The 144,179-nt window shown below is 37.0% G+C and overlaps 4 protein-coding genes and 1 non-coding gene across 9 annotated transcripts; 2 read left to right on the top strand and 3 right to left on the bottom strand.

The window, feature by feature from the left end:
* Positions 1–20,435: 20,435 nt before the first annotated feature.
* Positions 20,436–20,542, bottom strand: LOC121266659. Its single transcript, XR_005940880.1, has one exon. It is a non-coding gene; the product is annotated as a small nucleolar RNA R71 (small nucleolar RNA).
* A 26,613-nt stretch (positions 20,543–47,155) lies between these two features.
* Positions 47,156–60,438, top strand: LOC121266544 (probable inactive leucine-rich repeat receptor-like protein kinase At3g03770). 3 transcript variants are annotated; one of them, XM_041170404.1, is made up of 8 exons: positions 47,156–48,685; positions 49,526–49,659; positions 51,209–51,449; positions 51,859–52,061; positions 52,166–52,218; positions 52,674–52,785; positions 59,758–60,042; positions 60,188–60,438. In XM_041170404.1, the coding sequence occupies exons 1-8, from the start codon at positions 47,344–47,346 to the stop codon at positions 60,251–60,253; spliced, it is 2,436 nt and encodes an 811-aa protein (XP_041026338.1). In that variant the 5' UTR covers positions 47,156–47,343; the 3' UTR covers positions 60,254–60,438. The 3 variants fall into 3 exon arrangements, with proteins under 3 accessions (XP_041026338.1, XP_041026341.1, XP_041026339.1); XM_041170407.1 differs by lacking the exons at positions 59,758–60,042; positions 60,188–60,438 and adding an exon at positions 58,290–59,688; XM_041170405.1 differs by lacking the exons at positions 59,758–60,042; positions 60,188–60,438 and adding an exon at positions 53,776–55,535.
* Positions 60,439–62,831: 2,393 nt separating this feature from the next.
* On the bottom strand, positions 62,832–68,483 carry LOC121266172 (50S ribosomal protein L25). The gene is made up of 3 exons (XM_041169922.1): positions 67,929–68,483; positions 66,696–66,825; positions 62,832–63,350 (listed from the first exon to the last, which is right to left on the bottom strand). The coding sequence occupies exons 1-3, from the start codon at positions 68,361–68,363 to the stop codon at positions 63,130–63,132; spliced, it is 786 nt and encodes a 261-aa protein (XP_041025856.1). The 5' UTR covers positions 68,364–68,483; the 3' UTR covers positions 62,832–63,129.
* Positions 68,484–86,096: 17,613 nt separating this feature from the next.
* Positions 86,097–95,201, bottom strand: LOC121265310. 2 transcript variants are annotated; one of them, XM_041168887.1, is made up of 10 exons: positions 94,958–95,201; positions 94,028–94,250; positions 93,724–93,878; positions 93,477–93,622; positions 91,097–91,159; positions 90,917–91,009; positions 90,313–90,474; positions 89,833–89,924; positions 87,941–88,101; positions 86,097–86,899 (listed from the first exon to the last, which is right to left on the bottom strand). In XM_041168887.1, exons 1-10 carry the CDS (start codon positions 95,046–95,048, stop codon positions 86,598–86,600), a joined length of 1,488 nt encoding a protein of 495 aa, XP_041024821.1. In that variant the 5' UTR covers positions 95,049–95,201; the 3' UTR covers positions 86,097–86,597. The 2 variants fall into 2 exon arrangements, with proteins under 2 accessions (XP_041024821.1, XP_041024822.1); XM_041168888.1 differs by having other exon boundaries at positions 87,941–88,077.
* Positions 95,202–110,898: 15,697 nt separating this feature from the next.
* LOC121265284 (probable zinc metalloprotease EGY1, chloroplastic) lies at positions 110,899–121,693 on the top strand. Of its 2 annotated transcripts, none has more exons than XM_041168850.1 (10): positions 110,899–111,510; positions 112,456–112,920; positions 113,081–113,221; positions 115,240–115,341; positions 118,054–118,265; positions 118,497–118,547; positions 118,939–119,008; positions 120,686–120,754; positions 120,863–120,920; positions 121,041–121,091. In XM_041168850.1, exons 1-9 carry the CDS (start codon positions 111,160–111,162, stop codon positions 120,893–120,895), a joined length of 1,494 nt encoding a protein of 497 aa, XP_041024784.1. In that variant the 5' UTR covers positions 110,899–111,159; the 3' UTR covers positions 120,896–120,920; positions 121,041–121,091. The 2 variants fall into 2 exon arrangements, with proteins under 2 accessions (XP_041024784.1, XP_041024783.1); XM_041168849.1 differs by lacking the exon at positions 120,863–120,920 and adding an exon at positions 121,412–121,693 and having other exon boundaries at positions 110,900–111,510.
* The last annotated feature ends 22,486 nt before the right edge of the window (positions 121,694–144,179 follow it).

Below are 144,179 nucleotides of genomic sequence, written 5' to 3'. Positions count from 1 at the left end.
ACTATCTTTTCACCCATCATAAGCATGACTACTAGTAGTCTTGTCACTTCATGACATTTCCCAATCATGCTTCCGCTGCGCACTCTTATACTTGTTCTGTTACTTCACGCATACTCCTAGCCATAAGTCAATTACGGTGACACCTGACACCTCAGACTATAGGCCACATCACAGCTACTTTGGGACACAATTCCACAGTTCCCGACACTACTCATCACGTCCCACGCCCATCAATCACACAACCATCATTTTTTCTGCGACATGCCACACGAAGTGTCGCTACCTTGTGGAGTACACTCCACGTATACTCCATTTTCACACACTACGCCACATCACCATTATGGCATACTCGCCATATGGTGCATCACTCTACCACAAGGAGTACACTCCACGTGTACTCCATTCACACATGTTACGCCACATCACTATTATGGCATACCCGTCATATGGTGCATCATTCCACCACATGGAGTACACTCTACGTGTACTCCCTTCACACACACTACGCCATATCACCACTATGGCATACCCGCCATATGGTGCATCACTCCACCACATGGAGTACACTCTACATGTACTCCTTTCACACACGTTACGCCGCATTACCACTATGGCATACTCGCCATATGGTGCATCATTCCACCACATGGAGTACACTTCACATGAACACCTTCACACACGTTACGCCACATCACCACTATGACATACCCGCCATATGGTGCATCACTCCATCATATGGGGTACACTCCACGTGTACTCCCTTCACACACCCACGCCACACAGAGTACACTTCACGTGTACTCTTCCAATTCCACAATACTCCAGGAGGGTATATTTTACATATACTCTCCTTATCCCACACTACGCCACACACAGAGTACACTCAGAGTGTACTGTTCCCATTCCACATGCGACGTTACAAATACAGCACATACTCCACGATCACACTACACCGCACAGTCCACAACACTGCACATCACAATTCCCAGCTACGCTCCACACTTCACTACACAGAATGCCCAACACTTCACTACACAACACATCACAATACATCACAATACATCGAACTCTACAATACTAACAGCACAGTCCACAACCAAATCAACTAATCACCATCTAAAATAAATAACGAAGGATAGAGGGTTATACCATCGACGGGATAACTTGTGCGTTGCTCGTTGATCGTCATGGTCGATGATGCCAGAAGTGTTGTAGTGGCGACTAACCCATGTACGGTGGCTGTTTGGGTATTTGGATAGCTAAGTGTGGTCTTGGAAGGGCTCGTGGTGGCCTTGTGATGGTGGCACGGAGCGTAACACGGTGGATCTAACCGTGTACAGTGGCGATCAGCCACGCGCAGTGGCTACCCACCACATAAAGTGGTGGTTTGGACCTAGGGTTCGACTAATGGAGGTTTCTGGTGGAGTCGTGGAGGCTCGGTGGTGGTGGCACGACGATTCACGGTGGTGGAGGTGAAACTGGCCGTGTGTGAGGGGAAGAGATGCCGTCAGAGAGTGAGGGAGAGTGTGCATGCATGGGTTGCAGATCGGGGCCATGGGTGGTCAGGATATGTTGGTGGTGGCTAGAGGAGGCTCATGACGGTGGCTGGACACCATTGGTGGTGGCGCACGGCGGTGGAAAGGGGAGAACCCGTGCGTGAAGGAAGGAGAGAGCCCGTGCGGTGGAGGGAGGCTATGGGCCTCGAGTCACGTAGAGGAGGAAGGGGGAGGGATGGGAAAGTGCATGGAGGCACTTGGTGGCCGTGCACGGCGGCGCAAAGAGGGGAAATGGGTTAAAAACCCATTTCGGCTACTTACCATTACAAGAGAGGGAGGGCTGCACGGTGGAGGCCGAGCTTGCTGGAGGGTGATGGTCGGTGGGAGGAGGAGCTACCGTGGAGGTGGTGGCGTCAGAGGACGGCGCACAGCGGCGCAACAACGTGAAGCCCATTCGGGCTGTGCACTGCCGAGAGAGAGCGTGAAGGAGAAGGGCCGGCATGGGAGAACTCACCGGAGGGAGAAGGTGCCGTCGGCAGCGGAGGTGAGGCTCGCTGGCGCACGACGGCGCCGGGTTGGGCAGTGGAGGAATTCGGGCATGGGGGTGTCGTGCAGTGCAATCCGCGAGGGAGAGGGAGGAGAGAGAGAGAGGGCTGGGGAAAAGTGAGGGAGAAGGAAGAGGGGTCTGGGTATTTAACCTAGTCCCTTCGTCTTGGGATCTTTAAAACGATCTAACGGTGGGTGTTTAAAATACTGATTTGAAAATGCGTAAACATTAACTTAATTAAAAACACTTAGACGAATTAAGATAGAATATTATTTAAACTAACTTTAGTTTATAAAATAATATCCCTTCATCATTAATAAATGATGAAGTCTTATTTAATATATTTAAAAGGATAAAACCATTTAATTAATTAAAACTTTCAACATAATTTAAATCCCATAATATTTAAATAACTGAAATCATTTTAATAATAATATTAAAATGATTTCCGACAATTATAATATTTTTGGAGCTCTTCAAGAATATTATAATTGTCGTATTTAAAATCAAGCTTAATTCAATAACATTGAAAATACTTCATATAAATATTTCCAGTACATTTAAAACATTGGGCGTGCCTTAGAAGTCACATAATATCTTTAGGAACATGCCATCGAGTTCGGCAGGCATAACGAGGCTCGCAGTCGTAGAGAAGGGGCGGACAGTTACATAATTTTTGTCCTCGAAACTTGCTTACGTCAGAGAGAAGGAACGTATGTCAGAGAGAAGAAGCGTACGTAAGAAGGAAGGAGCGGGGTATTACATATAGATTTATAAACCAAGATTAAATCAAATGTAACCCTTTGAAAAACTATTCACCACTATTAAAATATGTAAATTATGATCATTATTGAAAAAATTCAACGACGACAATATACTTAGGAAGCGATATTACAGCAAAGAATTAAATCAATATAGAAAAATAATTGATCCAAACATAATCAAAGAGCCAATCCATTCAATATAAAAAGCATGACTGAATCTATAAACATAATAAATTCTATGATTATTCGGAGAAGAAAACATCAACAATGGATTGAGAATGATAAAAAAAGAGTTTTAATAATTGAAAATAAAATATATAAATTAAAAATACTGTCTAATGTGTAAGTTCATCCCTAACCCTTTTTGAGAATTTAGTTACCCATAAATATAATGGACAACAAAAATCTCAAGAGAAAAATAAAGCAAACAACGGCCATAAAAATTAATTTCGTTTCCCCCTTTTCAGAACTGAGCCGTCTCCCCTTTCTTCACCCCCAGTTTCGTGCTAATGAAATACTTATATAGGGTAGGAAAGAAACCCTAATGTCTTTTATATTCCCGCATACAAAATTATCTAAATTTTAGAACTTAACTTGGCAGCCACGTACGTGCCTTAGGAGTTCGAATTTGGAAATCCTTATTAAAAACAACTTTGTAGCCCTTTAATATAGCCTTCCAACACATCAAGAATTGCATCAATCCAATATTTGAACGGAAATTTATGATAAAAATACTAAAGTATGTACAGGCTGTGTCTTCTAGCGAATTTCAGACTGACTTTTTCTCTTGATCCAAATTACTCTCAAACCCCATCATTATCCTTATTTGAAAATTCCTACACTCATTGAAAATTCTTAGGTTGTTCCAATGTTTTACCCACTTGAAAGTCCTTTGAATTTGACTGGGTTTTGACTTGCTCTTTTATAGACTCTGAAATTAAATATAAAAATCTGCTTAGGAGTATTCCAAAGTAAATAGAAACTCAATTCAAGAATACACATTAATTCCTATTATGTCTATTCACATTTAAGCATTTTAGTCAAATAATAGGGTATTTATTGTACATTTTTGTACACTCATCAAGCCTCTTTATGTCTTTCTTCTTTTCGTTCCAATAGAAGTTTCTCTTAGCCCTTTGATATGTCTTTAAATAGCTAGAGTGGCCCCCAAATGGGTGATCATGAATAAAATGCATCACCTTACTCTTAAATGAAGAGTCAGGCACAATCACAATCACAATTTTACCCTTCTTCAATATTAACCCTTGCTATACTTGATACCCCTTGGTAATGATCTGTTATCCTGCAACTTCTCAAGGATTTCCTTCATTTCAGTAGATTTCTCATGACTCTCTTTTAGTCTACCCATTCAGGATTAGGGAAAGAGATCATAACTAGGGAACCTTCAACCAACTCCTCTTCCTCCCTTTTTCTCGACAAAGCATTAGCAACTAGATTTTCCTTGCCGTTCCTGTCAGTTATTACAAAATTATATCCTAGTAATTTACTCACCCACTTCTGTTGGGCCATTATTCCAACCCTTTGTTCCAGGAGAAATTTCAAAGCTTGTTGGTCTGTCTTCACCATAAAAGACTGCCCTAAAAGATAAGGCCTCCATTTCCTCACAGTTGTTACCAAGGCCATAAGTTCTTTCTCATAAGTAGAGAGAAGAAGAGCCTTCCCCTTAAGTGCCTTGCTCATATAAGCAAGGGGTTGTCCCGACTGCATCAATACTGCTCCCATTCCCCTTCGATTGTAAATGGTCTAGAAAAATCTGGTAACCTAAGGCCTAGAGGCCATGTAACTGCTAATTTCAGCTCAATAAAAGCCCTCATTGCTTCCTCATTCCAAACAAATGAATTTTTCTTAAGCAAATCTGTGAGTGGGGCAGCAATGGTCCCATAATTTTTTATGAACTTAGATAATATCTCGTCAACCCCAAAAAACCTCTTAGGAATTTCACTGGTGTTGGCCAATCAAGCATTGTAGCCACTTTGTTGGTGTCTACCATTACCCCATCTGCATTTATTACATGCCCCAAATAATCAATCTCGGACACTCAAAACTTACTTTTTGACAACTTCACATATTGCTAATTTTTCTGTAAAACTTTCAGCACCTTCTCCAAATGCTCTACGTTCTCTGCCAAGCCTTTATTGTATACTAGTATGTCATTAAAAAATATCAGCACAAATTTCCTCAAATATGGTCAAAACACATGGTTCATTAGCCATTGAAAGGTTGAAGGAGTGTTAGTCAACCCAAAGGGCATCACCAAGAACTCATAGTGTCCTTCGTGAGTCCTAAAGGCTATTTTGGCCACATCCTTCGGAACTACTCTTATTTGGTGGTATCCGGACCCTAGGTCTAGTTTTGAGAAAACCACCGACCCATAAAGTTCATCTAATAACTCATCAATAACCAGAATAGGGAATTTGTCTTCATCCTCTCTTGGTTTAATGCCCTAAAATCCACACACATATGCCAACTTCCAACCACTTTACGGACTAACAATACGGGTGAAAAAAAAGGTTGGTGCTAGGTCTCACTACCCCCGTTTCTACAACTCAGTTACAATTTTTTTGATTTTCACCTTTTGGTAGTGGGGGTAACGATATGGCCTAGCATTTACATGCTGAGTACCTTCCTTGAGTGTAATCTTATGGTCTTGTACCCGTGCAGGAGATAACCCTTTTGAAACTTCAAAGACCCCTTTAAACTTAGATAGGATTTTTTGCACATCCCCTTCCCACTCAATCTGTTCCTCCCCTTTCTTCCCAACCAGAATTTGCAAAAATAGTGCCTTTCTCCTATTGACAGAAGTAATCATAGACTTATTACTTCCCTCAATCGTGAGTTACCTTAAACTCAATCACACCAATTCTACCCTCTTTCCCCCGTACACAAATTTCTTGGTAAGTTGGGAAAAATTCCAAATATTGACCCCAATGTTTCTGGTCATTTAATACCCAAACCCACATCACACCCCCCAAGGGGTAATATATAGAAGGAAGGGTCAAATTGAGTTACCTTGTATCTTCATTTTGACTGTGTTGCAGTAACCCATACTTATGATAATTTGGCCATTTGCAACTTTAACTGCAATTTTCTGAAACTCATCAATCAACAATCTATTGTTCTTGGCAATGGAAGAGTCTAAAAAATTGTGCATGCTTACCGAGGCGACAAAAATCACCACCTGCTCATTCCCCACCTTGCCAACTAATCTCATAGTTCTAGAGTTGGCTGTACATGTAATTGCATTAAGCGAAATCTCAGGTTCCACTAGGGTTGATACTTGCATGGTGCGGGGCTTGGGGTACCTGTCCCTGTACCCCGCCCCGGTGCAGAGGGGCGGGGGAAAAAACCCCATCCTCCCTGCCCCTTACCTAGGCCAACACATTGGGTCTAAAAAAAATTTTTTTGGTCCGAAAATATTTTTTTAGACCCAAATTATAGTATAATTTAAATTATAAATTAAAATTTATAAATATAAAAAGAACTTAAACTCATTAGAGTTAAATTTTGGATTGTCTTGGCCTCCTAGGCCAACCTTTACATATGAGGTCAATGCAATACAATAGTCATCCTTAAGCAATGACCCACATGTTACTGAAGACCTTCTTGTTGCTGTCTACCATGAGTACCCTCCACCATTGAGGACCATCGGCTCTAAGATACTAGTTGTAAAGAAACTTTCTATGAAAGATTGTAAGAAAGTGCAGGATATTACTGATTGATCAGCCACACGCTCAAGAATTTGATCAATAAATGGAAGAGGAAAATGGTTTTTCCGGGTGATAACATTCAATTTTCTGTAATCAATGTGCATCCGCCACCCAGTCACAAGTTTTGTAGGGACTAACTCTCTTAGGTCATTCTTCACCACAGTAACACTTGACTTTTTAGGAACAATATGTGTAGGACTTACTCATTTACTATCAGCAATAGAATATATGATTCCTGCATCTAATAGTTTCAACACTTCATTCTTCACCACTTCTTTCATAGTGGGATTAAGCCTACTTTGGGGGTATTTACGAGGGTTCCTTCCTCCAAATTAATTTTATGAGAATAGACCAAGAGACTAGCACCTTTTATATCAGTAATGCTCCAACCTAAGATTGACTTATGCTCACTTAGGGTCTGAATTTATTTCTCACCTTGAGACTCAGACAATTCATATGAGATAATAATAGGAAAAATATCACCTGGACCAAGGAAAATATGCTTTAAACCCTTAGCCAGAGGCTTTAATTCAACTTTGGGTGCTTCCACACTTGAAGGAATTTGCTTTTCACTTCTCTCAGGCAACTCCTCAAACTTCGGTTGCAATGCCAGAGTGCCATAATCTTGAGTTCTATAAAAAATAGCACAAATATCAACTACATCAGATGGATCACTGATAGAATCAAACTCAGAATTAACAAGAAAATACTCAAGGTGATCAAAATCATGAGCTGTAGAAACTCTCATATCCATGAGTGAGTCAATCATGTATGTCTGATGGCTCTCGTCATCATCTTCAGGCTATTTTGCAATATAGAAGATATTCACCTCGAGAGTCATGTTTCTAAAAGACAGGTTCATGAGCCCATTCCTGCAATTAATAAGACCATTAGCAGTGGCAAGGAAAAGCCTACCTAAAATCAAAAGAATTTTAGAAGTATTATCAACAACAGAGCTAGTGTCAAGGATTAAGAAATCAACAGGATAATAAAATTTGTCAATTTGAATTAGAACATCCAATACCACACCTTGGGGTACTTTGACTGAACAGTCAACCAATTGCAGTACCACAGTGGTTGGTTTGATTTCTCCCAACCCCAACTGCAAATAAATAGAATATGGCATTAGATTCACGCTAGCTCCTAAATCTAGCAAAGTTTGTCCAAACTCATGATTTCCAATGCTGCAAGCAATGGTTGAACAACTAGAATCCTTGTACTTGGGAGGAATATGCTGCTCAATTAGAGCACTAATTTGCTTTTTCAAGAACGTTGTCTTTTTCACATGGTATTTTCTCTTAACTGTACACAAATCCTTGAGAACTTTTGCATAAGTAGGAACTTGTTTAATCACATGCAGAAGAGGCAGATTGATTTTTATCTGCCTTAAATTCTCTAGGATTTCATTGTTAGGATTCAGAGTTCGCTTGCTTGATTTTAAAACTTGAGAGAATGGTACCTTAACAGGACTCTTTATCACCTCAGGTTCTTTGGGCAGCTTAGCATCACTACTATCTTGATCCGTTTCCACATCCTCTAATTTGTTTGTTGTTGGGATGTGTAATGACTTTCCATTTCCACTTCATGTCACAATGGCATTCACATCCTTTAGATTCTCTTGTGCCATGTGTTGACCATGGGGTGCGGATTGAGCTTGAGAAGGGAACTTACCTCGCTCATTCACACTCAAGAAGCTCATCAATTTGGGCACTTGGCTATTTATCTCCTAATTTTCTTCAACAACCTGCGTAATCAAAGATTTAAACTTTTGGTTAGTCTTACCCTGTGTTTCAATAAATGCATGCAAAGTGTCTTCTAAAGGACTCCTAGAAGATGAAGGTGCATGATATGGTGCAGGATATGATCTAGGGGTTGTGCAAGCTGCTGGTTTTCAGATTTTCAGCTAAAATTGGGGTGATTACGCGATCCCAGATTATAGGTATCAGAGAAAGGTGCAAAATGCTTCTTGTACATATCTAAGACATTACATTGTTTCTTATACATTCCTCTCATTTTAGCAGATGTGGGGCACTCTTGAGTTAGGTGATCTACTCCACCACACACAAAACACAGTCCAAAAGAATCAACACTAGTAGCCATGTGTATTTGGATTTAAATCTTTAGTTTTTAATACCTCTAACTCCCTAGTAAACATCTCTACCTTAGCTTTTAGGTTATCCTCATCTCCAAGATGGTAAATTCCACCACCATTTAGATTTCCAGCAGGCCGTGACCTATTTGTACTCTCAGTAACACTAGGTCTGGTCCAAGTGTGAGCTTTTTCAGCAAGCTCATTGAAATATTCTATAGCCTCATCTAGGTTTTTCTGCAAAAATTCACCACACATCATCTCTATAAATTGACGTTCTCTAGGTGTAAGATCCTCATAGAAATAACTAACTAAGCGTCAATTCTCATACCCATGGTGAGGACACATACTCAACAATTCCTTAAATCTTTCCTAAGACTGATCCAAAGTCTTACTGTCCTTTTGTGCAAACGTGAAGATTTACTTTTTTAAAGCACTGGTCTTATGTTGGGGAAATTATTTATTAAAAAAGACTTGAGTCATCTCATTCCATGACCCAATAGATCATGGTCTCAGCGAGTATAACCAACTCTTAGTTCTATCCTTCAAAGAGAAAGGAAAGAACTTAAGTCTCACAATGTAATCAATTGCATTTTGACTATAAAAAGTCGTAACTACTTCCTCAAATTCCCTAATGCACACATATGGATTTTCATTTTCCAAGCCATGAAAAGTAGGGAGTAACTGTATCATCCCTATTTTAAAATCCAGTTTGCGAGTATTAGTTGGAAATATGATGCATGATGGTGTGGTTGTGCGTGTAGGGTAGAGTTAATCTTGAAAATTTATAATGGATTGATCTTCATGTTTATTCATTTCTTCGGGACTAGATGGATTGTCAAATAAAGGATTTAAAAAATTTGATTATGACTCTCGCACAGGCCTACAAGTAAATCTACTCAAGGCGTCCCTATATCTGTGCATACAAGATAAAAAAGAACGCAACACTAAAAAAAACTACAAAAATAAAATGAAAATAAAATAAAGATGCAGCAAGCGAAAAAAGGGAATGAAGTTACTGCCTTTAAAAATTGCTGAAAAGAAAAACTATCTAGCAATTTTTCTACCGACTCCCCGGCAACAACCCCAAAATTTGATTGCGCTCAAAGTAGTACGCAGTGTTATAGTATAGTTTAGGGTGTCGATCGACAGGGACTTGGAAGAAACACAACAACACGCAAGTTTAAAAGAAAATATCAATTTATAATATGACAAGAATTTGAAAATTCTACCTAAAGCTTGTAATTAAAATGAGATTAAGGCACGGATGAAAAGGCAAGTAAAATTTTGGGCTTCTATCAACCGGATCCAATACTCTGACTTTTTCAATCCAAACGATATACACAATTAAGAATTATAATACCAAATTCCTAATTAGAAGATATGACATTATATTTATCTACTTTCTCAAATTTAATTCTAGAATCTATTCTCTCTTTTCAAACCACGGTTTTCATATATAAAAATGACTATGTTACAAACAATAATGGAGCAAAAGATTACATCAATGGCATGAAAAGCATGTTTAAGTCACAATCATACATTTATAATCTTATAGCTCAATAAAATCAAACCATAGCAAGATTTAATATAATTGTCTCAAACTTATAATATCCAAAACAAATAGAGAATTGAATCCTAGAATCTTAAATAATAAAATTTAATCTATGAATTGAAATAAAGTCAGTATTTTCACTAATCAATTTCTGCCCTAGGCTTTACTCACGATTTAGTTCTCCATGGAAGAACTACAAATAAATAAAAATAGTATTTTTCTCCTCTATTCAGAATTGAGCCGTCTCCCTTTTAAAAAAACTTTCCAATTTTCGTGCTAATGATATGCTTATATAGGGTAGGAAAGAAGCCCTAATATCTTCATGATTCTTGCATAAAAAATTGTCTAAATTTTAGGACTCATCTTGGCAGCCACGTACGTATTTTAGGAGTTTGAATTTAGAAATCCCTATTAGAGACAAATTTGTAGCCATTTAAGATAGCCTTTCAATGCATCACGATATGTAAGTGGAAAGTTACGATTAAAATAATAAAGTATCTCCAGGCTGTCTCCTAGCACGTTTTGGACTCTGACTTTTTCTCTTGATCCAAATTATTCTCAAATCCCATCATTATCCTTATTTGAAGAGTCCTACACTCATTGAAAGTTCATAGGTTGTTACAACATCTTGCTCACTTGAAAGTCTTTTGAATTTGACTGGTTTTGACTTGCTCTTTTATAGATCCTAAAATTAAACATAAAAATATGCTATGGAGTATCCCAAAGTAAATAGAAACTCAATTTAATAATACATATTAATTCCAATAATTTCTATTCATATTTTATCATTTTAGTCCAATAATAGGGTATTTAGAGTGCACTTTTGTACACTCATCACTATTCGCTCCGCGAAAAGTGAAAATAAACTTCGCACTGTAAAATCCTAAGTATACACACTAACCTGACTGTGCAATTCGTTTATCTAAATTTAACCCCAAACTGTCTCGAAATAAATAAAATGCATTTTCGAACAAGAGTTTCGTCTGAAAACTGAAAATGAGATTATTATGCCATAAAATCTTAAATATTCCTCTAAGTCTAATGGCATAGACCATATCACATTTTAACACTTCTAACTATCTCAAATAAATAAAATTATGCTTCTGGCACCATAGTGACCGATTATGCCGATAGACTATAACCTAAGCAATTAGTCAAATCGTGAAAACTTACGGAGTTTTCATGAGGTTCCTAAAGTCTACAGAGATTCTACCATTGAATTTCTAGTGAGATGTTATAACTCTTATGATTATAGACCTTTTGAACTTATGTTTTAATCAAGAACGTCTATCACTTTAATATTTATATATTATGTTTCAAAGTTTTTGGGATATATCTCATTTGGTGCATAATATTGCTCAAGAAAAAAAATTATCTGTTGGGAATATTGCTTATTACTAGATGCATGCTAGGTGCATTATATTTTATTTGTTATGAATGGAGCAGGTAATCTTTTGTTACATATCTCGACGCTTCAAAATTTGGGAGCGTCACACATATGATCATAGAACACATCACTATCATAAGCATGATGAGCAATACCATGAGGTGGAGAAATGACATGGTCAACTAAAAATATTCAAACCACAACTCTCAAGTGGTGTTTTAGGATCATTTTTCTCTATGCGCATTCTCTTGTGTAGTAACTTTTCTAAACATGTGAATACCAAAAGACTCTGATTATATATATAAAATATCTTTGCACAACCATGAAATTAGCGATGCATCTCAAATCTCACTTAGGGTCAAAACAATATAAACCTTAGATTCTAGTCAGCAAGTCCAACTGTGACTTTTAAAAATATACAAGGTGACCAAAAATATCATTCAACAAACTTAATTTGTGACTTTTGGGTTTCTATACGAATCTCTTGTACTCAACAACAACATGTAAGATACCAACCTTTCTTTTTCATTAAGGGTATGCCCCAAGGTCAATCACAATAACCTAGTTATTAACTTTAGTGGTTTTTCTAAATTGGATCACAAATTCACTTTATCAAATAAGCCATATTTACCTCTTAACAAAATCTCAACCTCTAACTCTCATGAGCAAATCATAATGGAAACACCAAATAGTGTAGGCAAAACTAGATTCTTTGGTATTTGCCATCTCATTAATTGTCTATGGGTTTCGAACAAAAGCTCCTATAAACTATTTTTCTTATACACAATCTCACAAGACATGAAATATGAGATACTTTTCACAAACCAATGTCCACTACCTCGTACTATGGGAAACCATTCATTAGGTGACAATTAATAATCTAAGGCAAACAGATTAGCATTAACTCTCTTGAAAAAATATTTTTCTAATGTGATACCCTATATGATATAGATAAGAGTAGGTGGTGTATGGGATCCCACATTGTTTGGGAATGAGAAGTTCTTACTCTTTATAAGGTTCCAATGAGCCTCCAATTATTTCATTGACTACTCCTTTTGGAGTATAGGCTATGTGGTTTAGGCCTTCCATTGGGTCGTTACAAATGGTATCAGAGCCTATCTTAACCAGAAATGTGGGACTTGAGCCATGCCACCTACAATGGACAGGCTCGATGAGGAAGTCGAGAATTTAAGAGGGGTAGATTGTGATACCCCATATGATATGGATAAGAGTAGGTGGTGTATGAGATCCCACGTTGCTTGGGAAGGAGAAGTTCTTACTCTTTATAAGGTTCCAATGAGGGTCCAATTGTATCATTGACTAGTCCTTTTGGAGTATAGGTTATGTGGTTTGGGCTTTCTATTGGGACGTTACATCTAAGACTGTCAGCAGTGTTCAAAGAACCCATTTAATTCAATAGTTAATAATAACTACTAGGTACATTGGGTATCTTTGAATAGATGGATCGTTTAGGCTGAATGTAAATAGTACCAATAGTATTCATTTGCATTTTGTACTAAAACAGTACAAGCAACATTTGTAAATAATACCATCTAATTCTCCTTCTAAAATCAACTATTTGACTATTTCAATAAAATTTTCGATAAATGTGCGATCATTGATTATCTAAAGGCAATTCAATCAGTGTCAAGAGATGGATATATACCTCTATCAACTTTACTTTTCTTTTATCAATCAGATCAACAACCTCATATTGGATCATATAAATGAAGTGAATCTAAGATTCTATGTTATGATTCGTACTATGTGAATTCAGTGAATACTAAAATATAGCTACCATACTATTTATGAGGATAAACCTTCTCGTAATTTTTGAGAGTCACTATCACTAATGGAATACCATCACTAGTTGGTGAATTACTCCCACCATTTTCAGCAATTGTTTTTAAAATTTTGAAAATATTAAGGTTAAGGTATTTTGGGATACAACATCATTTTCAAATATTAACTGTTAATAAAATCCACAATACCCCCCCCCCCCCCGGGCCCGCGGCAGCTGAAAATATGAGTAATTTTCTTGACTCAACCAAAAAATTCAAACTTAAATCCTCCATATTTTTAATAGAATTTGGGTTTAGATAAAATAATCATTCAGCCTTTCTTAATGGTGAATGAACTTAATCTAAGGATAACAAGTAAGAATTAAGGCCAAAACCCCATATTACATCAACACAAGTGTGATATAACAATTGCTTTATGCCATAATTAACTTATAACTTCATTCTCAGCAAGTCATAAAATCGCGAGATAATTCTTCTCATCATATAATTCATAAAATTGTGAATCAAAAAAAGTTTTATTTGAAAAATATATTTTCCTTCTAGTTAAAAAAAAAAATGAATCGTATTTATGTGATGAAATAATATTTTTATTATTTCATGTTCTTAGTGTGCATGTATAGGAGCTTAACACAAAAATACTCAAATTTCCTTTTCTCATTGACTCTACTAAACTAAGGAGAGAGTTTTCAATAGTGAGAAACTCTTCAATTTCTCAAAGTTCACACCCATCATCCTATGCATTCATGGCACATTATAGTATATCATTTCTCCACCCAAGAAATAATATCACCGAGTCAATAAGTGTCCATCCAACTTTTAAACTTCTAAGAATTCTTACTTTGCAGTCTACGACGTTTTAGCAGCTAACTAGTGATATTCCTATTTCTCGCTTACTCAATATTTTTCGTATTCTCCTATTCACTATAGGAGAGAAAAGGAAAATTTATGAGAAATTATCTTAGCCTAAAGCCTATCTTGCATCAGTGCAACCATGAATATGGTTTTTAAGCTTAATTAAGTTTACCATGCAAATCTCCAAAATGCTCGGTATTACATTACTCTCAAGGGGTATTCCTAAATTCATATATCTACAAAAATCTATTTGTTCTCACTAGAGAGAAAGAAACATGAGCAAGATTACGAGTGCTAATACCATAAAGAAGTGCACTGATAAAACCTTTAAAATAAATGTGCCAATCAAGAATGTCATCAATACTCTTGCACATTCAGATTTTAATGTCCTTACTAGTTAGATATACTAGCAAGTTTTAGAGAGTATGCGCTTATCTATGAGTTAATCTAAGTTGCTACAAGATTATAATGCTCAACCTCAAATATAGGAACAATTAATCTTTATGTTACAAAAATAACACGCAACTTCTGTAATTACCCACAAAATTCTCAAAAGCAAAATAGTGGTTTAACTCTATCTGATAGTTGATCCCTTCAATTTTTATGAGAAATTGTAGTGCATGTGTCCCACGCGCATTCCAATTTTACTCTAGACTTTTCTGAGGTTTCTACAATAATGATGGTCTAAGACTATCTAACGCTCATAATAATCTTCTTTCGTTTTCAACTATTTCTCATGAGGAGATTAATGAGACAATTAAGTCACATATACAATCGCTAGGCTTTGTTTTCAATTATCTAAAAGTTACTAACCTATGCACATTTAATTGCACACACATCTAAGAAATTTTTTGCGTCAACCTAAGTCAGAAACAAAATATTAATGCACATTGCAAGATTGAAAATTCGCTAAACTTCTTAATCATTTCTTGCGCCACAATATCTAATTATTAATTTCTACCTTAATTTTTGCATAAATTTATATCGTATAGGAGATTAATTCGAAATCAATCTCAACTATATTTCCACTAGGAGAAAAGTAGTCTACTAAGTACTGAGCTAGTCACATGCAAGAACAATTCCTTCCTAGATTGAAGAAATCCATTTGGGCTAATTATAATCATGGACACTACAAGCTCAAGCTACTTAATTATATATTTTATCACATTCAAAAAATTTGAAGACTAATTCCTAAAATTAGCCTAGCAAATTCTAATGATAAAATAAGCTCACACAATTACATGTAATCACAATACATTGACAAAAACTATCACATTTCATCCAAATGATTATTATTCACCAAAAATAATAATCTAAGCAATATAACATAAAATAAAATGCCTAACAAATGTGACAAAATGATCTCATAATATCATGACATGCATGTATTTAGTAACCATAAATATCACATGCAATAAATAATTTCAAATAATATTCATGTGCCTCAATGACATGCTGAATTAATAAATAAAATAAAAAACAAACTAACAATAAGCTCTAGTCCAATTATTGAGTTTATTGTCCTTGTATGTGAGTTCAAAACACCATCCACTTTTGCCTCTAATGATCCAAAAGAAAGCGAACTTGGATCAGTTGGATGGGCTATTATGTTAGGGACCTTGGTCTTGGACCTAAACATTAAGTCCTTCAACTCACCTTGGTGGAGATGATGACCGAGTGATCTTACCAACTTGCTTGGCCTTCAACAAATAGTAGGTGTTTGAGAGATGGAATGATGAAGATGGTGATGGAATTAGGTAGGCTAAATGTTTAGGGCTTGCAATTCAATGTAGACAGCTAGGGTTTGTTCCTTGAGTGTGGCGCCAAGTTGATGGGCTAGGGTTTCGGGTATGAGGCAACTAGGGTTGCCGAAATTGATGAGTGGAGATGTTTTAGGAAAGATTCCAGGTGGTAGGAATCTTGGGGGATTAGGTTGGGCTAGTATGGAAAGTCAATATCTAACTTGAGTAATTTAAGGGATGAGAGATTTAAAGAATTGAAGAGGATAATCAATTCCTTAAATTAAGGGATTTGAATTGGAGGAGGTCAAGACTCCTAGAAGGAAAGAGTTTCCTTATGGAGACTTAAGGGTTTCGGCCATGGCAAATTGGAATGGAAGAAGGGCAATTAGGGAAGTGCCGAATATGGAAAGTGAGGATTAGGGCTAGGGTTTTATGGAAGTGGTGGCCAGGTATTTTAAGGTAAGTGGACTAGGGCAAAAACTCTAGTGGGTGACACTTGAGTGTTTAGATGGGTCAAATGAGGCAATGTGATGGTTACGACAAAGAACAATGGATGAACACAATGTATTCTCAAGAACAACTCAAGAACAATTCAAGATCAATGCACATAAAATAATAAGATCAATGGAGAGAAAATGGAAGACAAGAGAATGAATGAATAATACTCATAATATTGATAAACTAAATCACACTTATTCACGAATTGCAAAGTGTGATTCTCTCCTTAGGGATTCATGAATTGCACCCCAAAGAGCCCAAGTGCTAAGCACTGAAATAGTTGATCTCAAGAACAAAGCCATCCAAAAGGAATTTATCCAAAGATGTCAAAGCAAATACTAAGGGTCCTATTTATAAGTAATACAAATTAGAAACCCCCAATAGGTCTCTTGGAAATAAATAAATAAAACTAAAATAAATAAAAGCAATAACATGGTGGCATGGACCAAGCTGGCCATGGCATGCATGGGCCCATGATGGGCTAGAATGGTGCCTGGTGGTCTTTGGGCTGGTCCATGGCTAGGTGGCATGACATGGCTTTCTGATGGGCATGGCATGGTGCCATGCAAGGGCCTGCTGGTGTGGATAGACTGGTGCCATACAAAGCCTACTAGTGGTGAACCATGTGTGCGTGCTGGATGGCCCAAGCTGGTGGCTTGGGTGTTGGGTCTACATCGCCCAGGCTGGTGTCGTGGGCGTTGAAGTTGCAAGGCATGGGCTGGAGCCATGCACTGGATGGCATGCCTAGTGGGCAAGCCACTGGCTTAGCCTACAAAGGGCGCGCGGTATAGTGCTGTGCGCCTGGGCATGCGCATGCCAGGCCGCGCGCTAGGCTGTGCACAGCCACTAACCTCACTGGCCTACATGTTGGGCGCCCCGTGAGTGTCAATGCATGGGCCAAGGCATGCATGCATGCTTGGCGCTCCGTGTGTGTCACGGCACGGGTGAAGGCATGCGTGTAGGTTGGCCATGGTGCTGTCCTTGCCTCCCAAGGGTAGTGTCGAGGCTTGTCCTGAGGCCACTTTTTTAGGGGTTTCAACATTCCCCCTCCCTTCAAGCACATCCTTGCCGTCAAGGATGAATTGTGGAAATCTCTCCCTTATGTCATCATAATCTTCTCATGTGGCCTCATCTCTTGTTACCCCTCCCCATTTGATTAGAACCTGCCACACTTTTCTTCTTTTTCTTTCCCTTGGTACCACTCTATAATCAAGGACTTCTCTTGGCTGTAGAAGCATTCAGCATTCTTCATCAAATTTTGATAATTCCTCCACAATGATCTTTGGATTACCAACCCTTTTCTTCAATATTGTCACATGAAAAACCGGATGTAGTTTGGAGGTTGGAGGAAGTTCCAACCTATAAGCTACCTCATCCAATTTTCCCAACACCTTAAAAGGCCCATAATACCTCTTAGAGAGCTTCAAGCTAAGCTTCTTCCTTAAGGTTGTTTGCGCATAAGGTTGAAGCTTCAAATAGACATAATCTCCCTCCTCAAAGTTCTCAACACGTCTTCCTTGATCATAGTACTTCTTCATTCTTTCTTGAGCTCTCTTTTCATTGTTGTCAAGATCTCATCTCTTGTAAGCAATTCATTCTCAACCTCATCATTTCTAGCCGTGCCTTTCTCATAGTTCACCAAAATGGGTGGTGATCTTCCATAAATAACTTCAAATGGATTTTTTTGTAAGGAAGCATGAAAAGAGGTGTTGTACCAATACTCGACCCATGTCAAGAAGTCTCCCCATCTCTTTTGCTCATGGCAAAAACATCTCAAATATTGTTCAAGGGTTCTATTCACAACTTTCGTTTGCCCATCAGTTTGAGAATGATAGGATGAGCTAGCCTTCAACTTGCTTCCTTGTAATTCAAATAATTCATTCTAAAAAGTACTCATAAACACTCTATCAAGGTCGGAAACTGATGAGTATACGAAAGTGCATTCTAAATATCCTATTATTAGACTAAAATGCTAAAATGTGAATAGAAATAATAGGAATTAATGTGTTTTCTTGAATTGAGTTTCTATTTACTTTGGAATACTTCTGAGCAGTTTTTTATATTTAATTTCAGAGTCTATAAAAGAGCAAGTCCAAAACCGGTCAAATTTAAAGAACTTTCAAGTGGGCAAGACTTTGGAAAAACTTAAGAACTTTCAACGAGTGTAGGACTCTTCAAATAAGGATAATGATGGAGTTTGAGAGTAATTTGGATCAAGAGAAAAAGTCAGTCTGAAATTCCCTAGAAGACAGCCTGTATATACTTTAATATTTTGATCATAACTTTTCGTAAAGAGATCGTATTGATGCAATTCTTGATGCGTTGGAAACCTATCTTCAAGGGCTAAAAAGTTGTCTCTAATAAGAATTTTCAAATTTAAACTTCTGAAGCATGTACGTGGCTACCAAGATGAGTCCTAAAATTTAGGCGATTTTATATACGGGAATATGAAAGACATTAGGGTTTCTTTCCTACCCTATACAAGTATTTCATTAGCACGAAATTGAGGGTGGAATAAAGAAGAGACGTCTCAGTTTTGAAGAGGGGGAGACGAAATTAATTTTCATGGCCGTCCTTTATTTTATTTTTCTCTTGAGATTTTTGTTGTCTATTATATTTATGGGTAACTAAATTCTCAAGTAGGGCTAGGGATGAACTTGCACATTAGATAGTATTTTTAATTTATTTTTGATTTATGTATTTGATTTTGAATTACTAAAACTCTTTTGTTTTATCATTCTCAATTCATTGTTGATGTTTTATTCTCTAAATAATCATAGAATTTATTCTGTTTATGGATTCAGTCATGCTTTTTCTATTGAATGGATTAGCTCTTTGATTATGTTTAGATAAATTATTTATCTATATTGATTTAATTCTTTGCTGCAATACCACTTCCTGAGTATATTGTCGTCGTTGGATTTTCTTAATAGTGATAATAATTTACGTATTTTAAAAGTGGTGAGTAATTTTTCAAATGGTTACATTTGGTTTAATCTTGGTTTATAAAGCTATACCTTCCGATTGAGAATTTTGAGAATTACGTTTTCAATTAAGTTATTCAATGAATTAAGAATAATTAAAATATCAGAATTGTGCAAGGGATTTCCGACGCTTTACTGTGTGTCAAACTTGAGTACTTTTTCCGTTAGTCACTTTGCTTCACTTTAATTTGCATTTAAAATTAATCTTTTTTCTCTATTATTCATTTAATATCTTTCTTTAGTTTCTTTGTTCCTTCTATAATTCTTTTAATTTGTCTCTCTGTGGAATCGACACCCAAAGCTATATTACAACTACTGCATTACTCTTTGACAGTAATCAAATTTTGGTGCCGTTGCTGGGGAGACGGTAGAAGAATTGCTAGATAGGTTTTTATTTCAAAAGTTTATAAAGGCGGTAACTTCGTTCCCTCTTTTAGCTTGCTACATTATTATTTTTCTTTCTTTTCATAGTATTTTTAGTTTTTAGTATTTTGTTACCTTACATGCACAGATATAGAGACACATTGGGTAGATTTGCTTGTAGGCCTGTGAAAGAGTCAAAATCAAGCTTTTTAAATCATTTATTTGACAATCCATCTAGTCCCGAATAAATGAGTGAACATGAAGATCAACCCATTAGAATTCTTCATGATTACCTCCACCCTTCACGCACAACCACACCATCATGCATCATGTTTCTAGCTAATACTCGCCAACTAAATTTTAAAATAGGGATGGTACAGTTACTCCCTACCTTTTATGGCTTGGAAAATAAAAATCCATATGTGCATATTAGGGAGTTTGAGGAAATAGTTGTGACTTTTCATAGTCAAAATGCAACTGATGACGTTGTTAGAGTTAAGTTCTTTCCTTTCTCTTTGAAGGATAGAGCTAAGAGTTGGCTATACTCATTGAGATCCCGATCTATTAGGTCATAAAGTAAGATGACTCAGGTCTTCTTTAATAAATAATTTCCCCAACAAAAGACCAACGCATTAAAAAGGCAAATCTCCACTTTGCACAAAAGGACAGTGAGACTTTGTATCAGTCTTGGGAGAGATTTAAGGAGTTGTTGAGTATGTGTCCTCACCATGGGTGTGAGAATTGACACTTAGTGAGCTATTTTTATGAGTGACTTACACCTAGAGAGCGCCAATTTGTGGAGATGATGTATAATGGTGAGTTCTTACAGAAAGATCCTGATGAGACCATAGAATACCTCAATGAGCTTGCTGAAAATGTTCACACTTGGACTAGACCTAGTGCTACTGAGAGCACAAATAGGTCACGACCTACAGGAAACTCAAATGGTGGTAGAATTTACCATCTTAGGGAAGATGATAGCCTAAAGGCTAAGGTTGAGATGCTCACTAGGGAACTAGATGTGTTAAAGACAAAGGACTTAAAGCCAACACACGTGGCTAATCATGCAGAGTTTTTTAAACCATATTTTGTGTGTGGCGAGGTAGATCACCTTACCCAAGAGTGTCTCACACTTGCTGAGATGAGAGGGATGTATGAGGAATAATGTAATGTCTTAGGTATGTACAAGAAGCTTTTTACACCTTACTCTGATACCTATAATTCGGGGTGGCGCAATCACCCCAATTTTAGCTGGAAGTTTGAAAACCAGCAGTCTGCACAACCCCCTAGATCATATCCTGCACCATATCATGCACCTTCATCTTCTAGGAGTCCTTTAGAAGACACTTTGCATGCTTTTATTGAGGCATAGAGTAAAACCAATCAAAAGTTTGAATATTTGATTATACAGGTTATTGAAGAAAATAAGGAGATAAAAACCATGTATCTAAGTTGATGAGCTCTTTGAGTGTGAATGAGCATGGCAAGTTCCCTTCTCAAACTCAATTTACACCTCAAGTCGACATATGGCTCAAGGCAATTTGAAATAGGTCAATGCCATTATGACACGAAGTGGTAAGTTCTTACACATCCCAACAACTGATAAGCCAGATGATGTTGAAGAGGAACAAAGCAATAATAGTGCTGAGTTGCCCAAGGAAGCTAAGGTAATCAAGAGCCCAATTAAGGTACCATTTCCTCAAACTTTAAAATTTGGTATGCAAACTTTGAATTCTAGCAATGAAATCTTAGAGAATCTTAGGCAGGTAAAAATCAATCTTCCCATTTTGCATGTTATTAAACAAGTTCCTACTTATGCAACAGTTCTCAAAGATTTGTGTACAGTTAAGAGGGAGCATCGTGTTAAGAAGACAACATTCCTGATAGAGCAAGTTAGTGCTCTAATTGAGCAGCGAATTCCTCCTACGTATAAGGATTCTGGTTGTCCAACCATTGCATGTAATATTGGGAATCATAAGTTTGGGCAAGTGTTGTTAGATTTAAGAGCTAGTGTAAATTTGATGCCTTATTCCATTTATTAGCAGCTTGGTTTGGGTGAAATTAAGCCTAGTTCTATTGTGTTTCAATTGGCTGACCGTTCAGTTAAGAAACCAAGAGGGATAGTTGAGGATATTTTGATCCAAATTGACAAATTTTACTACTCTGTTGATTTTTTAGTTTTGGATACTCAATCGATTGTTGAGTTTGACTCTAAGATTCTTCTTATATTAGGTAGACATTTCTTTACTACTGCTAATGCACTTATAAACTGCATGAATTGGCTGATGAAACTATCTTTTGGAAACATGACCATAGAGGTCAACATATTCCACATCAGTAGGCAGCCCATGGAGGATGATGAGTGCCAATAAACATACATGATTGACGCAATCATAGACAAGGGAGTTCACGCAACTCATAATTCTGATCCCCTTGAATATTTCCATGTTAATTCTGAGTTTGATACTATTAGTGATTCATCTAATGTTGTTGATATTTGTGCTATTTTTTATGAAACTCAGGATTATGGAACACAGGCTTGGCAATCGAAATTTGAGGAATTGCCTAAGAAAAGTGAAAAACAAATTCCTTCAAGTGTGGAAAGTTCCAAATTGGAATTGAAACCACCGCCCTCAGGTTTAAAGCATGCATTTCTCGGCCTAAGTGACACTTCTCTTGTTAGTATTTTTTTGAAATTGAATGCAGGTAAGTTTAAGAAATTTCAGTTGAGCGAGTTAGAGGAGTTGAAAAATGATGCTTTTGAGAACTCTACAATCTATAAGGCTAAAATGAAAGCATTTCATGATAAGAATATTATTAGGAAGACGTTTAAGCCTAATGATCGAGTGTTTTTATATGATTCTAGACTCCATAAGCACCCAGGAAAACTTAGGTTTAGGTGGACCGACCCTTTTGTAGTGAAAAATATTTTTACGAATGGGGCAGTAGAAATAAAAGATCCTAAGGATGGTCGGATCTTTAAAGTAAATGGTCAACAACTTAAAGTATTAATTGATAGGCAAGTTTTGGAAGTGGAAGACATTTCACTTGTGGATCCGGTCTATCAACCTTGACCACACCACGCATGTATGTTTTTCTTTATTTGTTTTGTTTATTTTGCTTTATTTTTGTTTTCTCTTATTTTCTTTCTTTTCCTTTTTGTTTGCTGTTGTTTTTGTTGTTTTTGTTTGCAGGTTAGTTTCATTTTGTCGTTTCAGGTGACTATCTTTGATGCTTAGTGAGCTACCCACGTCACTCATCAGGTGAATTCTACCATTTTTAGTTACTCCCCATTCAAATTTGATTTTTAAACATTGAGGACAATGTTTCATTTAAGTTGGGGGGTGGTGGTGCAAATTCAGTATTTAAAATGCTTGTTGGAACTCTGTGGCATATTTTCATGTGTCAATTTTTTTAAAAATTTGCATCACACATGCATTTTTTTCACATGTGTACTCATTCTCATTCATAGTCATCTTCGTAAATTCACCAAACCTACCATAATCATTTTTTGTTGAAGCATTCACAGAACCCCTAATGCACTCATCCAAGTTTTGTAGTAGGATTGTGGTTTGACACATGTAGCTAGAGAACTCTTTTGCTTAAGTATTCATGTGAGTTTTGGAGAGGATTGAGAGTCTACAAATGCAGTAAATTGTGATAAGCCTTCATTGATATGTTGAATTGGACATTTTTTTTTGAAAATATCATTACAAGGTTTGTGGTAAGATGGTAGATATACTTGGGATATGACGAAGGTCAACTTATGATCAACGTTTAAACCCTTCAAGCTAACCTTTTTCATCATAGATCCCTAGTAGCCAACTTTGAGCCAAAAAACACATGTAGCTTTTTTCTTTTCATATGCCCACATTATCCATACTTTTTCACATTGAATTATAACCTGTATATTGATTTTCCATACCCTTGTTACTTCCAAGTGTGTACTAGATGTGGAATTCTTCTTTTTTGCAAGGAATTAAAAAAAAAAAAGAGACAAAAGGGAAGAACATGAGTTACAAGGTGTTTAAGTGAGTGAGTTTCAAAGGCAAAAATACCAAAACTGGGTGGAAAAAGTAAAATACCAGGGTGACATAATTGTTCACAAAATTATATAAAAAAAAAAAGAACAAAAAGAAAAAAGAATAGAAAAAGAAGCATTATTTGATGATTTGAAAAGTTGGAGAGTATATCAAGTGAGAAGTGTGGTCTATTGATATATTTAATAAGATTCCCTTTGTATGTACTTGAAAATTTTTGAATCATTTTCATTACTTTTTTTTCATATAGCCCTGAACCTAAGCCATGTTACAACCTTTTGTGTTGACTGTTCTGATTCTAAGTAAGCTTTTGGAAAGAGTAGTAAAAGTCTCATTTTTTAGTGTTCCTATCATAAGATCAATGTTTGCTTGTTGCTTGTACATAATTGCCCAATTCCCCATGAGAGTGTATGCACACCCATTGTCAACTCCATAGAGAGAATCCTCACACGAAACACTTTTATACAGGTGAGTTATGGAGTTGAACCTTTCGCTTGAGATGTTCTTGATATTGCATGTGTCAGGACTTCTGGTTAGATGGATATAGTTTGGAACACACACACACTCTGTGGATTGCTATAGGTGGATTTCTTGTCATAGGGTTATTGAATTCTTAAAATTGTTTTGATATGTGAATCTGGAAAGTGTGACTTGGTGGCCTTTGTATGTGATTTTCTTTAGTCTTTTTCGTTGTTTTGGCATAAAAATTGCCAAGGACTAGTAATAAAGTTGTGGGGGTGTGATGAGTGTATGAAAGTGCACTCTAAATATCCTATTATTGGACTAAAATGCTAAAATGTGAATAAAAATAATAGAAATTAATGTGTATTCTTGAATTGAGTTTCTATTTACTTTGGAATACCCCTGAATAGATTTTTATATTTAATTTCAGAGTCTATAAAAGAGCAAGTCCAAACCCAATCAAATTCAAATGACTGGGCAAGACGTTGAAACAACCTAAAAACTTTCAACGAGTGTAGAACTCTTCAAATAAGGATAATGATAGAGTTTGAGAGTAATTCGGATCAAGAGAAAAAGTCAGTCCGAAATTCGCTAGAAGACAACCTGTAAATACTTTAGTATTTTGATCATAACTTTCCGCTCAGATATTGGATTGATACAATTCTTAATGCGTTGGAAAGCTATCTTAAAGCGCTAAAAGGTTGTCTCTGATAAATATTTCCAAATTCAAACTTCTGAACCTTGTACGTTGTTGCCAAGATGAGTTCTAAAATTTAGGCGATTTTGTATGCGGGAATATGAAGGACATTAAGGTTTCTTTCCTACCCTATATAAGTATTTCATTAGCGTGAAATTGGGGGTGGAATAAAGGGGAGACGGCTCAGTTCTGAAGAGGGGAGACAAAATTAATTTCCATGGCCGTTGTTTGCTTTATTTTTCTCTTGAGATTTTTGTTGTCCATTATATTTATGAGTAACTAAATTCTCAAGTAGGGTTAGGGATGAACTTGCACATTAGATGATATTTTTAATTTATTTTTGATTTATGTATTTGATTTTCAATTACTAAACTTCTTTTATTTTATCATTCTCAATTTATTGTTGATGTTTTCTTTTCCAAATAATTATAGAATTTATTCTGTTTATAGATTCAGTCATACTTTTTCTATTGAATGGATTAGCTTTTTGATTATGTTTGGATCAATTATTTATCTATATTGATTTAATTTTTTGCTGCAATATCGCTTCCTGAGTATATTGTCGTCGTTGGATTTTCTTAATAGTAGTAATAATTTACGTATTTTAAAAGTTGTGAGTGATTTTTCAAATAGTTACATTTGGTTTAATCTTGATTTATAAAGCTATACCTTCCGATTGAAAATTTTGAGAATTGCGTTCCCAATTAAGTTATTCAATGAATTAAGAATAATTAAAATACTAGACTTGTGCAAGGGATTCCCGACGTTTTACTGTTTGTCAAACTTGAGTACTTCTTTCATTAGTTACTTTGCTTCACTTTAATTTGCATTTAAAATTAATATTTTTTCTCCATTAACCATTTAATATCTTTTTTTAGTTTCTTTGTTGCTTTTATGATTCTTTTAATTTGTCTCTCTGTGGAATCAACACCCCAAAGCTGTACTACAACTACTGCATTATTCTTTGGGCGTAATAAAATAATATACTTTTTGGAAAACCATGAAGTTTTACAACATTATCAACAAAGGTCTTGGCCACACTCTTGGCCGTGTATGGGTGTCTTAGGAGAATGAAGTGAACATACTTACTTAGACGATCCACCACCACCAAGATAACCTCATATCCTCCACTAATTGATAAGCCCTCCACAAAATCCATAGACAAGTCTTCCCAAATCAAGTTTGGAATAGGTAAAGGTTGCAAGAGCCCGGATGAAGGTCTTGTATCATACTTGACCTTTTGGCATGTATCACACTCGGCAACCAAGGTCTTCATGACCTTCTTGATTCCTTCCCAATAGAAGAAATGCTTAACCCTTATGTAGGTCCTTAGCCAACCCGAATGGCCACCTTCCTTGCTATTGTGAAAATGGTCAGGGATCTCCTTCCTCAAATTAGGTACATTCGACACATACACATAATCCTTGTAGTAAATCAAACCATCTTTCACCTTGAAACCAACAACACCATCACCTTCGGCCTTTAGAAGTTCCACTATCTCAATGGCTCTAGCATCAATCTTTGTAACTTCACGGATTTTGTCCCAAACCCTCCATTCGGTCCCACTCAAGGCCAACATTGAAAATTCATCTTCCTCATCCACTAACCACAAAATTGAACTTCCCTCTTTTCTACTCCAAGCATCCGCCATTTTGTTCTCCTTGCCCGGTTAGTAGGTGATGTCATATTCAAATCCAAGCAAGTTTACTAAGAACTTTTCTTGCTCGGGTGTCACTATTTTTTGTTGAAGCAAGTGCCTCAATGCTTGTTGATCCATGACAATGGTAAACTTTCTTCCCAACAAATAAGGTCTCCACACCTTCACGGCATGCACAACCACTAGCATCTCCCTAGCATAGGTACTCCAAGCCTTTTTCATTGGCCCAAGTGTTTTAGAAATAAAGGCTATTGGTCTCTTTTCTTGGACCAAAACAACCCCTATCCCCTCACCACTAGCATCGGTGTATACCTCAAAAAGTTTCTCAAAGTTTGGCAAAGCAAGCATGGGAGTGGTAGTCACAGCCCTCTTCAATTCATCAAATGTTTCTCTTGCTTCTTGGGTCCATGCAAAATTGTCCTTCTTCAACAAGGATGTAAGTGGCTTAGCAATAAGCCCATAATTCTTCACAAACCGCCTATAGTAGCCGGTCAACCCCAAGAAGCCCCTCAATGCCGAAATGTCACTAGGTAATGGCCAATCAACCATGGCTTCAATCTTTCTTTGATCCACTTTCACTCCCTCTCCCGTGATGAAGTGACCAAGGTATTCAAATTCCTTCTCCATAAAGGCACATTTGGATGCCTTAATGAAGCAGTGGTGCTCTTCCAAAATCTTCATCACAATTCTCAAGTGGCTCTTGTGTTCTTCAATCGTCTTGAAGTAAACCAAGATATCATCAAGAAATACCAACACAAACTGTAACACCCGAGATCAGCACCAAGCTGCTTTCTAAAAATTTCTGGATTTATGCATATGGAAAGCTAGTTGATTTGTCGAATATTTTTATGGGCCGATAAATATTTTTCAAGAGACAAGATGGAATATTGTAGAGTTTTGGTTTAAGGCCCAAAATTTAGAAAAGAGTCATTTCATTTATTTATTTATTTATTTTATTTACTACCATACTTGGACCCAAATGTTTTTGAAATGGACCAGAAGCCCAAGCCCGTGGGAACTTAGGATTCCACTCCATGCACACGCACGTCTCCCTCACTTCTCTAGGGTTTGTGTTTTTTTTTTTTTTGTTGGCTTATATTTAACCCTTCGAGCAAGAAGAAAACTGAATAAGAGTGTTGCTGTCTCCTTCCCCATCTCTCTCGTGCGCTGAAGCCGCCACCCTCCCCAACCTCCATGCTGCCGCTTAGCACTCCCCAAGCCCTCGCATCACAGTCCTCCGTCCCCCACCGTGCACTTATGCAGTGCACCACCCACGGCCAGCAGAGGAAGAGCATCACCACGGGTAGCACCACGTGAGATGCCGAGTCCACGGATCGCACGGCAAGAGACTCACCCACGCATGACCAAAAACCAGTCTGCACTTTCACGGTTTTACTCAACCATCACACGGGAGCTGCAGCTTCCCGAAGGTTAGGCCGCTGCATGCTCCTCCACAACGCTACCATAAGCCACCACCATGACCCAGACGTGAACCCACTAGTGTAGCCACCATTAGCCATCCCACAAAAACCTATGTTCCTCACTCCCGAAACAGAGGATGTGTTCCTCCTACCTTGAGCCACTGCGACAACTACCCACCGAGAGCTCCTTCATGTTGCGGCCCCAGAAACCGCCGGCGAAGATTTCCATCACCCCAGGTCCGCCTCACGCCACCTCTGTCGCACGGTAATCTCCCTGTCTGTTTTCTCTCTTATGCTCGGCTTGCTCATCCCGTAATCTCTCTCTCCCCCTCTCTCTCCCTTACGGTTGATTCTTTCTCTCTCTCTCGCTCATCTCTTTCTCCCTCTCTCAGTGTTCTGCCGTCGTGTCTCCGCCACCTTCCACTGGCCTGCCCCGCTGCGATCTCCTTCAGTCACAGTGAACCTCCATATCGCGTATGTAGCCTCTGTTTTCCTTCAAATAATTCTGGTTTACGTAAGTATATTACATGGTTCTAAGTTATATTTTACACTAATATTATTAATTATTTTTTTTACCATTTGAACTGCAAGTTATGCTAAGGTGTTTTAAAAATTTTATTATGTGTTAATAAACTCTTATTTAATTATGATTACAGAAAATTATTTTAACATGTTATTAAGTAAAGATTTATTTTAAAAGTAAACAATATTGGTGTAATGTTATTTTTTACATTTTAGATATGATTTAGTCTATTAGAAAATAGTTATGTATTATTTTAAGATATTTTGAGATAAGTATATTATCTCGTATTAAACTTTATAAGTTGTTTTCAATAATAAATAGGTCAGACTTATAAATGTTTATGTCAAATTTATTAAATCAACATCGATGATTTTAGAAAGTGATGATTTGTAATTTTAGGTTTTGAGGAAATAAATAGGTTATTTTAGAAGTTTAGGATTAAATATCGAAATACATGATTAATTGGAAATTTATGAGAATTACATGATTATTTTATAGGTGACGCTTAATTATTGTTTAACATTTTTTAGGAAAATTCTGAAAAAGCTAAGAAGCTTAGGTAAGCAAGGTTCCTATGCGAAACTTTGCATTAAAATAAAATGAGCTAAGGTTGATTTTTTGGAAAATATACATATTTGGTTATGAAAATAAATTTGAACTGCCTCAGTTATTTATTCTGCATTACTCATGAGATTCTGTTTAAGAAGAAAGTATTTTTTGTCATGACTGGTGTAGACATGAGCTTATTTTTTACATTCTGTTTCTGAATTTGAAAAAGAGAGCGAATATGAAATTTTGTGCATAAATTATGTTTTGTGATATGATTTTGTTCTGTTCTGAAGATTTTCTATACTCTGATATGATCTGATGTGATTTCTGAAAACCTCTGACATAACATTCTATTTCTGTTTCTGTTCCATTCTGACCTCACCACGGGTGTAAAACTGTGGCATCTGTTCAGGTTGGTACCAACTTTTCTGTTTCTGGTGCACCCACTTTGGAAACAAAGTGGTTTTTTGCGTGGTCTTTTCTACGTGCACACTCAGGGCTCCGAGAATGAATAAGGGGAAGATTCACATTCTGTTTCCGCTCGGTTTGTTACTAGGGTTTGCACAACCCTACCACGGGGGTTAAACATGGTATTTGTTCTGTTATGATAAGATAAGATGTGATGTTCAGTTTATGCTATGCCAAAGGGATTTTGATTATGAATATTTTCGAACTTTCGCTCTGATATTTTTGATAACATGCTCTGACGCTGCATTTTGAAAACAATATTCTGATTCTGCATTCTGAAAGAAAATAGTTTGTTCTGCATTCTGAACTCTGTAAATGCTCATGTTTACACACTAGTATATGTCCTCTACTTACTGAGTTGTTGATAACTCACCCCTTATCTCCATATTTTTTTCAGATAATTTTGATGGTTTAGTTGGAGAACAAGAGTAGGAAGTTTTAGCAAGGTGTGATGATCGTAGTGGAATAAGTGTCTGAGGGTGCAAATGCTTATTTGAGAGTCGTAGTTAGTGAACTGATTTATTTTTCAGGCATTTTGATTTGATGAGTTAAGGATAATTTCAAGTTTTTGAAGGATTTCTAATTTATGTTATTGAGAATATCTTTATTGCCCCATGGAGGAACTTAGATATTTGGATTGATTAAATGGATTAATATTTTATGAGATTTTCTGGATTTTATAAATGTGTTATTTAAGTTGATTTTAGGTATTAAGAGCTAACTCTCCGGACCTCCTGGAACGGGACGTTACAACTTCCTCAAAAGTGGCTTGAAAATTGTGTTCATAGCGGCTTGGAAAGTGGATGAAGCATTACACAATCCAAATGGCATAACAAGATACTCAAAGTGCCCAGAATGTGTTCTAAAAGTCGTCTTGTGTATGTCTTCACTCTTCATTCTTATTTGATGGTAGCCCGCCCTCAAGTCCAACTTGGAAAAAATTCTTGCACCATGGAGTTCATCAAGTATCTCATCCGCAGTTGGGATAGGGAATCTATCATTCACCTTGGCTTCATTTAAAGCTCTATAATCGGTACAAAACCTCCATATCCCATCTTTCTTCCTTGCTAGTAGCACGGGAGAAGAAAATGGACTAGTACTTGGCCTTATCAAGTCATTCTTCAACATGTCATCCACTTGCCTCTCTATCTTCCCTTTTTGAAAATGGGCTTAACAATAAGGTGGAACATTCACCGGCTTCTTTTCATCAACAAGCACAATTCGGTGATCAAAGAGCCTAGAGGGTGGCAAAGTGGAAGGCACCTTTAGAACTCTTCGATGGTCTTCCAAAACTTCTCTTACCTCTATGGGCAACCCCTCTAAGTCATCTTTGTTTCCTTTTTTTTTCACTCTTTTCCATATTACACAAGTAATCTTTGAAGTCGCCACCATAATGGCAAAACAATAGGCTTCTCCTTTGCACAACTTTTCAACCATGATGGCCTCACAAGCTTTTACTTCTTTTGACGTCAAGGCCTTCCAAACTCTTTTCTTTGAGTCAAGTTTAAACTCCATAGTCATGTTGTGGTAATCATGAATAACTCTCCCAAGGCCCTTAAGCCAAGCATTGCCTATCACCATATCAAGACCCACTAATGCCAACACATGAAGGTCGGCCACAATCCTCACACCTTGCACATTCATCTTCACTTCTTTAACAAGTGCTTCACATCTAAGCTTGTTCCCATTGGCTACCTTCACTTCAAATGGTTCAATGGTACATGGCTTCAATCCAATCTTGGTCACAATATTGGCATTGATAAAATTGTGTGTGGATCCACTTATCCACCAAAAGAGTCACCTCAAATTTTTCCACCCATGCCATCACTCTCATGGATGTGGGTCTTGGTACACCCAAAATGACATTCAAGGATAATTCGGCCTCCTCTTGTTCAGACTCTTCACTAGATGACTCCACATGGCCATCTTCTTCTTCTTCAATTGTTTCATCATCAAACAACACATATGCTTGACCGGCCCTACGCTTGTGCTCTTTTCTCCATTTGTCACCACATTTGAAGCAAAGCCCCTTCTTGATCCTCTCTTGGACCTCTTCTCTAGATAACTTATTCACTTCATATGGCTTAGGTTTTGATGCACTCCCTTCTACCTCCTTACCTTTCCAAGGAACTTTGGTTTGCAAAGGCTTTGAGAATTTGCTCTCCATGTCCTTGGAATGACGCTTCTCAATGTGAGTGCTCTCCTCCAATATCTTGGCCATCCTCATAACTTCTTGTAATCTTTTGAGTTGCATCAACTTTATCTCGTTGGCAAGCCAATGTTTCAACCCATCCACAAAGGCAATTAGTGCCTCTTCAAACCAACCCCTCACCAAGGTTTGGAGTTGCCGAAATTCATCAATAAAGTGGTGCACCTTTCCCTCCTGTTTCAACTTGGTCAATTGCCCATGGTGGTTAACAATTAGTGAAGGCCCAAATTGCATCAAAAATTCTTTTTCAAAGGCCGTCCACCCAAAGCGTTTCCTTTCCTTATCATATTGATCACGAAGCCAACGCCACCACTTACTTGTTCTTCCTTCAAGGTGAAAACATGCCGTAGAAACTCTCTCTACTCTTGGAACTTGATAAACACGAAAGTAATGGTCCACCTTGTCCAACCACTCATATGGATCCCCCCCATTGAACTTAGGGAAATCCACCTTTGGCCTCCTTGGTCCCCGGTCATGTGCCCAGTTTCCAACTCTATTATCATAGTGGTCTTCATCATACCTTCGGTTTCTATGGCCTCTTTCTCTTTCGGGATTATAGTGTCTTCTATGGGCATGGTTCTCATAACCATTCGGTCCTCCATGGCCAGAGTCATACTCGGCCTCATGATAATCTTCATATCTTGGGACTTCAAACCTCACATCTTGAGGCTCTCTCAAAACACTAGGGCTTCTTGAATTATGGACATCTTCTCGGATCCACCTCTCCACGGCTACTTGATCATTCTCAATTCGCCCACCTCTTCTATAATCGGTTCTTGGTTGCTCATGAATGGATCCCGTGACACTTGTCTCGACTCCATCTACAAATGCCTCTTGCCTTTGATCATACGAATTTGGTGGTACTCCTTGACCATTGTTCTCGACCATTCTCCTCTCAAGCCTCTCAAGACTTGCATTGTTGTCACGTCTCATGGCGTCCATCGTCCTTCTATTCTCCTCAGTCTCTCAGGTGGTAGCATTTAAAGCCATCCTTAGTTTGGCTAGTGTAGAGTTAACCTCACTAAGGATGTTGGTTAGTCTCATGGCATTCTCTTCCACGGCCTCAATGTGTTCTCGGTTGGAACCGCCTTGATCCATGGCCTCATGCACTTCACGGTTCATGGCTCTTCAACTTGCAACTGCTTGCAACTGAGTCTTGTAAACTGAGCTTGCAACTGAGTCTTGCACACGGCTTGGACAAAAACTAAGTTGGTGGAGCTTGATCACGACTCAAAGACCCAACCTTGAGTCCCCCCCCCCCCCCCTTCAAGGATGATCAACCCTTCTTGCACAAGGTCCAACCTCGGATCCCCCACCTTCAAGGGTGGTCGATCCCTTCAAGAAGACTACTCTGTCCTCTACCTCTACCCCCAAACTTCATATTTCACAATCAACAATTAAAATCAATGGGATCCAACGAGGGACTCCCCTAACCAGTTCACAAAGTTTGAGTTAACGCGTCGTTTACCTAGTGGAGAAGTGAGAACTTCTTAAAACACCAAGCAAGATTAGCACTTCTCAATGAAAGCACAAATTAAAGTTAGGGACCCCAGTCTTGTCCCTAAACATTAATTCCTCGAACTCACCTTGGTGGAGATGATGATCGAGTGATCTTGCCAACTTGCTTAGCCTTCAACAAATGGTAGGTATTTGAGTAATGGAATGATGGAGGTGGTGGTGGAATTGGGTAGGCTAAGTGTTTAGGGCTTGCAATTCAATGTGGACGGCTAGGGTTTGTTCCTTGAGTGTGGTGCCAAGTTAATGGGCTAGGGTTGATGAGTGGCAGTGAGGCTAGGGTTTCGGGTATGAGGCAACTAGGGTTGCCAAAAATGATGAGTTGAGATGTTTTAGGAAAGATTCCTAAGTGGTAAGAATCTTAGGGGATTCGGTTGGACTAGTATGGAAAGTCAATGTCTGACTTGAGTAATTTAAGGGATGAGAGATTTAAGGAATTGAAGAGAATTATCAATTCCTTAAATTAAGGGATTTGAATTGGAGGAGGTCAAGACTCCTAGAAGGAAATAGTTTCCTTATGAAGACTTGAGGGTTTCAGCCATGGCAAATTGGGATGGAAGAAGGGCAATTAGGGAAGTGCCAAATATGGAAAGTGAGGATTAGGGTTGGGGTTTTATGGAAGTGGCGGCAAGGTGTTTTAAGATAAGTGGACTAGGGCAAACACTTTAGTGAGTGACACTTGAGTGTTTAGATGGATCAAATGAGGCAATGCGATGGTTACGACGAAGAACAATGGATGAACACAATGTATTCTCAAGAACAACTCAAGAACAATTCAAGATAAATGCATATAAAATAATAAGATCAATGGAGAGAAAATGGAAGACAAGAGAGTGAATGAATAATACTTACAAGATTTATAAACCGAATCACACTTATTCGTGAATTGTAAAGTGTGATTCTCTCCTTAGGGATTCACAAATTGCATCCCAAAGAGTCCAAGTGTTAAGCACCGAAATAGTTGATCTCAAGAACAAAGCCGTCCAAAAGGAATTTATCCAAAGATGTCAAAGCAAAGACTAAGGGTTCTATTTATAAGTAATACAAATTGGAAACTCCCAATAGGTCCTTTGGAAATAAATAAATAAAAATAAAATAAATAAAAACAATAACATAATGGCATGGACCAAGCTAGCCGTGGCATGCATAGGCCCCATGATGGGCTAGAATGGTGCATGGTGGTTTTCGGGCTGGTCCATGGTTAGGTGGCATGACATGGCTTGCTGATGGGCATGGCATGGTGCCATGCAAGAGCCTGCTGAATTGCATGACCTGGTGCCATGCAAGGCCTGCTGGTGGTGAGCTGTGTGTGAGTACTGCATGGCCCAGGCTGGTGGCCTGGGCGTTGAAACTGCAAGGCATGGGCTGGAGCCATGCTCTGGATGGCATGCCACTGACCTAGCCTGCAAGGCACGGGCTGGAGTCGTGCGCTGGATGGCATGCCTGAGAAGGCATGCCACTGACCTCGCTGGCGTGCGGCATGGGGCGCATGTAGGGGCTTGCGCAGGGGCACGCACGTGCAAGGGCTTGCACGTGGGTGCGTGCAGGGGTGCGCATAGTGCCGTGCGATGCAGGGCTGTGTGCCTAGGCATGAGCATGGGCGTGCGCATGCCAGGCCGTGCGCTGGGCTGTACGCGGCCACTAACCTCACTGGCCTGCATGTTGGGCGCCCCGTGCGTGTCAACGCGCAGGCCAAGGCATGCATGCATGCATGCTGGGCGTGTAGGTTGGCCATGGTGCTGTCTTTGCCTCCCAAAGGCAGTGTGGAGGCTTGTCCTGAGGCCACTTTTCTAGGGGTTTCAACATATTCTCCCAACTCACTAGGCCGCAAGCCATAGGCTCAAGCATGCACACAAGAAATCTAGGCCTATTCGGGATCATGGGCCACAAAACAACTGTCAACCATAAAGCCCTCAAGCTACCCCTACATGCCTAACAACCACGCAGTCTCTAATTGCCTACTAGGCCAATGGCTTAGTTACTAAAAAAACTACAGTTTTTTTTTTTTTTATATATAAACTGAGAATGAAAATTTTTTTTTTTTTTATAAACTGAGAATGAATTTTTTTTTTTTTTTTTTATAAACTGAGAATGAAATGGGCTGGTTCAAAACATAAAAGGAAAAAAAATAGTTGGCCCAAACTCATTTGTCAGCCCAAGAACCGAAATTGTCACAAAAATAAATTCATTGTTCATCTTCCCCACCTGTTCAGCAACTGTGCATGTATCAGGAGAAAGAAAAACTTAAAATAGCAGTTATAGCCGCCACCTATTACAGTGTGGCTGGAAATAATGGCGACGCTGCATCTCCTAGCCACTGCACCGTAGCAACGCATCACCATGTAGCATAACATGATGTGGTGCTATTCGTCCATTGTTTGTGGACTGCACCCAATTGGTGCCCTCAAAGTCTACATGGACTGCCGCACCACCGTTTCGCGCGGCTCTACGCGTAGCAGAGCTTTCCGCACAACCTCATACGCAACTCTTCTCATAGCAGAGTTTGCCATATTGGCCAGGTGCGCAACGACGGCCGCACCGCATTAATTTGCTTGCACTTCTAGGTGAGTGATGTCAAGGGCAGCGAGGCTTTATGTGCGCTGCCATCAGCCATGCGGTGCACCACCTACAACACAAACGTAGCGCTCTGCATGTGGCTCAGTAGAGCTTGCGGCACCACCATGGTAAGACCAGAGCAATGCCCACATATTCCACAGTTTAAATGTTGGGACTAGAGAGACCTATATTAGTGAGAGATTTTGTACTAATCAAAGCCAAAATGTTCTTAATAGGACTAGGTCGTCTTTTTTTTTTGTTTTTTTTTTTTTTTTCAAAACAACTCCTATTTGGAAACAAGGATCTTCTAAATTTTCATATTTTTTAGTTTTTCTATTGGATTTGCTTGTAAGCTTGCATCAATTATTACTGGTAGAGGATGCTACTCAACTATACTAATCCTGAAATCACTCAATATGACCAAGTCACAAGCTTGATTGAAAATGGGATAACTTACGATGTCACTCAATCAAGAATAGTGTTAGCTACTTAACTCTATTTAATCGTGGATATTTTAGATAGTAAAATATTTTCAGGTATTCTGTAATTACTTCACCAATATTTATTATTATATTTTACCTACTTTTCACTACTCTGAAGTAATATCAGAGGAGAAAGAGATGCTAATTATTCAATCTAAAAATCTCTTCAATTTTCGTTCATTTCATTGACCTTTTATAGAAGCGATCACATTAATTTGTCTAATTAAAGTCTACAATAAATGAAAACAACTTCCACCGGCCTAATAAATATTGTAGACAATTTTCAACACCCTAATTAACTCTGTAATTTAGATAATTAAGGTTTAACAAGTTTCTAAGATTTAAATAATACAAAAACAAGTTCCTAACAAGTTTCTCAGATTGTTCATCTTTTGCCACATCATCTTAATCACCACATTAGCTCATATGCTCTTGCATTAGGTTGAACCATTAAACTCATCAGCATAAAGAAATTGGAATCCAGTGGTAATTAAGCCTTTAGTGAATGCAATATCAACAACCTGATCAATAATTGTCCAAGATATGTTTGATCTGAATGTCTTTTCCAACGCTCTCTCTAATGAAATTGTAGTCCACTTAGGTTGTCACACCAGATGGCTGGAGCCGTTGAGAGTGGAATACATAAGCATTTAATAATGGGCAAGTGCAACCAATAAGGTTCTACTATGACAAAGACCAACGACCTATATTTGACAAAGACCAACGACCTATATTCAACTTCAGTACTACTGGTGCTCCTCGAGACAGCGGGTTATTTCTTGGCACTCCAAGAGTCTAAAGAAGAGCCACGATAGCCAGCAAAACCAGTAGTATTGAATTGTCTGTTGTGAAATTATCACTTGTCTTACAAGTTTAAACTGATAGAAAGAGATAGATTTTTATTTATTATTTGTATTATATTCTTAACACTCTCTTTCACGTGTGAGCCAATATCTTCCTTAATGAATAGGCTTAACACATGAAATATTTAATCAAATAGGTAGAGTGTAGAGTTAGGATTCAAACTCAATATTTCTACTCTGATGCTATGTGAAATTACTACTTATTCTAAAAATTTAAGCTGATGAAAAGAGATAGATTTTTATTTATTATTTTTATTATATTCTTAATATCTGTCATCGAAAAATCCAACCCAATGAGTCACATAAGAAAGACATGTAAATTGAGTGATCCTGATCTAGTTTATATGGATCAGGCCATGATCAGTGATTGTGCCCTTTAAGTTAAGGTACCTTGGAAGGAACTCTCTTGGTTAACCCAGTTTGTGGTGATGGGAGAGTTCTGGTCTGCTTGTCTGTATTCAATAACATTTTCTTTTTCATCTGTTTTTTGGGGCGACATTTGTGTTTGAGGCCATCAGATATTTTACATCTAACAAAACATATATTTAGGTATAAAGTCGCATTCACTTCCAATATTATATATTAGAAGAATTTATCCCTCACTTTGTTCCATTGACGTTATAGCTGATGTCACGTAATTTATTAAAAAAATAAAAAATACAAACATAAAAGGTAGAAAGAATTTAAAGTTTCAGATTTTATTTATTTTTATTTTTTTAATAAATCACGTAACACCACATTTTGATATTACAAATGGGACAAAATGAGTTGTATAATTTAGACGACATAATAACAATTCTCTTTTTTCTTTGTCTTGTATCTAGGGGTTTGTTTGAAAATACAACTGTTTTCAGGTATTTTAAGATATTTCTTTTTTAAACATTACTCAAATACAAAATATTTTTTAATTTTAAATTTTTAACTTTCTAATCATTACCTGATTATTACAATTTTTTCAAACTTTTAAACAAAAGATAAAAGCTTTATACAACTTTTCCAAACAAACACAATATTAAAAAATTATATCCAAATAATATTTCAATTTTATAATATTTTTATTCAATTTTTTTCTCTTATTTCTCAAAACTCAATAAAAATATCTTAACTCAAATAATTTTACTAATATTTATAAATTACTTTATTACATTTACATTTTAAAATATTTAATATCCAACGTCATGGGCTGTGAGCAGGGCACTAAAGTGTGAAGCGTAGATGATGAGGTTTTAGTCATAAAGTGGGTTCAAGATCCGTTATCTATGCACAAGTGATAAAAGCAGAGACATTATTTGACGAGATTGATATGAAATGGTGTAAAACATTACTGTTCAACGCATTGTTCACACAGTGAGTCCAACAATAACATTCTTATATCGTATCAAACAAGTAAAAAAATATTACATACAGTTGTAGAGTGTGTAAATATTATTTTGAAATAGAGTAGAATCTACTATTAAAAAATTAAATTTTTTTATATAAATCTCATATTTATTTATTTTTTTCAAAATGATTACACAGCGCTTACACACTCACGACAGTAACAATTATTTCTAAAAAAAACAGTAAATTCTAGACAAAAGAGTGACAGTGAAGATTTAATTTATAAGAATATGAAACAGTGGCATGCAGGTCTCTTTAATAAAAGAGGTTTGTAATGAAACGAATTAAAGCTTAAAGCATTTCGTGTGGAATAGCTTTAGTTCATCTAATGGACAAAGAGATCAATTATATATTGTGGGTTGGCACTTCATGTGAGGTGTTTTTGGTGAGAAGAACCAATCGTCTTGACAAGGAAATTAGAAATAACCAGAAGAAGACCAATGTTTCGGGAGCTGCCAAAATGTTTTATGCATGGAATTAAAAAGAAAAATCAGTGCAAGAAATGAATAATCTCTTTTGTTTAAAGTCTCATTTTTTTCTGCAAATGAGATGAGATGGAATGAACTGAGATTAAAATTAAAAGTTGAATAAAATATTATTAAAATATATTTTTAATATTATTTTTATTTTAAAATTTAAAAAATTTAAATTATTTATTTTATTTTATGTAAAAATTTAAAATAATTAAATAAAATGAGAAAAATTGTAAAAACAAATATCATCAATTATAACTTCGTGACAAGGTTACGTCAATGATTTCTAAATAAAATATTATAAATAAAGTTCAATTATTTATCGGTAAAGCCCATTATATATATTTTTTTTTTCTCTCCCTCTCTCTATCAAAGCATATTCGAAGGTTAAATGATTAATCACTTCACTTGTGTCCACATCCAAATTATATTGCGCAAGGCCTAATAATAACCACTTATATCATAATACATAATCCAATTAACTTAAAAAATAGTTTTATTTTAGAATAAACAAGACAATAAAATTTCTTTATTATAATTCTTGCATAATATTTTACAAATGAAAATGACTTGCGCACATATTTATAATCTCTAACCATATTTGGGGTAGTTAATTTATATTTAAAAAATACTCGCAAACGAGCATAAAATATATAATAAGTTTTGATTAGTAAGAAATTTGATTTTTAATTTTTTTTTATAAATTAAATTTAATTGTCTGGAACAATGTATAATATATACTATCTTGCAAATAGAATCTTAAAAGAAAAATAATAATGCTAGATACTGGTAAGGGTGGGCTTCGACTTCAATGGAGTCGGAGTGTCCACCTCCGACCTCTGACTCTGAATCTGACTCCGATCGAAGTGTGCTTGGGCTAAGGCCTAATTCTGAATTCTCTGGGTGCACTTCCAAACCCAAAGCGCAATTCCGAATCCTTGTGCCACTTCTAAAGGCCCAAGGCCCATTATGATATTTGGATTTCTGAAATAATGTAAAAAAAATATCTACACACTCTAGTGAGTTTCCAAAAAATGCTATAAAAATCAACAAGAAAACTTAAATATAATAATTAAATTACATATATACATTACGAAACTAAAGAGAAGTAAATGCATAATGACAAACACAATATAAATAAAAAATGCAAAGCAGCCCCCCCCAAACACCCAGCATAATCACAACCAAACATTAACTAAACAACCAAAGTCCTCAATCAATTTATATTGTACAATGTAATAATGTATCATAATAAAACAAAAACTGCAAGTTAGTAATTATAATTTGACAATAATTTTCAATCTTTCATGATTCATCACTAATAGCCATTCAGCCTCCAAGAGTTCAATCTCATTCAGTCATTCAGTCTAAAAACCACCATTGTTGTGGTCATGGAGTGGAGAAAAGCAAGTGATTTTGCACTGCAGTAAACCATAAGAATGTTATCTATTCAAATGTAAAGCAGGGTTATAAGTAAACCACAGTCAATGGTGATTTTAGTACCAAGTCCGCTTGGCATCTGGTGAGACAACATGGAAAAAATGGTTGTGGAAAAATTGGATTCCAAAGAAGATGTCTTTCTTTGTTTGGCGGGCTAAGAAGAAGGTTATACTGGTGGATGGCCTCATTCAGCAGTTATGCATACCGATTGTTTCTAAGTGTGAGTGCTGTGAACAGTCACAATTGGAGACACTGAATCACATTTTATGTGGTGGAGTAGGAGCTCAAAAAATATGGCAATATTTTGCGACTACATGTCGAATGAGAGTTCCACAGATTCGAAACTGGGAGGGTATGATGAGCTTTTGGTGGCAGCGAGCTTCCATGTCTACGCAAGTTGGCTGGCTTCGGGGGGCTCTCCTTATTGCTATTTCCTGGGGTTTATGGAGAGCTCGATGTGAGGCTAGAATGGAAGATATAAATTTTAATTCGGATGCTATTATTCGATCTATTAAAATTTTAATTAGTGAAATGTCAAGCAAGATAAAAAATTTCCAGTGCCAAGGCTCCCTTGATCGGGTGATTTTGGAAGATTTAGGCTGTCCAATTATTCCGATTGTTACAAGGAAAGTTAAATTAATTGCATGGCGAACACCGAAGAGAGGACGAGTTAAGTTGAATGTTGATGGAGGTTCTTGCGGGAATTCGGGTATTTCAAGTGGGGGAGGTATTATTCGAAATTCTCAAGGTGGAGTAGTGGCGGGTTTTGCTCATTCTTATGGTTATGCTACTAATACCATTGCGGAGTGTAGAGCTCTCCTTGATGGGCTTCGTTTGTGCAGGTAACTAGGGTTGAGAGATGTTTTGGTAGAGTCAGACTCAATGGTCATAGTTGGGTGGTTGGCTTTGGGAGTGTGTAAGTATAGGTGTCTTTAGGATTTTTGGGAGGAAATTACAACTAGTTCAATGTTCGATTGCGACACATCTTTAGATAAACAAACATGGCAATGGACTTTCTGGTTAAACAAGGGACGCGAGGGGTCAATTCAGATTTTGGTGATGGTACCTTCATGCATGGCCCTATTCGGGGTATTATTCGTATAGATAACCTTGGTATTCCTTTTCTTAGATGTTGATTTTGATTTTGGTTATGAGGGATTGTTTGTTGGGATGTTGGAGCTTTTTATTCTTAAGGTTTAACATCTCAGGGTCCTTGTTCTTTAGGTATTCCTCCACCATAAGTGAAGGTTTTTTAATAAAAGTGGGAAGGGATCACTATTGGACATGTAACCTTGGCCTTTTAAAAAAAAAAAAAAAAAAGTAGTAGAATTCATTTCTACCAATAAAGGGGTTCTTCATCCCACGGTCGTCTCAATCATCCGCAATTATGTTAGGATTCACAATGATGTCTACAAAATCATAAAAATTAGATGTTAAATATTAAAATATTAAAAATATTTAAATAATCATTTAAAAGCATATAAAGTTACCCTTGTTCAAGCCTATAGCTCTTGGCATCAACGGTATCTAGTCCAATGGGCGTTTCACTTAGCCAGTTCTATGTGCAAATGAGGGCCTCCACGGTTGATGGTGCCCATGAACTTCAATAAGCATCTCTTCGATGCTAAACGCTGACTCAGAGGCAACCGTAGTGACAAGAATGCCTAACACATCTCGGGTTATTTAGGAAATGACTGAACACTTGGTGGAATTAACCTTCCACCAAGTTAATAAATGAAATGCATCACTAGGTGCATCGACATCTTTCATAAAATATAGTTTAACCTCAAACTTACACTGCATAATATTTCTCGATGCACGGTTTTGATGATACCGCCTCAACAAAACAGATGAACTCTGTGCATGTGTGTCATCTAAGGAAGATGTCGAGCTAGTTGGGTGTGAGGAGCTACCACCTGCGGTAGAAGACTGACCACTATTGTTGTAGTGGTTATATAAGTCATCAATATCACTTTTCAGTTGTCTAATAAAATCTCCAGCCTTTTCTTCCCCGAGGACGTCCCTAATCCAAAATTCTATAATGATCAACTTATATTAGGGGTCAATGATCGTAGACACAAATAGTAATCTATTTATATTCTCAATAGTCCCCCAATATTTATCATATTTGGATTTCATTCTTGTAGCCATAACAAATAACAATCTCACATTGTCAGCACAACTCTATTGAAGTGGTCATGAAGCCTTGAGAGCCAATCGAAGTACAAGTTTGCAGTCGTATATTTAGATCCAAATATTCGTAGAGTTATGGCATAAAACAATGCTAAAAATTGAACATAATACTTTGCATTGGCCTAATCAACTGTGTTAGGCGCACCGAGCTCCATTTTCCCCTTACTGACTCCAATAAAGCATACCTCAGGGCCCCCATCTTTGACCTTCATCCACTCAAACACTTTTTGGTACTCCTGCGCCACATCCAACGTCATATATGTAGAGTTCTATTGAGTCAAAACGTCCAAACACAACATATTAAAATATCCAATCTCAAGCTGTTCGGTTATTGCCTTAAACTTGCCAACCCTTTTGGGGGAAGCCCTCACATATCTCACAAGGTTGCGGATTTTGATAACGGAATCATCAACCTCTTTTAACTCCTTAGCAACTTTGAGATTGATGATATGAGCACAACATTGAATATGGATAAACTTGTGCTCACGAATGATATCATCTTTTAACATAGTATTACGTCTGAACCAATCAATTGCAGTGTCATTGGCATTGACACTGTCAATTGTAATACAGAACACTTTTCTAATTCCCCAATCCTTTATACAATCATCCATCTCCGCTCCAATGGATGAACCCTTATGATCAAAAATTTGTTTGAAGCTAATAATCTGCTTCTGCAACATCCATTCATTGTCAATAAAGTGTGCTGTGATACACATGTAACTGGCATTCTATATGGACGTCCATATATCATTTGTAAATGACACTCTCTGTCCAGTGGTAAGAAACATTTCCTTCATCTCCGCCTTCTCCTTCGCATGCCTCTTCAAACAATCTCTCATCACCGTATACCATGATGGCATGGAAAATTGTGGCTCAAAAGTGTGGACAAATTTACGGAAACCTTTTTTGTCAACTTGGCAAAAGGCATCTCATCACAAATTATCATCTCTGCAAATAATTCCCTCAACATATTCTCTCTGTATTGAAGAATTGACAGTTTCTTAATCTACATATCATCAGTGGTCGTAGAAGTTTTGTAACTGAGTTTGGTTTGATCAATGACCACCAATCTCTTGTGTATCTTATACCGTTGGGAATCATTAAAATGTACTATTAATACAAATGTGCCTTTTTTCTTCGAATGACATCCACAAAGTTGCCCACAGTGGTGGCATCTCGCCTACAGGTTCACACGATTACCAGGAATTTTGGTGAAATGTTCCCATGTCCACGACCTTTTTTTAGTAGGCCATGGTGGTCAATCATCATTTTCAATATGCATATCCTCCTCATTAAACATATCATCATTTTCTACATTTATTGGGACTCAACTACTTGCATAGAAAGTAGTTGTTTTAGATGTGGGTCGAGGGGTGGGAGTACTTGTCGATGTAACAACTATGACATCCCCTTGTCGACGATCATCCACACTAGGTGTAGCATCCATATCTATCTCAATTGTACTGAAAAAATAAATTATATGCAAACAAATTAGGAAAAAAATTTACAGCATGTTATGTATAATAGGTATATGATGCACTGCATGTAGTTGATTTTATAATAAAAAAAGAAGAAGATAATTAATGAATGAAAAGTATAACAGTATAATCTTATTTATTTATCATTTAATTAACATAAATTTTGAACTTATCTCCTTCACTCAAATACTAATCTTATAACAGTATAAAAGAATTAAAACTGATGAAAATGTCAAGAGATTCATCAATGGGGCAGATAGAATTGCAAAAGGTGGTTGTGGTTTGTGGACCCCAAATTGGTGTTCCTCTAATATTCTCATGGTATTTATTTAAATAAAAAAAGCTCACTACTTGACTGTATTAATTAATTAGCATGATGTTAATATGTTTTCTCAAGCTTTTGTATGTTTTTCTGGTAACTTTAATTTGAGGCAAAATTGAAAAATGAATAGATTAAGTTATACTGTATATCACGGTCTATTTAAATTTTTATGCGAACTCGAGGGTTTCATGTTCTTGCTTAAACTTGAAGACTTCGTGGATGGAAAAAAAATAGGCATATTAAATAAATCCTAAATATATCATAGCCCATATAAATATTTCTAATAGTATTTGTTAATGTAAAAATAAGTGTATTGGCATATTCTTGTGAAAATCTTTGTTAAATTGTGTTGTAACAAGTATTGAATTGTGTTAAAGTGAAAATGAATCGAAATGAGCTCAACATGGCTTTAGCAGAACTCGTACATGGAGTTCACTTGACAGACGCTTGACATAGCGCTCGAGCAGAATTCATACAAAGAGTTTACTTGATAGGTGCTCAACGTGGAGCTTAAGCGGAAGTTAGACAGAGAGTTCGCTCAACCCTCACTTGACATGAAGCTCGAGCGGTAATGTAGACAGAAAGTTCACTCAATACTCGCTCGAACGACTTCTGAAGTATATCGGCGCTCGACACATAGCTCAAGTGAATGTTCAGAATTGTTAGGGTTTGAGCAAAGTTTTTCTCAGTGACATTTCCAGAAACACCTTTCGTTCACTGTCTTATTTATGCTTCTGTGAGCAAAATTTGATTAAAACCATTTCGTCAATACACATATTTCTACACACTCCAAAATCAAGAACAATAACAGTATCTATGTTTGTTGAATATTCCATGTTAACAAAATCTCTAAAATTGAAAACTCTAAAATTCAAAAATCATAAAAAATAAACATCAATTGTAAATCAAATGAGGAGCAGAGGAGGTGGTAATATACTAATTGATGTTGACAGGAGGTATTCTACGGTGGCCCTGGGTTCATGACGACGGCAAATGGCACGACGTGAAGAAAATGACGGGATAAATAGAGAGAACAAAGAGAGAACAGTCGCGGAAGAGTGCGGGGAAGAAAAAAATCACGTGTGAAGAAAAAAAATCGTTTAGTTAGGTTTTTAAAAGAATTTTAGATGTAAAACGATGTCATTTTATATTTGATTTTTTTTAAAAAAAAGGTGGAGTTTGGAGGCGCTCGAGCCTCCGAATTCTGACTCCAATTCTAATTCCGATTCCAAATTCTGAATATTCCAATTTAAAAATAGAAATCGAACGGAGTCGGAGTTAGCAGACTATTTGCATAGCCATAGATACTGGAGTGTAATCCAGGCATATTCTAAGATTACAAACCTCATTTTTCGAGAAAATTGATATTTTGATTTCTATCTATTTTTTTTTAGTTTTATTATTGTAATTCTAGAGAGGTGACAAAAAGAAAAAGGTTATAAATTATTAAAGAGGACCTGCAGTTGGCACCTGGCACTTGGCAGTATTAGGAAAGAGAAAGTGAAAGTGGAGAGGGAGCCGCCAAAAGCAACAGCAATACAGCATGCAATTAGCATGGGGGCCACAACATCACAAATCGACAGCGCTAGAGAAAGCGAGGGGTTACAGTTTGTGCCAAACCCACCTTTAACCTCTTTGACGTTTCTTTTCTTTGTAATAATTAAATGTACTACAACGTTAGATCCCATCAACTCAATATGCTAGGCTCCCCAACACTCGAAAATTAAAGGGGTTCTATTCTCCTCTAGAATCTTTTGCTTTTGCTTTTGCTTTGCTTCTCCAACTATGGTTTCCATTTATGAGCTCTGAAAAGTATGCCAAAACAGTTGCCAAATAAAGTAGAAGTATTGCATTTTCATTGTTGAGCTAAATGTAGTGTCGGTTTATGACTAAGCTCGTTTTGTGTGGAGGATTTTGTGCAAGACTTGGCTCTTGCAGTTTCTTCGAACCGGTCACCAAATTGTATTTGCTTGTCCAAACGCGAAATTTCTCCTGGGAAAGAGCATCTCATGTGTCGACGTAAGACGTTTATAGGTCTCTCCTTTACAGGTTTGTGTATGTGTGGTTGAGAACCTTCCTGTCACCATGTTATCTTTGTGTGTGGGTTCTGTTCAATTGGGTCGTCTGAAAAACTTGCAGGGACTTCCATGTGATATGAGGTTTGCGTGTTTTCTTTTGTTGGGTTTCAGTTTGGTGAAATGTGTGTTCCATGTGAAGTGTTTATTGTTAGCTGGATATTTGTCGTTTGTTCCTTTTCACTCCCAAGTGTGGTGTGGAGGATTTGGTTTTGCGTAATTAACTTCATTTAGAAGTCACAACCCTCGATCTGGTTGGTTTTTAAATTTTTTATTGACTTTGAGCAAGGCTTGAGCAAAAAGTTGTGGGGTAGAACTGGCTGTATCTATTCCAGCTAAAACATATGATTTATACGTTCATACTAAAACATATTCAATCTAATAATGCAACTTTAATCTGAAAAATCTTGTCTATTTGCCATAAGATATAGGATTTGTATGTTTTGGGTATTGACAAGACATAAGATTTTTGATTTTTGGTGCTTTTCATTTTGGATCCTTGGTAACTTTTGCTTTATTGCATAAATTTGGTTGCAGGATTTCTTACATGGGAACTTGAGCTCCAGTAGTTAAGCAGATATGAACGTCACTCCTCTTTAAAAACTGGCTAGAATATCACTGTCCAGTTTTGTTGATGCGAACTTTCAACTTGTTCTAATTTTTTGGTCTTTCAAAGCTCTGTAATGCTTCATGTGCCTTACCTCTACAACTGGTTTTGCATATACTGCCAATGGCAAAAATGTTCCACCATTCTTTGCTTCTAGCTCTTTTTATAATTTTTCCTTTTATTAATTACTCAGAGCAACTGCAATCCTCTCAGGCTCAGGCCCTCTTAAGAATTCAACGACTTCTAAACTTTCCATTAATTTTAAGCAGCTGGAATAATAATACAGATTTCTGCAACACCGAGCCAAATTCATCTTTAACTGTTGTATGCTATGAAGAAACCATAACCCAGCTGCATATAATTGGCAACAAGAGAGCTCCACTTCTTCCTCGGAATTTCTCGTTGGATTCCTTTGTAACAACCCTAGTTAAGCTTCCTGGCCTCAAAGTGCTCACATTGGTTTCTATTGGTTTATGGGGAACTTTCCCTGGTAAAATTGCGCGGCTTTCATCTTTAGAAATTCTTAATGTCAGCTCTAACTTCTTAGATGGCCCCATCCCTCAAGAGTTTTCATCCCTAACAAGCCTCCAGACACTCATACTCGATGACAATATGTTTTCTGGCCAGCTACCAGATTGGTTGAGTTCACTCCCAGTTCTGACTGTTTTAAGTTTGAAGAAGAATTTGTTCAATGGGTCTCTGCCAAGTACATTGAGTAATTTGGAAAATCTTAGAGTCCTTGCTCTTTCCCATAACGAATTTTATGGAGCTGTCCCCGACTTCGAACATTTGACAAACCTTCAAGTGCTTGACTTGGAAGATAATGCTTTTGGACCTCAGTTTCCTCAACTCGGTAGCAAGTTGGTCACCCTTATCCTGAGCAAGAACAGGTTTAGGTCTGGCATTCCTGTTGAAGTGAGCTCCTATTATCAGCTTCGACTTCTGGATATATCTTTCAATACATTTGTTGGGCCGTTCCCCACATCAATCTTAGCGCTGCCTTCTATTACTTATCTGAACACTGCAGGGAACAGATTCACGGGAATGCTTTTTGAAAACCTATCTTGCAGTACAGGCCTTGAATTTGTGGATTTGTCCTCAAATCTTTTGACCGGAAGATTACCTAGCTGTCTACTAACTGATTCCAAGGAAAGGGTCGTTCTGTATGCTAGGAATTGTTTGGCTACTGGAAAGCAAAACCAACATCCATTTTCATTTTGCCACAATGAAGCCTTAGCTGCTGGCATTCCTCCACTTCAATTGAAACAGAGAGAAGCTTCTAAAGCAGTTATTGCCCTGGGTATAATTGGAGGAATTATTGGAGGAATTGCACTTCTTGGACCAATTTTCTTGATTGTTAGAAGATTTAATGCCAAGAGAGCAACAAAAGTTAAAAAACCCCTGACAAGATTAATAGAAGAGAATGCATCGGCAGGGTACACTTCAAAGATACTTTCTGATGCAAGTATATTTCATCTCTGGCTCTCTCTCCCCCTCCTTTCTCTCATACAACAAATGTGTGTGCAGATGTTTGTATGCATGTATGATTATTTGATTGTGTGCGCAGTGGTAGACACCCATTTGCATATATTTATTCATGCAAGTGGAGAGACTGCATTTGTTCATGCTCAAATAGACTCTGTTTTTTCAGTTATTATAATAACAAGAGGAATATATGTTTTAAAGCAAAATAAATAGGTTCTTCTATGCTAAAAATGTTGCATTATTGGCTTTAACACCACAAATTGTCTGACTCTTTCACTTTGATAATGCTATATGGAGGAAATGCGCTCATATGTATACGTTTTATTAAGGTTATTTTTGCATTTTGTTTTTTCATGCAGTATAACTTAAAAAGAGACCCTGAACTCTGCTTAGTTTCTTTTAGTAAATGACAAATAAATTCTGCTCTACTATTTTTCACATCGAAATTCCGCCCAACATATAAATTAACAGAATTCTCAGTGACATTTATGAAAACTGAAGTGATTTTTGTTTTACATTAGGAAGAATAGGAGAAGACTCATTAGACTTAAAAATAACTTGCTAAGAATACAGCTCCATATAGAGTTGCATGGCAAAGAAATTTTTTTGCCATCAACCTACGTAGTTGTACTTCTAGATTTTGTTTAGTTGAATTAGAAGATATTCAAAACAAAAGAGTATGTATTTTAGTTTTCCTGTACAATTGGTTCAAGGATCTTAATTGTTAGAAATAGTTGATGGGGAAAAAAATAACGGAATGCAGTCAAGGCTTCCTACTTATCATGTATCTGACATTTGATTTATTTGCCCTCTTCTTAAGGGTATATATCACAAACAATGAAGATGGGAGCGGTTGGCCTTCCAGCTTATCGAATCTTTTCCTTCGAAGAGCTTGAGGTGGCTACAAAAAACTTTGACACATCTGCTTTTATGGGTGAAGGTTCTCATGGGCTGGTATGCAAATCTGGTTTACAATATAGCTGATACTTTGATATAAAGCAGTGTCAATGCTCAAATTTTCTTTTCAATCACGAAATTTTTGGGATTCATTTTGATATTTCGTATGTTAATTTGATAGTTTCTAGTATGGAACTGCCTTGATTAACCATCATCAGTATGATTTAAGTTGCAATATATAACTGCTTTTTCCTGATGAATTCCATAAAAACAAAAAAGAAAGGGCTGGATTTTGCTTTTTTCAAATTCATACAAAATTGCTTTATTGCATAAATTTGTTATTTATTGACTATTACTAAAAATATACTATGTTTTATGCATTTTACCATAATATTTTATGTTATTGTTTTCACTGTTAAACAGTTCTACCTTACCAGTTTTCCTTTTGTTCATGGATCTTAAATGTGTTTGCCTTACTTTTCTGGTGTCATTATTCTCTATTTAAAGGAAAAATTAGGTTGTTTCTTCATATATAATACAAATGAAAAATTGTCTCACTAACATCCTTGCTTTGTGAGGACGTCTAGAATTTGTTAAGAATTTTCCTACTAAGATAACATTGTTGGTTACCATGATTTTGTTATCCAAAACATACAGAATTAACAAGATTAGATCTTTTTCAGAGGTCAAACATTAGTTAATTTAAGTATTATATACCTCAAGTATTGTTGAACAAATAAGATTTTTCGCCAGGATGCTTTCATATTTTGCTTTTGAAGTTGTCAATCTCCTTTGTTTGAATTCCTCTTGCACGTGTAGCAAAAAGCTTCAGAAATTCGAAAGAATTGTCTCTCGTCTATGCATGCCATACGACCCTAGGTGAATTCTCATGCTATATTCCATGTATAGGTGGTGACCTCAAACCAAAACCAAATATGGACTTTGACAGTTTGACTTATCTGAAGTCTCTATTAGTTATAAATCTTCCTAATATCGGTTTACAATGGTATTTTAGAAACTGTTAATTATTTGAGTATTCTCAATTTGCTAATTACAAAAATGGACTTTGACTTGTCTTAAGTCTATATCATTCACTAATTATTCTAAATGATTTTCTACTGTGAGACCCTAAGAAGAAAGGTTGGATTTGGTACTGTGGTAGTTACATTTTTACCAGTGGAGGATAGGTGTTGAACCTTTATATAGGGCAAAATTTGCACTTTGAGAGAGAGTTTTCTCTTGTCAATTTGATCATAAACAAATAATGGAGGTTTGTAAATAAAGAAGTTGAGAAAGAAGAAATAGAACCAAGTACTCTGGTGGACGAAACATTTCTAGTGGCAGTTATCTCTCACTCACCTTTTTTTTTTCTTAAAGGAACAAAAAGAAAGAAAAAAACTGATATACAAGAAAGGGCTCTGATACCATAAAACAGAATACAATCTCAAATTTGATTTTATATTTTATACCATAAAACAAAGGGCTTCACATGCACACCATTTCAGTATGAGGAATTCTTGTGTTTATTTGCCAAATATGTTTCCTGTTGTTCATCATAGAGAATTTTCCTAATAATTCAATGTTGTTGCTTCTTTCATGTCCTCAGATGTACAGAGGCCGATTAAAGGATGGTACTATTGTAGCTGTTCGATGCCTGAAAATGAAAAAAAGCCACAGTACTGAAAACTTCATGCCTCATATAGAGCTGATATCAAAACTCAGACATCGCCATTTGGTCAGTGCTCTTGGACACTGCTTTGAGTACTACTTGGAGGATTCAAGTGTTAGCAGAATATTTCTTGTGTTTGAATATGTTCCGAATGGCACGCTAAGGAGCTGGATCTCTGGTAATTTATTCATTGGTACATTAATTTCTCAGGTCAGAGGTTATAAAAGTTAAATTACTGGTACTACCTATTAGGCTAGATCTTAGGGGGATCGGCTAACATCTTTTCAAGGGCTTCCTCTGAAACAAGTCCATTTTATTAAACTAGCTTGCAGTTGATGATTCCTCTATAGACCTTCGATTATATATAAAGATCTAGTATGGAATTTTTTATATGCCTTCTTTGGGTTCCAATATCTGATTTGCTTTTAAAATGTGTGTTGTTTCCACCCAATCAATTGTTGATTTGCTTCTAAATCTTGCCAGTGTAGTGACTACAAATCACCAGTTGACGTCCTCTCTCCTGAATTTTTTATTCAGTGTACATTAATTTAATTATTGGTCACTATTTCTTAAATTACATTTCACAGAGAGGCATTCTCGACGTCTTACATGGACACAACGAGTAGCAGCTGCAATAGGAGTAGCAAAGGGGATTCAGTTTTTGCATACAGGGATTGTACCTGGTGTATATTCCAATAATCTTAAAATAACAGATATTTTATTGGACCAGAACCTTGTCGCAAAAATTAGCAGTTACAATCTGCCGTTATTGGTCGAGAACGTGGTAAAGGTAGCTTCTTTTTTTTTTTTCCTTTCTTTCTTTCCATTGAGTAGTTTATTCTTTTCCTCAGGGCAAACACTTAGTTTTGTTCTCACCCCTTCTCATGCTTGCAGGTTGGACGTGGGATTTCATCTAGCGGATCCAAAGAACCTATTGTTAATGCAAGGTTTGTAGTCGAAACTTCATATGATTTTGAAGTGGTATATTTTAATATTTCAGGATTATGTCACAAGATATAAAGACTCATAGTATATGATGAAAAATGAATTGTTGTATGGTCAAACCTATCCGATAGGTTTAGAGGTTACCTCATGTGCATGAAAGATATGGCTCTTCTCGGTTTTGAGCAAAAAACTACTTTCGGTTGTTCTCATTTTCCTATGAACACCTCTCAAGTCCTTCCTGAAAAAAAGAAAACACAAAAAGAAACAGAAAAAGCCAATCACAATTGATTTATATGTTTTTTACGCCTCTCTCTCTCTCTCTCTCTCTTCCCCCCCCCCCCTCCCCCCGGCACACACACACACACACACGATAGTGTGACTAAAAAATTGTTATCTTGGTTATAATGGTAAACACATTTTTTTCATGATATTCTTGTCTTCAAATATTACTATACAGGGTCAAAGATGAGGACAAGAATGATGTTTACGACTTTGGAGTGATATTGCTAGAAATCATTCTTGGAAGACGATTAAAATTAAGCGATGAAGTGACCATTCTAAATGATCGGGTAAGAATGGTTCTGTTATTTATTTTTCCTTTTCAAAATCTCTCTTGAATTTATTGTGCATTTCTCATCTTAAACAGAATAGTATCATTGACAACCAGTTATATGGTTCTCATAGTTAGGAGATGCAAGGTGAATTCAGTTTACTTTGTTGTCAAAATGGTTTATCATTTAATTGTTATGAGTGGGCTGTAACACCCAATCCTCCTAGGGTTATGAATAACATCATTTTTAAAAAATAGAGGGACCGGTATGCTACTAACCTTGCCTTTAAAAATTTTTCTTCTTAATGAAGCGCCGGGTACAAAGGATTCCATAAAATAAACAAAGTCATTATTTATTAAAACACTGAAAATATAAAAGAGAGTCTGCGGAAGCACTTATTAAAAATCAATCAAGTCTCGTGCTTAACAAAATAACTTCTTAAACTGAAGATCATAAAACTAAGCAGGTCATAACAGTCTAGGCCTCTGCCTCGCCTCCCTGAGTCAAGTCTTGTCCTGCAGCTCCATCCTCTTAAAGATACTTACTTGGAGTGGTTAAAACATAAAAACATACAAAAATGAGTCGACTACTTTATAAGCAACATATCCTACAGTAAACATAAGGTTTCTTGGAAAACATGCATAATCATAGTTACATATGTAAATAACATGAACATAAATCTGAACTTTGCATAAAATGCCTTAACTTGTCTTTCACTTGTGTTCATTGGCCGGTATCCATTGTTGACCCCCGTGAGTTAGAGTTAGCAAATCTTGAAGATCTTGTTTCTGCTCATGGCCACGGGTTGGAAATCCATACATAAGGATGACAACACTAGGTGCACTACTAGCGCGTCTATCCTGGCAATGCAATGTGCCCCTTAACTTCATGGTACCGTCTTCACTATCATAACATAGGCCATGTATCTTAATAGTCATACCTCATCATATTTATATGTGCATACTTTCTTCTCATATCTAAATCGAGAGGTGCATGACGTGGAGCAAGGCTGTAGCGGTTGACATGAATTGGGGTTGGCCGTGGCTAGAGGAGGGTGCACACCTACACGTTGGGCTGCTGTTTCCTCTTCTGTGTGCGTGCTTCCATAGGAGTGACTTGAAGCTGGACGACTTGGTTGCTTCTAGCAGAGGCTTGCAGTGGTCTCACAGTGGGTTAGCTCAGTGCACTCAGCGGCTGGTAGTGTGCTTCGTGTGATGCAGTGGGGTGCGGGATGTTGTTTGCCATGATGGTTTTTGCGTGTGGCTTGTTGTGGTGTAGTTTTTGACCTTGTTGTAGCAACCACGTGAGGCAAGAATGGCTTACAGTGGCTCTGCTGCAGGTTCAAGGTTGGGCTACGGTGGTAGCACAATGAATAGCTGAGGAGTAGTGGTTTACGGTTGAGGAACGGAGGGACTATGGGCTTACAGGTTGCTTGCTACGCATGGAGGAACTATTTCCGATGGGTAGCGCTTGGCTTGGAGGTGGGACTAGCTGAGCTGCCATGCGTGGGATCCCATGGAGGCTGCGGCTTGTTGAAAGAAAATAGAGGGCTGCTGTAACCCTAGGGCTTGAAGGAGGCGACGAGTGTGGACATCAATTCCCATGTTTCAGATAGTTAACCGCATGTCTTTGTGAGACGAAAGTAATAAGAATTTACAGAAAGCTATGTTCAAGTACTCAACTATGATGGAAGACACCATTGAATTTAGCGTTGAGGCTCTTCTCGAACTTCCCAAAAGAGAAGAACTCCTGGAAGACCTTGATAACATCATCCTTAACCACCTCCCAACAATATTGAATGAACGTCATAGTAAAACCATTTGGGTCTAGTGATTTGTCTCTAGTCATCCTTCTAACTACTTGATTAATGTCTTTCTCATTGAATGGCCTCTCCAACAAAGCAACACTTGGTTGGTCAATTGCCTCAAACGATAGACCATGAAAGTTTTGGCCTCCATGTATACTTTTCAAAAAGCAACTATTCATAGTACCAGGCAATATGAATATTTTGAGTGCTTCCCAAATCCACATGATTATAACATCACACTGGTTCTTCTTGAAGAGACAATCTCTCCATGAATCACTCTCCAATCTCCACGAATTGCTTTGTTTTTCTGTTTTCCATGATTCTTGCTATACATATGTTTCCATGTATGCTTCTCAAATAGCTACCAACACAGCTGTACATACCTTCTGTAAATTCTATATACAAGCCATGAGAGGTGCGGGCTATTCACATTTACATGGTATCAAGAGCCACTTGAGGTTTCAGTCAAAATGGCTTCCTCTTCAACCTCCTCGATTTCTCCTATGGACAACACGTCCTCTCTTGATTTGTTTTCCACAAAAACCAATCTGCCTGACATTTTTATCAAATTAGCTTCTACCAACTACCTTCTTTGGAAAGCTCAGGTAGTTCATGTTCTTCGAGGACACGGTCTCCTCGGCTATGTTACAAACGAAGTGTCTTGTCCTCCCACCACCATTCTCGGCAAAAATGGTGTATGGAATCCAAACCCGACAGCAATAACATGGTTGCATCTTGTTCGTTGATTCTCGGATGGAAACAATTTTCGGAAATTCCTCTTTCTCAAGTGATAAATTGTGATTCGGCACATGATGCATGGGAGGCACTTGAAACTCTGTATGGTTGACATACAAGAGATCGTGTTCAGCAGATGTGTGGTGAGTTACAGGCACTCACCAAAGGCTCCTCTTCTATGGTAGAATATCTGCACAAGGCCAAAGCTTTGGCCCTTTCTCTATGTGGTGTTGGGAAACCAATAGAGGATGAAGATTTTATAATTTGTTTGCTATTGGGTTTAGGACCCGAATTTGATCCCATTGTGGCTGCCATTAACGCTAGAGACACATTTCCACATCTTGAAAATGTCATTAGCAAATTGAGAGATTTTGACCTTCACATCTCCTCATCCCGTGGCTCTGCAAATTCTGCTATCGCCCTCAATACCACTCATACCTTTGGTTCTAAACCACTCTTACCTCTGCAAATTGTGCTTGTGGGAGTGGCAAGCCTCACGACAAGCCTTCTGCTGGACGTGGCCAGCAGCCTCAAACTTGTGGTAGCAGTAGCCATGACTCTACTCGTGGTGGACAAGTTTCAAACATCACTTGTTTTCAGTGCGGTGGTCCAAATCATAAAGCGGAAAATTGTTGTGCTTCTGATGAGGAAGCGGACCAATACCAGGCATTTCTTGCAGTTCAAGCCGACAACACTGTTGATGAAACAGGGTACCCATACACGGGTGCTAACCAACATATGACTCCCACTCAAACTGAGGCACAAGGTTACCGTACCAAGGAAATGATATGGTTATGGTTGGTAATGGTTCTCACATCTCTATTTCTGGTGTTGAAAATTCGTATGTGCCTAATACGAATCTTATCTTGAAAAATACTCTTACTGTTCCTGATCTCCAGAAAAAATTACTTTCGGTCTCTCAGTTTACTGCTGACAATAATTGTTGTTTCATGTTTTATCCATGGGAATTTCTCATCGAGGATCTGAGGAAGAACCAAGTACTACTTAAAGGGCTTGTGGAGGACTGATTATACCCCTTGCGTTCCAAGTCTCCCATTGCATCTCTTGTTAATTTTGTGGCAAATAAAGTGTTTGGGCATCTATGGTATGCTCGACTCAGGCATCCAAATATTCAGGTCCTTCAACCTTTGTTGCAATTTCTTCCCACTTTGAATAAAAATGTTGTGTTTTGTGAAAGTTGCATTTTAGGAAAGTCAACCAAATTACCTTTCCATGCTTGCAACTCTCATGTTTCATCATTTCTTCACACAATACATATGGATCTATGGGGCCCTGCGCCTATTACCTCTTCTGATGGCTTCCCTTTTTATTTAGTAATTGTTGATGAGTAGTCACACTATATTTGGTTATTTCCTTTGGCTAGAAAATCTGATGTCATTTCCATCTTTCCCAACTTTCTTACATTGATGGAAAATCAATTTCATACTTGCGTCAAAATTGTTCAAAGTGATGGGGGTGGGGAATTCATAAATCAAACACTAAAAAATTATTTTCTTTCTCAAGGCATTGTTCATCAATTGTCTTGTTCTGGAACTCCGGAACAAAATGGTTTTGTAGAGAGGCGTCATCACCACATTGTTGATACTGCTCTAACCTTAATGGCCCATTCATTGCTTTTCAAACTGTCGTTTTCCTCATAAATCTTTTGCCCACTCCCACCCCTAATGGTCAATCTCCATATGAGTTGGTTTTTCACTCTCCTCCTTACACTTTTTTTAAGTGTTTGGGTGTGCCTGTTACCCATAACTTACTCCCTTTGGTCATTCCAAACTCAATTTTAAATCCACTTCATGTGTATTCATTGGTTATTCTCCCCATTACAAAGGCTATAGATGCATGGATTTGGCCACTGGCAGGGTGTATATATCCCAACACGTTTTTAATGGAGAAATTTTCCCTTTTTCTTCTTCTCTGCAAGTGCATCCTCCAGAAAATTCTTCATGGTTCAAGCCTCGACCTCTACCTAAGAGCCTTTTACATGAGCCCCGAAACTCCATGCCTACTAGTGCTCACTCCACTCACCACTCTCCCAGTGTTGCATCATCATCCACCATGGCCCCCAACTCTGTTCCTACAAATTCGATTGATTTAAAATCAGCACTTGCGGCTCCAACCTCTGCCTCAACGCTGGTTTTAGATGCTCCTTCCACTCCACATGGCAATGATCCAATTCAGACTCACGCCATGGTGACCCGATCACAAGATGGCACGCGGAGGCCTCGCATATTTTTTTCTACAAGACACCCTTTACCTGCATGTTTTCTTGCAAATTTGGCAGCAACCCCAACCGAGCCTAAGACATATAAGACGGCTTTGAAGGACCCCAAATGGTAGCAAACCATGCAATCCGAGATCAATGCTCTCCATGAAAATCAAACTTGGACACTTGTGCCTCCTTCTTCACCGAACATGAATCTTGTCACTAGCAAATGGGTTTTCAAAATTAAAACCCGTGTCGACAATTGTATTGAACAATACAAGGCTCGCCTTGTGGCACTTCACTCAATTGCAGGGGTTTGATTATGAAGAAACTTTTAGTCCAGTTGTTAAGCTAGGAACCATTCGATTAATTCTCACTTTGGCTCTCTCTCATGGATGGTCTTTGAAACAATTGGATGTAAGTAGTGTGTTCTTGCATGGGGATTTGCAAGAAACAGTTTTCTTAACTCAACCTTCCTAGTTTTGAGGATCCAGTCCATCCCAACTACATCTGTCGTCTTCACAAATCCCTCTACAGTTTAAAATAGGCTCCCCAGGCATGGTGTCTCAAGTTCAGCAATTATCTATGTCAAATGGGGTTTCAAAGATGTCCCTATGATACTTCCCTATTTTTTCGGTGCCAGGCTTCTGATATTATTATTTTGCTCATATATGTGGATGATATAATTCTCTTACTGGAAATTCAACTTCCTCTCTTGACAAATTTATTTCTCATTTGTCCACCATTTTTCATATGAAGGATCTCGGAGAATTACATTATGTCCTTGGAGTACTGGTTGCACGGGACTCCACTTCATTGACTCTCTCCTAGTCACGGTACTTGTTAACCTTAATGCAAAAATTCGGTTTTGAGGGAGCCAAGCCCGTGACAATACCACTTGCATCCGGTGCTCAACTTTCTGCTCATGAAGGGGAACTCTTGTCAGATCCAACACAATATCGCCAGATGGTTGGAACATTACAATACCTGACTTTGACGAGGCCAGATGTTACTTTTGCTGTAAACTGTGTGTCAATTTATGCAAGCCCCTTGAGCTCCCCATCTCCTTGCTGTTAAACGTATTTTTCGGTACCTCAAGGGTACCATCAACCTGGGTCGTCATCTCACAAAAGCACCCATATCGGCTGTTCATGGATTTTGCGACACCGACTGGGCTGGTTCAAGAGATGACAGACGTTCAACCTCCAGTTTCGCTATTTATCTGGGCAATAATTTGCTGTCTTGGGGGGCCAAGAAGCAAGCCACCGTCGCTCGGTATTCAGCGCTCGTACTACCTCCAAAGCTGAATACCGAGCCATGGCTTCAACCACAGCCAAACTAATGCAGTACATGCATTTACTGAAGAGCATTGGATATGAACTCCCAACTCCTACGTTATACTCTGACAACATAGTGCACTAAGTATGACCAAGAATCTGGTTTTTCATCATAGAACAAAATACATTGAGATCGATGTTCATTTTGTTCAGAAACAAGTCTCACGAGGATTGGTTACTTTGGCGCATGTTTCTAGCCATGATCAGGTGGCCAACATATTCACAAAACTCCTTTGTCATCCCAAGTTTGAACCAAATCGGCGCAAGCTCTTTGTTGCACCTATACCGCCTCGATCTTGAGGGGGAATGAAGAGAGAATCTCTCCATGAATCACTCTCCATCTCCACAAGTTGTTCTGTTTTTTCTGTTTTCCATGATTCTTGCTGTACTTTCCATGTAGGCTTGCTGTACTTTCCATGTATGCTTCTCAAACAGCTACCAACACAGCTGTACATACCTTCTGTAAATTCTATATAAATGCCAATATACAAGCCATGCGAGGTGCGGGCTATTCACATTTACATTTCTTACCCACCACCCTCATTGTTTTCAGTTTGTATGTTCCTGTAATAGCGTTTATCAATATTTTGCCCATGCAACCAAGTTCCATCCTCCTCCAGGGAGGATGAGCACAGTGAAGGAGGGGGTATATTGATATGGCCCTTTGATGTTTTACAATCAAATTGAATAATACAGGGAATATTGATATGGCCCTGCCACAAAGTTTTAGCTCCGTAAGTGTTGTTCCATTCTCATTATGTCATTTTATTTACTTGCCATGGGCTATTAGAATTCTGGTTAATAATTATTGTATAAATAAATAAAAAAAAAAAATCGAGTATCTCATGTAATGTGTGCATGACTTTGTACAATTCTTGAACACCATGCAGTTACAAGCATGCATTGCATCTGATGATGCAGCTCGAAGGAGTATGGTTGATCCAGCAGTGCACAAGGCTTGCTTGGACAAATCATTACGAACAATGATGGAGATTTGTGTTAGGTGTCTACGTAAAGACCCAGCAGATAGACCTTCCATTGAGGATGTGCTCTGGAACTTGCAGTATGCAGCCCAAGTTCAGGATGCCTGGTGTGGGGAATCTCAAAGCAGTGAGGGTTCTCCAGTTTTGCCTTCACTATCACAGAAACTCGCCTTCCAGTTGCGGGACATACAGGTTCTTATGTCTTTATCTCTCACATGGAAGATTGTCATTTATGATATAGCTACTTGTTTAAAGGTCGGATACTTGGGTACAATTTGCCATCTCCTATTTTCAAACTACGCCAAGTAATTAAAATAAAAAAATTATTCTACTGCAGAGAGATGGAAGCTTCAAGAGGGAAAGGGGATATGACACTAGTACATCAGAAGAGTCTGTCCGGTAAAGTTGTTGGTTTGATGCTCTGTTTTTACTTGTGTGTGACAGGCGTGCTTGATGGTTTCCCAAAGTCTTGAATGCCCTCCACTTTTTTAGTACTTTGAAATGGTGTAATCTTCTCAATGAACAGTTGGAAATAACTATTTATATTAAGGTATTCCAGTGAGAAAAACAGAAGGATCTTTTTTCTTCTCTCGTATTTCTTATTGATTTAGTTGCATTTGGGTAGTGAGGTATTCTCTGAATAGTAGTGAAAAAGTAATAAAAAATTAATAATAGAATATTGAATAGTAGTAAAAAGTAATAATAAAATAATAAATAGTAGTGAGATAAACTATGATTATTCCAACGTCAACAATGTTGTTGGTTCATATTTGTAGTTGCTATAAACAAACGAACTGAGTATGCTGGTAACCTAAGGCACCCGAATTCAATTGAATTAGTCCCGTTTGGATTCAGAGATGAGATTACTCCAACGTCAACAATGTTGTTGGTTCATATTTGTAGTTGCTATAAGAAAAAACAGATTGATTCTGGGTTTTATTGTAGTCTGGAACTGAGTATGCTGGTAACCTAAGGCACCCCAATTCAATTGAATTAGTGGTGACAAATATGATCTCAAGGAAAATGATTGAAAAACAACTACAAATATGCACCGAGAGAAGTTGGCAAAGCATTTTTCTGTACGGATTGTTCTTATATACCGATCGTATTGGATTTAGGGATGGTATATTAAGATGCCCCTAATCGAGTTCAATGAACTAATAAACATGCCTCTTTAGAGATGTATGTTCTGCATCCTTCAGTTTTTGAGAGAAGGATTCCTGAGAAAGGTTTGCATGAAGAAAAGTTGTCATAAACCGAGACGAAATGGTACCGCTCCACAAACATAGAAACAGGAAAGTTTTGTTTGTGATTTTATTATTATTATTATTTATTTATTTATTTATTTTGTAGCTGCTGGTTGAGGTGAGCACCACTGAATCAGAGTCAGTATCCCCTAAATCCAGCTCTGACTCTTAACTTTGTTTTGAATATGAACTTCAACTTTGACTCCAATTTATCGGAGGAGTCAAATTTGGGTTTTTTTTTTCTTTTTTTTCATATTTAGCTTACTTTTGAACAAGACTTTATATAGAATAAATTATTTTTTGTGGGCTTTCAAGTTTCAAGTTTAATAAAAGCATTAAAAAAACAAGGAGAGATTTTTTATATGAAAAAAAAAAAAAAAATCATATGTTGTGCAAACCTGAAAAAAAAAAATTAAAGTAATTAAAAATATATAATAGGCCCTTTACTTTAGGTTATTCTTGATATACTATCATTCATAATTTCATATTAGAAAACAATGAAATGAAAACATCTAGCCAAGGTTCCCAAATAACAACTAACAAGTAAGAGCAATCATGAGCCATCATGGTCCAATAGAAATTTTCATCATCCAATCATTCACTGCTAAATAAATTACAAATTTACAAATAGAAAACACAACCAGCTACTCAAATACAAGTTAAATATTGTTCCCACCTACAACAACAAAAACTAACAAAATTAAATAAAAATCTGACTCCGACTTCATTTTGTCAGAACTCCAACTCCGATGATACAGAATTGGAATCGAATTTTTGAATTTTTGTACAACGCTTGCTGCTAGTAAATATACGTACATATAAATATATAAACACGCAAGTCCTCGTTGCATGGAAGGTCCATAATACTCCATTCACATATTTTCTTCGTTTCACTATGCCATTATTTTATTTTGTTTTGGTTCCTCTATACCATTATTTTCTTCTCATTTAAGCATCTCTTTCTTTTATTTGCTAGCTAAAGCATCTATATTTATAACCTATACTCTTGTTAAGCAATGTCATCTAATCCTGTAATAAATAACATGAAGGTCATTTAAGTTTTGAAAAATTATGGAAGATTTATCAATAATTATTAGATAATTTAGAATATTACGGCCCCATTTGGTTTCACATATGGTCTCTTTTCATTCCATTTCATCTCAACATTCAAATACCATTCAAACACAAACACTTTTCGATTTTAAATTTTTAAATTTTTCATCAAATTATTATCTAATAATTACAATTTTCCTGAACTTCCGAACAAAACACAAAAAAACAATTAACTTCTTCAAATCCAAAGATAAAAATTATATTAAAAGAATTATATTATAACAATGTAATAACTTTATAATATTTTTATTCAACATTTTCTCTCATTTCCTAAAAACTCCATAAAACACTTTAATTCAAACCATTTCACTATTATTCACAAACTATTTCACTACTATTCATAAATTTCTCATCTCATTTCCTCTCATCTGTATGACCAAACGAGACCTAAGAGTTTGGAGGGAGCCCACATCATCTCTCCACTTTTATTATTATTAAATGAAAATTGCTATATTGAATAAGGTTGCCCTTTTTATTTAAAATTACTTGTTTTTGAGTTTTCAAGATTTTATTTTTTAAATAGAAAATTTAACTTGAGAATGAATATAGAGACATGATTATCTTAATTATGTGATAATCAAGCTGAGAGGCAACAGAGAACGGTAGACAAAAACAGAGAACTAGCAAAAATGACCATCCCCCATGACATCCATTTAACGCCACTGCACCACAATATTTCAATCCAAAAAACAGCATGAAAATGGTAAAAAAGAGAAAAGAATGAAAGAAAATCAAAAGAAAAGGTGAGAGGGGGTGGGTCGTGGAGCTTACGTTCACATTTCATGCCCTTATGCGCCCTACTACGACCAACAAATTTGTAACAAAACGTCGATGATGCATGTTAGCTCAGCGATATCTGATGACTGCGGCTAATTTTGTAAACAAATAAAGGGCCATCAACCTCAATAAGAGAAGCTGTTTATTTAGATTTCTTTTGATCAGATACCCTGGATCCCACAATATTACAAACAGGCTCATCTTTTGACTGAATAAGCTTCAAGGCTGGATGAACCTTTAGGTCTCCCATTACCAACTTCTGGCCAACGTCCATTTCACTCAGATCAACATCAATATAAGGAGGGATCACATCTGCTGGACACAGATACTTAACAGTTCTCTTGATGGTATTCAAATAAGCTCCTGCCACATGAATTTAAACATAAGTGGCGTTCACCATAAGTTAGAGCAATATTATGGGAAACATATATCATGTAGCAGGAGTATGATCACCACTTGCAAGCGAGGAGTACTCGAGGAAAAACCAAAAAGCTACAAGATAAACCTAGCCTCTAAGCTTGTTTGCACCTGAAAAAGGGTGCGACACATGTTCATGGTAAATTGACTGAGTCACCTTGACTGTAAAGGAGAACATTAATTCTTGAGTCATCAAATTAAACTTCCATCCATTAAAGATCTCAGTAGACAGTAGTATGTCTACTTCTCATCTTACATCGCTTTACCTTCTTAACACAAAAAGTGGATCTGCTAACATGTAAAGTAAATCTGCTAACTGAATAGTTGGACCTTCTTAACATCGCTTTATCATTTTTTTTTTTTCCTTCTTATAAGTGATATAGCAGCTCTAACCCCTCCATTACAAAACTGGAATCACATTTTATCATTACGTCCAACTATGCCTCCAAGAGTGAGAGTTTGCAATCTAACAATATTCTGCGAAATAAATTCCAAAAAGATATGAAATTTGAGAAAAGCCTTGATGCAACTTTCATAGCCCTCATTCCAAAGAAGACCGAGTCTGTGGAGGTAAAATATTTTTGCCCTATAAGCCTCGTGAGTGGTGTGTACAAGATCATATCCAAGATTCTTGCCAATTTTATGAGCATGGTCATGGAAAAGATTATTTTGAAGCCACAAAATGCTTTCGTTAAGGGAAGACAGATTTTGGATTCGTTTCTCATTGCTAATGAATGTTTGGATAGTAGAATCAAATCTAGAACCCAGGTCTTCTTTGCAAATTAGATATAAAGAAGGCTTTTGATCATGTTAACTGGGACTTCCTGGTCTATATTCTTGGCAGATTTGGCTTTGGGGAGAGGTGGTGCAGTTGGATGAAGTATTGTATCACAACCACTATATTCTCAGTGTTGGCACTCCCGAGGGTTTCTTCAACAGCTCCCGTGGCTTGAGACAAGGGGATCTTCTATCTCCTTCACTCTTTGTGGAAGTTATGGATGTATTGAGCAGCATGTTGGAGGCAGCGGTGGATGGGTCTTTCTTGTCTAGATTTTCAGTGGGTGGTACTTCTATTGGGAGGCGTCAATGTATCCCACCTCTTCGCCGATGATACCTTAATTCTTTGTGAGCCGGATCCTAATCAATTTTGTTCATTGAGAGCTCACTTGCTTTGCTTTGAAGTGGTTTCCGGCCTAAAGGTGAACTTATCTAAATCCGAATTGGTACCAGTTGGCATGGTAAATCATATTGGAGATTTGGCTGAAATCTTGGGTTCTAAGGTTTCTTCTTTGTCGATGAAGTACCTCGGCCTTCCATTGGGGGCTCCACATAAATCCAAGGTGATTTGGGTTGGTGTCATTGAAAAAATTGAGAATAGATTGGCTGGTTGGAAAAGGATGTATCTTTCTAAAGAAGGGGGGGGGGGGGGGGGGGGGGGGGGGGAATCACACCCTTACACCCTTATTAAGAGTGCACTATCTAATCTCCCCCATGTATTTTCTTTCATTATTCCAGGTTCTGGCTGGAGTGGCTAATAGGATGGAAAGAATCTTCTGTGCTTTTTTGTGGGGTGGATGAGAAAAAGTTCCATTTAATCAAATGGGACAAAATTTGTACACCCCTTTCTTGTGGAGGGTTGGGACTTAGAAAGTTGAGTATTTTCAATAAAGCGTTGCTTGGAAAATAGTTGTGGCAGTACCACCAAGAAAGAGATGCTTTATGGAGGATTGTGATTGATGCTAAATTTGGGAGCACCTTGGGGAGGTTGGATTTCTAATGAAGTGTGTGGATTGTATGGTGTGGGAAGTATGTAAATATATAAGGAAGGGCTGGGAGGATTTCATTCATAATTTCATATTTGTGGCAGGGCATGGTACTAGGGTCAGATTCTTGGGTGATGTTTGGTGCAGAGACGTTGCTTTAAAGGAGGTTTATCCTTCTCTCTTCAGAATTGCATTTGAAGCTTCTGTTGCTGATTATATGGTTTCCTCGAATGGCCTGCTGGAGTGGAATGTACCATTTATCAGAGCAGTTTAAGACTGGGAAGTGAGAGACATTTCTGATTTTTACAGCACCTTGTATGCTTTGAATTTGGACTGTGGTGTGGAGGACAAACTGCTGTGGATGCACCAACGGAACAAGAATTTTGCAGTTAGATCCTTATATAATATTATGTTTTCTCATCCTTCCATTGTCTTCCCTTGGAAGCACATTTGGAAAATCAAAGTGCCTCTAAAAGTTGCATTTTTTAGTTGGCTGGCCCTTATGGGAAAATTCTGGCCATAGACATAAGACAAGTTGAGGAAGCGTGGTTTTTTCATAATAGATTGGTGCTTTATTTGTAGACAGAACAGCGAATCGAGTGACCATCTTCTTCTCTACCGTGATGCGGCAAGGGCTCTATGGGATGAAATTTTTATAAGGCTGGACATTGCTTGGGTGATGCCTAAGAGAGTGGTGGATCTTTGGGCTTGTTGGAGTGGAATACGGGGAAATCGCCAAATAGTGGATGTTTGGAAGGTGATGCCTCTATGTCTTATATGGAATGAGAGGAATGGAAGATGTTTTGAAAATAGAGAACGATCATTGGGGGGGATTAGAGACTTATTTTTACAATCTTTGTTACTTTGGGCTAAGGCTATTGCCTTTGAGGGGGATTGTTTTAATGACTTGTACGCTTCTGTTTTTGTCTGCAGGTTGTAATTAGGTATTTCTCTCTTGTATACAACCTATGTACTTGGGCTATGCCTAATTATGATGATCAATAAATTTTATTGATTATTAAAAAAAAAATCAAAAGTTGGGTTTTAAGTTTATTAAAAAAGGCCAGTGAAAGAAAACCACCTACTACACCCAATTATATAGAAATAGACTACACCAAGATATTAAATTGAGGAGGATTTTGGTACAATGGGAAGAAAAAATTCTAGAAAATAATAGAATAGAGGGAAAAACCAAATGAAAAAAATGTTTAGTACATGTGAGCGTATGGGGAGGGAAAGAAGAAGGGAGAGTACCTAGGACCAGCAACAAAAATTGTAGCTAGTTATTCATAGCAGATAAAAACCAGCAACAAAAATTGTTTTTGATATTTCCAAACTCCACATCCGGTGCTTTGCTATACTCAACAGATGCAGAGAATGAAAATTAAAGAACTGATCCATGAAAATAGGCAATAATTCATGAGAAAAGATCATATTTATAGACATAAAAGCCTGTTTCGACTCGGTCATGCCAGGACATAATTGGGATATGAAATGTAAATAGAAGCACAATTACATGCTGGCTTACCTTTCCTCAGTCCAGGGGATACATCTTCTCCTCTGAATAGAAGAGGAATGTCAACTTTCAGGAAAGCATGTGATGGGGCCCTAATGAAAGTAATATTGAGTGGTGCATCTGTGGCAGCATGGAGATGAAGCTGGCCAATTACCCAGAGATTAACCAAATTGAGCCCGAATATCATATGACAAACAAACAAAAAAACACTTCATACAATAAGAAACTACTTTCGATGGGCCCTATTTAGTCAACCTAAAAAATTTCAAGGAATTCACCTTTTTTATATGGGCAAGAATTCACCCAAAGTTAAATGGTATTTCTTTTTGGAGCCACCAACATAGTTAATGGTGTGCATGGTTCACATGATGGCCTGCATTTCAAGTTCACAATTCCCTAAAAGAGAAATCAAGAAATTACCTCACCATTATTCAACTCTATTGATGTGGAAAAATTTAATAACCCTTGAATCAATTCTTTTTTTTTTTTTTTTATTGGCACCGGGTGTCCGGGAATAGTGTCTCAACTAATCCCAGGGGTGCACAGGCTCTCGGCAATGAGTGTCCCGCAAGTACACCTCAGGTAATTCAAGCCTTGGATCAATTCTTATTAACGAAGATAAAAAAAAACCAAGGGTTACTAAACTCTCTGCTAGTGCTAGAAGAATGAGATAATGGTTGGACAGTGGTTTAATTTCTAGCATCATTCATTCTTAAACGGTGACCTTCAAGATGATATTGCTGTTTAGACATAAAAATCTCAAATGAAGCAGAATGGAGAAAGTCAGTTTTCATGGAATATCCATGTAACCCTTAACTCTGTTTCTGACTGCTCAATCACTGCAACATGACTAGCATATGCCCTGACCAGGTGGTAAATGAAATTCTTTTCATATAAGTAGGTAAAATGAAATTCTCTACTCATTCGATTATTAGACTTGGTCAACAAATTCCATGTATTTCAGTCCTTACTCGATGTTGTTTCACCTGAGTGATGGAATCTCTAATATATGAATAAGAAATAAAGTAAAAATTGTAATATAAAGTTCCAAATATTTGATGGTACAATCCAAATATTTTCAACAAAAGCCACTGGTCTTAATTTATTTCATTTTTTCCACAACTATCTCAAATGGAGGAATTCCAGAACACAACAAGCCCTAAGCTGAACTTCGAAATGTCAAACATTTTCCCAAAACTTATCGGAAACCAAACACCCAAAGAAAGGAAGAGAGAGAGAGAATACCCTGCGAGGCAAAACGCGGACCTTCTCCACAATGTCGTCGGAGTCAAAGCCGGCAGACCTGACCTCGAGATCAAAGAGCCTGGAGAGAAAGAAGGTGCGGCCGAGGTGGTTGACGAGCTTGCGGATCTGGTTGCTCTGGACGGAGATGAGGCGCTTGTTGCCGCCGTGCTGGCCATCCTCCTGCTCAAAAACTATGCTGGGAAGGCGCCCGGCCTTGCGCTCCTTGGCGGCGATGTTCTTCCCGGAGGTGGAGCGAGGGATGGCGACGATCGTCTCGGCGTACTTGGGGTCGGGGCGAGGGAAGGATTCCCCCTCCCCTTCCAGCAGGGTCAGAGGGGAATCGGCGTCGTGTAGGAGAACGGCTGCGGCGGTTGATTGGGTGTATCGCCGGAGGTGAAGGCATTTCCACGGAAGGGTGGTGCGTTGGAGGAACATAATTGAAATGCAATTCTTCAATGAGGGCTTAAGGAGGGTTTTCGACTCCAGGCAGTGGGACTACTACTGCTTAAAGAACTGCTATTTACTCGGCAAAAAAGAACTACCACTATTTAGCAAGCGGTAAACAGCATTTAGTGTATTTGGCAAGTATTATTATTCTTGGCTTATTATTATTTTTTATTTTTTTTTTACTATTTATTACTTTTCATATACTTTTTACTATTATTTAATATTTTATTATTACTTTTTCATTACCTTTTCACTACTATTCATAAACATTTTCAACACTTCTCAGGTATTCTCACTATCCAAACCAAGCAGAAAAGTTATTTTGCCGCTTCAATGCTACCCATCGAGTGTACCGCTCTGAAATTTTTTTTTTCTTTAATGATTAAGAAAGTGATTTTAAATACATCGATGTATTTTTTTTATTTTTTAAAAATATTTAAATATATGAAAAAAATGTGAAAAGGAAAATGAAAAAAAAAAAAAACTAAAAAGCAATCGGTCAACTCAAGCGGGCTACTCTGGGCGGCAGAGTAGCCTGACTCTAAAATTTATAAAATGTGAGAAAATGACGGTTTTTCACTTTTGCCTTAAGACCATCTTTTTGTGTTTTGATAAAAGAGAAATCACATTTTTCATTTTATGTATAGGAGCAATATTACTTTTCATGCTTTTATTATCGCATGATGTGGTATTAAATGATTAGAAATTATTTATTATGTTTCACTTGTAAGTCTATTATTTAATATCACATTGAACCCAGTGAAAAGCCACCTATCCTTAGTTATAGCATCGTAAATCCAGCAGTTAACATGTCTCTGGGAGAAGTTATAAATATCTGCCACCATCTCACTACTCCAAAACAACATTAAGCCTCCACTTTTACCTATTGCATCCACTTCAAAGCAATTAGTCATCCATAATTTTTTCATTAACCAATCAGTTTTCCCTCTATGCATCTTTGTCTCCATTAAAAAGACAAGGTTGGGCTTCTTATCTTTTACTAAAAAGTAAAGGTCCTGAACTGTCTGAGGGTTTCCAAGCCCTCAGCAGTTCCAACTTAAGAGTTTCATTATGATTGGCAGGGCTGTTCAACAGCCTCCACCAATACAATTGCGCATTGCTTTCAAATTTCCATTCATTTCTACTCTTCTTTCTTGTTCCTTCTACCACAACAATCTCCTTGCCCTTTCTTCCTCATTTTGGCTTTTCCTGGGCTATAACAACCTCAGAAAAACCACATTTTTCCATTACCTTCCTCTTCCACCTCCCTCCTTCTTTTGTACTCTGAGAAGCTAAACCCTTCCTGCTAGGATCACCTTCCCCATCCACCTTTTGACCAGATTTTAAAATATGTAAGTCTTCTAAGTTACAATACCCATTGCGATTAAGATCTCCCTCCTCAGTAGTCATTCCTGGTCCTCCCATTGCTTCCTTTATATTCTTTCCCAAACCCTCCCCTTCTGCCACCTTTAGAACTTGCTCAGATTCATCTCTAGTATCCTATCTCACCTCATTTGGAGCCATCGAGGTATCTGTTCCACCAAAGTTACTATTAGTTCCCCCCAAGTTACCTTCATCCCCCTTTTTTTCCCATGAAATCAATCCTCACATTTCTCCTAACATAAGGATCTGCTCTAAGCCATGAACCATAATGCCCTTGTTTTTGCATTAAAGTCTCCTCCCTCTTTGTACATTCCTTACCATCATGAGAAAAACTCCCATAATCGAAACATATTTTAGAGAGTTTCTCGTATTTAAAAGAAATCCACACATTCTTCCCCTTAACAAAAATCAACCTCCACCTTACCAATACATTCTTTAGGTCTACTTCCACACGAATACGCAGGTATTGACTCCATCCACAACCATCCTCACCAATTACCACATCAAGAACCTTCCCAGCCACACTTCCTATCTGCCTCCCACATTCCTTATTCATACTAACAAACGGAAGGTCATGAAGTTGTACCCAAAACATTTCTAATGTAAAAGCCAGTTCCGCTGGTTGGATAAAACCATCAAACAGATTAAGATTAATGACAATTAAAAAATTATCGAATAACCAAGGTTTCTCATCCCAAACCTTCTGTTTATCAGCCCTCGTAGCAAAGGTAATGACAAATACATTCATTCTTACCTCTCGAAAGAATGCAGGGCTAGAGATTCCCCACACCTTTGTCATAGTAGCCTCCAGTACTCCCTTTCTGATAGACCTTTCAGTCAGCACCTTCCCACAAGGCTCCTCTCACCTTTATCTTCATCCTCATTTGGGATGCATTCATCTACTACAAAAACATGGTCCTCTTCCTCAGTAAGCCGCAGCTTCTCCCATTTTCCTGCCATCTCCTCCATTATCAGGTTACTTTCGTGAAAGTCTTTCTCAAAAAAAAAAAAAAAAAGAGCCCCATCATCGTAGGACTAGGCACTACGATATAAGTATCCTCACTCTGCGAACAATCTAGCGGCAAACCTCCCTTACCCCCGCCCTACTTTAGGGCAGCAATGCCAGTTTCCCCCTCATCACCACTCTGTGAACCACCATGGTACATTTTCCTTCACCAACCTCCACCTTGTTAGATTCCTTTCCACCCTTAGGACCACCTCCCAGACACACCAAAATCTGTTATAACTACCTCACGTGCCTAGCACGATTTTGCTCCACCTCTTCCCTAGAGAGAAAAGAGAGGAGAGTTTTTTTTTAGGAGTACCACACCTATGTACGATTCTACACCAATCCAGAGGTGCAGAAAAGGAAAAAGGTGTAGAGTATGCTTACTTCTTTCAAACCTGCTAGTGGGATAGGCTAGTGTGTTGCAGGAGACTTCAACGAAATAGCTACACATGATGAAAAAGTAGGTGGTAGACAGCAGGGGAGAATCAGATGGCACTCTTTAGAGAATTTTTGGAGGTAAGTGAGTTGTATGACTTGGGTTGGTGTGGTGATAAATATACATGGAGCAACAGACATACTAATCGCACTTTCACAAAGGAATGCTTGGATAGGGTTGTGGTTAATTCTAGATGGTTGAATCTTTATCCTGAAAATCAACTAGAGGTTTTGCCTGTGAGGTGCTCTGACCATAGACCACTCATGTTATTTTATGACAGATTAAGTGGAAGGAAGGAAAAAAAAAATGGTTCAAGCATGAAGCTGCTTGGGCTTTAGAAGAGAAGTGTAGTAGAGTGATTGAGGCTGAATAGGGACAAGGCAGGAATGAGGGATCCTCATCCTCTATGGTTCAAAACTTGCTTACTAATTGTAGTTTTGCTTTGAGCAGGTGGAGTTATAAGCTGGATGTAAACAGAGGCAGAGAGATAAAGAATAAGACTGAGATATTGAAAAGCATGCAAGCTGAGGAAGGTAGAGAGACTAGCAGAGATTAAAAGAGTACAAGAAGAGGTGGGTTTATTGTTAGACCAAGAAGACCTTAAGTGGAAACAAAGGGCCAAAAAGAATTGGTATAAGCTGGGTGACAGAAATACCAAATTCTTCCATGCTTGTGCTAATCAAATGAGGAGAAAAAACATGATTTCATAGATCAAAGATAGTCATAACAGGCTATTTAATGAACCTGCAACTGTTGAAATGGCTTTTAACAGTTTTTTCAAGAACCTTTTCACAACCTCCAATCCATCTGATGATGATATTGAGGTCTGTGTCCAGAATATGACAGCAAAAGTCTCGGAGGAGATGAATGAGCATTTGTGCAGACCTTATACCAAAATTGAAGTGGAAGAGGCTTTAAACATGATGGGGCCTCTAAAGTCTCCTGGACCTGATGGCTATGGTGCATGCTTTTTTCAACAACATTGGAGTATCACGGGTGACAAGGTGGTTGCATCAGTATTGAAGTGCTTAAATGATGGTAATATCCCTCAATCTTTAAACTACACTTACATTGCTTTAATTCCTAAGGTTAATAGGCCCATGTTTGGTTAGTGAATTTAGACCTATTAGTCTTTGTAACGTGGTGTATAAATTGTGTTCAATGGTTATTGCAAATAGGTTGAAATATGTACTTTCTTTTGCAATTTCTCCTAACCAAAGTGCTTTCCTTCCGGGAAGAGTTATTTCTGACAATGTAATGATAGCCTATAAAGTGTTATATACAATTAAAACAAGGCTGAAAGGTAAGCAAGGGAGCATGGCACTAAAGTTGGATATGTTGAAGGCATACGATAGGATTGAGTGGAAGTTCCTTGAAGCTGTCTTAAGGAGATTGAGTTTTAATCAGCAGTGGATTAAGCTTGTGATGAGTTGTGTGAATTCAGTGCATTATTCAGTGCTTCTGAATGGGAATCTAGGAAGGAAGGTGATACCTACTAGGGGCTTAAGGCAAGGAGACCCAATCTCTCCCTACCTTTTTATTCTTTGTGTTGAATGCCCCAATTCCTTACTGAATTCAACTGACCAGAAAGGAGTTATAAAAGGGGTGTCATTGGCTAGAGGTGGATTAAGAGTCAATCATCTTTGCAGATGATTGTGTGCTGTTTGGAAGAGCTAACAAGGAGGAATGGAGACAGTGGTGCTTTCTGTTAAAGAGGTATGAGGTGGCCTCAAGCCAGGTTCTAAATAAAGAAAAATCATCCTTATTCTTTAGCACAAACACTGCTACATCAGAGAAAAGAAACATCATTCTTGCAGCAGGTGGGGTGGTTTGTGGCAATTATGAAAAATACTTGGGCTTACCTCTTATGGTGGGCAAGTCCAAATATAACACATTTAGAGGGGTCAATGAGAATGTATGCTTTCTAAACAAGGATTGCGCCTCTTTTCTAATCCTTCATCTCTGGTTGCCAGAATTTATAGGGAGAAATATTTCAGAAATTCTGATTTCCTGAGTGCTAAAATTGGTCTCAGCCCTTCTTTTATTTGGAGAAGTGTCTTGTCTGCAAGACCTCTACTGAAGGAAGGGTTGCATTAGAGAGTGGGTAATGGGAACAAAGTCAAAATTTGGGGGAGAGATGGCTGCCAACTCCTATGACTAATTGTGTACAATCTCTAATGCTGAGCCAATGGGAAGAAGAGAAGGTAAGCAAACTGACTGACCCAGTTACTAAGACCTGGAATGAGTCTTTGATTAGAAACTTATTCTCACACGAGGAGGCTATTGTCATTCTTCAAATTCCATTAAGTAGGTAGGGAACTTGTGATAAATAGTTTTGGGGCTATACTAAGGATGGTGTATTCACAGTGAGGAGTGCATATCATCTTGGTATGGAGATAAAAAGAAGACTGCAAGGGGATGTTTCAAAGACTGAAAAGAATGATGCTATGTGGAAACAATTGTAGGGATTAGAAGTGCCTGCAGTGGTTAAAATGTTTCTTTGGAAAGCTATTAACAATATTCTTCCTACTAAGAGTAACCTTTTCAAGAAAAAGATAGGTGACTGTCCTTTTTGCCCAATATGTGGATCATGTGAAGAATCAGTGGTTCATATACTATGGAGTTGTCCTTCAACTGCTGATATATGGGCAGAAAACAATAGTCCTGTGAAGAAATGGGCTAATGAGGAAGTGGATTTCATGCCTCTTAGGATTAAGATGACTAATGACTTGAAGAAAGAGGAATTTGAGTGGATGGCAGTGATTATGCATAGGATTTGGCTAAGGAGGAACAGGTTTATTTTCGAGAACAAGTTTTATAGTCCTAAACAAGTCATTTCAATGGCTTGTGAGGGTCTGGAGGATTACAAAACAGCACAAATGAGCATAATTGGATGTCGAGGAGGTGATGGTTTACATGGAGTGCAGAAGAAATGGAAAAAACCTGGCACCAACATGGTAAAGGCCAATTGGGATGCGGCTATTGATTTGGGAAACAAGAGAATGAGAATGGGAATTGTGTTTAGAGATGAAGGGGGGAAGGTTCTGGCATATATGTGTGATGTGAAACAAAATGTAATTGACCCTGCTTTGGCTGAGAGTTTAGCCTTGTGGAGAGCCCTCGAGATAAGTAATGATCTCTCTTTCTCTTTTCCTAAACTAATCTTTAAAGGAGATGCAGTTGCTATTATTAAAAAGAATAACAAGGGAGGTGAAGATCAGTCGTGGATGGGGCACATTATTAATGATATTAAACAGGTTCTTCATCATAAGGAAGGCTGGTTAGTCTGCTATGTTCCTAGAGAATGAAATTTTGTTACTCATTTATTGGCAAAACATGCCTTATTACTTGCGAAGAAAGGGTTTGGATCGAAGGGGGTCCTTTTGTAATCTGTAATGTTTTAGTGCAGGATATGTTGTGTAATCTTGACTCTGTTGAAGCTATATAAAATCTGTTCTTGATTTAAAAATATATATATATATATATCACATTAAGGATGTTAAGAGGATGATAATAAAAATATTAGAAATAGATTTTTTCCATTTTAAATTGTATGTGAATGTCTATTTAAACGGTAAACATATAGGCCTAATTTGGATAATGAAAGCCCATCATCTCATCTCATCTCATCTCAATATCCAATCACTACAAACAAAATACTTTTTAATTTCAAATCTTTAACTTTCACATCTAATCATTACCTAATCATTACAACTTTTTCAAACTTTCAAACAAAACACAAAATACAATTTAACATTTTCAATTCCCAAAACAAAAATTATATTAAAAAAATTATATTTTAACAATATTTTAACTTTATAATATTTTTATTCAATTTTTTTTCTCTCATTTCCTAAAACCCCATAAAACATTTTAACTCAAACCACTTCTAACTCATTTCATCTCAACTAAAATATTTCATTACTATTCACAAATTATCTCAACTCATCTTATCTTAACTCACTATCCAAACTAGATAGTGTTCGACCACATTGTTACCCTTACTACCAGTAGACAGAGATTAAGAAGATTGTCAAGGAGCTTCTAGAATCCCAAGTGATTAGGTCCAACTAAAGAACTTTGTCATCACCAACATTGCTTGAAAGGAAGGTCGATGATTCATGTAAAATGTGTATTGACTACGGGACATTAAACAAGAAAACTGATTAAATAACCTATCATCCTCAAAATATAGACGCACTTGGACACTTAAGCATCTTGAGGTGTCGTAACTTGTGTATAAGCTAGTACAAAAACAAAAAACAAAAACAAAAAAAGAGAATGAATGAAATAAATTATGATTTATGTAAAAGCATGCCAGAAATTCAATAGAGGAATTTCTTTAGGCTTTAAGAACTAAGGGTTTTCACGAATTGACCCAATCACGTAAGTTTTAGTCTGTCAGCATAGTTATTTTGCTACTCACTATGGTGCCAGAGATGTGATTTTATTTATTTGAGATACTTAGAAGCGTGAAAATAAGAAAAGTTTTGCGCCATTAGTCTCGGAGAAATATTTAGGATTTTATAGCACAATAAAATCATTTTCAATTTTCAAAATAAAGCTTGTTTGAAAATGCCTTTTGAATTGTTCGAGGCACATAGGAGTTGAATTTCTCCAAATGAAGTAAACTCCTAGTTTCGTATGAATATTTAAGATTTTATGGTGTAAAGTTATTTTCACATTTTTATCGGAGTGAATAATAGCCTAAGTGTTAGCACCTAGATTAGTGTTTTCAAAATTACAGTGTGGAATGTCTAAATTAGGTTAGAGAAGTTTTATTTGGACACATGACAAAAATCTTAGCCCCACTTTGTGAATAGTATTAAACACTTGGCACCAATAGGAACCATGAGATAGAAAATGTGAAGGACTAAGGAACCATCGAGGTAAGTGACTATCATTATGTTCTTTGACACATCACTTTATGATAAACTATAAAGTCTCTTCCAAACGTTGATATATTTATATAGTAAATGTTTCCAAAAGGATATATGTATGTATGAGCCTTTCATTGATAGCCCCTTTTCATGAACTCTATTTATGATGAAAGATGTTTAATGATTTAGAACTGCATGGTTTATGTGTGACTAAATACTATATTGTATGACTATTTATTTAAAAGAATGAAAAATAAGACAAGGTTAAAGAAAAGAAAAGAATATGAAATGTATGACCACATGTATTTGATAAGGTTAATGAATGGGTCATATCAGGATGAGGATGATACCATAAAGTTGGGACAGATGAAAACATTGGAATGCATAAGTAGCGGTGAACCTAGTGTAACATCCCGAAAGAAATTCAACAGAAGAATTTAAATAGACCTTAGAAATGAGCGATCGATTAGGTTTTAGTTCGTTGTCGTAAACGGATTATGATTCGCAATGAAGATGAAATTTTCTTTTTATTTATTAAGGGCACTTACGAGTTTAATTTTACGAAACGAATTGCATCATTAGACTCGTACGAATAATTATGATTTTATGGTGCAATAGAAAGTTTTGAGTTTTTTGGATGAATAGTAACCCTTCGCGAGAGACCAGAGCATCATATGACATCTAGTTCAGAAAACTATCAGGATGTCCAAATCAGCCTAGAATCACTAAAAAAATATTTTTGTACATGTGGCATCATCACAACCATCCATTTAGGAATTCACTCAAAACTTGCCAAGAGGAGTTCAAATGTGCAAGGTGAATGGAGTGAAAACCAAGCAAATGAATGAGCTTCATACACAATTCACTATTCCACCCACTCAAGCACTTTTAGGCAAACCACAAAGAGGGTTTCAACCTAATGGAACCCCAAACTTGTTGGTGCAAATCAAAACCCGAAATGTTTAGGGTAATCGAAACCCTAAAACTCCAAACCCTAAATCATGCAGTCTGGTTTTGCTTATGTGAATCCCTCTTGGTTTAAACCACTTACACAAGCAACAACCACTCAAGTACACTCTCTTACACCCTTATCCACTCCCTTAAACATTGGTACTTGCTTTTGACCAAGAAAACTAGACATGGATCGAAACCCTAACAGAAACCCCCCTTGGACCCTAAATGGATGCATTCAGTTAAGTCCCTTTTAGTCCAACCAAACCCTTAGTTCCCCCAAGCTTCTCCCACAAGCTTTCCCCCACTTATATGACCATTTCATAGCTAACATTACACCTCATTTTCAGCCTCAAATAATTCCAATTATGGAAGTGCAAGCAAGCAACATCACTCCTCAAAATCACCCCACTCGGCAACAAGGATCCAGCCCACACTTCAGCAAATTTGTTTCTACTCTTTTGCAAGAAAACTTCATTTCTTGTGTCATAGGGTTCAACCACAACAAGTCAGCCTTATCCCCCACCCCCGCGGTCACCCTCTCATTTCTCCCACAGTTGGCTTTTTTTCACCCCTTTTTCCTAGAGAGAAACTGAGTGAATCTTGGAGAAAAATTTTCTATAACTTTGATTTCTAGTGTTCCAGCCCTTTGTAAGCCTTCTTCCCTAGCTTAAATCTCTTGAATTATGTTAAGCTTTAAGTCTTGAATACTTGGGAGAGTGTTGGTTAAATTTTATTGGAGGTTCGATAGTTGAATGATGGTGTTTGGTGATGGAAGTGCTCGATTTGGATGTGTGTACTTAAGCTTGGGAGTTTTTGTTGTTTTGTTGAAATATTTTGTAAGTATCGGTTCCATGATTTTTGTGTAAGATAATGGTTTGATTTAGAGCATATTAGGTTTTTATAAAATGGTTTTGCATGATTTGCAAAGTGTTATAGACAAATCCTTCAAAATGAGTTTTGTTGGTTTAGTTTGTCTTTTAGCCTTAGGATCTTGAATCTAGAGTTTTGATTTTTGTAAATCTGGTTCTTAAAGTTTTGATATATGGATTTAGTGGATTTGTAAAGCTTTATGACTTGGGTCTTTGTCGAAATTTTTATAAACATGCAAAGAGTATGATTTTAAGCATGATTTAGAGGCTCTCGGGTTTAGTGATATTTTGGTGTAATTATTAGCTATGATATGTGGGATTTGATGCTTAGATCAAGTTAGGATTTGAATGTGAGGTTATGGATTTAGGTTTCAAGACTTGTTACATGTAAATTAGGAATTTGTCTAAGTCAAAAGTATGCTAAGCTTTGGTTTCCAATTTTTCCATGCAAACTGATTTTCATTTATTGAGTAATGTGATTTTTGTTGTTATTCAAGCATGAAATAAACTAGGTTTGAATGATGAACATGTTAGAATTGAGATTTATGGACTTTTGGAGTCCTTGGAGTTAAAATGCAAGTGATAAAGCATGAACATGTTAGAATTAGGTTCGATTTTACCTAATCTTGATGTTTTGTGTGTTCTCTTGAAATGGTAAGTTTAAGGTTTTGTGAAATGCTTTATTTAGTTTCTTGAAATGATGTTAGAACTAGGTATTAGGTATTTGTGAATTGTTAATTTCAAGTAAAGCATGATGGTGTGATTAATGGCCAAGTAGCAAGCAAAACACCATTTTTAGACTATGTATGAATCAGCCTAGAGGAGTTCTTATAGTAGGGTTTAGTTTTTATGAATTCTAAGTCCATAATTGATCTTAGGATGAAACTTACATGAGGTATGTAAATCTTAATAAGTTTTTGGGCCTGTTTGCAATTTCCTTAAGTTTAGGGGCTAATTTGTAATTTTTCAAAAGCTAAAAGGTAATTTTGCAAATTAAGCTCAAAGTTAGTAAGTTATATTTTTATGAGGATTAAGTGAGAAATTATAACCTTATAATATATCTCATTTTAGCTTATGCTACACTTACGTTACATACGACATTCTGTAAGTTAGCTACTAACTTGTAGTATTTTTATGTATGTAAGGTGGTAGGTTGCATTAATTATATTCATGCTTTATTTATGTTTATTTAGTTTTTTTTTTTTATATAATATGTCATGCCATGTTATCTTATTCTACTACAGAATTAGCTGTTACATGCCATGAATGCATTCATCTTATTCTGCTATATGATTATCTGTTACATGCCATGAATGCCATGTCATAAGCATACAAGTATGTCACGAAAATATTTCTAAGTCATACATGAGCCATTTTGTTTTATCATGACTCCAAATGCTAGGATGCGAAGTTATCTTAGTTAAACTCTCATATCCACTCTAGGGCGTTTAAAATGGAGTGGAATCCACTGGGTTAATAAAGTACAATCAACAAATTTCGAATGGGACTTAAGTAACTGGTTTCCAGAGCGAAGTCAAACATCAAACGCCGGTGGGTGCCAAAACATGCTACAAGTACAAGCTATGTAATTGCCTTTGGGTAAAACCTTCATGATGACGTACTCACAACTGGTACAAAGACTTGAGATGTGATGCGGTATTGGCAGGAGCACACGGTTGATGGGTGAACCATGGAGCGTCCATTATCACAAACAAGTATAAGAATGAGTGTTCCATGTTCACTCAAGCATGTGATGTTCATGTCAAGTTACGATGTTTCTAAGTCATGTCATGCATAAGCAAGTTCATGTTCGTCAAGCATACATATCATATTATTGTTATGCATGCTTATCTATACTATTGGTAGCTTAGTAGCTTTATTTGTTAAGATTTTATAAATCTCATAGTGACAGTCCCAACTATCATTCTCCTCAGAATGGTAGACAATGTGTTAGGAAGCAGAGGAACAACGCGTGATTGACTGGACGAGGTTGAGTAGTCAAAGGAGGAGTCTCAAGGAGTTCTTGGAGTCGATCATCCAGCTCCTGAATATTATTGTGGAGCTTATAGTCGAGTTGCATAAGCGGCTTGGTGTTTAGTTTTGTTTTATATTATGTTTGTAACTATGGAGATCTGGCTCCAGTACTACGCTGTTTTTATGACAGACTTGTTGGAGGATGATATGACGATATGTGAATATTAATGGAAAATCTTTTATGTTTTGGGATTAGCATTCTAGTACATTGTGTATGCTCAAAAAAACTATCCACTGCATTTATTGCATATTGTTATAAGCATGCTGGGTGCATTGCATTCTTAACTTTTATGAACGGGGGTATGTAACCTTGTGTTGCATGTCTCAAAACTTCAAACTCCATCAAATCCTAAGCGAACTTAGGGGGCGTCACACATAGTGATGACCCATTCCTAAGATTCAGTTCTTATCCACCAGCTACGAAAAGAACCATTTATCGCAAGGGTCACTAAATCTAATACATGAGGGTTAACAAAGTGTAAATGACTACTAAGGATGAGGTTAAGGTAACAAAAGAAAGTTAATGGTCAATGTTGAGGAAAGTAGTGTTATATTTTCTATATACTCTATGGTAAATATTTTATGTATGCTTAAAGATAATACTTATCAAGAATGTTAATGTTAACTAAAACTCTATGTTTATATTATGTTTACTGCATTATGTGATTCTTACTGAGTATTCGACTCATTTAAATTTTTTTAATGTTTTTTCCACCCATGTGAGCAAGGTTTTGAGGATGTTGCAGGCGAGGAAGCTGTCCAAGAGGGCAACATTAACAATGAGGCTCTAGGCTTTGAGAGATAATTTTTACTTTATCTTTACATTTAAATAATTTTCGTAATGCGTAGCACAAGATAGACTATTTTTTTTAATAAGTGCTATGGAATAAATGTTCATTTTGAGAGATTTCTAGTAATATAGTATTTAGTGAAATTCTAGTATTTATGAAATCTTTTATGCTTAGCACAATAAGGTATGTTTTTAAAGTTGTAGCATCTTTCCTCTAGTTTTACGAGCCTTAGAGGGACAAAGTGTTACATCCATGTACTCAACCACCAAGGTTATTCAAAACCACAATCACAAGTAAGCATCCAATAGTTCAAATGGTAAAACAAAATCAAAGAGATTTCATACCTTTAGAACTTAGACATCTACCGTCAGATGTCAAAGTTTGGACAATGGAGAAGAGCTTTTAGTGTGGTGTGGGTTTAAGTGTCTCGTTTAGCTATGGTGGTGATGAGTTAACAAAAGTTTCTTTATTGCTATGGGAAGGGAGAAACCGAAACAAAAGAGAAAGAGAGGTGCTTGAGAGTAGAAATTAAAATGAAGAAGGAAAATGAGTGTGGATGTGATGCTGGTTGGGGGAGGAGAGGAGAGTGTTTATACTCCGATGCATGAATTTTGACTGGTTCCTCTTGTGAGCTAAATAGACCGTATAAATGTATGATGGATTGTGAGTGTATAAGACATAAAAATAAATTAATAAAAAAGAGAGATGTAGGTGGGATGGGGCGCACGGCCAAAGGGGAGATAACAATGCATGGGGATTGGTCTCTCATGGGTCAAAGGGTTCTTAATGTAAGACATATGGCGCTAACCAATGAACTTGACTTGAGGGTTGTATAAGATGGTGTGAAAAAGTTTTCAGAGAAGCTGATGTAGAAGTGACAGGCAAGTGTAGGTGGTGGGACCACATGACATGGCAAGTCTTGGTGATGTGGCAAGATAGCATAGGTCTAAGTGGGTCCCAAATATCATGCATCTTAAGTGATGTGTCATAGTCATCCAATTGGGTGAAGCCTAATCACTTTTAGAATAGCCACATGGCACTCTAGGCTTCATCACATAGGAGACACATGGCTGCCACATGGCACCTTCGTTTTGTTTCCTTAAAAGTAGGAGCCCCAAATGTGACAAACTCATTATTCCTTTGATCTTAAAATATTTCAAATGGAAGTTACAAATTTTCTAAGTTTGAGAAGTCACTATGCGACTTAACCTCTTGGGTTTCTTCTGCAAGTCTCACCACTTGCAAACTCTAAAACTGTATATATCATTTTACTATAATTTTATTATAATATGTCATCATAAAAATAGACAAGAAATTTAAGTTATTGGAATACAATTAGGCCGGGTTTGGATACACTTATAAGATACAAACTATCTCATCCCAGTTGTACGGCTGGTTTCATCCATGTATCCAAACGCACGTTAGTTCAGTTTTTAAAAACTCATCTCATCTGTGCACTGTAGATGGATGTAACCATCAAACTTTTCAGACACCGACTGAAGGCTTCTGACATCCCATGTTCTCCTTTATGCCTTCATTAGTAATTTGAATTAAAAAATCATAACATTAATGCACAAATAGATGTGCAGTAATTCAAATTAAAAATATTGAAGGAAAAAAAGACATTCAAGTTTTTGAATAAATATAATTTTATATTGCTATATTCAATTTTATTGGAATACATAATTACAACACAAATATTTCGATTTTCTTAATAGATAAAATAATCAATAAGTCATTATTAGAATAATATGTTTTCACAAAGAAATTGATATTTTTTGGAGCATTGAATAGTTCATTAGTTTAAAAGAAAAAAAAAAACCCATCTCTTTAGAGCTTCAGCTTCTCCCTCCCTCCTTCTGTCCGACCAACGTTGGAGTTGTTTATAGTATTTTCTTCTAGTTTTTCCATCGTTTTCCATTCGCTGCACCAAGATGCGTTGATCTACTGCCTATAGGCCTCTTACGACCACCATGCGTCTGGTTAGTAGACTCTCTAGCCACCGATCTATCGGATGATAGAAGAAAACTAATCAAAATAGTAGCGCGTGAGTCTCACGCGTAGCTCATACTGTGAGTGAATTGCACGCGGCGCCGCCGCGCCAGGGAGAGTCTTGTCAGAACCCCTACCAAAGTTGCCTCTAACCATGCTGCACATGTCTTAGCCATGTCGGGGACGTGCCCCTTGACCAGCCCGCATGCATGTCAGGGCCCAAGCCTTGACACACAAGAAGCGGCCAGCGAGGCTGCTGGCCATGCGCATGCTAGTGTGCAGGCCGACAGGCGCATGCCTTGCCACATGCGCAGCGAGGTTAGTGACCTCGCGCAGCCCATCAGCATGCGCATGCACATGCCCCTGCACGCATTCCTACGCCGCACAGCCTTGCCAACACCCAAGCCCCAGCCTGGGCCATGCCGCTCAACGCACGGCTCCAACCTGTGCCATGCAACCCTGTCAGCGAGGTTAGTGGCATGCCATCCAGCTTATGGCTCCAACCCATGCCTTGCAGCACCAACGCCTAGGCCACTAGCCTGGGTCATGCAGAGTCAACGCCTAGGCCACCTACCTGGGCCATGCAGATGCACGGCACTATGTTGTGCCATCCAGCAAGCCTATGTGTGGCATCCTACCATGCCCATCAATAGGCCATGCACAACACCCTGCCATGCCATACAGCAAGCCTATACGTGGCACCCTGCCATGCCCATCAACCAGCCATGCACGACCCCATGCCGCACCCACCAACAAGCCATGCATGACACCATGTCGTGCCACCATGAGTCACCATGGCCCACCCATGGCCCTTAAGCATGCCACGGGCAACCTTGGCCCGTCCACTGCTATCTTATTGTTCTTTAGTTAATTCTTATTTTATTTATTTAAATTATTTTCCAATAGACCTTTTGGGGCTTTCCATTTTGTAACCTTTATAAATAGGACTCTTAGACATTTTCTTTACATCTTTTGGCAATTACCCTAGATGGAGATTATTTGTTTAGGAGATCATAATTCGGTGCCGTTGCACTTGGACTTTTTGGGTGAAATCCGTGAATCCCAAAGAGAGGATCACTATCTTGCAATTCATTGAATATGTGTGATTCAAGTTATCAATGTATGAGTTTTCTTTCAACTATGTGCAATTCCTGAATCATAGTTAATTATCTATCTTTTGTTCATTCAAGTTCTTAAGTGTTCATTGTTTGTTCATTGTGTTCATTCATCCATTGCTTCATTTGATCCATCCATACACCATATTTTGATCAACACTTGTGTTTGTCTTACTATCCATATTTTCCTTACTTTCCATAAATTCCTTCTTCCATCCATTTTGCCCTAGCTGAAATACACTTCCATATTCGCTACACCACAAATCTTTCCTTAATCCATTTTTCCTTAGCCGAATTCTCCAGTTACTATATTCGGCTACCACCATTCTTTCCATACTTTAATTGCCCTAGCCGAAAGTCCTACTTACTATATTAGTGTTCCTAAACTTTAAGAACCCTAATCCCATTCCATATCCATCTATATAGCCGGCCAAACACTTTCCATATTGAGATATGAGATTTTAGGAACATTCCTTAAGTCACTCAATAATCCAATCAAGTCATCCCTAAAGATCTCATCCAACCCTAGCCATTCCACTCCAAACCCTAATCTCATACACCAAAGTGGCGCCAACCCTAGTGCCTCCACTATAGCCGTGCGCCCTTGCATGCATTGGAGTTCCTTCACTTTTCATCTATTCCATCATTCCCATTCACCAAACCAACCCTAAACACTTAACCTCACTTCAACAAAATTGCTATCATTGCGCAATAACCAAGCAAGAGAGGAACGAGCATTCGGTCAACACAAGGAGAACCAAGACTAGGACAACACAATGTTTAAAGATTTGACCGAGGTCCTAACAAGTCTCCCACCGTCATGCACGGCACCACTAAGATCAGTGGCTTCGGATCTCTCAGATCTGATCACCACCTTATTTCCTAGAGTGGTGCGTGAACCACACGCGCCTCGATAGACAATGAAGGGTCCTATGCCGGCATATCGACGCATCCTCCGATTGCTACGTTCATATGTTCCCGCTTTCCCTAACCAATGATCAAGAAAAAGTGGTTGTGGAAATCTCCTACAACCAATCCAGACAAACAAGATGCAGTACACATTGATTCATTGCGACTTTTAGTCACTGTCTGTTTATCAGACTATGCTAAAACCACTTCAAGCGGCTTCCCCTTAGTGGAAAATGGGTGGAAGCCATTTTTTGGTTCCGAATCCCTCTTTTTCTATTCCACTTGTGTTGCATTTATTTGTTTTGGGATGATTGTTGGGACTCACACCCATTGAATATAGTGTCATGTAATCACTTAGTTTATCTATGAACTTGCTTGCTTAAAAAAAAAAAAAAAAAAAATAGTTATGTAGTTTGTTAGGAAATTTGAAACTAATAAATTGGGAAAAAAATATCCACCACACTTTTAATACATATAATTATAATTTATCTATTACAATAATCAAAATTATTCTAATTTATAATTAGAATAAAAAAATTTCGAATTTCCTATATAGAGAAAAATAAATAGGTCATAATTAGAATAATATCTTTTAACAAAGAAATTTTAATTTTTGAGAATATAGAGTAATTTCGGCCAACAACAAAAAAATATAATTTGGGATTTAAATTTGCTTATATATTTTTTTAATTTATAATAAATATTATTTTTTTATTAATATAATCATTACTATTATCCAATAATTATTAAATAATTTTCAATCATTGGTGGGACCCACCTCTTTATCAAATCTCAAAAAATAAAAGTTATCTCATCTCATTTTATCTCATCTCACGATCCAAACACACTTTTTTTATAAACTATCTCATCTCATCTTAATTAAAAAATTTCACTATTATTCAAAATATCTCATCTAATTTGCGTAACCAAACGAGAGCTAAATCCCTTTTATTACATATAATTACATTATGTCATCATATCTTTATTTTTATTTCATTACATATTGATTTAGAATAATATTACTTATCATCCATTTTCTCATCATCCAATGAAATGATATTAAATGATTGAAAATTATTTATTATGTTTTACTTGTGAACCTATCATTTAATATCACATCAAGAAATGCTGAGAGGAATATGATAAAAATGATAATAAATATATTTTTCCACATATATATATATATATATAATTAATATACATACATAAGCCATCTGAATCAAAATTGATTTGTCAAAAATTGTAGACAAGATTATTAAAGATATCATAAAAATTTGTTTTATCAAAATAAACAAACTCCAACTCTATTTAATAAATGAAGGAATTGGTCACGAACATAAAATATAAACAGGCTTAAACTCAACTTGTATTTGAGTAAAAAATAATAACCAAATCTCAACCACAAGCTACTTTTACTCGAATTCTCTTTCACATACCTAAATACAAAGGCAAAATAAGAGAGGCCCTAAAAACGAATCAATGGAAACATCGCATAACACTTCTACGAAGCCTCATTACACAAATAGTACAAAAAACGTGCTTAGGGCCGTCTCATTGTGTTACATCACAAGCAGATACTGGAAGCAAGAAGGATCATTGGTAACGAGAAGAATTTCGATACTGGGAACTGCTCCATTGTTAACTAGTTCTAGCAGACTTTTGTGAGGCTTTCCCATACTGATGAAGATTTCACACACCAAACCACCATCGCTAAATCTGGACCTAGAATCTATCTATATCCCATTTGTTACTCGGCCAAGTATCAACTATTGGTCAATCCTTCTATCCGGTCGCCTGCCAGTTAGACATTCTACGCTACATGCAAAGGCATTCATGATCGGTATGATCCTCTATCCACTGATCAACCTAAACTGCCTACAACGCCCTGTGAGATTCTCATCAGTGGAATCTGATTCACTTCCCATGGTTTCATCTGAACTCTCACTTGGAAGGAGTTTTACTCGGTCAGCATTCTCGATCATCCAATCAGTGAATTCGGGGGATGCAGCCCATTCAGCAATAGCCTGGCGGGTTGATTCCCGTGTGAAATCATCCCACTCTTTCTCTGTAAACTTCTTTCGGTTCCGCATGTTGTGGAAGGTAGAATAGTATTCTTGCTGATTCTTTGTACCAGAAGATGGTGATATTACAGCTGCAACAATTAAATATACGAAAGTGCATCACAATGGAAAATTCACAACCAATGGAAGGTCAAAGAAGGTTGATGAAATGCCAAAAATATTTAAGAAAATAAATGAACAGATCGTTAAGCTACTACATAAAATCACTTCATTGAAAGGACTTTATGAGAAAAGCAGGGAAGACCTAAAGGAACGAGGAACGTTTCAATTACAATCTCTCCTTAAAGAAACCGAAGAAAAAAAAAAAAAAAACCAAAATTTTTACTCGTTTCTCCCTTCACCATAAGTAATCAAAGATTGTATTAAAAAACGCCAAGGCAGATGGGCATTAGTTCAACTTGAAAGAAATCAGCCTCCCCTATTTCCTTTCCTCTATAGGTCGACATGGAATTTTTGTAAATATAAATGAAGTTTGTTTTCTTGGATGTAAAGTCCTATATAGCTTTGAGAATTGAGAGAGAGAAAATGTCTTGGCATTTGCCATTGTCAGCAATTAATTTATCACATTTCATGCAATATCAGCAATTTATGTTAAAACAACTAAGGTTCTGTGACAACTAAAGTATTGTGACATTATATAACGAGAAATGATATTTGCAGTCTTAGGGTATGCAAGCCTCGCCACTCTCTTTGAAAAAATAGTTTAAATCTGGGAACCACGTGAAAAATCATTTTTTTAATGATGGACTTCACCTTTTTTTCAAAGGGAGTACATGGGGCTTGCATACTCTTAAGATTGCAAATATCATTTCTCATTCCTTAGTTGTCACTGTATCTTAGTTGGCGTCTATATCTACATTACTCTTATATAATACTAGATGAATTAATTGTCAAATCACTTCAAGGACCTAATTGAAATCTATTTGCAAATACAAGGACTGAAAATGTGTTTTAACCTCATAAAAGTTACCTAATGGCCAAAACAGAGATGGGATATAGTCATGCAACTGTTTCTAAGTTCTAACAAGAAATAGCTTCTACTAAATTGGACAAATATACCGTATCTCTATCTGCTGTGCAATAAACATGAAAACAACAAAAACGAGACATACCTCCCACTGGAGAGTTGGACCAAGCAGATTGATTCTTTGGACTATACCACATCTTCCCAGCTGAGCCTGACCTGCTATGGAATTCGGCACGGTTGTGCTTCCCTGTTATCTTTCTCTCCTGTTTCAGCAACGGATTCCCGTTCACAGAAAATGATTGATGCCTACAAGAGATAAAAAAAAACTGCATTACTGGGAAACTTTGAAAGTAAATAACAAAATAAATGGAAAAGTCTGGAGTGTATGAGCAGTGAATACAAATGGCTGAATAGGCCTTCGCTGAAAGCTATATAATACAGAAACATTCAACAGTTCCCAAGGATCTCCTAATATATGTTTTTGTATCTCCAAAAGCTAAAAAATTGATATTTTCATCATTTAAACATTTGGATAAAATCTGTAACCAATGGTCATGATCACCACCGATCGATGTCTGTTTGAGCCACAAATGTACAATTAACAACAACAGTGGAGCAGGTTTGATGGGTTTCTTGGCCTAACTAAACCCTAATAGGATGGCTGACTGTTCAAATGGGATCAGACTCAAGTTTTAAAAATCAAAAAAGAGTTTGGCATTGGTTCCAGAGTTGCAAGGTAAGTAATATGATCACGCCCTTCATTATCACGCATGTTTTCTAAATTATTTTTTTTTTTTTTTATAATTAATAAACTTTATTGATCAAATGCAACTAGGCAAAGCCCGTATACACATGAAGTATAAAAAAGAGACACCTAATTACACTCTAGCAAGTTGAAAAGAAAGTAAAAACTCTATGAACATTCTAAATTATGTAAGCAATACATATAATCACACCCTTCATTGTAACACATGTTTTCTAAATTATGTAAGTAGCATGATCATACCCTTACATGGATGGAAAACAATGTTTTTGATGTATTATGTATGTATGGCCCTTCATTGAAACCCCCTTTTTAGGTTCCAAGTTATGATATGATGAAGGTGAGTTTCAATGTCATGTTATATTATGTGTTTAACATCATCATGATATGTTTCAATTATGACTACAATGAGCTATGTTATTATGCGTTTTACATGCATCATGGTAAAAAAGATAAAAGACAAGTTATGAAAAAAGCTTTAAAAATAACCATAAGAGATGCATGGTACAAATGCAGTTATGGGCGGATGTGCAAGCCACATACCTAAATGTGATCCACCATATGATAAGTTAAGTGGTTCCCCTTGTGGTCATAGACAGTGGAATCAGTGCAACCCAGCACACGGGGGTTAAGGTGTGCTGGCCATTAGAGAAAGGAAAGACAAGTTTAATGAGTTATGCATAGTAAATGTTACAGTATTAAGTATGCACCTTTTTCAAGAAAATCCTATGTTTATATTATTTTTACTGCATACTTATCAAAAACAATTATTTTTACTGCATGATGTATTGCTTATTGGGTATTTAACTCATTGTTTGGTATGTTCCAAATGTTTTAATGACCCTAGGTTATTCTCAATGTAAGAATGTTGCTGCAGGACGGGACTTGACCCAAGGAGGTGGGGCAGAGGCCTAGACAGTTTATGATATGCTCAGTTTTATGGTTTTCAGATTTAATAAATTACTTTTGTCAAGCTCATGACTTGAATGATTTCCAATAAGTGCTTCCACAAACTTTCTTTAAACTTTTAATGAAGTATGTTTTATTTTATTTTATGAAATCTTTTATACCTGGCTTCTATGTAAATGATTTTAAAGGTTAGTAGGATTCCGGGTCCCCTAGATTTCTAAAAATGAAGTTATTTTCAAACCTAGGGGAATGGGATGTTAAAATTAATGGTTCAAGAGAGATTATGCTCAGAACACAAGTACTTCTAGTAAGCTTTCACTTCATAAATGTGAACAAGCTAAAATTGGAACTTGTATGGAACTTACAGCGCAGGAAGCCACTTCAGCGATAAGATAAGATAGCGGAAAGCCCAACAAGAAACCACGGTCGCCAGTGCTAAGGGAGTATCAAGAGTGCCCTGACATAGAATATAAAAGCATAAAATTAAACCAAGAATAGAAATTTTAGAATAACAAAAAATGAGGGAACATAATACCAATCACATCAGAAATTTCACAAAAGTATTACATATATATATCACAGAAGTCACTGTAAATTGCAAAATTCATATTCCAAACATACTTGTTGATTCCCCACACAAGTATAATTGTATACATGGAGTGTAAATTGTAATATATACTTGCTACATTTACTTTTCATGTTTTGAGAATAGATGTAAAATAGAGAATATTTATACATCAAATAATGCAGTGGTATTCACATACATTAATCAGTCCAGCAATATTAAGCATGTGAATACTAAGTTCAATGTCAAGTATGCAACCAACATGAAGATTAGAGGATACCTGTATAATAGCAGTGGTTCCAGTGATGCTCATTGCCCATTTAACAAATTGGGCTATACCAACATCCACCCTTCCGTCTTTTGAGACTACAAATTTCCTCACAATCCAGTACCCTAAAGCAGCACCAGCGAGGATAATTCCCACTAGCACAAATATAAAGACCTGCATAGAAGTAACCTAGGTAAGTAACAATGTTTGTGAATGCATTTATTTTGAGCCAGGACATCCCTAACCTGGCAACAAAACATGACAGACATATATGAACACGTTATCATAGAGCAAGAATCACATGCACATAACTGGAGAATTAGTGTCTTCCCCTTATTCAATGTACAAGTAATTAAGAGAGAGGATTTGTACTGAAGTAGCACCAAACTGATGTGATTCTCTCTCATGAGATTTCTTTGAACATTCTTCTTGTCTTAGCTTTAAAAGATACATTTATTAACATCATAATCCAGGAGCATCTAAGCCCAAAGAAAAATGGTCCATTAATTCCCTTTGGGCAGCCAACTAGCTAGCATTCATCTAGTCTTCTATCTTATGGATATAGTATTCAAGGATCTTACCTTCAATGACCTGAACATAAAAGAAAGGAACTTACTGGATTGTGCATCTCTTCATTGAGTCCAAAATTGACAAGAACTGAATTTACAAACATTGAAAGTTGATGAATGAGGAAAGATCCAGCTCCAAGCTGCAAAAGTAAGTGGATAGTAAGATCAATACACATTCCATATTAAATCAAACATGCTGAATTCCAAGCAAAGCGAAGCAGACTTACCACTGATCCATACATGGTTAGATAAAGAACATTTTTCCTACCAGTTGGCAATAACTTCATTCCCTACATCATTTATTAAAGAAAATTAATTACACACTTGCAAGCTATAAACATAACAAAAAGAGTATACACATTATTTTATGACGAGGTACTTCAGAGACCAAGTAGACACAGAATGAAATGTACACGATTAAATCCTGGACCAGTGTAACATGCCCACATACACAGATTAGGTGAATCATTGACTTTTCATGGGACTTGGCCCCTACAAATTGTTTACACCCAAGAGGTCAAACCTTAGACCTCAGGAAGCATACTCCCAAGAGTAGGGTCCTTACCTCTTGAGTATTATTAGAGGTATTACAGTAGTAAGTATAACTCATGAGGGTATAATCGTCAATTGCATGTGTAGTATATATAGTGGAACAGTAATGAACAAACACAATTTTGCACAAATGGTTTTTCCCTCTTGTTTGTGTTCTCTCTATGTTTTACATTGTTACATACACATAGGTTACAACCATTCACTCCTTATTTACCGGTAAAGCTCGCTCTACAATTGAAGTTATCAACTTAAGTGAAGGTCACCGATAATCATTCCAGGTGTAAGCAGATTGCACACTGCCCTAATTATCCAATAGCACTCTTAGTATAGTGCATACAAAACATACCAACAAAATGCATAAATCCCTGTTCATATCAAATAGTCATGCATGATCCATATTTTAGCCAAAAAGAAATATTGCAATTCTCATGATATCTTCTCTCAGTAAGTATTGAGTTTACTGCCGCATGGTAGTGCCAATGTCTCCCACCCTCGTGTGGTCAGGTGGGGGGATTGATCTTGGATTTTGGGTTTTAGTTTCTAATTTGGGGTTTGTAATGCTATAGATATAAAGTGCATCCCCAAGCTTGAATCATTTTTAATTCTCAACCCATACAGCTCAAGTTTGATTAAGTGATCATACAAGTTTTACTGTTCTAAGCACAAACTCATATAGGCTTGGTATATACTAACTCCTCCATATATTGAATAGACTGCTGAATAGTTCATTCTTAGTGTAATATGGCACCTACTAGTGTTGACAAAAAGCGCATTTCAGGTGCTTTTTGTGTGAGCTTAAAGCACATAAATAAAAGCACACTTTTGTAATATCTTTGAAAATAAAATAAAATATCAATTCAAGACCTAGAAAACAAATATTCTCAAAGATTTAGTTCATATTGAAGACCATTAACGTGCTATGAACCCCCAGGGGTTGTCTCAAGTGGTATACTCCCTCCAGGTCTAAAGTTTCAACCATTGGGTGCAAACAATTTCTAGGGGCCACATCCCATCAGTGAAAAACTGATGATGTACCTGATTCATATGATGGGGACACATTACATGAGTCAGAAGTTTAACCAGGAAAAAAGATATGTTGTTTTTGCAAGTCTCTGTGATTCCTCATCATCAAAAAGTCAACGTATTATGGTAGAACATGATGTCATATATGATGGATAGGCTTTAAACCTAATATAATAGTCCAAGTCCGCTTTCTAGATGATTGATATTTGAATGCTTATGTTAGCATTTAAGACAATACCTACAATATTTTTACCTCTTTTGGCCATGCCTTTTAGTAGATTTTAATCAACCATGCACTTCAATTTGATTACAGCTATCAAATATCATAAATGTGTATATTTAGTAAACAAGAGAAATATATAAAACATTATATTTAAATCTTATGTAATTTGAGCATTACTTAATTGTCATGTTGCATAATACTCTAATAAATTGAGTTATTACACTAAATATATTTGCTTTTATACTTTTTTTATTGTATGCCATGGATTATGTTATTATGCATCATTTCCAAAAAACGTGCGCTTTACTTCAATCAGATGGGCACTAGCACTTTGAGCCTAAGCTCTAGACTGTGTTTGTGCTTAAGTGTGCCTAATGCTTTCACCAACACTGACCTACCCATCTATAATAATGGAACGATAGGGATAAAAATAGGACATAAAATAGTTCATTGTAAATTATTTCCCAAGTGAGCTGCTTGATCTACACAAGGAGAATTTTCAAAGCATAGGATCATTCAAAATTTGTCAAACTAATAAATATTTTTTTCCTTTTTATGGAGATCAAGCATTGAATAATTGACCTGCCGTTTGCAAAATTTCTTAAACTCCTCCTTGTCTCAACCTATAAAGCTTCACTTCAGTAACAGCATAGGAGTTTTTTACTGTTTGATTTTCTAATAAAAAATAACAATTCCGACACTACCAAAGTATGAAGTAGAACACTATCTCAAAAAATTGAAGAAAAGGGATCATATATTGCAAGCATTCCCAAAGTTCCAATAGAATAAAATATTAAATAATCAAATACCTGAAAAAGTATGATTATAATGACAAGAAAAACGCCAATCAACATGGAACTGCTATAGTAAAAGGGAACCCAATTGCTGACAATTGGAGCCAGGAGTAGTAAAACGAATCCTAGTGCAAGACATGCAAGGCGCCATTGCTGAAAATCTGTACAGAAACCATAAAAATTAAGATGAATATCAAATAAACATATTGAAAATCGTTAGGGGTTTCAATACAGCACAAAGAGCAAAGAGGTGAAGGCAGACCTTCTTCAACAGCAACCGTGACAGAACCAGATACTTCACCAAAGAACTTGACATCAATATATCTATCCTCATAAGGTGACATGAATGAGCTCCATAACCCCTTAAAATACTTCCACTCATCATCTTCACACTGACATAAGCCACGTGAGTTGTTTCTGTGAATATTTTAAGAGTTAGAACAACATTCAAAAAAAAAGATTGCATTTAAAAGTTTTCTACATGATATGTGCGCCCGCACGTGTGTATGTGTGTGTGTGTGTGTGTGAGAGAGAGAGAGAGAGAGAGAGAGAGAGAATTTACTTACCCGTGAAAACAAACCTGAATTTTGCCATGGAGTCTCTCTGGGATTTCAACAGATGGAGACAAGGTAACCCGCAGAGAACTGGCATAACTCCCAAGTCTCAATCTTGAGAGACCAGAAACTTGAACACGTTCACACAATAAAGCTTCTTTAGAGCCACGGGAAGCTGAATACCCAGAAAGCGGGGATGGGAAAACAACTATAGCAGGGTTTTCAAGATCAACACCTGTGATTTTAAAATGTGAAATTGTTACCGAATACACAAACAAACCCATAAAACGGAAATAGAAGTATAAATCAAGTTCTTCAAAATTCCTTGAAGCAGAATACCATATCAAAATGAGTCGAGATACCAAAACCCATATGTTTGTGGGTGCGAGTGCGGGTTTTTTCTGTGCATTAAAAAGGCGGAATTTGTGTTTCCGGAGAAGCGGATTTATTTCAATGAGAATTTAACGGTGGGAAAACTTTTTCATGTATCTCAAGTAAACAGCACTAATCACTCATAAAACATTCCATCTGCAACAACTATTCGATCCTCAAACGGATCTGCGAGAACCAACAAAATCAAACTCACACAATTGGCAATCTGTAGGATTCAAGTTGTCAACTAATTCAAAGGCTTACATTTCTTTGGGTATTATTACATCAAATACCCATATCAATATCTTCAAGTTTTCACTTCGATGTAAGCACGCCTAGTAGATACCAATAAATAAATAAATACTCAAAGAAACCCTAAGAGAAAAACGCTTGAACCAAGCTGGAACAACCACTAAGCCAGCGAAGAAGCAACTTTTATTTCTCGGATCCCCAACCCATAAAAAATCATTAATAAATTGTCAGTTTCTCTTTTATTTTCGCTTTTACTCAGCAAGCGAACGGAGGCGTAACAAATTCAATGAACGCAAAGAACATGAGAGAAAACAATACCTTTGAGAGTGGTGGTCTCGTGGCTGGCACTTGTGATGAAGAGGGAGAGAAAGAGAGGGAGGAGAAGAATCGCAGTGAGAGACGAGCCCATCGCTGGCTCACACACCCCCTCTTTCTCTCACTGGGACAGTTCAACTGTTTCTGAGAAACGAAGAGTGCGAAGAGAGCGTCCTCGCTACTTCCTTATATTGCAATGCGCGCTGTTCCTTAGTCCCTACGTAAACGCGTGGGCGGAACATTGCGCCCTCTAATCGCGTCTTTTATAAGCACATCTCGGCCCTTGTAGACGTATTTGTCCTTCCCTTCGGTTTATTGCCTGAATGATTAAGGCCTGTTTGGATAAAATAAACTTTCGATTTATTTTATTTTATTATTACAATTTTCATAAATTTTTATATAAAATATAATAAAAAATTTAATTTTTTAAAATCTCAAAATAATTATAATATTAAAAAATAATATTCTAATAATATTTTATTCAATTCATCTAAAATCATTTCATCTCACTATTTAAAAGAGTCCTAAGAGCCGATCTGGATAGTGAGCTGAGATGAAATGAGATGAAAATTAAATAAAATATTATTTTTAATATTATTTTGATTTTAAAATTTTAAAAAATTGAATTATTTATTATATATATTTTTAATTTGAAAAAATTGTAATGATTAGATTAAATTAATTGAGATGGTTTTATTATCCAAATCATGCATAAGATTAGTGTGAATAATATAGTTTTTAGTTTTAAGATTTTTAGTTATAGAGTTTAAGTAATAGAGTACTATTATTCTAAAGTATATGCACTACATACTATTTACGTAATATAATTTAATTTAAAAGATAAATTTTAAAGTTTAAATATTATAAATCAAATATTACTTTTAATGTAAAATGAATGTGCTTCCCATTGTAAGTGTTTATTTATTAATCTTAAGGTTTATGCACAAAATTGGGAAGTGCAAAGTCCAAACAGTCACGTCTAATTTATTGATCTCAAACAGTGATATGGAAAGAGATTTCCACCTAGAATCAAAAATATTGTTTTTCCATTTCCTCCGCTACACGACGTTTTCTGCCTCTTGCTAGGCCTGCAACCCGATTAACGAACACCGGGTCGACCCGACCCGACCGCAACAAACCGGTCCAATCTAACCCGAATGATTCAAGTGAAATCACTTTTTTTTTTAATTTAATTTAATTTTATTGAATTTTATATTTTACCTCCACCTGTCTCTACATTCCAGAATTCCATATAGTATGATCTTTTCGACTTAATAGAGGTTAGATATGTACAAAAACTACTTATCAAAAAACCATATACAAAGACTATCTATTACTTCCACTCTAAATTATGAAATATACAAGAACTTATAAGTTGTTAACTGTTTCTCATACTTTTTCCAACATAAGAGAAGCACTTCACAATATCAAGACTTTTACAAAGGTGATCAATAATTGTAAGAAAAAAAAAAACTAAACAAAAATTGTGGATTAATTACAACTTAATCCATTCAGACCCATCAATGAAGCTAAGTGAAATAAAAGGCTTGGCTTCCTCTTCAATAAGTTCCCTGTACCATGACACTCTCCTTGCAAAGCTAGCTCCTGGTCCTAGGATTATGCAAATTTTCGAAAATTTCAACTCTGCTCAACTTCTGCTCTAATTCCAACTGAGTCGGAGTGGTCAAAAATCGGAGTTGGAGTTCAGAGTAGCTCCGAATAGGGAGTCACCGATTTTAAAAAAAATATATTAAATGACGTCAATCCACATTAGTCGTTTCATCACAAAAGAGGTCCAAAACGCAGGACCTCCTTCCCTTCTTCCTTTCCCTTTTTCTTTTCTTTAAAATCTGAAGTATTTTGAACTAGTAAACCTCGCTACCTCGTTCCCTCTCTGTTGTTGTCGGTCCCCTTTGCGCCTCCGTAGTGTGCAATAGGATTCCGAACTTCAGCCTCTGGTAAGAGTACCCGATTCCAAGCCCTAAAATTAAATCAAGGAATATAATTTTATGTATTCTTTTTTACCAATGTTGTTGGAATTTAATTGTCTGGAATTAGTTTGTTTTGGGATTGATTGTTGTAATTCTTGTGAAGTTGTTTTGTAATAAGGAAATATGTAATGTGTTTGTAAGTTGTGTTGTATGCATGCAATGTGTTTGATAAAATATATTTGTAAGTATTCTATCAATGAATGTATTTAGCATCTTTCTTATATATAAATGTTCTTTTTTCTCTTGATCCCGCCCTCCCAGTCCTTTTCTCCCCATTTTATTTCCTCGATTGACGGGGAATCCGAATTATAGCTCTAACTAGTGATTGGTATGGATTGTGCTATAACAGTCAACAAGATTCTTCTGTTGGCTTGGCTTATCGTTTCAATTGCTTGGAAACGCGCCAATTTTAGCTCTAATCATTTTGGCAGAAACAGGATAGCCTAATATACAACAGCTCGAGTCTCTCGACACTACAATTCACAAGGACAATAAGAAGCCCCCCGCCCCAACACACCTTACCACACAATGAAAAAAAAAAAAAAGAAGAAGAGGCTCGGTATAACTGATACATGAATGAATAAACCCAGCTGTGCCGACAGGCATCTTCACCAACAGCCTATTTCACTCGGTAGACTAATAAGGGGTTTTTCTAACATCTCTATTCATATTCATATTGGGTTTGCTTGTGGTTACCTTTAATTTTTACTATAGTTTCATTATGGTAGTTTCATATATGTTTGTTTATGTTTAGCTTCTAATTTATTTTTCTCCATCTTAAATGAGTTGATGCCTTTTAATATAGCCTAGTTATTTTTTAAACTAATTTTTTGTTTCTAATTTATTTTTTCAGCTTCTCTGATTGTGATGTGAATCCTAGACCTAGTGGAGATGATCGTCTACAAGGGGATGTGGCAGATGCCAATGCTACATCTCCTATACCGGTGGGTACTTCCACCCCTACAGTCACATCTAGAGCAGCTACATCTTGTGCGAGTAGTCGACTCCCACTTCCAGTAGATATAGAGGATAAGGATATGTTAAACGAAGAGGATGAGATGCCTATTGAGCAAGATAAACCACTATGACCTTCTAAAAAAAGGTCGTGGACATGAGAGCATTTCACCAAAATTCCTAGTGATATTGCGAACACGATAGCAAGATGTCATCACTGTGTGCAACTTTGTGGATGCCATTCGAAGAAGCAAGTCACTAGTGTGTTAATAGCACATCTAAATGGTTGCCAACGATATAAGATCACGAAGGGATTGGTAGCCACTGATCAAACCAACCTCAGTTACCAAACTTCTACTGCCATTGATGGTATACAGACTAAGAAATTGGTCATCCGTCAATCCAGTGAGAAGATGTTGAGGGATATGCTTGTAGAGATGATAATTACTGATGAGATACCCTTTACCACAGTCCAGCCCTTTAATAGCATTACTGATGAGAAGTTTTTCTCTTAAATAAAACATTGTAGCAGATACATTTTGCAATTTAAAACAGTTGTGGAACAATTTATTTTAAATTAACGAGTTGATGTCAAGTGAGACAAGGGATAGTATTGTAAACTCGTACTTGTGAAGATCGGTGGTATATATTTGATAGTTTCTTAGTTACCATTTTTGGTATAATAATTATAGTTAATCGTAATCCTTCTATTGCATCATTAATAATTTCATGATATGACTATAACTGAGGGTAATAGGTTTAACATCTCCGCGACCCAATAGATAGGTAACGGGAAACTGGTTCTTTTTTATGTCATATATAATAAACTCGAGACAATTAATGTGATATTATAATTGAACTTTAAGAATTATACAAAAAATAGGACATTTCCCCAATCTTCAAATATTGGTGGCCCTAAAGGCGTTGTCTCCCCTTCACCATCTTTGTCATCAAAGTCCTTTTTCTTTTTTTTCTTTTTCTCCTTTTCTTCTTTTTTTTTTTTTTTAAATGAAAGAGTATCCTGTATTGACATTAACTTAAATCAAAGTTTGGAGACAAAGAGGAATAGCATCTACAGACAAGATACTATTACTGATGCTTAGAGCATCTTGACATAAGGCATGAGCTATAGAATTACAAGCTCTCACAGTATGCCTCATAGTCCAAGTTGTAAAAGAGTCTAAAGTAGACTTTGTGTCCCTGATCAGTACACCAACATATGAGTCTGTATCTGTTATGGCTTTGAGGCAGTTAATTACTTGCAAAGAGTCACCTTCCATGATCAAATCCTACCACCCTAGTGTCTTGTTGAACAAAGAGGCTTGAAAAGCTGCAAAAGCTTCTGCTAGTAAAGGATCAGGGAAGAGGGCCTGGTTCATTCTCAAAGTAGCTCTCACCTTTCCTTCCCAGTCTCGGATAACAGCCTCAACCCCCCACCTTGGTTTTGTCAAGGGCAGTATCCCAATTTAGCTTCAATTTGCCTCGAGCAGGAACTTCCCATGGAGAGGCCACTCATGACAGTAGAGGACTTCTTAGCTGTTTGTTGGACCTGGTTGTTGTCTTCGATAAGAAGCCTGACTGTTTGGATAATAGAGTTAGGGTGTAGGAAGACATTGTTGAAAACAAACTCATTCCTTCTTTTCCAGATCTTCCAAGCTTTGAGAGCAAATTCCATCATCTCCTCATCTTCTAGAGTCTCAAATAGCACTTCCATAAAGTTCCTGAAAGACTTCAAAAACAAGCTGGATTTTTGGATCTTCTTCACACTTTGACTCCATACATCCTAAGCAGATGAGTAGTCCCAAAGAGCATGTTCAATTGTTTCAGGGTGTAGCTTGCATATAGGACAAGAATCATTAGCAATAGCCCTTTTTTGGTACAACTTTGCTTTTGAAGGAATGACATCTAGGCAGGCCCTCCATAGGAAAGTTTTAGCGACATTGGGGATCTTTGGTTGCCACAGTTTAGTCCAGGACACATCCTCCTTTATGGACTCAGAAGATTGGCCCCAATTATGATGATCCATCTCTGATTTGAGGTAGTAAGCAGTTTTGACAGTAACAGCACTAAAGGTGGAGCATTTCCAAATCAATCTATCTGGTTTTGAGTAAGGACTGAGGGGGATTCTTTTGAGTAGATCAGCTTCTGCTCTATTAAATACGGCTTCGACCAGTGGTAGGTTCCATTGGTGGGTGGTCTTATTGATGAGGATAGCAACCTTGGAATCAATAGGCAGGAATCTGATTGTGCCCTATGGTTTGTATGTGGATTGCTTGGAAATCCATTTGTCATTCCATATCTCCACAGATTCTCCATTACCAATATGCCAAATTAAGCCCTCCTCGAGCAAAGATTTTACAGAAACAAAACTCTGCCAAAGGAAGGAAGAATTGTGGCCTCTCTTTGCAGTGAGGAAATAACACTTCTTAAAATATTTCTCTTTTAAGACCCAAGTAGAAAGAGAGTTTGGAGAGGAGATGATTCTTCAGTATTGCTTTGCTAGGAGAGCACAATTGAAGTTTCCAAAATCCCATTGACCCAATCCTCCTATTTTCTTGGATTTGCTCATATGTTTCCATGCTACCCAGTGGATCTTGTGTTCTTGAGGTTGCTGACCCCACCAAGGACCTGACTAGCTTGTTAAGATCATGTAGCAACTATTTTGGCAATTTGAAAATCCCCATGCTATAAGTTGGGATAGCCTGGATCACTGCTTTAATTAATGTCTCCTTTCCTGCTTGTGAAAGCAATTTAGTCTTCTAGCTGCTCAATTTAGCTTGCACTCTGTCTAGGATACCTTTGAAAGACTGACACTTGGACCTACCAACTAGAGCTAGTAAACCCAAGTACTTCTCATAGGATTTGGTCCCTTTAATTCTATCAATGCTTGTGACAATCTCTCTGGTTTGTTCTCTAGTGTTTTGGCTAAAGAAGATGGGAAGTCTTTTCCTTGTTTCTGATGCTTTCTCATTGGTTTCCAACAAGTGATAGAGTTAACTCCATTCTATGGAGTTTGCTTTGCAAAATAATAGGGAGTCATCTGCAAAAAAAAGATGATTGATGTACAAATGATGTTTTTGAATTGGTAAACTTGTGATCAAACCAATCTATTTAGCTTGGTTGATGAGGCAACTTAGAGTTTCTGTGCACAAAATGAAAAAGTAAGGGGAGAGGGGCTCTCCTTGCCTAATGGGCTCTCCTTGCCTAACGCCTCGAGTTGGACAGAAGAAAGACTATGGCACTCCATTTATAATGATAGAAAAGGTCACTGAGGTAACACATTTCATGATGAGGTCTATCCAGGTTGCTAAAAATCCCATTTTCTTCATGACAGATTTCAAAAAGTTTCACTCTATTTTGTCATAGGCTTTGTTCATGTCTAGTTTCAGAGCCATGTATCCATGCTTCCCTTTTAATCTAGCCTTCATCGTATGTAAGGATTCAAAGGCAACAATGACATTATTAATGATGAGTCTCCCTGGAATAAATGATGTCTGGGTAGGGGAAATTATATCATGTAAGATTGTTTTCAACCTATTTGCAAAAGTTTTAGCAATGATTTTGTAGAGGACATTACATAAACTTATAGGTCTGAAATCAGTGACAATGGATGGATTCAACTTCTGAGGGATGAGGGCTATAAAGGTTTCATTGAGTTTTCCATCCCACTTACTAACATTTAGGACCTTTAAGGTTGCCTCACATACACGAGTTCCGACTGTGTCCCAATATTCTTGAAAAAATAGTGTAGGGAAACCATCAGGCCCAAGGGAGCCTAGAGGGTTCATACTGTATATGGCCTCTTTGATCTCTACTGTAGTGAAAATTGTTGATAGAGTAGAGTTCACTTCCTCTATAACAACCTACTTCATTGGGGTCAGACATTCCTCTATACCAGCTGGTTGAGAGGTTGATAAAAGATCATTGAAAAAAATCCTAGAACACAAGGCATATTACCCGAGGATCTCGAGTTTCTTGGCCTGAAGGTGACTGTATGCTACTGATTGTGTTGGTCTTCTTTCTTTGACTTGCACATTTGTGGAAATACTTAGTGTTTCGATCTCCATCCTTCAATCAAGCCTGTTTTGCTCTTTGTTGCCACTTTATATTTTCAGCATTCATAAGGGAATTAAGCTCTTGCTGAACATTTTTAATCTCTTCATGTATGTTGCCTTGATTTTTTTCTTGCAGGAGTTTAAGCTGCTCATTTTTTTCTTTGAGGATTCGCCCTTTGTCCCTATGTTTGATCCTGCTCTAGGCCTTCAGTTCTTCTTGATAGAATTTAAGACCTTACAGGGTTCTTTGTAAGCTGCTTGGTTTGCTGGCTGAAGATTCCCAGTCACTCTTGATGAGGTCCCCACAATCCTCCTATTTTATCCAAGCAGATTTGAACCTGAATATCCTCTCTTTTCTCCCCCATAGTGAGCTGATCGTTTGTCTAGACTAGAATAGGTTTGTGGTCTGATTCAGAGCAAACTAAGTGAGACACTGAATGATTGGCAAAGTTGTTAATCCATGGAGTATTGCCACAAGCCCAATCTAGACTTTCCTTTGTGAATTGACTCATTTCCCTAATTATTTGTCCATGTGTATCTGTCACCACTGAAACCTAAATTGTATAGACCACAAAAGGATAGTGCATCCTTGAACTGAACCATTTGCTTGTATAGCCTGTTGGAGGCCCCATATTTCTCCCTTTGATGGGTAATTTCAATAAAATCACCAAAGCCAAGAGATATTATCATCAGGTTTTAAAACCTTTAACAAGTTCCATCTCTCATGTCTTTTAACAGTTTTTGGGTGTCCATAAAATCCAGTGATTTGCCATCTTAATGATTCTGAAGGGAGTTTTAACATAGCAGATTGCCAATTGGTGTAGGTTAGCACCTCAACAACTGTCGTAATGTTCCACAATAATGCCAACCCCCACTCCTGCCTTTACTTTCCACACAAAAACATTTTTCATATCCGAATTTAGCTCTAAGTCTTTCCATTTTACCATGGCTGCACTTGGTTTCTAAGAGAAAAACCAAGCTGGGCTGCTTTGATTTCACCAAGAGGTGAAGTTCTTGAACTGTTCAAGGGTTCCCAAGCTTTCGACAGTTCCAACTCAAGCAGTTTATTGGGACTGGTGGGGCTGCATTGCAGCCTCCACCACATATGCCTGAGTTTTGCTCAAATTAGGCTTGAGTTGTTGCTTTTGTTTCTTGTTTGCGTGGGTAGTTCAAGAACTAACCCCTTCCCTAGTAGTCCTCTTAACATTTGTCACAAAATGAGGATCACCAATATTGTTTGTTACATCTGAGAGGGCAGAGAGTTGCCATGTTGCCTTTCTTTTCCAGGATTTGCCTCTCATAGGCTTGTTAAAGGTATTCTCCTTGTTTTCGAGGTCATGCTTAGCAGGATCACCCAGCTGGTTTGACTTTGAGGGGTTATTAAAAGTAAAGTCCTCAAATATTAGCATACCCTCACCTGCAATAGAAGGAGATATAGGATGCAAAGGACTTACCTGATTGGGAAACTTAGCAGGGTCCTTGGGAAGACTATCCTGGTTTTGAGTAAAGAATCCAGAAAAGGAGCAAATCACGAGATCTCTGAGTGCAAGAGGAGTGCAATCAATAGAATACACATGTGCTTCCTTTGTTAAAAAACCATTATCATGGGTTGAGTTGACACCCTTAATTCCTGCTGCATTAACCAGGATGGGTGCCTTGTTAACTATTTGTGAGGTGGACTCCCCAAATTTGGGGTTGTTGCCTGCCTCCTCCTTTGGGTTCCATCTCCAGGAGGAGTCATGGTGCTCATGCTTCACGGAGCCACTGTACTTCTTCAAGAAGACTCCTTTTGAAGAGAAGAAGCTTACACGTAACCATTGGCCATACTGGTCCTTGGCCTGAGACTCTGGTGACATCTTTTCTTTCTTGTGCATAAATTGACCACATTTGAAACAAAACATGAGAAGTCGTTCATACTTAAAAGAAATCAGTATTGTTTATCACTAAACTAGAGAAAACGACCTCTTGGGAGGGGCTTGGTAATGTTAACTTCAACTTTGATTCTTAAGAAACTGCCTCAGCCATACTCCTCAGTATCAACCTCAACCTCAAGGACTTTCCCTAAGCTAGAGCCAACTAGGACTCCAAAATCCTTATTCATTCCTACAAACGGAAGTTTGTGTATTTGAATCTAGAAAGGCTCAGTATGGAATTGCACCTCTGAAGGAGATAACACATCTTTGAACTCTTTCATGTAGATGAGATGATGGTCAAAATACCATGGCCTCCCTTGCACCACTTCTTGTTTATTTAAGTAAAGTTGAAATTCCAAAAGGATCTAGTTTGTACCGAGCTCTTTAAAAGTGATCCAGCCCTCTATGTTCCGTACTTTAGCTATGGTCAATTTAAAAGCTTCTATGTTTGCAGTTCTATCATTAAAGACCATTGCAAGGCACAATGTTTCCCTTTGATATTTGATGAAAAGATTGCATCATCTAAGAGGATGATCTCCTCTTTTGCTTCTTCTATCAGCTTCAGTGATTCCCAATGTCGCATAATATTTTCTAACATGGTTACAATCTCTACAGACTCGAGCTTAAGAAACAAGCTAGCCTTGACACCAATCAAAACTAAAATAGCTCACCCTGAAGAGAGGACCACTGTGTTTTTATTCTCTTGACAAAAAGACAAAGCATACCTTTTGACTTTTGTTGATTGTTTCCACGTTAGATGTATGGTGTTCCATCTTGTTTTAACATTAAGACGCGATATCTTTTTGGAAAATAATAGTATGCTCCATGAATTTGCTCTCTTATTTTGACCATTCATGTATTTAATTTTTTTAATTTCTTTTTTGCTTAATGATGAAATAAGTGACTTTTAGTGTATTTGTGTATTTTTTTTAATTTTTTAAAAACATTTAAAGATGTTTAAAAAAATGTAAAAAGAAAAGAAAAGAAATTAAAATGTGCAATTTGAACTAGTGGGCACACCCAGCGGTCAAAGATGGATGGCACACTAGCTTGCAGCACCTGAAAAACAATCAATCACTTTATTTTGTACAAAACCTTAAACTTCTCACATCTTGCCAATAAATACTTCATCAATCTCAATGCATTCCTCACTTTTGTGACCAACTCCTAAAATATCTCTTGAACCATCCATCACAAGAAAATTAAGAATTTGTGCAAAACATCAATCCAAAACATTTTCCTTAATGGCTAAATGCTGAAACAAATGAACCAAACTAATATTGCCATTATCCCAAAATGTCCCAATCAAGCTCCCCTCACCACTATAGGCCAATCAATCTGACAAATATTATCTATAAAATCATTACAAAAATCCTGGTGAATAAACTCAAAACCATGCTTCATAGAATAATTTCTCCTCTTCAAACTGTCTTTATTCCTGGGTGCAACATTAAAGAAACTACATTAATACCTCATGAGCTATTCTACCATTTGAAGAAAAAATTTGGAAAAAGAGGACAAATGGCCATAAAGTTTGATGTAGAAAAGGCTTTCGATTATATAGAAAGGGATTTTTTGTTCACTGTGATAAAGAGGTTGTGACAACAACATCATTTTCTATCCTTATTAATAGATTCCCAATAGGTCTTTTCAAGACTCAGAGAGGACTTAGACAATGTGACCCTTATCGCCCTTTCTATTCATACTCAGCATGGAGGTGCTATCAAGACTCATTGCTTGATTTGAAGCTCGAGGTAAATTTGAAGGTATTTGCCTAAATAAAGATTGCCCTCCAATCTCTCATCTTCTTTTTGCGGATGATTTAATCATTTTTGGCAAGGCTATGAAAAGGAGTGCTCTAATAATTTCAAAAAATCTAGAAACATATCAAGCTTGGTCAGGAAAAAAAATCAATCTCAGCAAGACATCCCATCTTCATCACTAGAAATACCGACTCCTCCATCAAAGCTACAATCAACCAAATTCTGCCAGCCATCTTCAACTAGAATGAAATATCTAGATCTCCCTACCTCCCTCAACCATTCCAAAAAGGATAGCTTCTCAGTTTTAATGGAGAGAATCAATAATAAATTAGAAGGTTGGAAGTTGAAGTTACTTTCGCAAGCTGGCAAAACAATGCTAATTAGAACAGTAGCAAGTACATACCCTTTATATCAAATGCTTTCTTTTATGCTACCAACATCAGTCTGTAAGTCCCCGAATAAAAGCTTAAAAAATTTCTGGTGTGGTTTCTCTAACAATCAGACTCATAGGCTAACTTTGAAGTCGTGGAAATCCATTTGTCGGCCTAAAAACAAAGGAGGTCTAGGACTAAGGCTAATGGAGGATATGAATCTATTGCTTCTTGCCAAAATTGGATGGGAAATGGGCAAAGAAAACATGGGATAATGGCATGATATACTCACATAAAATATCTTAAGTCAGTTTGATTTTTGGAAAGTTGTAGCCAAAGCGTTGGACTCATGGATATGGAAGGGACTTCTGAAAACAACAGAACTACTTTCAAAATGTAGATGCTATCAAATTTTCAATGGCTCATCAATAAACGTCTGGTCGGAACCTTAGATACCCACAATGGAAAATTTCAAGTCAAAACCTCTTCAACTTATGAATGAGACTCACTCTTTCTTGAAAGTCTTTGATCTCATTCTTACTATCAACAATATGCGTAGTTGGAACATTGAGAAAATGAGCACTCTTTTTTAGCTAGAGACCATCTCAGAAATCCAAAAAATTCACATTCCCTTGAGTAATTTGAGGCAGGATTCTATGATATGGACTCCCAGAACTCCCAGCCATTCAGGAAAATTCTCAATGAATACTACTTATCACTTAGCAATAAAAAACCCAGGTATAATACCGCCACTTCCAAGTTCAAAAAAATTTGGAGTTTAAAAATCCACGATTGTCACAAGCTTCTACTTGGGAAAATAATTTGGAACATGATCCCAATAAGGAATCAATTGGAAATGGTGAACCCAAATCTTCAGCATGAAAAGTGTCCTTTTTAAAAGGAAGAGGACGAGACTCAACTCCATCTTTATATTAAATGCCCTTTTGCTCGTATATTATGGCAACAAAGTTGCTAGATTCTAAACCTTGATCTCTTGCAACTAAACTCAATATCAGATTGGATTCTCCTTATAATCAACCTAGCATCATTGGGACTAAATGACTTGAAAAAAATATTCTTTTTAGCTCTTTGCGGTGATGATGCTATATTTCATTTGGAGACAGCGGAATGAGGTAGTCCATAACCAGACTTCCATCTCGATTAGAGAAGCAACAATCCAATTGGCAAAAATTTATCAAGTTACATACATGCATGGAAATCGAAATCAAAAGACCATCTTTCACCAACATGGAGACCTCCACCGTAGAACCATTAGAGCTTCTCTTTTGATGTCGCAATCAGATACTCTTTTTCCACCGCTTCAACTGTACTTTGGGACTCATTAGGCAATATTGTAGAAATATGGGCCTCAAAGATTTCGACTACGGGTGAAAAAAAATTGGGTGAACTGGTAAACCGGAAAGAACCGAACAGGTGGATTTGGTCCAGTAGACAGATTTGGTTCGGTTCGGTACTCGTTTCATTTTTCACAAAATGGTCAAAATCGGTCCAGTTCCAGTTTTCTTTTTTCTAACACTGGACCGGACCGGTTCTTGTATATATATATATAGTTTTTTAATTTTTAATATTGTATGAAATATTTTTTATGTTATATATAATTTTTATATATAATATATAATTATATAGAAAATAATTTTGTATTGTATGATAAATTCCTAATTAATATAATATCAAATTTTAAAATCCTATATAAATAACTATATATTATCACTATAATATATTGTATTAATAGTTATATTAATACTATAGCACTATATTATATATTATAATATATCACTATATATAGTCTAATGCAATTATAAAATATATTATAATATGCTACAATATATTATCACTATATTATTATGTACTATAATATACTCTATTATATATACTATATAATATATCAAAAAAACTAAATCGAATCGGACAGGAACAAACCGATTTAAGGGTGTAACCGATGCAATATCGGTTTTTCAAATCTTAAAACTGATATATACTGGTTCGGTTCTAAAATATGTCCAAAATCGGACTGAACCAGACCGGTTACACTCCTAATTTCAACCATGAATCCTGTCATAGCAGAGGCATCAGCAACTCTTCTGGCTTCACAAGTGGCAAAAAATCTTCAGAAGGATCCATCTAATTTCAAACGTGATGCGCAAATTGTTATTGATGCCATTAATAAGAAAGCGCCTCACCCACACTGGCAATTAACTCCAATCATAGATGATATTTGACAAAACCTTTACCCACGTGAAGATTGGAAAGTAATTAAATTACATCTTCTCAAAATCGATGTACGCACTCAGTAGCGCAATGGGCAAAAATCAATTTAATTTTTTATTGTATACCCCTTTCTAGTATTCTATCTTATATATAGATAGTGGAAATGATCGTCATTGAAACTATTTGTAATACGCTTTATCTTCTTAATGTTAAGCATGTTTGATTAGGAAAAAAAAAGAGTTAATCAAACAGTTCCCCTTGTGATAATAAGAAGTGGGATGGGTACACAACCTTTATACATAGCGGTAATAGTGTGTTAGCCACAAGGAAAGTGAATGATGGGGAGGTTAATATGATAAAAGAATATATTTGCTGTTTCATATGTTATGCAACTATATTTAAATATGTTTTTCAAGAAAAATCTATATTTAAATATGTTTACGATTTACTATTTATTCGACTTATTTTTGTTTACCATTATGTTTTAAATGTCAAAATAAGGAGGACAGTGTTGATGACTGATGAGTCGATAGGTCAGCCTTAGATGAGATGCAGATGAAAACTTCCAGTTTCGAATGATCATTAGTTATTTTACACAACAAATTGCTTTTATATTTTCATGTTTTTGGGCCATTTTATTTCAGCTTACAAGATAATTTATGTTCTGTTTTAAATTATTGAGATTTCTATAAATGAAATAATTTTATTATATTAGGTCTCTTAACTTATGTAAGTTTTCATATTTCACTAGCGTTCCTACACCTATTGGAAGAGAGTGTTACATATATAAAAATTATTAGTTTGCCCTCGGGATTTGTCCCCTAGGTTTGACTTCTAGTGTATTTTAATTTTTTTAAATATTTAAAAAAATGACTATTAATAAATTTTGTATTTAAAAAAAATATTTAAAAAATGTTTGAAAAAAAAGAAATTGTGCTAAGGAGCACGTCCAACAGTAAGAACTAGACGGCACAGTAGCGATAAAAGCTGAGCGGCACGGCAGAAATACCCTACATATATTCGATCAAAATTTTGAAGGTCGACCGGCAATTCCTAATATCATTGCTCTTTCAACTTCAAGTTCTAAGAAAATAAAAGTGACCATAGTGCATATATAGTGGCTAAGATGCTATTATACGCGAATGTGTTAATGCCACTCTATTTAATACAAATATGTGGTGTCGTAATCATTATATATTTTTTTTAGAAACGAGTAGAGTTATAAGTGAAACAACAAAAGAATCCTCTAATTTATAATGATATGTTATTGGTTTAAAATAAGGAAAATAATTTGTATAGTTTTAAGATGTGTAAGTCTCATATATTATTTTCTAAATAACTTTGAGATTTATATAAAGAAAAGAGTTCTGCTACATACAGTCATTTTTGTGTACTTCTTGTATATTTTATTAATGTGATTGGTCAAAATAATTATTTTATATTAAAAAAATGTGCAGTCAATACAGTAGTAAAGTGCACAAAGAGTACGTAAAAGTAACAGCATATATAATTTTATACTCTTAAATGGAAGATGGGAGAGCCCTAAAAAAAAAAAAAGGAAAAAAAGAAAAAAAAAAAAGGAAGATGGGAGAGCATATTCTAATTCTCAGAAGAACGGGCATATTATGAGAAGACAATACCGTATTGTAACATGCATAATTAGCAAGGGGCGAGATTTGTGAGAACTTATGATTGAATATTACAGGAATAAGACATCTCTCTCAGCCATTTATCTCCAGCGTTCCTATCGCCTCGCCCAGAAAGTCTTTTCATTCATCGGGGGGAGGGGTTGATGCTTAGGCTCCACCCACCTCCAAGCATCAACCCCCTCCCCTTCTCGTTAGCCATTGCCTTTATTTTCGTTTATCTATTTTTATTTTTATTTTTATTTTTATTTTTTTTATAGTTTTTCAATAACACTTTTTATCTTTGTCGATCTGTTACTTTTCGATGACCTAGGGTGGACACGTGCCCTTTCTTCAGCTTCTCCTGGTGCCGATCGTCAAATTGGTAGAAAAAACCCACCTATCTGTGCTGCGCATTCGCCTCACGCGCAGTTTATGCTGTGCATGATCCTCACGCACTGTGGTGCCTCGGAAAGCACTCTACCACCACGTGCGGCAGTTTCAGGATCTACGACTTCGGATCTTCTAGATCCAACTGTTCTCTTCACTCCAGCTATGGCACGTGGCCTACACCTGCCGCCACCGCCAGTAATGCCCCCTCGCCGACGATTCATCATAGTTTTCAGTTGTTACATTATGTTCTTGCTTTTCCTAACTAAAGATCGAGTGAAAATAGATCAGTTCCTTTCAGCCAATCCAAACCAACACATTACAGCACACCTCTTTATACTACGGCTTCTAGCTGTAGTTTTATAGTCTGTTCATCAGACTATTTAACAATCGTCACCAAGCAATCTTCAATTATGGAAATTGGGTAGGAGTCAATCTTTTGGCTCCAATCACCTCCTTTATTTTTTTACTTTCGTATTGTAATATTTGGTGATTTTAAAAAAATTGTAAGGGACTCTCACCCTATTTAACTTGTGTCTTATATTCATTAATTTATCCTATAAATGCTTTATTTACCCCGGAAAAAAAAGGGGGTGAGATTCGTCACCAACTGTTACATTAGCCCAGGAAGAAAAACAAAAAGACACGGAAAAGATATGTATATTATTCATTATTGTTTTGAAATGCGGAAAGGAGATATTGTGGCACTGCCAACAGCCGAACGTGCTCTCTCCCTCCCCCCTTACTCTTCTCCCTCTACTCCATTTTCTCGGCTTCTCATTTTCCTTCAATTTCAGTTCCCAGATTCTTGTTTCGTTTCTCAAATGCTGCACTGAAACGTTTCAGACGCATTCTTCAATTGTCAACATCGCCGTCTCGTGGTAGTCTTCCTCTTTGAGGTTTATTGATTTTAAATGGGAACGCTCACGGGCTGTAGTTTTACACCCGTACTTTTCAATTTTTTTCTTTCAATCCCTCGTTCCGATGCATCAAGAGAGAGAATTCGATTCCCGGAGCTTAGAAAATCTAGGAAGTCATGTTTCTTGTGCAGAGAAAGTTTGTATAAGCTGAAGAGGACGGGTTCGTGTACGAATTTTGGCGAGTTTAGGTGTTTGAGTGCTAACAATGATAGTAATGGCAATGGAGAGAGTAGTGACTCATCGAGAGATTCAAACGCGAAGGGAACAAAGACGGCACTGCCTGAACAACCCGCAGAAGAGTTCGATTCGGATAAAACGGCTCCGCCTGCTTCTGTTTCTTCAAGGGTATTGTTTTTACGTCTTAATTTAAATTTTATGCCCCATTTAAAGTAATTGCGTACTTGTTGACTGGACCATGATTAGGCTGGCCATTCCTTTATAAATTTCCGGGCTGATTTCGAATCGAAAGTAAAGCTGATTTCTGATTTAGAAATTACAATTAACAACCACGGTCTTATGATTATTTTCTTCATTTTATTTTATGATACAGTTAGTTTATCTCTTAAGCTTTTAAATTAAATTGTTTCGTAAGATTCACATGGAAATGCCTTCCAAATGCTCAATTCAGTGTAGGTGTCCACCAGTAAAATGGCCAAATTGAAGTGCTTTACCGGAAAGTAATTCTTATAAGGAATTTCTATATATATTTTTACGTTTTAATTTAAATTTCTTTGTTATTTAAAAAATTACATGCTTATTGGCTGAACTGTGGTTAAAACTTGGCCCTTATTTTTATTTTCAAGATTGATTGAAATTGATGCGATATTTGAATTGAATTCTGAGTTAAATTGAATGCGAGAACTACTACATCTGCACAAGCTTTTTACAAAAAATAAGTTGCACGCTGACTTGGCAAGTCTTAGACTCTCAGTTCAACAAAAAGTTAACTAAAAAATTCTACTCAATAGAAATATGACTGACACATCAGCGTGTAAAATCACTTTCGTAGGGTATTAGTGGAGACATGTAATTCTCTTTCCGTAATCTGCTTCTTATAAGGCCTCTAAGAGAGCATTAGTTTCAACTAAGCCCCAATTTTCTATCTGCCAATGTTCCAAGGTTGGTGATTCTTATCGTGTGGGCGTAACTTCTCCTTTGCGAATTCCTAAACATATATACCACATAACGTGATGGCTAATGAAAATCAAATATAAAAAAAAGGACCACAAACCGATGCATATTTCTAAAAGATGACTGCTGATGTGAGGATGTCCATGTTTGCTTCTTCAGCCACAAAATATATCTCCTGTCAGACCAGTTTACAACAACTTCCAAGTTGACTCTTTTAAACTGATGGAACTCCTTGGACCAGAGAAGGTTGATCCTGCTGATGTAAAGTTGATTAAGGAAAAACTTTTTGGCTATTCTACATTCTGGGTTACCAAAGAAGAGCCGTTTGGAGACCTTGCCGAGGGCATCCTTTTCCTTGGGAATTTAAGGGGGAAGAGAGAAGAGGTGTTTGCCAAACTTCAGAGTCAGCTGGTTGAGGTCATGGGTCATAAATACAACCTTTTTATGGTCGAAGAACCCAATTCAGAAGGACCGGATCCTCGTGGTGGCCCACGTGTTAGTTTTGGATTGCTACCAAAAGAGGTTTCAGAACCGGGGCCAACTACACTTTGGCAGTATGTGATTGCTCTCTTGTTATTCCTTCTAACCTCTGGGTCCTCTGTGGAGTTAGGAATTGCATCTCAGGTATACAATTTCATGTACAAGTTTACATCATAGTATTCTCCACTAGATGGTAATTAGAAAATCCTCATGTTATGTATTTTAGGCTATCACAATGGTTCTACTATTTATTCATTTGTCATTTTGGACATATACCATTGATTGCACATTTCTTTTTAAGCAGCTCAATCGACTTCCTCCAGAGGTAGTAAAGTACTTTACAGATCCAAATGCCACTGAACCACCTGATATGGAACTGCTATTTCCATTTGTGGAGTCGGCTTTGCCTCTAGCTTATGGTGTCTTGGGAGTTCTATTGTTTCATGTGAGCAAAAATCTTTTACTTTTTGTCTGTTATTGTAATATAGAGGCATGAAAAAAGCTTCCCATTGCATATTCTAACATTTGTTATGCTTATTATGCAAATCGTAATCTACTTCTATTTTTTTATTTGTAGATTTCTAGGGCTTAAATTACCTACCATAGATTGTCCTATACACGCCCCCTTTTAAGTTAATTTGCATTGATTGCACACTAACATCTAATCCATTATCCGCTTGCGGCATTCAAATATATTATCATTTGGTCATTTTTACCCCTTAGTTCATGTGGCAAAGGGAGAGGCGGGGTGGGGCAGGTTTTGATCATTTGTGCAAAGCCTACCACTAAAAAAAAATTAAAAAATACTTCTTGATCTTTTTTATTTCTCATTGTTATTTATCTCGACTTTGCAGGTTGAAAATCATAATCTTTCTTTCTTACCATGTGAGTCAGAATCCATTCCTCCTATTGGAACTATATGGCTTGTTTAACAAGAAAAAGCTTTTTCTTGTATTTTTGTTTGAGTCTTGAGAAGTCCAATGGAGTGAAAGGAATAAGAAGAAATAAATGAGTTATGTGTTTTACTATTTTTAAAATTTATTGATTGTTTAAAAAAATTAATTATTCCACATGGTGGTCTACTGATTGCAACCTTTTTCCGTTAGTAATGATAGGTGAAATAAATTGTCATGAGATCCCACATTGCTTGGGAGGGTGAAGTTCTTGTCTTTTATAATAGTTCCAACGGTTCCAATAATCCAATTATAAGCTTGACTGGTCATTTTGGGGTATGGGCTCAGTTGTTGCTTTGAGATTTCCTTGGGTCATTACATAGTCATTTTGGAGTATAGGCCCAGATGTGGCTCTGGACTTTCTTATGGTTGTCACAAATGCTATACCCTGCCAAGAGTGTGGGACTTGAGCTGTGTCTTTTATAATGATTTTAATGAGCTCCAATTGTAACCTTGACTAGTCATTTTGAGAGTATTTTCAAATGATGTGGCTTTGGGCTTTCCTTGGGTTGTTGCAACTAGTCAAGGTTACAATTGGAGTCTATTAGTATCATTATAAATATCAAGAATTTCTCCCTCTTAACAATGTTGGATTTACCACTTTCTTATACTGAATGCCTGAGTATTATAGGTAGTGAAAGGGTCCTACCACAGTAACTCTTAGTGCAGGGTTTATTTGTTTAAAAATTGCACATGGAGTGAAAATTAAATGGGCCATATCATAGAGGGGTTGGACCAAAAACTCCTTTCTGATTTCTCTGCAAGTATCCACACATTGATTGTGTACGTTCTCTTTGAGTATAAAAATTCCTAGTTCATCTCAAACCACATATTTGAAAGCCACATAAAAGCATTGGGGAATCACATTTGGTACCTAATTTTGATATTGCATGTGTCTATGGACACATGCTATTGTAGATTGATGATTTTCTATTTCAAATAGTTTATGAGTAGTGCGTATTAGTCTACAATATTTTGATTGGAGAATCTAATTGCCAGTACCAACGCTGGAAAATGTGGTAACTGCTGGATTTTCACCCTGAGTTTGGAACAGATGGTAGGGTGTGGTTTGGGATAGTCTTATATTTGAAAAGTGGTACCGATTTTTATTTCACCCATTCAATGTTGCAAGCTCCATCAAAAGCCATCTATTTTTAAGTTGACTAACTACAGAAGGGGTGACATTTCCATCTTTGCTAACTCTGAAATACACTAACAATAACTACAGATTTTGACTAAAAGATAAAATCATATCGTGTATGTGTTTTCAATTATTGTAAATCTCTTTATCAAGCACGAGTTTATGGATTTATCAACTTTTGTTTGAATTATTTCTTTATTTATCTTCTTGAGGATATTGTATTCCCAATTTTGGTTAGATTTTTTCTTTTGATTGTTTTGTTTCGTTTTATTTCTACATGATGGCCGATCTCTTCTATCATGGCCTGCTTATTTTTTCATGAAAAGCAAACATGAGATATCAAATCCAGTCTTTCGTGATTGTGTGCAGGAAGTTGGGCATTTTCTGGCTGCTTTTCCAAAGAAAGTACAGCTCAGCATTCCTTTTTTCATTCCCAACATTACCCTTGGCAGCTTCGGTGCAATTACTCAAGTGAGTATATTTTATTAATTTGGTATGCCAGTTCCATATCTGAATACAGTAAGCGGAGGAAGCTCTATTCTGGGGGTGTAACAAGATTTGAGTGGGGTCTTCATTTTTTATTTTATTTCTCTTGTTGTTTTTTGTTTTTTTTTTGGGGGGGGGGGTGGTTGCAATGTGATTTTATATGATTAGGTCAATGATGCACAAATGATTTGCATGCTTGTTCAGTTTTTGTTTTCCTTTTCTAAAGATATTTGAGTAATGCTAGTCTCATGTATGGAAGGAAGTCTCTTTATGACCCAGGAAAGTGTTTGTGTGTTTACTATCTGGGCATTGGACGGTTATTCATCTAGTCATTACCATTTTCCATAACTCTGCGGACACATCCAGCATTGAAAGGTTATTTGACATGGTCAATTCCAATTCCCTTATGTCGCCAATCACATCCAGCAATAAAGGGTTTTTTAACATGATCCAGGCCAATACTCATGGAACATTTTTCTGCCATCTTTCTAGTTCATCAAGAATCTTGCTTAAAAGTTAAATGTTTTCTTTCATAATTTTGACTGGTGTGTTGTTGTAAGATAGCACAGAAGGCCTTACATCCATGGGCGTTCTCATGACTGTTGGAGTTAGTGGTGAGACTCGTAGTGATCCCACAACTCATGGTGGCGTCAAAGTTAAATCCCTTGTGATGATTGATTAATTGGTGGCCAGTTTTTTATGCTCATAGGGGGTGTTATGACTTTGAAGTTGTGAATGTGAGGTTGGTCTTGTGAAACTGGTGATTGAATGTATTGTGTTGTGATAAGTCACAGGCAATGGCTATTGTGCTGATTAGAAGTCAACTAGTTCTGTATGCATTTGTCAGCACTCAATTGTGTTGGGTTTGTCAGCGGGTTGTTGCTAAGTTTCAGTGGAGGCTGTAGATGTTCTCGCGAAGTTTTTTTTTTTGGCACCTTGTGTCCAAGAACAGCATCCCTACTAATTGCGAGGGTGCACAGACGACCTCGACAAGGAGTTTCCCACAAATGCACCTTGGGTAATTCAAGGGGAAAGTCTCCTAGCCCGATGGCCCCGAGAGAAATAAAACGGCACCTAAGGCTCCCCTAAAAGCTTCTTTTTTTGTATGGACAGCTTCACTAGAGAAGATTCTTACCTTAGATAATCTAAGAAAACGCCAATTGATGGTATTGTATTGGTGCTATATGTGTAAAAAAAGTGGGGAGTCTGTGGATCAACTATTATTGCATTGTGATGTAGCCATGAGGTTATGGAATGATATCTTTGCTAGAGTGGGACTTGTTTGGGTAATGCCAAGAAGGTTTGTTGACTTTCTGGCTAGCTGGCAAGGCATTCGAGGTAATTCTCAAATCGCAGCAATGTGGAAGATGATACCGATTTGCCTATGATGGTGCATATGGATGGAGAGGAATGGTCGGAGTTTTGAGGACCGTGAATGGACAAGATTAGAACTTTTTTTTTTTTTTTTTGTATATGTCCCGTGTACTTGGCTTTGCCTATATTTAATAAAATTCCTATTTACAGATAAAAAAAGGTTAGACATTAGTATAATAACATGTAATTAGACACTCTAGTATAAGTCTTGTATGTAAATAAATTAGACACTAGTATAGAAATAACTAATAAGTCTAGTACAATAAGTTAATAACAAGTATTAGTATAATAACTTGTAATTAGGCACTAGAAATAATACATAAAACAGTAAAACTATAGCATGATAAAATGTAATTAGACACATAAGTCTAGTATAAAAATAAGTTAGATAATTAGTACAGAACTAAATTAGTAGTGAATGATTTAGTTTTAGTTTTTAATTTTTGGAAAAACTAAAATTTGAAAGCATACAAAAAATTCTTTTTTAAAAGTGGGCTAAATATGAAGTTAAAAAAAAAAAAAAAAAGTCCAAATCCAACTCCACTCTAACAAGTTGGAGTCAGAGTCGGATTGGAGCCTACACAAGTCGGTGTTATAGTCAGAGTCGGAGTTCAGATTTAAATTCCGACTATGTTGGTGCTCATCCCTAATGCTTTATGATGTATCATATGATGGTGATGAAATGATATGACATTTTTCCATTTCGACGCGTCTATGGCTAGATGTACAAGATGTGACTTTTTGGTTATGGAAGATCATTTTTTTTCCATTTAATTGGTCTCTGGTTCTTAGTCAAAACTTTTTTTCTTAACTTTATGCAATATGAATTCGTGGCCAGGGATTTTGCAATATCTGTTTTGGATCTTTGCTTATCTATATAGGGCACCATTTTTGCCAAAACTTTTTATTTATATTTTTTTGATTAGTAATATATATATATATATTTTTAACCGATAATATATATATATATATATATATATATATAAGCATTTTTGGCACAAATGGCGCCCTATATGGATAAGCAAAGATCCAAAACAGATATAAAAACAGATAAACAAATATATAAAAATGTTGATATATTTTATACACCTCCAATGCCTTTTAGGCCTAATGGCACTTCAACCCACTTGTAAGATTACTGCTGTCAGGGTTTCTAATCCCGCTGGATGCCTGAGGTAATTACTAAACAAAAACAGAGAGAAGTGTCTATTCTGATACTGCTAAAGATTAGTATGGTTGATACAATAGATGGAACTTTCTACCAGTGCAGTCTAGAGTTCTCTATGTGTATAGTTGCTGCTTATCAACTATTAATTGGTGCAGTTCAAATCTATTCTTCCTGATCGAAGTACAAAAGTAGACATATCAATTGCTGGTCCATTTGCTGGTGCCGCACTGTCTTTATCAATGTTTGCTGTCGGGCTATTGCTCTCCTTAAATCAAGATGCTGCGGGAGATTTTGTGCAGGTTCCAAGCATGTTGTTTCAAGGTTCTCTGCTTCTTGGACTCGTCAGTAGAGCTACTCTTGGTTATGCGTATGTCCCTTGCTTGCATACATGGTTTTGTTGAACTGATAACCTTTATGATATGCAAATTAAGAAGACATTCATAGATTCATTGGTGGTGATGCACATTTTGATTAATCTAATAAATGCCAACAAGGGTCTCATGAATTCTCATTGAGTCAGTGACTAGATCATTTTATTTCATTTGCATTTCTTGTTATGTAACATTTTGGTAACGTGTTTGACATTATCATTGTGCAGAGCCATGCATGCTGCAACAGTTTCGATTCATCCTCTTGTGATTGCAGGATGGTAACCAACCATTCATGGACTATCTTATTGTCTTTACAGAGACGCATTGTGCAATTAATCATGATCACAGTAAATACCACAAAACAATCACACAGGAACAGTTAAATTTAAATTGTTCTTCTTTACCCGGTTGGCCAGTGGTTCTTCTCTCATCACTCATGCTCCACAAAGGGCATAATAGACCAATAATATATTGCTTCTTAGTTGGCTAAAACAAGAACTTGAGAAAGCTTCCTATAGTCAGCAAGAAAAACAATTTTGGCTTGGATAAGAAGTGCATCTAAAGCACTCCTTTCTTAACTAGGAAATTCTGAAATCTCCTGTGAGAATCAGCTTTGAATTAAAGCCATGTCAACAATGTGCAGATTACTTACCATACAAACTGTTGCAGGTGTGGCTTGACAACATCAGCTTTCAATATGCTACCAGTGGGATGCCTTGATGGTGGAAGAGCCGTGCAGGTATTCTACATAATTTCTTGGGATTTTTAATTGGGAAATCTGCATTTTAATACTTGTTTATGAATCTAAGGGCCACTACAAAGATTATGCACCCATGGGATAATACTTATCCCGACTATCAGGTGAGGCCATAGATGACATCGTTTCAGCCCAATCCTCACGAGGCATTCTCCTTCTAGTGTGAAGCATGTGGCAACGTTTTGCAGGAATGGTTCGGAGAATTCTTCGTCCCGTCTCATGATTATAGATTCATGCTACCGACTTCTCACACATGGATAGACATTCTCACATAGAGATAGGTATTCTCACATAGAGATATTGGGTTCCCACACAGGGATTTAGATTCATGTATTGAAAACAGTTAACACATTCAAACATTCAAAACATTGGGAATCAGTGCATAAATATAGGCATGAACATAACGATCAAAATATTTATTCATGTTTGTAGAATGGGGGAGAGAAGTTACAGAGATAATGCAATGCCCTTTACTCAACATTCACCCCACATTTCTCAGCATTGTCTTAGAAGCTAACCCATCTTCCTACATCGGAAATCCTTTCATCGCCTCTCTGCTCCTTACTTTCCAAAGCAGTTGACTTTACGAGTTCTTTGGTGATCAAAGTCTCAAAAGTGAGATCTCGTCCCATGCGCTAGTCCTTTAAATAGGATGGGATTGTCATATGTTCTTTCTGACCCCGAATCTGTGGTGCGGATTTTCTTTAATCCTTCCTTGTCATACTACAGGATGACAGAGATAGACTACCAAGCAGGTCTGCATGCTTGGTCCTTTGACTTTCCTCGAAAGAGGGTCTCGGTCATGGCTTGAGTCGTATTACTACGTTCATATGACATGATCCGTCAAACCTTCACCTTTCATCATAGAACCAATTAGGATGTGACCTTTCATATGGAGTGGGGCTTCTGCGTGTAGTACTGCCACTTTTTTTAGCATTTTTGTTCACTTCCGAAAGGCTCCCTCACTTACCCAATTTCTTTCAGATTGCTACTCGCCTTGGTAGGTAACTCTTCGTCTGGTCAGATTTACTGGCTTCTGCTGCTCTTCATTCTTGCCTTCTCAGTAAGTGGCCTTTTTGTGCTTGCCTTCTGTGAAATGGCACACTTATCTCCACTTTGTTGTGGGACGCGTTAGCTGAGCATTTGCAAGATTCTTGCTTGCCCACGTGCTGGATTGGCTGCATTTTGCAGTCCCTGCTGCTAATTCCTTAGGCTACTAGAGTATTTCTCATGTTTGCCTTCTATTCAACTCCAAGAATAGTCTGTCCCCTGTCGCGCCAGACGCTCACACTGGGCATAAGTCAGATTCAAAATTCGGGCGACTTTTTGTTCATTCCATATGCAATGTAAATAAGTATATATGTATTCCATTTTATAGTTCAAGTTTTAATTTTCTCAAAAGGAGAAGAAGGGATGCGAGAACACTGTCATTCGAATTCATTAACATTTGCTTACTTTAGAATGTTGGTTCGTTATCTCTGCAGAATTTTTCGCAATTTGTTTGATGAAAGAAGGGCTATATTGGACTTAGTCAAAGATAAAAGCATGTCTATTTATTGGCTTTTCATGTGGAATAAATGATATATTTGATTACGAGTCTTTCTATTTTCATCTTGAATTATGTATCGAATAATGACAAATCAATAATTTTTTTGTCAGGGTGCTTTTGGTAAAAATGCTCTCATTGGTTATGGTTTGACAACTTACACGTTGCTTGGATTGGGGGTGGTACAGTTCATCTGCTCTTATTCTATTGCCATTATAACCTAATGGCATGAATATTTCCAATATTGTTTTTTCAATTCACTTTGTTGGTTATTTAAAAATGTCTTGAAGAAGGAAATTTCTAGGGTCACCAAAAAAAATTAAGAAAGTTAAGATACCATGGTTTATGGTATGTTTGCATCCTTGTAGGATTAGTACCAATTCTGTAACTCTTTTCAATATAGATTCTTTGAAATATATAATTTCTATCCACATATTGACCTCTTAATCCATCCTTTTCATATTTCAGCTTGGTGGACCTTTGTCACTTCCTTGGGGACTATATGTGCTAATATGTCAGGTATTCAAATTACAATGAGGCCCCATTTGGTTACACAGATGAGATGAGATAAAAGTTAAATAAAATATTGTTAGAATATAATTTTTTAATATAATTTTTGTTTTGAGATTTGAAAAAGTTTAATTGTTTATTGTATTTTTTATGGAAGTTTGAGAAAGTTGTAAGTTTGAGAAAGTTGTAATGATTAGATAAAATGAAATGAGATTGTTTGTATAACCAAACGAGGCCTAAAACAATAGAAAAATGGAAATTTCCAGTGTCCATGCTTTTCAACTTATAAATCACCTTCTAGTAATCGATTGTGGATGTTCTAATTTCAGAGAAATCCAGAAAAACCATGTTTAAATGACGTGACAGATGTCGGAACATGGAGGAAAACTCTTGTTTTGTTGTCTATTTTCCTCGTTGTCTTCACACTTCTTCCTGTATGGGATGAGCTTGCAGAGGAGCTAGGTATAGGTCTTGTAACTACGTTTTGATGTGTAACACTATAAGAGCAAAGTTAATTTTTTAGCGTAGTTCACTGATCAAGTGATAGCTATGAACAATCTGTATACAAACTTTGTAATTATTCTTTCTTTTCTCATTTAATTTTCTCGTTATATCTTCTCCAATTTCCTTTCTTGAGACAATTTAGGTAATGTTAATGTTGTCATAGCATTTTATTGTAACTAGGGAATCACATGATAAGCAAATGGGAAATATTGGTATACACCCTTTTGTGATTTTTCGGTTTTCAATATTAAGACCTGGCTTCTAGGATTGTTTACCCAGAAGTAGATATGGGTATCCGGCTATACCTGAATCTGCGTCTAGGTGTGTATATATTGGAACTATATACCTCGAGTCCTCTCGGACATCTCCTCCCAAGAGGGGATTTGTTTGTGTTACTATCTGCACAAACTGTGAGAGTGGTGTTGATAGAGTCGTGGCTGCTGTTCAGTCTGAGAAAGTGATACTGGTTGCTTCTGATCTATGGGGAAAATGGATGCTTTATTTCCCACTGTCTTGATATGTAGCAATACTGACTTAGCATCAGAACAAGTTAGCATAGTTGTTATATAACAAATAGAAAACATAAGTACTTGTAGATAGCTCTCAGCTCCTCGGGAATCTCAAGGATCTTCAAAACCGAGCCATTCACAACTAATCATTTTTTTTTTTCTCGGCAAGTAGAATGCATTAAACTGAAAACAGATACATAGTTGTCTTTTTATAGAGTAATGCTACTCAACCTCTCAAACCTCCACAAATCACATTTTTTAAATTTTTAAATTTTTTAAATTTTTTTAAGTTTATTTCTTTTAAATTAATTCAATTCTTCTATTCATTATTCGTATATTAAATATTTTATAAAAGAAAAAAATAATAAAAATTAAAAAAAGTATGGTGTGTGGAGGTTGTGTAGATTTTTTCTTTTATATATTACAAGCCAGAGGGTCTCTACCGCTATGAAAATGTAAGATGTGAGGAGGAATTGTAGAGAGGGGTATGCTTCCATAGTAATTATTGGATGCTGCCCATTGCGCTAGATTATGGGCACATAAATTTTGGGATCAATGAATTTTTGCTGCTGGCCAAGCTTCAAAATTTGGCAATATGAATTGAATGTCATTGGTAACTGCTTGCATTTCCCAGTCAGTTGGTTGCTGTTCCTATCGGATTGCATGGATTGTATGTTTTGAATCTCCTTCAATGTGTATTTTCGTGAGTTTGCGCTCCTTTGCTTCTTTAATCCCTATCAGTGCTGCTGTGGCTTTCCCTATGTTTGGATTCTTGCTTGGGATGAGACTTGTAATAGCAAAGATGAGATTTCCTCGGTCTATGCGACAGGTGCTTGTAGTTATTGTACCTTCTGGTCTAACTGCTGCATCAAACTGAATAATGTAGCAACCTGCTGGTTTTTGCAGTCTTACCGCTACCAACTCCAATTTTTTTCCTTCCCAGGTTGCTTTGTGGTCTAAAAGGGATTTTGAAACTTTTGTAATTAACCATGTGGGTGTTGGATTGACTGATTCATGGATGACTTTATTTTGGAGAAACCAAATGTTATCAATGGCCAAAGCTGCAAATATTTGGAATGATTGAGTCTCATCCTCATGTATTTTCACGAAAGTGGAAGGGGACAAGATGATTTTGATCCCTTCCTCAATCGGGCTATGTGTGAACTTTGTGGTGTCAATTGGCCAGTTGGAGTGCCTCCAGAGAGTTCTAGTGTAGCAACAACTTAGAGTGAGGTGAGATATTGTTTCTTCTTCAACGTGGCACAGAGGGCAAAGAATTTGGTTTTCATCAAGATTGACAATCCTTTTCAAAAGGGATCTTGTTGGAAGGATGTTTTGTATGACCTTCTAGAGGAGGAGCTTTAATCTATCCTGAATTTGAAGTTTTCATAATTTCTTCCAGTTGACATGAGGGACATGATTTGCAGGTGGATTTTGCATGGCTGTGCAGGCAGATTTGACTAAGAAGGTGTCTGAGTGGTGATGTTTCCACTTGATTTTATCATTAATAGTGATGAAATTATGCTTGGACAAAGGGATCTTGGAAACTTCCTGTGCAGAATTTGGTGAGAAAAGTGTTTGAAGGAGTATGGTGTTCCATCTTCTAGGTTCTTCAAGAGTGAGTTCTGCAACTGTCAGGTTTGGCTCAATCCAGTTTGTGGTTGGATTTGGTTGGGGGATGAGAGTGGGAAAAGTTGGAACCCAAGGATCTTTCCAGACTCTTATTAAGGATCCCTTGTTTATTGAATGGCAAAAGCTTGTTTTGAGGAAATCTCTTTGGTTGAGAAGGCATTTGCAGAACCAAGAGTTAGTGGGTCTCCGTTGCACTTCATAGAAGCTGGAGTTTTTGAGATATTTATCAGTTAAGAAATGTTTCCAGAGGCTATTGGAGTCATTTATGATGTACCAACCAAATTGTGTGTTTAAAGCTTTATTGAAAATAAAGCATTGCTTTAGTCCAAGCCCACCCAGAGATTTTGGTTTGCACATAGTTTCCCAAGATCTTGTGAAGAAACCATTTTTCTGAGTATTGTCCTTGCCCCACCAGAAGTTTCTAAAGAGGTTGTCAATTTTTGAGGAGACAGCTCTCGGCATTTTGCAAGTGGCCATGATGTATGTGGGGATAGAAGTTGCAACAGATCTGATTAAAGTGGTTCTGCTTGCTTAGGAAAGGATCTTTGATTTCCAAGATTGAAGTTTTGATTCAATTTTCTCAAGAGTCTCTTTGAAGATGTTTCTTTTGGAGTGACCAATGAAGAGAGGTAAGCCGAGATATTTGAGTTTTGATGGACAAGTTTTGAAATTAAGGGAATCTTTTCTCTCTCTTTTGATGTCAATGGGAGTGTGTATTACTTAATTGGATCGTGGATTTGTTCTGATTAATTTTCTAACCAGACCATTGAGTATAAATATTCATGCATCGAGTAAAGGATATGGTTGTAGATGCGTATGCTTTTCCAAAGAAAATAAGATCATCTGCAAAAAGAAGATGAGATATTTTCGGACCACCTCTAGAATGCTATGCCTTCCAAATTATTGTTGTTTTCCTTATGGATGAGTCTTGAGAGAACCTCGCTTGCAAGGATGAAGAGAAAAGGTGAAAGGGGATCGCCTTGTCGGAGACCTCTGGAAGGATGAATAAAGCCAGTGGGTGATCCATTAAGGAGAATGGAGTAAGAGACTGTTGACAAGCATTCTTTAATACAATTTGTCCAAGTTTGACTAAAGCCTAGGTTTTTAAAGATGTTGAGAATAAAAGACCATTTCATGAAGTCAAAGGCTTTTTCCATGTCAATCTTGACGTCCATTAGTCCTCGCTTTCCTCTTTTTTTTTTTTTCCTTGCTTGCCCATTATTTCTTGGGCAAGGATGGTGTTTTCTTGGATAAGTCTTCTTGGGACAAAATCAATTTGATTGAGAGACATGATGTTGGGCAGAATCAGCCGCAGTCTATTCCTCAGGATTTTTGCAATGATTTTATAGCTGACATTTGCCAGATTGATGGGACGAAAGTGGTGGACCATATTCAGGCACTCAGTTTTGGGAACAAGGGCTATGTTTGTAAGATTCATTTCTTTTAGGAGTTTTCCTTGTTGGAAAAAAATTTGAATAGCTTCTATCATGTCCTTTTTTATTAACTCCCAATAAGTCTTAAAAAACAAACCAGTGAAGCCATTTGGCCCGGGTGCTTTGGTGGATGGGGTTTGTTTGATGGTGTTGAGAATCTCCTCAGTCGGAATTTTAAAAAGGATTCATTTTCTTGTGTTGTTATTTTTTGTGGAAAAAGTGTTTCAAGATCAAGGGGAGGTTTAGGATTGGTAGATTGGAAGATGTTGGTAAAGTGATCAAGGAATAGGGAGGAGATCTCTGTAGGACTCGTGGTCTATACACCGCTTGAGTTTTTTAGAGTGTCGACGGTGTTTTTTCTTCTTCTGATGGAGGTGGATACATAGAAAAATTTTGTATTAAGATCAGAGGAAGTGAGCCATGTGGCTCGGGATTTTTGACGCCAAAGGGATTCTTCTCGTCTAAGTTGCTCATTCAAATTTTCTTTCAAAGATTCTTCCAAGATGATTGTATCAGGTGTTGGGTCTTTTGATTGGATTTGATTGAGAGAATTTGAAAGATTTTTTATTTCAATTTGGATATGGCCAAAGGATGTTTTGTTCCACAATTTGAGCGCATTTTTTGTTACATTGAGTGTTTTGATCAAAATGTAAGTGGGGGATCCGTGGATGTGGGTGCTCCAGGCGCTTTTTTTTTTTCTTTAATGGTGTCATAACAAGAGGGGTCCCTGGGCTAGAATTCCTCAAATTTGAACGATTTTTTTCTTGTTCCAAGGTTTGAGGTATTGAGAACAATTGGTGAGTGATCAGAAGAAACAGGTGGCAAGTTTAATACCGAGGCATAAGGAAACAAGGTGTTCCATTCTAAGTTTGTGAGTGCTCGATCAAGTTTCTCCCTAATGTTATAAGCCCCATGTCTATTATTCGACCAGATGTATTTTGGGCCAGAAGCTTTGGGATCAATGCAACCATTTCTATCCAAGAAGTTTTTGAGGCCATTAGAGGTTGATGAGCATGCAAAGGTTTTTCCACTAAATTTTTCATTTTGATTGATTATGGCATTGAAGTTTCCTATTGTCATCATGGGTCTCGAAAATGAGTCTATGATTTTGTTCAATGTGTCCCAAAAGTTTTTTTTTTTGTTTTTCTGATAAAGGTACTGATCTCATTAATCATAATTGCCACTTACATTGACTCTTATACGAGATGAGTGATATAGTTACATCATTTCTTTGGTGACAATAGGTAAAATACATGATGGGCATGTTTCAAGATCACACATATCCTCAGCGCATTCAAGGGCATTTTTTGCTAGGTGATGGGCTGCCATATTAGTTTCTCGATATGCACGTGCTACTAACGAAAAAGTATAAGAATTAAGTATCTTCCTTGCATCTTCTAGCAGCCACCCAAACTCTAGTTAAGTGTGTATTGTTTCAGTAAATCCACCACTTGCTTTGAATCCCCCTCTAGACAGAATTGTGTCAGGCTAAGCTCTTTGCAGAAACTGCTGCTAAAAGTAGGCCATAGGCTTCAGCATCAAAAGGAATTCCTTTGAGGGTTCTGTTTGCACGCAAACCTCCAATACCTAGTCCATGATGATCTCTGATGAGAACTCCAATTCCAATTCTCCCTTCCTTCAATTTTATAGCCGCGTCCGAGTTAACCTAGAAGAATCCCACATCTAGTTTTGACCACCTTGGAACCCTAGCAGGAGCGGTGAGACTAACTCCTGATCCTCTGTGAGAGCTTCCTTGTGTGATAAGAGTTCTGCCTTGGCCTGTTGGTGAACAACAGTTGGGTGTTTGAACTCTTTGCCATGGATAACATTATTCCTTCTAGACCATATTCCTCTCATGATGACTGCCACCTCATCAAGCTCCTCCAGGCTGAGAATCTCTACAAGTCTTGACCAGATATCAAAAATCAAGTCACTGTGAACAGATAGCTTCTGCACTTTCCTCACTCCCTGACCCCACACATCCTTAGCATCAATACAGCCCCATAAAACATGTCCAAAGGTTTCTGGCTCCTGCTTACAGACCAAACATGAGCTATTCTCTACAACTTTTCTTCTCCTCAAATTTGCTAGTGTTGGGAGGGCTTCATTACATGCTCTCCATAAAAACATCTTAGTAGCAGGGATTACTCTTAGCTTCCAAATAGTCTTCCAAACTTGTTTTTCCTTAGCTTTGCCTGAGGTCTCCTCTTCTAGAATTTGTTCCATCTCTTTGCTGAGGTGATATCCACTTTTGACAGTGTATATACCATTTTTAGTAAATTGCCAAACTAGCTTGTCTTCTCTCCCCCAGGCTAATTGGTATTGCTTTGATGTCATCTATTTCCTGTTGGGAGAAAAGTTCTAGGAGGAGAGGTTCCTTCTAGTACTGTAGTTGGGGGTCAATAAGATCACATACTTTTTCACACTAAAAATCTACTTCTCGGATGGACTGGACCTTGTAAGGGGGGAAAAATGTATCCATTTATCATTCCATATATTTACTTGTTGGCCATTCCCTACCCTCCATATGAGGCCTTCCTTTAACAACCTTAAGCTTGCATGAATATCTCTCCAAGCAAAGATTGGACCTGTCCCCACTTGAGCTTCTAGAATCCCCACATTATTAAAGTACTTCTACTTTAAGATCCTGATCACTAGAGAATTTGGGTTTTGTAAGATCCTCCATCCTTGCTTTGAGAGTAAGGCGAAATTAAAACTCTTCAAATCTCTAAAATCAAGGCCTCCCATTTCTTTGCTGTAGCTTAGTTGTTTTCAATTAACTCATTAAATTTTGGAAGTATCTTCATTGAAACCCCACCAGAATTTCCTGAGTAATTGATTTAACTTACTAGTTATGGAGGCTGGTAGCATAAACATACCCATAGCATAAGTAGGGATGGCTTGGAGGACTGCTTTGAGTAGGACTTCTTTCTTTGCAGCAGAGAGAAATTTATTTTTCCAGTTTGTACTTGATTCCATGTTTTATCAATAAGAGAATGGAATGATGCCACCTTTGCTCTGCCCACCAAGGTAGGTAGTCCCAAGTATCTTTCAAAAGTACTAGAAGATTTAACACCTCAAGCTACAAGATTTGTTGTTGTACTCCCTGGCCAGTGTTTTTACTAATGAAAATGGAGGATTTGTCTTTGTTCAAAACCTGTCCCGAGGCCTTCTCATGTATGTCAAGTATGTTGAGCACATAACTGAGTTCCTCAGATTTAGCTTGACAAAATAATAGACTATCATCTGCGAAGAAAAGATGATTCATTGAAACTGAGCCTCTTCCAATTGGGACTGAAGTCAGTACACCACAGGCCTCTGCTTGGTTTAGAAGAGAAGTGAGAGCTTCTACACAGAGTATAAAAAGGTAAGGGACAAAGGGTTCCCTTGAAGGCAAAAAAGACTTTTGAGGCTCCCCATTCACAAGGATTGAATAAGATATAGAATTAAGACAAGTCTGGATTATGTTTATCCAATGTAGAGGGAATTCCATCTTAGTCATGATAGCTTCAATAAATTTCCATTCCACCCTATCGTAAGTCTTACTCATATCTAACTTAAGAGCCATAAAGCCTCTTTTGCCTTTCATTCTTGAGTTCATGGAATGTAGGATCTCATAGGCTACAAGTGTGTTATCAGAGATAAGTCTTCCAGGTACAAAAGCACTTTGGTTAAGAGAAATAAACTTAGGCAGTATGACCTTCAGCTCGTTTGCAAGGGTTTTAGAGACAATTTTATAAACAACATTACACAGGCTAATAGGTCTGTAATCAGTTACTCTCTTGGGGTTTTTTACTTTGGGTATGAGGGAAATGAAAGTGTCATTAACCTCATTGGGAGAACCACCTTGGTTTAGGACCTTGAGTGCATAGTTACACACTTGCTCACCCACCACCTCCCAATGCTATTGGTAAAACTGAGTTGTATCAGGGCTAGGGAATCCTAATGCATTCATTTGAAAAATGGCATCTGTTATGTTCTCTCTAGTGAAAGGATTCATTAGCCATGTCTTCATCTCCATATCTAGTTTTGTTCCCAAAGCATGCAAACAATTTTCAAAATTAGAGGGAGCAAATAGAGAAGAGATGTAACCTGTGAAGACATCTCCAATCTCTGCCTACTTAGTTACCATTCTTCCTTGTGAGGCCTCGACACCTTTAATAGTGTTTGTCTTCCTTTTTTGACTTGCCTACATATGAAAATAGTGGGTGTTCCTATCTCCAAGTTTGAGCCAATGTTGCTTTGCCATTTGGTGCCACTTTAAGTCATTTTCTGTCATGGAAGATACCACTTCCTTCTGAATCTGTTTCATGGTAGCTAAATGATGGCCTGACCCAGTTTCTTGGAGATGCCCAATCCTTTGTAGCCCCTGAGTGATGGCCATTTGCGCTTGCTGTTTAGTTTGATGCTTCCATGCCATCAAGTCTTGTTGGCAAACACCAAGTTGTTTCCTCAATAAGCTAGCCTCACAGCCTGTTTCATTGTCCTTCTTCCATGCCTCACTTATAATCTTTTGGCATTCTTCCTTCAGCTCCCATGCCATCTCATATCTAAAACACATTTGTCTTTACCTTATTCCATAACTTTTACTACACATTTCAATGAGAAGAGGTGAATGATCAGATTTTATAGCAACAAGGGTAGTACATGAGTCATGATTAAAAAGGTCACTCCCTTCCTTATTGCCAAGGGCTCTATCTATTTTTTCCTCTGTGAAATCCCTTCCATTCCTATTATTTGACCATGTAAAGCATAGCCTCTGTGCATGATGTCATTTAGGTCACAAAAATCTACTGCTTGCCTAAACTCCTCAATTTGTTTATAAGGTCTGCTTGCTCCTCCCATTTTTTTTTTCTTTTGGTGAAGGATCTCATTGAAGTCACCAGAGCAAAGCCAGGCCATGGGGCTGGAAGGTTTAAGCATCCTCAAAAGTTGCCAATTGTTGCTCCATTTTCTAGTATCGGGGTGTCCACAGAAGCCTTTAAATTGCCATGTTGGTCCACTGTCCTCTTCCTGAACTAGTGCACTAACATGCCATTTAGTATAGTTTATCACTTTGACAATCCATTTTTCTTTCCATATATGATCAATACCACCACTTAGTCCCACACATTCCACAGCAAAACAACCATCCATCTTCAGGCTTCTCCTGACCTCTTCCATCCTCCTGTTTCTGCTTTTAGTTTCCACTAGGAAAACTAAAAGGGGGCACTTTTCCTTAGTTAAATTCCTAAGGAAACTAACTGTCTGGGGGTTCCTAAACCCTTGGTAATTCCACACCAAGATACTTATTGATTATAGCAGGGCTGGAAACCAACCTCTGCCTTAATAAGGTAATTCTCCTTCGTGTCATCATGCTTCTTAAACTTTTTTGAAATAGATTCAACTTGTGTCTTCCTTCTTTTGAAGCCCCTCTGATAATTAACTCTGACCATCCCATTGGAGGTGTTAGCCGGGGGTGTATCGTCGTTGCCTTCCATATGGATGGACCTTCCACGAGCCTTCCTTTTCCACCTTCTTACAGTGCTCACCAAGTCTTCCCTACCAGATTTCATGGGAGCTTTTGTGCTATTTAGACTGTTTGTCACCACCCTCTTTCCAGAGCCCTATTGCCTAGAAACATCATGACTCACAGTAGGTGCCGCCTCACACCTTTTAAGTGCTTCCCGATTTTTAGGATCAGATGTGGGAAACAAATTTCCTTCTTTATGCTCAAGTGCCTATGGTGGTGTGTCAGACTCAAGTTCCATGCCCATATTAGCCTTCTGTATGTCCTTGGCTTCAAGGGCTCCTTTGAAACTTAAACACTCATGCACATGAGTTGGCTGCATGGTATCTGGTAGATGTTCGTCTATCTAAGCTTTAGAATGATTCCCAAGATAACCACATTGAACAACTCCTTCTCCCACTTTTTATTCTGTTGGTGGTTGAGATTGGACACCTTGAGTTCCTTTTTCCTCGCTTTCTGCTCGGGACGTTTCCTGTTTCCCTGCCAAGACTTCCACCTTGACAACCTGGTTATTGTACTCCGGTTCCTCTCGGTCAAGGCGACCCCTACCTCCTTGCTGTTCACCATTGCGGTGGTTACCACCCCTGGCACCACCGTATCTATGACTGTAAAAAATATTAGTGTTTCTAGGTTGACCTCGTAACCAGGGGCCAAACTGGTATGAAACCTATTCACCTCCTTGTTGATCCGGTCTCAGCTGTGTGCAGTTTTTTCCTTTATGATGAAGCACCCCACACTTGAAACAAAAGCTTTGTAATCTTTCGTATTTAAAGGAAATCCAATGCTGTTTCTCACCTAGCATCAACCACTTCCCTCTCAACAGAGGTTTATGGAGGCCCATAGCTACCCTCACTCTTAGACACCTCCCCCATGCACGTCCATCAGCCTCGACTTCTACCCTGATTACTTGACCAATGGATGCTGCAAATTGCTTCCCGAACTCTTCTGTCATGGTTGCTAATGGGAGGTTATGCAACTAAACCTAGAAAGGTTCGAAGCAAAACTGTAAAGCATGAATAGATATCATTTCATCCACTTCCATGATGGAAAGAAGATGTCTATTGAAGAACCATGGACATCCACTTAAGACTCTATCTTTGTCTACCAGCTTTTGGAATTCAATCAGGAAACATTGTTCTCCCAATTCTTTTAAAATAACCCACCCTTCCAACCTCCATATTTGAGACATTGTCATCCGAAACCTATCACTATTAACTCCTTTCTCGGTTAGAGCCTTCCCCATAATATAGTTTTTGCCTCGTGCATCTTCCTCTGTGGAATTTTCCTAATTGACATGAAAGAAGGAACTTTCTTCCTTGGATAGATGTAGCTTCTCCCATTGTGTTGCCAAGTCCTCTGCCTCCATTGAAGCCTAAGATCAAAATAAGATGAAGCTCACAGGGTGTGAGACGTTAACCTTTGAGAATAAACCCAAGGCATTGAAACCTCACTCTTTCTCCCCAAAGAAAAAGGAAGACACTCTCCCCAGAGAATAGACAAAGGAAATTCAAAAGTTTTGTTTTTCAGAGTGCTTAATAGGACAGTAGATCAAATTTAAAAGCCAAGGACAGTATAGAGGGTCGGAATACACTAAACAAGAGATAATATTACTAGTAGCAGAGATAACTTCTACATCTACACCAGAGAGCCATATGTACAGTAGTCCTCCCCATTTCCCAGACGGGGGAATATGAACAAAGTGGAAAAATCCTAAACTATTAATAGTACGAGATGTATTAAGAGAAGACAATAAAGTTTTAGAAAGGAAGATAGAATCAGGATTGTGGAGCCTGATATTTGCTCCGAGGTTCTTGATTGCGTGAGGCCAAGCAATGCCTCGGCAATTCCATGATAAAATCTTCATGGATCTTTTGGTGGCAGTATAGACCCTGCCACAGTGGTCATTGGATTTAGGAGAAACAAGTTCATCACTTGGGACTGAGAAGGGTTACCCATGGTGACTGGGCTCCTTCTGATGTAAGGAGTGAATTTATTCTTTTTCTTTGTTCCATGCGGTGGGTTTTTCTTTTTTTTTGGGCTGCCGTTGGCTTCAAGATTGGTGACACCGCACTTCCAACGTCGAGGAAGAATTTTTTACCAGGTCCTATTCTTTGTCTGCTCCATGGAGATTTCTTTCTTCGTTCATCTCCATTGGTATAACTGATGACATGATGCATTTTTTCTCGGGTAGATTTTTCTCTGAGCTCTCACAAGATGAAGATTTTCTTTTCCTCTGGACTGTGTTTGTTTGGTAGCTGGAAGAGATGATTTGCGGAATGGGGTAGTTTTCGGGGTTGTGGTGCGCAGGGACTGTGCTTTGGTGGGTTTGGGTATCTAGATCGAAGGTTGGAACTAGTTGGAGGTTCGTGGGCTGGGTTTGGGGTTGGGTATTTGGGCCTTGATGAAATGGGGAGAAGGAGAGGTAGGCCTTTCTAGGGGTTTACAAAGAGTGATATTTGTGGGTTGTTTGCTTGGTAATTAATTGGGCCTTTATTTGAGTGGAATTGGGCTATTATATTTTTGAAGATGGAGGATTCAGGGGTCTAGATTGCTAAGAATTCCCTGGTGGGCTGAGAGGCAGATGGGCTGATCATTGGGTTTGGACTTGGGCCTTCCATGGGTTTGTTAAGGGGCATGCTTTCAGAGGGGTTAGATGGTTGTATTAGCAGTGGTACAGGGTGAAATAAATGAGAGTTGACAGGGGCCACATGGCTAGCAGAGAAGTTGCCTTGGGATTTTGTTTGGCCAAAATTATTGAAGTCATTCTGAGGGCTTTGTGTTAGGTGTAGAAAGGGGTCATATGGATTACGGTTGATAGTGCCAGCCATTGAATGTATTGTTTAGGGGCATGCTTGAGTGACACGTGTTTGGCTTGGGGGGGGGGGGGGAGATGGAGTTGTGGTACTGCGCGCCACGTATTGTTCCACGTATTTCGAGTCTGTGGAGTCTTCTTCTTTGAATGAATGGAGGTTGATCTTTTCTTTTCCTTTGTTATGAGCACTCAATGTGTACTGTGATAAGTTTTGCTGAGGTAGTGGTGATTCTCTTATGCAGATTGGTGGCAACGAAGGTGGCCTTTCCAGAAGAATTTTTCCATGAGTCTCGGGATGCATGGTAGATTCTTCCATTTTGCCTGTTCGTCGAGACTCTTGTCCTTCCGCATGAAGGTTTGGACTATATTGCGGCACATACGCTTTTCCAAAGTATAGAGGACAACATTGTTGGACATGGCCTATGCTTCCACAAATATAACAAAAGTTTGAAAGACATTCATACTTAAAGGATATTTTTGCTGGGGATCCTTTAATCCGAGGATAAATGATACTGTCAATCAGTGGCTTCGTGATGTCAACTTCCACCCTAATATGTAGAAACTGCTTTGTGGAGATAGTGGGCAGAAAATTCTCATCTACATCCAGCAAATTGCCGAGTGCCTTTCCTATTTTGACTGCGTTTTTTAGGGTCATTATCTCCAGAGGTAGTTCGTGGATTTGAATCCAAAAAGCTGTGTGTTTGAGATCAATTTCCTACAGGTCTTGGCCTGGATGCCACTCTTTTAGTAACATGTGGAAACCCTTGAAGTTCCATGGCTGTTGGCTGAAGACCCTTTCCTTGTCTTGTGGGGTTGGGAAGGTGAAGAGGAAGGTGTTTGGACCGATGTCTTCAATGGTCAGAGATTTTTCTAGCTTCATCTGGTGCTGGTTTGAGAATGAGGTCATCCCATGACAAAGATTCTGTTTGGGAGATGAGTTGTTCAATCTCTATTATGCTTTCTTTCATGGTCGACTGTCTCCAGGTGTTTTATTGAGGAGATTGTTTGTTTGTTTATAGGGTGGGGCCGTGCGTATAGCGAACAAGTGTGTTTGTTTGTTTGAAGGAGTGGGTGGATACAAGAAAGGTAGGTGGGAGAAGATAGGGGTTGGTGGACAGAGTGTTGTAATGGTGGGGGTAGCGTGGTGAAGTTGCGTTTGAAAGTTTTTTTAGCGGTGGGCAGGGGGGTTGTAGTCTATTGGGAGAGGAGGGAGCTTCATCTTGCGAGAGAGCAGGAGTTGGGAGAGAGAGACTCACAACTATCATTTTGCTCTAAATGTCTCAGAAATTGTTTTAAAGAAAATAAATTCAACACTAATGAATATTTTCTAAAACCTCACAAATCCACTTATGTCACCCGACACTTATCTCACCACTCTCTTTTAATTTTGCCTTCGTACCATCTATTCCAACTATCACGATCATCAAGGTCATCTAAAAAATATGAAAAATAAACAACGAGTCCACATACTCAATTTGAGCAGTGAACCTATACTAGTGTGTGTAACATGAGCCAATAGTTTAGAAGCAATCTAGTGATAAACAAAAAAATTTACAGCAGTGTAACTGGTAACTTACCCTAGGGTCATAAGCAATAACAATAGCCACAGTTTTACATCTACGGCGAGGCCAATAACAGTAATAGTGGCAGTAATCCTAGTAACCAGTAGCCATGTTTTACGCCCATGGCAAGGGTAGTAACAGTAATCCTAGTGTAAGCAATATTAGTAATTAGTTTTCAGTAGCCACATCTTGTGCTTGTGGCAGGGCCAATGACTAGAACATTAATAGTAATCATGCCTTAGGGGTTTTTAAGATACAATGCAATAATAGGAACATATCTTGTAATTATACAGTTAGTACATAAGTTTATTTCACAGTTTATATAGTAGGAACTCATGTTCATGTAAAAAAAGCTTATGTCTACACTATTCATGACATAACATCCAATTCAGAGAATAGTGTAGAAAAACCGACTTAGTTTTCATAGTAAAATATGTAAATTTTTTCACAAAAACAAACCTCAATTAGTTTTAGGCAAAATCTAGCATAAGAGAACTATTTACCTGACTTTGTTAATACCACTAAATTGCATCACAACCGTGTCCAGCGAAAAATCAACCGACACTTAAAACATATTTAAAACGATATTGAGTTGATAGAATTGACCACATCTCTTTAAATAACAATCTCTAGTGGCCCATAAGACATTAATTACACTTAAAGGTCATTTTACATAAAGTAATGTTATACACCATACTCTCATCCTATTTTGATTATATTAAGTAGTATGTGCCACATTTATCATCATTAAACGATAAAGAAGAATGCAATAAATGATCATTTAATAGTGATAAATGTGTCACATCTTACTAAGTGGGACGAGAGTGAGATGGTAGTATGTGGTATAGAATTTTCTTTTTACATATGACCCGAATTAGCAAGACTCATCTATCCAATTCTATTTCTTTAGAGTACCTTCACTTAGCCAAAGGTGACACCAGCCTTTATATAAACCAATCCTCTCTCCTTTCCAAAAATATTCAGGTTAATAAAATCAAGCAAAAGTCGACCTTATCTTACACGTAAAAGCCTTACCCCTTCATATCCTCAAACTGACCACAAAACCATGACCAGTACCCTCCGCTCCAACAAAATATTTGTGCAGATAGTATGTTAGTACTAGCGAAATTTAAGAGTTTTACCATAAGTCACGTCACAATCCTTATCATGATAGTACCAATTACAGAGTCCATAAGATCTTGAGAAAAACACAAAATATTGTCTTTCCTATCGGGTAAAAGAACAAGGAAAATAAAAGACTAATGATAAATCCAACAACTGCAGACCATGATACCTCTTTCACTCGTCTGCATGCGGCTGAATGTCCTGCTTGAACTCCTTGATTTTGTGGTATCGGTTTGCAAAATTTACAATTTCAATAATCTGTACTGCAGTGGGACTACCACCGTGATATTATAAAAAAATCTCAGCAAGTTATCCCCGAGACTAGGCTCATGATGATATGCAATGATAGATGTTAGTAGGAATGTAAAATGCATGACAATGCAATGTAGCTGATGAACTTTTTCCTTTAGATTTCTCAACATCTTTGTTACCTTGTTTCCCCTGGTTGATCCTTATTAACCGTATGCCATGATTCCTCTCAAAATATGTGTGCACATCCTAATTTACTTCATCACACATTCAAGTAACGTTCGTCAGTGTGACTTCATCTCAAGAGCATATAAGACTTTGCATAACCATCCTTCATCCTAGAGCACTGGCATTAGCTTAGCCAAATGTCGGTGGAACCCCTTAAATCCCAGCTTGCAGCATATTAGGCATCATGGGGTCATCAAAGTTTTGATCTACAGTGACTTAAAATGGTTCAACATCTTTGGCATGTACTGTAACAAAGTCATCTTAACCGTATGCCATGATTGATCCTTATTAACTGTACGTCACGATTCCCCTAAAAATATGTGTGCATGTCCTAATTTACTTCATCACGCATTCAATTAACGTTTGCTAGTGTGAATTCATCTCAAGAACATATGAGACTTTGCATAACCATCCTTCATCCTAGAATTAGGCATTGGCTTAGCCAAATGTCAGTGGAACCCCTTAAATCCGAGCTTGCACCAGATTAGGCATCATGGGGTCATTATAGTTTTGATCTACAGTAACTTAAAATGGTTCAACATCTTTGGCATGTATAGTAACAAAGTCATCTTAATTTTTTAAGATTAATTCATTCTAGCCGAACTACACTTTCTCCTTTTCCCTCGGTTCCTTTTTTCCCATGTTATTTTCCTTTCTTTTTCCTTGTGCACTTTTTTCTCTTCTATTGGTAATGGCCATCCCTTGCCTCCCCCATCCCTGCCTTCTCTTTCTCACCCCCTGTCCTTCCAGTCCCCATTAGCTTTCCTTGTCCCTATATTTGTAGTGCCTTCAAGACATTCTGCCCTGCAGTTGCAAATGGCAGAGCTATTAAGGAACAAACCAAGCTGCCTTCCTTTGGTTCTCCATCATCTCCTTGACACTATTCTTTTTCTTTCCAATTAGTTATGTCCCCCTCAAATCAACTTTCACTTGCAACAAGCAGAACAATCCACTCCTAGGACCACGTGATAAGATGCACCTGTAAAACAAACACAAAGGACCCACAAATTTACAGTAATCACAAGGGGCAATGCTGCAAACAAAGGATAGAAGATACTAAATAAAAGCACTATTCCTAAGCACTTAAGAGGCTTGTCTCATGGTTAATAGAAGTATCGGTGTAAATTATGGACACAAAGGAGTGTGAAAAGCATCGCAAGAAGATTCTAAGTATCAAAGTCTTGAGGAGTCACTCATATTACATAAACTTTTATGGGATTTGGATCACAATATACAAAATAGAAACCACATTTTTTTAATGATTAAGGTAATCATATGTCGTGTAAAATAAGTTTTTTTAAAGGGAAGAATGTAATTCCAGTGCCAAAGATTACAAATATAAATATAAGTATTTATAAACACAATCAATAAATTATGGATATTTTTTTGCAAAATGAGGGAGGCAGTTCGTCAATAAATGTAAGACTTTTTGGTAATTATGTTAGCTTCCCGACTCCGAGGATGCTTTGTTTTTTTTCTAAAAAAAAAAAAAAAAAAAAAAAAAAATTTACTATGAATATTTCTAGAAATTACACACTAACCTATAAACTATAAAGGCTAACAATTTTGTACCTCAAACTATTAATTTCTTTCAATTTGCACCCTATTGCGTATTTGATGGGTTAGTTTTGATGAAACCTTTGGGCCACACATTCAGTCCGTTTGGATACAGAAACAGTTTCATTTCATCTCATCTCATCATTATAATTTTCTCAAATTTTTATACAAAATATAGTAACTAATTTAATTTTTTCAAATTTCAAAATAATAATAATATTAAAAAATAATATTATAATAATATTTTTTTCAATTTTTAATTTTTAATTTTCATCTAAAACTATTTCATATCATCTCATTATCCAAACGGATGAATTGTTTACCAGACTTTCACTGTAAAGTTGAAGATTACATATGTAACCTTAATTTAAAATAAAATAATAAAAGCAAAAAATATAAAAATGATTTTGGCCATCCACTAGATGGTCCAGATTGGGTTACTAACAGGGTGGCCTAAATTGGTCGACCCAGGAGATGATCACCACCGGTTTAGATCGAACTACACATGGAGTGACCTTTATAAAGACTTTTGGGCCCTCAATGGGTGGCTGCCTGCAGAGCCATCAAGGGTGGGGTGGACTCCCAACAAGGCCACCACATTTTGGGGGCTTTGGAACACGATATACGAAATAGAAACCCACATTTTTTTAATGATTAAGGTAATTATATCTTGTGTCAAATGTAAATACTTTTTTAGCTTATATGAAAAAAGATAAAAGTTTTTTAAAGGGAAAAATGTAATTACAAATATAAATAGAAATATTTATAAAAACAATCAATAAATCATAGATATTTTTTATTTTTGTAATTTCGTAGAATGAGGGAGCAAGTTCCTTAATAAATGTAAGACTTTTTGGTAATTATTGTTAGCTTCCTGGTATACCCCCAATTCGTGCTTGGGATATATAATACAAGATTATATATTCCTGTACATGACATATAAGAATACAATGTATCTAGTATGCTTTTAACAATATGCAATAATCACAGTAAAATTAAAAGATTCAATAAAATATTATACTAGAACAAACTATTATCCCAACTTCATAATAACTTAAAACATACCTTACGTGTTAAAGGTTCCATCAAGTATAAACCAAATTTCAAAAGCATAGTCATGGAGTATCAACTCCTTAATACATACTAGAAAATCAAATATAATCTTTAAATAACATAAACATAAACAACAAATAAACTCTTTTATCTTCTCAATGGTAATCAAAATCATCTCCAAAAACATTATTATTAACTCCATTCTCCTGTTCGAGTTGGGCTCATCCCCAATCAACTTCATCCATGGGAATGTGTTCATTATTATCTTGACTAGCTAGATCCGGCCTTGCTAAAACTTTTACCATTTCGGAGGAGAATGATAATTGGGGCCACAACGTTAAGATTTTTTGAAATATCAATAAGTTATACAACCAACATGCATAGAGATTGTATAAACATGATTGATAATAAACAATGGATGCATGGACATTCATTACAAAACTGTATTTTTCTCCCATCCAGCTTCGTCAATATCTTTCAGAAAACATCTTAGCACATTTTCTTGCAGAGAACATCATGAATCATCTTTCATCATACTTATGGTACCTCAAGGGAATCATTCATCATCTGTATGGTACCTCAAGGGAACCATTCATCATCTGTATGGTACCTTACAGTTTTCCATTAAGACGGTGTGCGCCTACTAGTTTCCACACTACACAATAGGCTTTTGCTTGTTGTGGCCGCGTCTTGAGAGATACTCTAGCAGTGCAGAACGACCTTCACCGTGAGCATTCTTGTGCACCTACTAGTTGAACTGCTCTTATATTCGCTCTGGGACCTTATGATATTATTTAAAGTCGTTGACTGTTCTTCGTCAATTTAAGGGACTCCACTCCATTTTTAATTACTACAAAGTGGATAGGGGAATTCCACTAGAATGATCCCCCATCCTAGCATTGGGTTCATGATAAAATATTTTTCATACTTCAAGACATGTAATCATGCTTCATGACATGTAACCATGCTTTGTGCTTAATGACATGTATTCATCCTTCTTGATATATAATCATGTTATGTAATTATGCTTTAAAATATGTAGTCATGCTTGCTAACATGTATGTGACATTTTATTCATGGTATAACACATGGCATTTCATAATAATAGATGACATGAATGCAATGTCTATACAAAGTCATATAGATCTCATCCCAAAATTTTCATCTCATCTCATTCCCAAATATAATTCAAATAAAAAATTTTCAAACTAATCATTTCAACTTTTTTAAACTAATCATTACAGCTTTTCCAAACTTTCAAATAAAAAATAAAAAATAATTCAATTTTTTCAAATCTCCAAACAAAAATAATATTATAAAACTATATTCTAACAATATTTTAACTTTATAATTTCTTTTATTCAACTTTTTCTCTCATTTCCCAGAACCCAAAAAATACTCAACTTAAACTATCTCACTACTATTCACAAACTATCTTACAACTATTCACAAAATTCTCATCTCAATCCACTTACAAACTAATTCCACTTAATCAGAAATTAATACTCCATCACAACCCAAATTAGAGCTTAATAACATATTAACTCACTAGATTCATATCATATAGAGTAATGCTAGACATAGTCTTAGGGTGTGCAAGCTCTACGTACTTCATTTGAAAAAAAATGGAGTTCACCATTAAAAAATAATTTTTTTATGTGGGTTTCAGATTTACCCACATTTTCAAAAGAAGTGCGCAAGACTTGCACACCGTAAGACTGCACATATGATTTCTCTATCATATATGACCATATCTTAATCATATAAAATAACCAACAGAATCACAACACTAAACATCACTAACCGAGACTTAGCATGATGTTCCTTGCTTCTCTTCTGCATATGAAAAACTTAGTAAATACAATCTCTAATCATTAACATGCTAAATACTCATTTCTGGATGATATTACACAAAATAAGCAAGTAATCCATGATAACTTAGAGATAGAACTTCAAATCATAACATAGGTCCAAAATCGAAACATGCACTTCATCAAATCTTGAGCATATGACTAAATCCTCTTGTAACATGTTGATTTTCTAGAATATCTAAACCATAATCATTGTAATAAAATCTTATCTATGTCTAGATACAATATATATTAAACAATGAAAATTCCAAATTTCAAGTTTAAACCTAAACAAACAACAATAGACTGCAAAGCTTGCACCATGAATATATCACAAGTTCAACTAAAAACTCAACTTTCATGATTCAAACCCAAGCCTAATACACTAATCTAACTCATAATAGAAAGAAGATAGGAGATCTACTCACCAAACTGAAAACTTGAAGCTCAAAATGAATAAACTCTCTAAATGGCTCACACTAGTCTCTCGGTTACTAACTCTTAAAGATTCTAAGCAAGCTTTGAGTGAGTGGAGTTGTGTTGGTGTGTGAGTAGGCGTGAGATGAAGAGAGGAAGAGTGGGTGAAACTTTATGGTTCGGTTTTGTAGAAACAAAATGAAGAGATGCATGAGGATATTCTCCATGGAGTGCCATTATCATTTCTACATGTAGGCATGTGCAGCTAAGTGTTTAATCCATCATTATCCAAGGGTCAATAAATGAGCTAGTGGAAATGGTGCAGTAGAATGTAGTTTCACATGTGAAGGTCAGGAGGTTTTTGTTTGCAAAGGAAAACCAGAAACTATTTGCTGGTTTTTGCTCTAGAACAGTTGTAAAATGTAGAAAACAGAGAGACTATAGAAGGACAATGTGATTAATACTTCTAATTATGATCGAATGAATTGAAAATGCTATACAATTAGTTCATTTGTAGAGATACAATGACTATTTACAAGTTGCCAACTAGACCACTAATATTCATAGTTGGATAACTAACTTAACTACCAGTTTCCTGAATGCAAGCCTTTAGTTTTTGTTTGGCTTCTTGAGCTTTTAACTCCAGACCTTCTATATGATTTTGTAAACTCCAACACCCCCTCAAGATGAGAATGGATATTAATCATTCCCATCTTGCAAATAAGTTGATGAAAACTGAGTAAACCTAGGGGTTTGGTTAATATGTCACAGTTAAGTGATGTTTAGAAGGAATGTGTATGATTTTGATGAGGCCTTCTTGTAATTTTTCCCGAAGTAAGTGACAATCCAGTTGAATATGCTTAGTCCTTTCGTGATGCACATGATTAGAAGCAATTTCAGAGGCTAGTTTGCTATCAGTATATAATAAAGTAGCTTGAGAATGTTGAACATTCAAATCAGCAAGTAGATATATGAACCATTGGATTTCACATGTAGTTGTTGCTAAGGCCCTGTACTCAGCTTCAGCAGATGATATGCTAATAGTGGGCTGTTTCTTCGATTTCCATGAGATAAGAAAGTCTCCTATAAACACTGTGAACCTAGTTACATTTCATCTAGTGTCCAAGCAGCCACCCCACCCCAGTCACTATCTGAGTATGCTTTCAGATGTAGAGATGATTTTGCATACATGAAAAGTCCCTGTCCTGGTGTAGCTTTAATGTATCAAAGTACCCTCTCGACAGCTTGAAGATGTAATGTACTTGGATTGGCCATAAACTGACTTAATGCTTGAACAGAGTAGGCTATGTCAGGTTGAGTTATAGTTAAATACAACAATCGACCTACAAGCCTTCGATATGATGCAGGATCAGTGAGAGTTGGTGAAGAATCAGTTGCACTTAGTTTTAGATTGGACTCCATAGGAAAAGCTGCTGGTTTACAACTAGAGAAACCACAATCTTGTAGAATGTCCAGGGCATATTTTCTTTGAGAGACAGTAATGCCCTTAGCTGATCTGGCTACTTCCAGACCCAAGATGTATTTAAGCTCACCAAGGTCCTTGATTGTAAAAGAGTCACGTAGAAAATTTCTTCACTATATTAATTTGATCAATGCTATCAGATGCAAGGATTACATCATTAGCATAAATGAGTAGAGCTATGAAACCTAAAGGGGTTTGTTTGATGAATAAAGAAGAATTTGATTTACCCTGAGTGAAGCCAAGTTGTAGCAAAGAATAAGACAATTTGGAGAACCATTGTCTTGATGCCTGTTTCAGTCCATAGAGACTGTTTTTAAGCTTGCATACTCGAGGGTCATTGGTTGAGGAATAGCTTGGTGGCAATTGCATGTACACTTCTTCATTGAGATCTCCATGCAAAAAGGCATTATTTACATCTAATTGATGTAAATGCCACTATTTTATGGTAGCAACAACAAGTAATACTCTCACGGTTGTCATCTTAGCAATAGGAGAATAAGTATAAAAAAGATTTAGTCCCTTTTGTTGAGTGTAGCCCTTTACCAGTTGCCTTGTTTTATACCTCTCAATTATGCCGTCAGCCTTAAAAATAACACGATAAACCCATTTACAACCTATTACAATCTTGTTTGGAGGTAAAATAGCAAGATCCCAAGTTTTGTTTAGTTTAAGAGCCTTTATTTCTTCTGCCATGGCAGTTTGCATTGAGGATGAGAAATAGCTTGTTTGAAGGTTTTGGGTTCAATGGTTGAAGTAATGGTAGCAACAAAAGCTTTATATCGAGGGGATAATTGAGAAGTAGAAAGGTAAGGAAATATAGAATGAGGCTTACCTGCATTAGAGGTTGAATTGCAGTTGGGAGATGATTGAGTAACTGAAGTTGTCTGTGCCATATGACCACAATAGAAATTCTACAAGTATGTAGGAGGATTCCTAATCCTTTCATACCTTCTAAGAGTTTCAGTTTGGTTGTTTTCAATTTGAGAATTTGATGTAATAGGAAGTGAAGGAGAATTGGGTCTAAAGATTCAAAAAACTGAGGAAAATTAGGAAAGACAAATGGTGTATGAACTGTGTTTGGTTTGAAAGGGAATATGGATTCATGGAAAACTACATTTTTGGAAACAAATGTTTTGAGAGTGACAAGGTCCAAAAGCTTATATCCTTTGATATT

This window comes from Juglans microcarpa x Juglans regia, chromosome 5D (genome assembly GCF_004785595.1).
Source record: "Juglans microcarpa x Juglans regia isolate MS1-56 chromosome 5D, Jm3101_v1.0, whole genome shotgun sequence".
Taxonomy (NCBI): Eukaryota; Viridiplantae; Streptophyta; class Magnoliopsida; order Fagales; family Juglandaceae; genus Juglans; species Juglans microcarpa x Juglans regia.
This window is presented reverse-complemented; position numbering and strand designations above follow the sequence as displayed.

Coding starts and splice junctions, on each gene's coding strand:
- LOC121266544 (XM_041170404.1), top strand. CDS start 47,344: ATGGCAAAAATGTTCCACCATTCTTTGCTTCTAGCTCTTTTTATAATT. Junction 52,786..59,757: donor TGACCATTCTAAATGATCGG/GTAAGAATGGTT, acceptor AACACCATGCAG/TTACAAGCATGCATTGCATC. Junction 60,043..60,187: donor TCCAGTTGCGGGACATACAG/GTTCTTATGTCT, acceptor ATTCTACTGCAG/AGAGATGGAAGCTTCAAGAG.
- LOC121266172 (XM_041169922.1), bottom strand. CDS start 68,363: ATGTTCCTCCAACGCACCACCCTTCCGTGGAAATGCCTTCACCTCCGG. Junction 66,826..67,928: donor TCCGCGTTTTGCCTCGCAGG/GTATTCTCTCTC, acceptor GTAATTGGCCAG/CTTCATCTCCATGCTGCCAC. Junction 63,351..66,695: donor ATCCCCTGGACTGAGGAAAG/GTAAGCCAGCAT, acceptor TTCATGTGGCAG/GAGCTTATTTGAATACCATC.
- LOC121265310 (XM_041168887.1), bottom strand. CDS start 95,048: ATGGGCTCGTCTCTCACTGCGATTCTTCTCCTCCCTCTCTTTCTCTCC. Junction 89,925..90,312: donor GAACCACTGCTATTATACAG/GTATCCTCTAAT, acceptor ATTCTATGTCAG/GGCACTCTTGATACTCCCTT. Junction 88,102..89,832: donor CTGAAGTGGCTTCCTGCGCT/GTAAGTTCCATA, acceptor TATCTCTTGTAG/GCATCAATCATTTTCTGTGA.
- LOC121265284 (XM_041168849.1), top strand. CDS start 111,160: ATGGGAACGCTCACGGGCTGTAGTTTTACACCCGTACTTTTCAATTTT. Junction 115,342..118,053: donor GCTTCGGTGCAATTACTCAA/GTGAGTATATTT, acceptor TAATTGGTGCAG/TTCAAATCTATTCTTCCTGA. Junction 118,266..118,496: donor AGAGCTACTCTTGGTTATGC/GTATGTCCCTTG, acceptor ATCATTGTGCAG/AGCCATGCATGCTGCAACAG.